This window comes from Xenopus tropicalis, chromosome 8 (assembly GCF_000004195.4).
Source record: "Xenopus tropicalis strain Nigerian chromosome 8, UCB_Xtro_10.0, whole genome shotgun sequence".
Classification (NCBI taxonomy): Eukaryota; Metazoa; Chordata; class Amphibia; order Anura; family Pipidae; genus Xenopus; species Xenopus tropicalis.
Window position 1 is genome coordinate 2280842 of NC_030684.2, and position 129251 is coordinate 2410092.

The following is a 129251-nucleotide window of genomic DNA, read 5'->3' on the forward strand; positions in this document are numbered from 1 at the left end:
TAATATGAAGTGAAGAGATGCAGGAGGAATGTGAGGGGATAATGACATATCTGCGGCCCCCTAAGTGGGTGTTTCCGTAGTGACTGACAAGTCCCTGTGCCCCAGGGGTAAGTTGCGGAGCTGCCCCCCCCTGTCTCCGTGCAACAGCTGCTCCGTGGTGCAATTAGCCGCAGACATCTGGCAGCCCAGCCTGCAATTACAGTCTCTGTGGGAGGGAGGGGAGATGGCAGTTTTGGCGTGAGCGTTGCTACGTGCTCATAGCGACCAACCAAATTACCTGCAAATGGCATTTCCCTAGAAAAATCACTTCCCAAGGTTTGGGGGGGGGTCCCTAATTGAATGTAGGAGAATATTCAGGATATCCCATGTCACCCACCTGCTCAGGGGCTGCTGGGAGTTGTAGTTGAGCCTACAGGTTGCAATGATTTGGGTGTAATGGGGCGGGGCTTGCCCAGTTTCCTGCACTTTAATTGCCCCCCCCCCCACATACATTCTTTCAGCCCCACCATTTCCCAGGACAAGCCGCTCTGTATTATCCCCCCCCCCCCCCCCCCCCCCCCCCCCATCGCTTGTCACTTGCGCTGCTCCTGTCGCCCAACGGTTCGGTCAATTTAGCAAATTAAGGCGTTTTAAAAAGTCATTAGGGAGAAGCGCTGTCACCCCCCCCCCCCCAATAAATCAGCCCCTTCCTGACAGCTCCAATGATGTTTGGGCTCTATCATTACCATGTCTCGGCGAGAGTCAGCTTAATAGTCGCCTTAAGAATGTTAAGTGCATGGAAGGGGAATGCAAACCCCCCCCGTCCCAAATGGTCTGTGCCAGTCTGTGCCCCCCGTCCCAAATGGTCTGTGCCAGTCTGTGCCCCCCGTCCCAAATGGTCTGTGCCAGTCTGTGCCCCCCATCCCAAATGGTCTGAGCCAGTCTCTGTGCCCCCCGTCCCAAATGGTCTGTGCCAGTCTCTGTGCCCCCCGTCCCAAATGGTCTGTGCCAGTCTGTGCCCCCCATCCCAAATGGTCTGTGCCAGTCTCTGTGCCCCCCGTCCCAAATGGTCTCTGCCAGTCTGTGCCCCCCGTCCCAAATGGTCTGTGCCAGTCTCTGTGCCCCCCATCCCAAATGGTCTGTGCCCCCCGTCCCAAATGGTCTGTGCCCCCCATCCCAAATGGTCTGTGCCCCCCATCCCAAATGGTCTGTGCCAGTCTGTGCCCCCCGTCCCAAATGGTCTGTGCCAGTCTCTGTGCCCCCCCCCGTGGTTTCACTATGGGCAAATCTGTGCAAGGGTAGGAGCCGTCCAATCACAGGGAAGGATATACCGCAGCCCCCCATTAGGTGCCCACCCAAGGGGGCTATTGGCTGGTATCCTACAGGGTAACCTTTTGGGTGCCACTTGCACCCCTGAGAACAGCAGCAGAAATAAAATGGCTGGGGGGGGTTCTATAGTACGTTATAGAAAGGCCTGTTCTTAGCAACTTTTCAATTGGTATTCATTTTTTTGTTTTAGTTTCTGAATTATTTATCTTCTTTGCAGCTTTTTAAATGGGGGTCACTGACCCCGGCAGCCAAACCCTATTGCTCTGTGAGGCTCCAGTTTTATTGTTATTGTTACTTTTTATTCCTTATCTTTCTATTCAGCCCCTCCCCTATTCATATACCAGTCTCTTATTCAAACCGCTCCCTGGTTGCTAAGGTAATTGGAGCCCTAGCAACAGGATAACTGACCCCGGCAGCCAAAGCCTATTGCTCTGTGAGGCTCCAGTTTTATTGTTATTGTTACTTTTTATTCCTTACCTTTCTATTCAGCCCCTCCCCTATTCATATACCAGTCTCTCTTTCAGACCACTGCCTGGTTGCTAGGGTAAACTGGAGCCTAGCAACCAGAGAGATGCTAAAATTCCAAATTGAAAAGCTGCTGAACAAAAAAAGTGAAATAATTCAACAAGCTCGCACCCCCCCACATTAGCAGGTACTTTCCGGGGGGAATGGGCCAGTTGGACACCTGAGATGCTGATCCAACACTAAGCAACAGCGCCCCCTATCCCCATTAGTGGTGAGAAACAGGGTTGCAGGAAGGGTTAAGGGGTCAGGGTGTCAGTAAACTGTAAGAATCTAAAAGCCCCCCAGGTTCCCACGGGCAGTAAAAGAAGCGGCACAGGCAGTGTGGGAACCCGGGGGGGTCTGTTCCACCCTCAGTCTCACACGTCCCTTCTACATTCTCCCCCCCAGGGACCCCCCTACTCACAGAGCCCCCCCAGTCTGTACAACATCTCACACCTTGTCTCCCTATGTGCCCCTCCCAACTGAAGCACCGGCTGCAAACACTGCCAGCCGGGGGGGAAAAAACTGCCAGCTGGGGGGGGGCAAACACTGCCAGCCGAGGGGGAGTCAGCACCGGGGGGGCAAACACTGCCAGCTGAGGGGGCGTCAGCGCCGGGTGCAAACGGCTAGCCGAGGGGGCTTCAGCACCTGGGGGGGCAAAAACTGACAGCCGGGGGTGGCAAACACTGCCAGCCGAGGGGGCGTCAGTGCTGGGGGGGCAAACACTGCCAGCCGAGGGGGGCTATGGGATTCTCCTTAGTAGTGATGTTGGGGCACATGTACAGACCTACATGGCAGCTCCCACTCAGGGAATACTCTCAGTGCCACGTGGGTACCCAGACAAGGGAGGTGGCACCCACAATGATATAATGTTAAAGGGCAGCGAATGAAATGGTGCATAGCAACCCCCGGCTCATATAAACTAAGGATTTCCCATAATATTCCCAAAGTAACAGCAACTTACTGCGATCGTAGGCCGGGAGTCAGCGCGCAGACTTGTGGCCCCTCACTGAAGGGCCCCCCCACCTCTCCCTGTGTCTGAATGGAGCAGCTGAGGCTTCTTGTCCTGCGTGAGAAAGAATATAAAGGGTTAAAGGGGTTGGTCACTGTTGTGTAGAGAGTAATATTTGCAATTGGTCTTCATTTTTTATTATTTGTGGCGTTTTAACTATTTCACTTTTTGTTCAGCTTGGAGCTTCAGCAGATATCTGGTTGCTAGGGTTCAAAGTACCTTAGCAACCAGTGAGTGGTTTGAATGAGAGACTGGAGTAGGAATAGGGGAGGGGCTGAATAGAAAGATAAGGAATAAAAAGTAACAATAACAATAAAACTGGAGCCTCACAGAGCAATAGGTTTTGGCTGCCGGGGTCAGTTACCCTGTTGCTAGGGCTCCAATTACCTTAGCAACCAGGGAGTGGTTTGAATGAGAGACTGGTATATGAATAGGGGAGGGGCTGAATAGAAAGATAAGGAATAAAAGGTAACAATAACAATAAAACTGGAGCCTCACAGAGCAATAGGGTTTGGCTGCCGGGGTCAGTTATCCTGTTGCTAGGGCTCAAATTACCTTAGCAACCAGGGAGTGGTTTGATTGAGAGACTGATATATGAATAGGGGAGGGGCTGAATAGAAAGATAAGGAATAAAAAGTAACAATAAAACTGGAGCCTCACAGAGCAATAGGGTTTGGCTGCCGGGGTCAGTTATCCTGTTGCTAGGGCTCAAATTACCTTAGCAACCAGGGATTGGTTTGGGTGAGAGACAGGTATATGAATAGGGGAGGGGCTGAATAGAAAGATAAGGAATAAAAAGTAACAATAACAATAAAACTGGAGCCTCACAGAGCAATAGGGTTTGGCTGCCGGGGTCAGTGACCCCCCCATACTAGCCAGCAGGGCCAGCTAAGCATGATGGGAGGTAGAGGCCATAGTTTGGGGGCACAATAAGTGAAATATTCCCTTTATTCCCAAGTACCTGCCCTCACTCCTATGCCCGGGGGCCCCTAAGCACAACTGCCCCCCACGGCCTGACTAACTGCCATCAATCTCCCCCTGAGGCTAATGCCGAGCCGACGCCCCATTACCCAGAGATTAGAAGTGTTAGCGGGCAGTACGGCAAAGTGCCGGGGCCAATCCTGCCCTAATGAGCCCGGCTGCTATTAGCCACGGGAGGCTACTGAGTGCCACAACTGATCATCTTATATTCATAGGCTGTGCAGCTCCATTAGCTTCCCTCGCCCAGGAGCTTGCACTCCACCAGGGGAAGAAGTGACCTGAGAGGCGCTTTATAGCTTATTGGGGTTCACCCTTCCCTATAAATAAGCCTGGACATCAATAGGGCGATGAAAAACCATTGCAGTCTGCGGTGGGCCTGCTATGTAAATAACAATCCAAGATGGCTGCCCCCCTGGCATTAGGCTTGGAAGCTAACGGTAGGCAGATCCGGGTTTACCTGCCGCAGACTTACTGCTTCCCATGTAGCCACGCAATCTGTACCCAGTAGCACCTCTTTGTTTTCCTGCTGCAGACTTACTGCTTCCCATGTAGCCACGCAATCTGTACCCAGTAGCACCTCTTTGTTTTCCTGCTGCAGACTTACTGCTTCCCATGTAGCCGTGCAATCTGTACCCAGTAGCACCTCTTTGTTTTCCTGCTGCAGACTTACTGCTTCCCATGTAGCCGTGCAATCTGTACCCAGCAGCACCTCTTTGTTTAGGTGCATATACCCAATCCCTAATTTGTATATATGGTATCGGGGTGTATATAACCCCCCCATACCATCACTGGGGACCCCCCAACTTTCTCTGTGTCCCAATGAGAACTCTCTCGCCTCCCCCCCCCCCCCGCCCCAGTTGGATCAGCCCATGAATCTGTGGCTAATCAATCATCCCGGCTCTAACACACCCTGCTGGCAATTTAATATCTTTTGGCACGAGCCACTGGTTCTGGCTGCATGTGTTCCGGACCCATGCCGGCAAGCATATGGGCAAGCTGGGGTGAGTGACAGGCCCCCTCGTGGCTTTGCCGGCCCACGCTCGATGAGTTCCATCATTACGCCGGACTGGGAGGGAGATGAGGGGAGGTGGTCTCGCCCCATCAGGCTGAGAGAGAGGAAAGTGGGCGAGTGGCAGGGAGGGAGGGGGGCAATTATTCTAACGAGTGGGAAAGTTTAGATACTGAGAGAGAACTGAGAGCAGAATTTGCCTTTTGTTATTTACATGGGGGTTTAGGGGGGGGATAAAGGGGGCACTGCTGGGGTGACCCACCCATATAGGCTGTTAGCCCCCCTCCCATGTTGGGATCTGGGACTCCCATCGCCCACAACTGCAGGGTCACGGGAGTGGGACAGGGGTATTGCCCTCGCTGCCCTACAGTAAAGCTTGGCACTAAGTGACCACCGGGGGGCAGCAGAACCCAGCATTATTATTATTACTATCATTTATTTATAAAGCGCCAACATATTCCGCAGCGCTGTACAATAAGTTACTATGTGACTGTGCCGGGGGGGGGGGGAAGTAATTGTTAATATACAGGAAACCTATTCCTGGAGTTCATGGGGCCCTAAAATAATTTTGTCGAAGGGGCAGAAATTTATTTAGTTCTGACATTGTGAGAGATGGTTTGGGGGGTCAGAACACTAAGGGGTCCCTTCTACCTTTCCTTGTCCTTTACCTGTAGATTGTAAGCTCTTTTGGGCAGGACTCTCTTCCCCTCTTGTATCGGTTATTGGTTGCTTTATGTTACTCTGTATGTCTCACTCCCTCTGGGGCATTTTCCCCTCAGTGCCGGTTCTGTATGTGCCCCAGCACGGGGCATGTTGGTGTCACTTAGGGAGATGGATGATCCCGGATGGCTATGATGGTCGCTGCGGGCTCCCGACGGGCACAGCGGTGGGTATTTTTATGAGCACATTACAAGCAGCGCGGTCTGACTGTCTGTTAAATGATAATCCCATTAGGGGCGTCTCTCTGCCGAGGGTCCCGCTGGTACCGGGGGGGAGGCATTTCACTGAGCATGATGGGAATGGGAATTTAATTACTATTTATTGCTGGTCCAGTGAGAATGAGGAATGAATGGATATTGGGGAGTTGTATCAGGAGTCAGAACCAGCAGTGCAGGGAAGGGAAAGGGACAGACACAGTGACAGTTACACATAACTATAAACCCAGTGAGAATGAGGGATGAATGGGTATTGGGGAGTTGTATCAGGAGTCAGAACCAGCATTGCAGGGAAGGGAAAGGGACAGACACAGTGACAGTTACACATAACTATAAACCCAGTGAGAATGAGGGATGAATGGATATTGGGGAGTTGTATCAGGAGTCAGAACCAGCAGTGCAGGGAAGGGAAAGGGACAGACACAGTGACAGTTACACATAACTATAAACCCAGTGAGAATGAGGGATGAATGGATATTGGGGAGTTGTATCAGGAGTCAGAACCAGCAGTGCAGGGAAGGGAAAGGGACAGACACAGTGACAGTTACACATAACTATAAACCCAGTGAGAATGAGGGATGAATGGATATTGGGGAGTTGTATCAGGAGTCAGAACCAGCAGTGCAGGGAAGGGAAAGGACAGGACACAGTGACAGTTACACATAACTATAAACCCAGTGAGAATGAGGAATGAATGGGTATTGGGGAGTTGTATCAGGAGTCGGAACCAGCAGTGCAGGGAAGGGAAAGGGACAGACACAGTGACAGTTACACATAACTATAAACCCAGTGAGAATGAGGGATGAATGGGTATTGGGGAGTTGTATCAGGAGTCAGAACCAGCAGTGCAGGGAAGGGAAAGGGACAGACAGTGACAGTTACACATAACTATAAACCCAGTGAGAATGAGGAATGAATGGGTATTGGGGAGTTGTATCAGGAGTCAGAACCAGCAGTGCAGGGAAGGGAAAGGGACAGACACAGTGACAGTTACACATAACTGTAAACCCAGTGAGAATGAGGATGAATGGATATTGGGGGAGTTGTATCAGGAGTCAGAACCAGCAGTGCAGGGAAGGGAAAGGGACAGACACAGTGGACAGTTACACATAACTATAAACCCAGTGAGAATGAGGGATGAATGGATATTGGGGAGTTGTATCAGGAGTCAGAACCAGCAGTGCAGGGAAGGGAAAGGGACAGACACAGTGACAGTTACACATAACTATAAACCCAGTGAGAATGAGGAATGAATGGGTATTGGGGAGTTGTATCAGGAGTCAGAACCAGCAGTGCAGGGAAGGGAAAGGACAGACACAGTGACAGTTACACATAACTATAAACCCAGTGAGAATGAGGAATGAATGGGTATTGGGGAGTTGTATCAGGAGTCAGAACCAGCAGTGCAGGGAAGGGAAAAGGGACAGACACAGTGACAGTTACACATAACTATAAACCCAGTGAGAATGAGGGATGAATGGATATTGGGGAGTGTATCAGGAGTCAGAACCAGCAGTGCAGGGAAGGGAAAGGGACAGACACAGTGACAGTTACACATAACTATAAACCCAGTGAGAATGAGGAATGAATGGGTATTGGGGAGTTGTATCAGGAGTCAGGAACCAGCAGTGCAGGGAAGGGAAAGGGACAGACACAGTGACAGTTACACATAACTATAAACCCAGTGAGAATGAGGGATGAATGGATATTGGGGAGTTGTATCAGGAGTCAGAACCAGCAGTGCAGGGAAGGGAAAGGGACAGACACAGTGACAGTTACACATAACTATAAACCCAGTGAGAATGAGGAATGAATGGATATTGGGGAGTTGTATCAGGAGTCAGAACCAGCAGTGCAGGGAAGGGAAGATGGCGGCTGGGGAAGTGCATTGTGGGCCGGGGGGCCATCTGGAGAGAGCGGGGGCTGCTATACACACGGCTCCATCCCGGGCAGACGGGGGATAATAATACATTTGACAAATCCTGTGAATAATGAATTTTCCGGGAATCTTGTGTCCTGGAAACAGAGAGGGGTTGGAGACAGCGAATGGGGGGGTGGGGGGGCCGTTTTAACCTGTTACTTGCCACAGGGCAATACGATGGATTCAAAGTGGCCAATCAACATGATGGGTGGATCCTTGGGCCGTTATATTCAGGCCCGGTCACTGCTGAATAAATTCTGGTCCAAACAGAACCAACAAGCCCTGGGACTCAGGAGATATAGATAAATGGCCACCGGGTCAGAGAAAGTGCCCTAACTGCCTCCTACCTGCCCTCTAAGTGCCATCATGGGTGGCTCTTGGTCTACAGAATGGAAATATACCCCAGGGGGGCAGATATTGCATGGAGTTTCAGGCAGTGGGCAGTAGGGGGCAGCAGAGGAGCCCATACAGGCTATACATATTACAGGAAACTAATGAGGGAAATGGCACTGTATGTGCCCGGCTAAGGGAGCGGCGGATCCGGAGAGGCTGGAGAGGAGTCGGCCGCTTTGGCCACAGAGCCGTTTCCCACACAGCAGGGTCCCCGGGAGAAACCAGCCAGTCGGGTACATTTGTCTCCTTCTTGTTCTGTGGAGCTTGGAATTATCTATTTGCAAATCAGTTAGGAATACAGATATTCCCCCCCCCCCCCCCCGAGTTTAAATGCTTCTAAATTACCCAGAATCCTTTGCTTTGTCTCCCCACCATGAACAAGCAACTAAACCAGAAGATCCTGCTCACATTCCGCTCAGGCCTTACTAGCCGCTCCCCAATCACACGCACCCCAGTCCCAAACCAGAAGATCCTGCTCACATTCAGCTCAGGCCTTACTAGCCGCTCCCCAATCACACGCACCCCAGCCCCAAACCAGAAGATCCTGCTCACATTCAGCTCAGGCCTTACTAGCCGCTCCCCAATCACACACACCCCAGCCCCAATCAGAAGATCCTGCTCACATTAAGCTCAGGCCTTACTAGCCGCTCCAAAATCACACACACCCCAGCCGAAATCAGAAGATCCCGCTCACATTCAGCTCAGGCCTTACTAGCCGCTCCCCAATCACACACACCCCAGCCCAAATCAGAAGATCCTGCTCACATTCAGCTCAGGCCTTACTAGCCGCTCCCCAATCACACACACCCCAGCCCCAATCAGAAGATCTTGCTCACATTCAGCTCAGGCCTTACTAGCCGCTCCCCAATCACACACACCCCAGCCCCAATCAGAAGATCTTGCTCACATTCAGCTCAGGCCTTACTAGCCGCTCCCCAATCACACGCACCCCAGCCCCAAACCAGAAGATCCTGCTCACATTCAGCTCAGGACTTACTAGCCGCTCCCCAATCACACACACCCCAGCCCCAATCAGAAGATCCTGCTCACATTAAGCTCAGGCCTTACTAGCCGCTCCAAAATCACACACACCCCAGCCGAAATCAGAAGATCCCGCTCACATTCAGCTCAGGCCTTACTAGCCGCTCCCCAATCACACACACCCCAGCCCAAATCAGAAAGATCCTGCTCACATCAGCTCAGGCTCTTACTAGCCGCTCCCCAATCACACACACCCCAGCCCCAATCAGAAGATCCTGCTCACATCAGCTCAGGCCTTACTAGCCGCTCCCCAATCACACACCCCAGCCCCAATCAGAAGATCCTGCTCACATTAAGCTCAGGCCTTACTAGCCGCTCCAAAATCACACACACCCCAGCCGAATCAGAAAGATCCCGCTCACATTCAGCTCAGGCCTTACTAGCCGCTCCCCAATCACACACACCCCAGCCCAAATCAGAAGATCCTGCTTCACATTCAGCTCAGGCCTACTAGCCGCTCCCCAATCACACACACCCCAGCCCCCAATCAGAAGATCTTGCTCACATTCAGCTCAGGCCTTACTAGCCGCTCCGCAATCACACACACCCCAGCCCAAATCAGAAGATCTGCTCACATCAGCTCAGGCCTTACTAGCCGCTCCCCAATCACACGCACCCCAGCCCCAAACCAGAAGATCCTGCTCACATTCAGCTCAAGCCTTACTAGCCGCTCCCCAATCACACACACCCCAGCCCAAATCAGAAGATCCTGCTCACATTCAGCTCAGGCCTTACTAGCCGCTCCCCAATCACACACACCCCAGCCCAAATCAGAAGATCCTGCTCACATTCAGCTCAGGCCTTACTAGCCGCTCCCCAATCACACACACCCCAGCCCCAATCAGAAGATCCTGCTCACATTCAGCTCAGCCTTACTAGCCGGCTCCCCAATCACACACCCCAGCCCCAATCAGAAGATCACTGCCACATTCAGCTCAGGCCTTACTAGCCGCTCCCCAATCACACACACCCCAGCCCAAATCAGAAGATCCCGCTCACATTCAGCTCAGGCCTTACTAGCCGCTCCCCAATCACACGCACCCCAGCCCAAATCAGAAGATCCGCTCACATTCAGCTCAGGCCTTACTAGCCGCTCCCCAATCAACACGCACCCAGCCAAATCAGAAGATCCGCTCACATTCAGCTCAGGCCTTACTAGCCTGCTCCCGCAATCCACACGACCCCAGCCCAAATCAGAAGATCCTCTCACATTCAGCTCAGGCCTTACTAGCCGCTCCCCAATCACACGCACCCCAGCCCCAAATCAGAAGATCCCGCTCACATTCAGCTCAGGCCTTACTAGCCGCCTCCCCAATCACACGCACCCCAGCCCCAAATCAGAAGATCCGCTCACATTCAGCTCAGGCCTTACTAGCCGCTCCCCAATCACACGCACCCCAGCCCAAATCAGAAGATCCTGCTCACATTCAGCTCAGGCCTTACTAGCCGCTCCCCAATCACACGCACCCCAGCCCCAAATCAGAAGATCCTGCTCACATTCAGCTCAGGCCTTACTAGCCGCTCCCCAATCACACACACCCAGCCCCAAATCAGAAGATCCTGCTCACATTCAGCTCAGGCCTTACTAGCCGCCTCCCCAATCACACGCACCCCCAGCCCAAATCAGAAGATCCCTGCTCACATTCAGCTCAGGCTTTACTAGCCGCTCCCCAATCACACGCACCCCAGCCCCAATCAGAAGATCCTGCTCACATTCAGCTCAGGCCTTACTAGCCGCTCCCCAATCACACACACCCCCAGCCCCAAATCAGAAGATCTTGCGCACATTCAGCTCAGGCCTTACTAGCCGCTCCCCAATCACACACACCCCAGCCCAAATCAGAAGATCCCGCTCACATTCAGCTCAGGCCTTACTAGCCGCTCCCCAATAACACGCACCCCAGCCCAAATCAGAAGATCCCGCTCACATTCAGCTCAGGCCTTACTAGCCGCTCCCCAATAACACGCACCCCAGCCCAAATCAGAAGATCCCGCTCACATTCAGCTCAGGCCTTACTAGCCGCTCCCCAATCACACGAACCCAGCCCAAATCAGAAGATCCTACTCACATTCAGCTCAGGCCTTACTAGCCGCTCCCAATCACACGCACCCCAGCCCAAATCAGAAGATCCGCTCACATTCAGCTCAGCCTTACTAGCCACTCCCAATCACACACCCCCAGCCCAAATCAGAAGATGCCTGCTCACATTCAGCTCAGGCCTTACTAGCTGCTCCCGCAATCACACACACCCCAGCCCCAATCAGAAGATCCTGCTCACATTCAGCTCAGGCCTTACTAGCCGCTCCCCAATCACACACACCCCAGCCCCAATCAGAAGATCTTGCGCACATTCAGCTCAGGCCTTACTAGCCGCTCCCCAATCACACACACCCCAGCCCAAATCAGAAGATCCCGCTCACATTCAGCTCAGGCCTTACTAGCCGCTCCCCAATCACACGAACCCAGCCCAAATCAGAAGATCCTACTCACATTCAGCTCAGGCCTTACTAGCCGCTCCCCAATCACACGCACCCCAGCCCAAATCAGAAGATCCCGCTCACATTCAGCTCAGGCCTTACTAGCCGCTCCCCAATCACACGCACCCCAGCCCAAATCAGAAGATCCCACTCACATTCAGCTCAGGCCTTACTAGCCGCTCCCCAATCAAACGCACCCCAGCCCAAATCAGAAGATCCCGCTCACATTCAGCTCAGGCCTTGCTAGCCGCTCCCCAATCACACACACTGCAGCCCAAATCAGAAGATCCCGCTCACATTCAGCTCAGGCCTTACTAGCTGCTCCCCAATCACACACACCCCAGCCCCAATCAGAAGATCTTGCTCACATTCAGCTCAGGCCTTACTAGCCGCTCCCCAATCACACACACCCCAGCCCAAATCAGAAGATCTTGCGCACATTCAGCTCAGGCCTTACTAGCCGCTCCCCAATCACACACACCCCAGCCCAAATCAGAAGATCCCGCTCACATTCAGCTCTGGCCTTACTAGCCGCTCCCCAATCACACACACCCCAGCCCAAATCAGAAGATCCCGCTCACATTCAGCTCAGGCCTTACTAGCCGCTCCCCAATCACACGCACCCCAGCCCAAATCAGAAGATCCCACTCACATTCAGCTCAGGCCTTACTAGCCGCTCCCCAATCAAACGCACCCCAGCCCAAATCAGAAGATCCCGCTCACATTCAGCTCAGGCCTTGCTAGCCGCTCCCCAATCACACACACTGCAGCCCAAATCAGAAGATCCCGCTCACATTCAGCTCAGGCCTTACTAGCTGCTCCCCAATCACACACACCCCAGCCCCAATCAGAAGATCTTGCTCACATTCAGCTCAGGCCTTACTAGCCGCTCCCCAATCACACACACCCCAGCCCAAATCAGAAGATCTTGCGCACATTCAGCTCAGGCCTTACTAGCCGCTCCCCAATCACACACACCCCAGCCCAAATCAGAAGATCCCGCTCACATTCAGCTCTGGCCTTACTAGCCGCTCCCCAATCACACACACCCCAGCCCAAATCAGAAGATCCCGCTCACATTCAGCTCAGGCCTTACTAGCCGCTCCCCAATCACACACACCCCAGCCCAAATCAGAAGATCCCGCTCACATTCAGCTCAGGCCTTACTAGCCGCTCCCCAATCACACGCACCCCAGTCCAAATCAGAAGATCCCGCTCACATTCAGCTCAGGCCTTACTAGCCGCTCCCCAATCACACAAACCTAGCCCAAATCAGAAGATCCTGCTCACATTCAGCTCAGGCCTTACTAGCCGCTCCCCAATCACACGCACCCCAGCCCAAATCAGAAGATCCCGCTCACATTCAGCTCAGGCCTTACTAGCCGCTCCCCAATCACACGCACCCAAGCCCAAATCAGAAGATCCCGCTCACATTCAGCTCAGGCCTTACTAGCTGCTCCCCAATCACACGAACCCAGCAGAAATCAGAAGATCCTGCTCACATTCAGCTCAGGCCTTACTAGCCGCTCCCCAATCACACACACCGCAGCCGAAATCAGAAGATCCCGCTCACATTCAGCTCAGGCCTTACTAGCCGCTCCCCAATCACACGAACCCAGCCCAAATCAGAAGATCCCGCTCACATTCAGCTCAGGCCTTACTAGCCGCTCCCCAATCACACGAACCCAGCCCAAATCAGAAGATCCCGCTCACATTCAGCTCAGGCCTTACTAGCCGCTCCCCAATCACACGCACCCCAGCCCAAATCAGAAGATCCCGCTCACATTCAGCTCAGGCCTTACTAGCCGCTCCCCAATCACACGCACCCCAGCCCAAATCAGAAGATCCCGCTCACATTCAGCTCAGGCCTTACTAGCCGCTCCCCAATCACACACACCCCAGCCCAAATCAGAAGATCCCGCTCACATTCAGCTCAGGCCTTACTAGCCGCTCCCCAATCACACACACTGCAGCCCAAATCAGAAGATCCCGCTCACATTCAGCTCAGGCCTTACTAGCCGCTCCCCAATCACACACACCCCAGCCCAAATCAGAATATCCCGCTCACATTCAGCTCAAGCCTTACTAGCCGCTCCCTAATCACACGCACCCCAGCCCAAATCAGAATATCCCGCTCACATTCAGCTCAGGCCTTACTAGCCGCTCCTCAATCACACACACCCCAGCCCAAATCAGAAGATCCCGCTCACATTCAGCTCAGGCCTTACTAGCCGCTCCCCAATCACACGCACCCCAGTCCAAATCAGAAGATCCCGCTCACATTCAGCTCAGGCCTTACTAGCCGCTCCCCAATCACACAGACCCCAGCCGAAATCAGAAGATCCCGCTCACATTCAGCTCAGGCCTTACTAGCCGCTCCCCAATCACACACACCCCAGCCCCAATCAGAAGATCCCGCTCACATTCAGCTCAGGCCTTACTAGCCGCTCCCCAATCACATGCACCCAAGCCCAAATCAGAAGATCCTGCTCACATTCAGCTCAGGCCTTACTAGCCGCTCCCCAATCACACACACCCCAGCCCAAATCAGAAGATCCCGCTCACATTCAGCTCAGGCCTTACTAGCCGCTCCCCAATCACACGCACCCCTGCCCAAATCAGAAGATCCCGCTCACATTCAGCTCAGGCCTTACTAGCCGCTCCCCAATCACACACACCCCAGCCCAAATCAGAAGATCCCGCTCACATTCAGCTCAGGCCTTACTAGCCGCTCCCCAATCACACGCACCCCAGCCCAAATCAGCTCCCTTACTTTAATCCCCCACAGTTAACCCTCGCCCACGCGCTATTTGCCCCCCACAAGCAGCCCAAATACACACACAGCTCCCATTTAGCCCCCAAGTGGCCTCCGACCCCCTGATTTATTGCCCTGTTTATTTTAACACATGTAATGTCAGTTTTCCAACATTCTGTATACAGAACTCTCCCAAACCTGCTGTAATGAATTATAAACGTGTCATAAAATGTAGGGAAGTTTGTGCAGGGGGGTTAGTGAGTGGGGAACAGATGGTCTCACTTCAACATAAACACTGGGGGGGGGGAGACGTTGTGCAACAATACAGACTGGGGATCTGCTTCCCATATGCTCCCCTGCTGCCTGGGGATACGGCATGTAATGTTATTGTAGGTATATATTCTCAGCCATAAAGCAGGGCAGGACTGCTGCTTACAATGGGGGGATCAGATAGGATCTGTGCCACTGTGACAGAATGCTCTGTTATACAGATAGCTAGAATCTCAGCCATAAAGCAGGGCAGGACTGCTGCTTACAATGGGGGGATCAGATAGGATCTGTGCCACTGTGACAGAATGCTCTGTTATACAGATAGCTAGAATCTCAGCCATAAAGCAGGGCAGGACTGCTGCTTACAATGGGGGGATCAGATAGGATCTGTGCCACTGTGACAGAATGCTCTGTTATACAGATAGCTAGAATCTCAGCCATAAAGCAGGGCAGGACTGCTGCTTACAATGGGGGGGGATCAGATAGGATCTGTGCCACTGTGACAGAATGCTCTGTTATACAGATAGCTAGAATCTCAGCCATAAAGCAGGGCAGGACTGCTGCTTACAATGGGGGGATCAGATAGGATCTGTGCCACTGTGACAGAATGCTCTGTTATACAGATAGCTAGAATCTCAGCCATAAAGCAGGGCAGGACTGCAGTAACGTATAGCAACCAATAAGACGTTTACTTTTAAACAGGTGACCAGTACATTCTACCTGCTGATTGGCTGGTATAGGTTACTGCTCCTGGGCACCTACAGAGAGACCGGGCAATATCTTTCCTGACTGCCGGGAAGTTTATTTTTCATTTTCATCACTTGCCGCCACACTTGATAAACAAACGCCATAATATAAGGGAATAATGTGTGAGCTTAATCCATAAATCCCGTTAAGTGAGGAGGCGGGATGATGGCAGCCTGTGATCTCTCTCATTAGCACGTAATTAGGGCTTCAGGCTCAGCGCAAATTGGAGTTAAAAATAGAGATCAAAAGCTGCCAACGAGGCTAATTGGATATTTGTATCTGTTATAGTGCAGGGGAGACAGGCGCAGACTCCATGTAGCTGTCACCTTGGACATTTATGATAAGGGACATTAAAAACTGCAGTACTCACTGACTTCCTGTCACTTCCTGTTTCATCTGCTTCCTGGTTCTGTGCTGAGCTTTGCTTTGAGAGTACTTGATTGGAGCAGGGCCGCCATCTGCTGGGAAGTACAGGGAACTGCATCTGAAAGTCACACAGAGGCAGAGGGGAAACAAAATCTGTTATAATTGGGCAGAATGGACACAACGGTGGGGGCTATACGGGGGGGGGGGGGGGGGTGTTATAGTAAGGAAAACAGAAAGGGCCCATTTGCATTAGCCAAGTGGCAGAGACAGTTGGTGTGGTTTGTAATACTTCCTGCTTCTGGGCTGCTCTCCTTCCAATGGCGAGATGGAGAAATAGGCGGTGACTGATACAATTACAGATTTCTATATGTCACACTTATTTTAGGGCCACGGGCATAACTATAGGGGGAAACAGGGGGCCCAGAAATGCCAGGAGAGAAAGGTCATGGGTCAGGTGACATGAGTGCAGGTGACTTCAGCGCCAGCCTTCTTCTGCCTTTCCTATTAAAGGAACAGTAACACCAAAAAATGAAATAGCTTTAAAGTAATAAAAATATAATGCACTGTTGCCCTGCCCTGGTAAAACTGGTGTGTTTGCTACAGTAACACTACTATAATTTATATAATAAGCTGCTGTGTAGCCCCGGGGGCAGCCATTCAAGCTGGAAAAAGGAGAAAAGGCACAGGTTACATAGCAGATAACAGATAAGCTCTGTAGAATACAATAGTGTTTTATCTGTTATCTGCTATGTGCCTGTGCCTTTTCTCCTTTGAATGGCTGCCTCCATGGCTACATAGCAGCTTATTTATATAAATTATAGTAGACTTTCTGAAGTAAACACTCAACTTTTACCAGTGCAGGCAGCAGCACATTATATTTTAGTTACTTTTATACACTTTCATTTTTTGGTGTTACTGTTCCTTTAAATGTACAGAAGTAACTTGCCCCACTAAGAACCTCCCACAAGGTAAATTAATGTAGTCCCTCCCCCCAAAACCTACCCAGGTACAGAGCTCTGATTCTCTGTACTTCCTGCTCCTGGGCTGCTCTCTTTCCCATGGTCAGACAGGAACCCCCCCGGGTAAGTGAATCCAATCTCCCCCCAGTACTTACCCAGGTACAGAGCTCTGATTCTCTGTACTTCCTGCTCCTGGGCTGCTCTCTTTCCCATGGTCAGGCAGGAACCTCCCCCTGGGTAAGTGAATCCAATCTCCCCCCAGTACTTACCCAGGTACAGAGCTCTGATTCTCTGTACTTCCTGCTCCTGGGCTGCTCTCTTTCCCATGGTCAGGCAGGAACCTCCCCCTGGGTAAGTGAATCCAATCTCCCCCAGTACTTACCCAGGTACAGAGCTCTGATTCTCTGTACTTCCTGCTCCTGGGCTGCTCTCTTTCCCATGGTCAGACAGGAACCTCCCCCCGGGTAAGTGAATCCAATCTCCCCCAGTACTTACCCAGGTACAGAGCTCTGATTCTCTGTACTTCCTGCTCCTGGGCTGCTCTCTTTCCCATGGTCAGACAGGAACCCCCCCCCTGGGTAAGTGAATCCAATCTCCCCCCAGTACTTACCCAGGTACAGAGCTCTGATTCTCTGTACTTCCTGCTCCTGGGCTGCTCTCTTTCCCATGGTCAGGCAGGAACCCCCCCCGGGTAAGTGAATCCAATCTCCCCCCAGTACTTACCCAGGTACAGAGCTCTGATTCTCTGTACTTCCTGCTCCTGGGCTGCTCTCTTTCCCATGGTCAGGCAGGAACCCCCCCTGGGTAAGTGAATCCAATCTCCCCCCAGTACTTACCCAGGTACAGAGCTCTGATTCTCTGTACTTCCTGCTCCTGGGCTGCTCTCTTTCCCATGGTCAGGCAGGAACCTCCCCCTGGGTAAGTGAATCCAATCTCCCCCCAGTACTTACCCAGGTACAGAGCTCTGATTCTCTGTACTTCCTGCTCCTGGGCTGTTCTCTTTCCCATGGTCAGACAGGAACCCCCCCCCCAGGTAAGTGAATCCAATCTCCCCCCCCCAGTACTTACCCAGGTACAGACCTGGAAATACAGAGAATCAGAGCTCTGTACCTGGGTAAGTACTGGGGGGAGATTGGATTCACTTACCCAGGGGGAGGTTCCTGCCTGACCATGGGAAAGAGAACAGCCCAGGAGCAGGAACCCTTTATAACTTGTCAATAAATTGCCTCCATAGATGTTCCACACACACAGATCTAGCTGTGATTTATACTTTATACTATAAGAAACCCGCTCAGAACATTTCTCTTCTTTTCCAGTGACTTTTCCCGCATGCCCCTCGGAGCAACTGGGAGAAGGAGTGGGAATGGGAGGACGAGCTTTCCTTCAGCCCGGCGTGGCGCTCCAGCAGGTAGAGGGTTAAAGCCATTAGATGCCTTTAGATTAGCCCGCTAAACATTAATTACCAAGGAGTAATAGAAAAGGTATAATTTGCACAGATAGCACAAAACTTTGACCCCGCTACTTGAAGCATATATAGAGCGTGCCCGCCTCACTCTGCCCTGCACTTGGGCCGCCCCATCCACTCTGCCAGGTAAGCCCCGGGGTACAAACTGCCCTCCTCTCTCTGCTTTCTGGTTCTGACTCCTGAAACAATGGAGTCATTCTAAATAGACATGAAGGCTACTTACCCTTTAGATTAGAGAGAGACATGCAAGGTGGTCTGTCTGTGACGGGCGAGACTGCCGCTCTCTAGGCACTGCAGCTACAGGAGCTGATTGGTTACCTGCTGAGGGAGGAAGATATTACATAGAATTTAGTATGTTATAGAATGGCCTTTTCCTAGCAACTTTTCAATTGGTCTTCATTATTTATTTCTTATAGTTTCTTATAGTTTTTTTTATCTATTTGCTTTTTTCTTCCAATCAGCTTTCAAATGGGGGTCACTGACCCCGGCAGCCAAACCCTATTGCTCTGTGAGGCTCCAGTTTTATTGTTATTATTCCTTTTTATTACTTACCTTTTTATTGAGACCCTCCTCTATTCATATATCAGTCTCTCAATCAAACCACTCTGTAGTTGCTAAGGTAATTTGAGCCTTAGCAACAGAATAACTGACCCCGGCAGCCAAAACCTATTGCTCTGTGAGGCTCCAGTTTTATTGTTATTATTCCTTTTTATTACCTACCTTTTTATTGAGGCCCTCCTCTATTCATATTCCTGTCTCTCTCTTTCAAACCTCTGCCTGGTTGCTAGGTTATATTGGACCCTAGCAACTAGAAAGCTGCTGAAATTCCAAACTGGAGAGCTGCTGAACAAAACCTAGATTCATTTCTCAGGGAACCTGGCACATCGGACCCGCTTGGACCCAGTGCCTTTCTGGGTTTCTACAGATCCCATTGTCAGTGTGGCCCCATCTCTTTCTCTTTTTAAATCTGCCCCCCGTTTATTTCTGATTAAGACCAGCCGACTCCCGGAAGGTCCCACCGCACCATCTCCAACATGCCGTTCACGTCCAACAACAACTTGCCGGTGCCACTATCGGAAATCAAACTAAGCATCGATGAGGCACAAAAGTCCCCCGAGAAGGAACTGCCGGCAGGTAAGTGCCCCGAAATGGGGGGTTGTTATCCTTGCGGGGTATTTGTAGGGGTTGTCATGGCGGCCTTTGTGCCCCGGGTAAAAACTGCTAGTGCTTCCATCAGTCTCCCAGTTAGTGTAGCCTCTTAATATCCAGGGTACAGGGCCGGGCACTATAACCCAATATTATAGGTAGGAAAATAGAGGGAATGGAGAAGGGAAAGGCCAGGGGATCAGAGGAGTGAACCATCTTGACCAGGATCGGATTGGGCCGGGGGGACACTGGGAAAAAACCTGGAGGTCCCTGACTGCCCCAGACCCGCTCCCCTTCAGGTCACTGCCACATTGGCGATTACATGGGCGATGGTGTGAGGGGGGCGCTACCATACTAATAGTGACTGTCTGTGGCACCTTACAGCCCCCCTGGCATTCCCAGTACCCAGAGGCACAAACAGCCCCCCCCCAGCCCAATAAATAGTGAGTGTCTGTGGCACCTTACAGCCCCCCCGGTATTCCCAGTACCCAGAGGCACAAACAGCCCCCCCAGCCCAATAAATAGTGACTGTCTGTGGCACCTTACAGCCCCCCTGGCATTCCCAGTACCCAGAGGCACAAACACCCCCCCAGCCCAATAAATAGTGACTGTCTGTGGCACCTTACAGCCCCCCTGGCATTCCCAGTACCCAGAGGCACAAACAGCCCCCCCAGCCCAATAAATAGTGACTGTCTGTGGCACCTTACAGCCCCCCTGGCATTCCCAGTACCCAGAGGCACAAACAGCCCCCCCAGCCCAATAAATAGTGACTGTCTGTGGCACCTTACAGCCCCCCCGGCATTCCCAGTACCCAGAGGCACAAACAGCCCCCCCAGCCCAATAAATAGTGACTGTCTGTGGCACCTTACAGCCCCCCCCCGACATTCCCAGTACCCAGTGGCACAAACAGCACCCCCCAGCCCAATAAATAGTGACTGTCTATGGCACCTTACAGCCCCCCTGGCATTCCCAGTACCCAGAGGCACAAACAGCCCCCCCCAGCCCAATAAATAGTGACTGTCTATGGCACCTTACAGCCCCCCTGGAATTCCCAGTACCCAGAGGCACAAACAGCCCCCCCCTGCCCAATAAATAGTGACTGTCTGTGGCACCTTACAGCCCCCCCTGGTATTTGCCAGAACCCAGAGATTGCCAGTCTGGGTGGGAATTCGCCTCCATTTTACGCCCAGGGAATCCCGCGCTAATGAGTCTGATTATCGCACCACAGGGCAATAAGGAGTACTGATTGCCAGTTGGGTTTGGATATGATACCGGCGGTGTCGGGAAGCACTCCCTGTGCCCTGAGGGGATAAAAGCTGATAAACCCTGTGCTGCTGGCAGGGAAAGGACTCCTTATTGCAGTTAATGATAGGGAGGAATAATTGTGCAATTAATGGAACCCGGTGCATACGGTTACTCTCTAATAAGGGAGTTTGGTGGCCAACAAGTCATATCAATGACTTACTCCCGTCCCAACAGAATCCCCTTTAGATAAATCTGTTCTTTTTTTTCCTCAGTTTCCAATGCTGCCTCGACCACAGATTTACTCCACCATGATGATCTCGCCATTGAGGATCCATGGGCCCTACCGGAACTGGAGGGGTCCGGCCCCTCATGGAAAGGTACGATGAGCACTGGGGGGGATAATAAGCCTGTAGCTGCTGTATAGGAAAAGTATTCTTGCCTGCGTTATTCAATGTGGGGAAGGAAGAACCCAAATTAATCCCTAATTAAGATCCTTAATTAAACTCTTTCCCTTCGCAGAGTTGAATACAAAGCAGAGAATCAAGCGAGTCGTTATGGGAATAGTAAAAGGCTGTCTTCTCCTGGGCTTCCTCTACTTCTTCGTCTGCTCCTTGGATGTACTGAGCTCTGCCTTCCAGCTGGTGGGAAGTAAGTCCATTATGTTCTCCTCTACGGGCCACACTAAGGTGCCATGAAATTAAACAACCACCTACCCCCTACATAAATGATGGCTCAATGCTTAAAGAGTAAGGCAAATTGGAATAAAATTTACAGTACTTGCCCAGGTACAGAGCTCTGATTCTCTGTACTTCCTGCTCCTGGGCTGCTCTCTTTCCCATGGTCAGACAGGAACCTCCCCCTGGGTAAGTGAATCCAATCTCCCCCCAGTACTTACCCAGGTACAGAGCTCTGATTCTCTCTACACTTCCTGAGCTGTTCTCTTTCCCATGATCATGAAAGGTGCAGAGCTTGGTTTTGACAAGAGTGCCTTCTAATGGTCAAAACTTTTTCCATCACTGACCTCAACTTGTAGAATGTTCTTCCAGTCAATGAACACAAATTGTTACTTTTTTCCTTGACTTCCCACTTTATCTGCCTTTTTTTCTTTCTTTCCACAGGTAAACTGACAGGTGATATATTCAGTGATAACGAAATCCTGGCCAATCCTATCGCTGGACTTGTTATTGGGGTGTTGGTTACAGTCTTGGTGCAGAGCTCCAGCACATCCTCTTCCATCATTGTCAGCATGGTATCATCTGGATGTAAGTAAATGGATTGTGTTATTCTTTTCATTGGAGGAAGGTTTCATTAGGGCAGGATCAGTAAGGATCCTGAAGGATGAGTAAGTTGCTGTGGTTCCTACCCATTTGGGATGCTTTTGGTAGGTAGGTAGGTACTATAGAATCCATTTGAGCAGATGGGACTTCCCCATAGTTCAGAATGTGGAAGGAAATTCCATTTAGGCTCCTTCAGATGTCAGTGGAGCAGAGATGTATTTGGTCAGAAGAAGACTTGGAGAACACTTAGGCATATCATTATTATAGAATGCCCCCAATAATTGAGGGGGGTTGTCTTGTAATAGCTCACTAATGAAGATAGAGACAGAAGGTAGTTAGCTCCAACAAAGAAAATTGTATGATTAGTACTCTGGAAGGTCCTTATCAGAGCAGGGCCATGAAGGTCCTCAGTAGGGTCATGAATAAGCAGGTGTAGGTATGTGTACCCTTTATTTTGGTGAGGGTTTGAGAGAGGATCCTGGGCTCCCATGGGAAGGAACTATTCTGGAGGTGATTGTTCTGGCAAAGAAAGAATAGAATGATGGAGGACATCTGGGATGGAGATGGTGAGATGTGGACACCCGGAGGTGGAGGACTAGGCAGGGTGGCCACAAGTGTGAAGAGAAGGAAAAGGGGGACTATCACTAGGAATAAAGGGGGGGGGAGATATTTCATTGTGGATTAAGCCTCAACATGAATGGGAGAGTAGATGTATGTTTGGACCCTAATATCTTCTCTGCTTGTTGTGCTCTAGTGCTGAACGTGAAAGCTTCCATCCCCATCATAATGGGCGTAAATGTTGGCACATCTGTCACCAGTACCTTGGTATCCCTGGCGCAATCTGGAAACCGAAATGAGTTTCGCCGGTGAGTTCTACACTTCGACTCTTGGAGGCTTCGCTCTTGGCTTATTTTATATACTATTCACCCAATCCCAAGAGATGTATGTGTGTGTGTGGGGGGGGGGGGGTTGAAGGCAAAAGGGATGTGAAGTAAAAGTTTTTTGGAGCTCTGGGCACTACATTGAGCTCCAATGCAGTGTTTTACATGAAAATCAGTGTGATGGGACCACTCATGGCACCAATACCAGATGCCCTCACCAGTGGCATAAGTAGATGTCTTCAGGGTCTACTTCCTCTATAGTTACGCTCCTGGCCCCGACTGAAGACTGGGCCTATAATTATATGAAGCCACTCATCCTCTTTACCCTCCAAGTACATAAAATCTGGGTTTCCTTGCTTTTAGGGCATTTGGCGGTTCTGCTGTACATGGCATTTTTAACTGGATGACGGTCATAGTGTTGCTGCCCGTTGAGCTTGGCACTGGATATCTCTACCACATCTCTAAAGCCATCATCAACAGTTTCAACATCAATGCAGGGGGACAAGCCCCCGATATCTTAAAAGTCATTACGGAGCCCTTCACTCATCTGATTATACGGGTGCGTATTGCCGGTGCGTGACTTCTAACCGCCACCTAATCTGCCTGTGTCCCATATTTCCAGCCACTTATTTGTCCTTTGTGTCCCTAGCTGGACAGTTCGGTCATTTCCGGAAATGCCATTGGAGATCCTGAGACAAAAAATAAGAGCCTGATCAAGCACTGGTGCGTGACGGAGTCCAACACGGTGAGTATTTCAAAGGAACAGAGCACCCATAACGCACAATTACATATATCTAATGCAGCCAATGAACAAAGAGAGTGACAGATTCTCTGGATCGTTCTAGGTCACCCAAAATGTCTCCGTGTCCAACATGACCGAGTGCAACATATTTCAGTGCTTCGAAACAGAGAACGGAACGTTCCGGGAAATGAACATCACTATAAAGGAAAACATTGATAAATGTAAGAGCCACAGTGGGGGTTCGGGAAATGCTGTCCTTCTATATCTGATGACAGTGAGTAAGAAGGAAAGGAAGATTTTAGAGTTCCTCAGTGTGGATTGATGGCAGCCAATCAGCACTGAGGTTTCATCAGCTTAGTTCAAGTTAGACACTGAAAGCAAATATCTTATTGGCTGCTATGGGTTACTGATGTTCAGGGCTGTGCATGGCTGACGGCGGTCTCTTTCTACAAACAGGCACGCACATTTTCGTTAACACCAACCTCTCTGACATGGCCGTCGGCTTCATTCTACTGACGGCCTCCCTGTTGGTCCTGTGCGCATGTCTCATCCTCATCGTCAAATTGCTAAACTCTGTCCTGAAGGGGCAGATTGCTCAGGCAATTAAGAAGATCATCAATGCAGGTAAGGGGACTGTGATGGTGGCCACGCTTGGCTCATAGGCAATTAAGCCCAAGACTTCTGGAATAATGGAGCACAATCCAACTGATAAACAGACGTGGAGAAGAACTGACTTTCGCTATATTGGCTCAAAAGTCAGAACCAGGGAACAGGGATAATCAAACATAGCTTTCCATAGCGATTACATTTACCCATAACTTCCACACCACTGAAATGTTGTAACCCATGTATAGTGGGAAGCTGCTTAGCATTGCATTTTCTTCCATGAAATGGAAATTCCCTTATCTTTATACCTAGAAAAGCTCCGAGATAATAATTGCACCTGGATTGCAGCACAATACTGCTCATCATTCTGTCACTTCAGAGCTGACATTTAGACCTGCAGAGACAGCAATAACTGTTTCCTATATATATATTTTCCCTTATCAATTGTAATATTATGTCACGATAAGGGGAAAAAAAACCTTTGGCCCTTTTAATTTAGAATCAAACCATTTTAACTGTGCCGCTATCTTAGCATTAGCTAAGGGTGCCGGTACCCAAGATATAAGCATTAATATATCCATTTTATCTTTCCCTACATAGTATAGTATGAGGTTACAGCTTACCGTATGCCCATAGCATTCCTTCTCTGTATATTTGTATTTATACATATGGGTAGGGGGTGCCATAGTGTTTCCCTTAGACAGTACAGTATGGGGGTACAGCTTATTGTGTGCCCAGAGCATTCCTTTTCTGTATATTTGTATTTATACATATGGGTAGGGGGTGCCATAGTGTTTCCCTTAGACAGTACAGTATGGGGGTACAGCTTATTGTGTGCCCAGAGCATTCTTTTTCTGTATTTTTGTATTTATACATATGGGTAGGGGGTGCCATAGTGTTTCCCTTAGACAGTACAGTATGGGGGTACAGCTTATTTTGCGCCCAGAACATTCCTTCTCTGTATATTTGTATTTATACATATGGGTAGGAGGTGCCATAGTGTTTCCCTTAGACAGTACAGTATGGGGGTACAGCTTACTGTGTGCCCAGAACATTCCTTCTCTGTATATTTGTATTTATACATATGGGTAGGAGGTGCCATAGTGTTTCCCTTAGACAGTACAGTATGAAGGTACAGCTTATTGTGTGCCCAGAGCATTCCCTCTCTGTATATTTGTATTTATACATATGGGTAGGAGGTGCCATAGTGTTTCCCTTAGACAGTACAGAATGGGGGGTACAGCTAATTGTGTGCCCAGAACATTCCTTCTGTCTATATTTGTAGATATACACATGAGAAGAAGGTGCCATATTGTTACTTATTTCTCTGTTATGTGGATAACCCAACTGGAATTGGGATCATGGCCTCTGGGTTTGAGGGGAAACAAGCGAACAGTGCATTAGAACCAGAGAGGGATGTTTGACTCATTTTGATCTGTGTCCCCATACAGATTTTCCGTTCCCGTTTACATGGCTAAGTGGATATCTGGCCATTATTGTTGGTGCGGTAATGACCTTTGTGGTGCAAAGTAGCTCTGTGTTCACTGCTGCGATCGTTCCATTGATCGGTGAGTACTTTACTGTTTTGCTCTAAAAAGACATCAGTCGCTCTCAGCACTTATTGATATACAAGGATTTGTACTTCCTGCTTCTGGGCTGCTCTCTTTCCCATGGTCAGAGTCTACCACATCGATATCTGGCATACAATTGTCCAGGTGTTGATCAGGTGGGTCGGACTTTCCTATTGGATCAGGGACCACATTGGCTCATTGATTTGGTCCTCACTCTAACGGCTCCTATTCCCATCATCGTAATTTGATCGTTTGGCCCTAGGGCCAATCTCCCAGATTAGTTGGGCATATAGGGAGACATATTAATGTGTAAGTCCACCTTACCATTTATGGTTTCATCTGATAATGTTTCACTTACCTTTCTACCAGAAGCAAGACCATATTTAATCCATAAATCTCTGTTGCACCACCCTGGGGTGGGGATGGTCAGATATCTGGAATGTAATAAGATTTAATTTCTGTAGACGATAAGAACAACTGCCTTGTAGATCATTAACTGTCAGACGAAAAGTTAATGATAGTCTTCAGACGAAAAGTTAATGATAGTCTCACTCATAACTGATAATTAATCACTTACTATATGGACTGGGGCTCATTTATGATTTTTTAGGAGCAGCACTAGCACTTTACGTAAAGTATTTGCACCTTGTACTGAGGCCCAGCAAACACAGGAGTGCCCTCGGGCATTGCACCCACCGATGGAACATTTTGTGTTCGTACAAGTGAAATGATTGGCTGTATGGTGCCCCAATGTGTCACTGGTGAATCTGAACCCCCGAGTTGTATAGTTACACCAAAACCTCTAGGTATTTTTTAAAAATGTTTTTTTGGTTTTTTTTTACAGGCGTGGGGGTCATTAGCATGGAGAGAGCCTACCCGTTGTTCCTGGGGTCCAACATTGGTACCACCACCACCGCAGTGTTGGCGGCTCTAGCCAGTCCTGCCGATGCCCTCAGCAATTCCGTGCAGGTACAGTGCCTCCAAATGAGCTGTCTATAGACTGAACTGACCCTATCGGGAGTAAGTGGTAGCCAATAAGAACAGGGTACTCATCAGTGTGAGATGTCCATGTACTAAAAGCATTCCCGTCTCAGAACAGCTGGGGTTTTAGGTTTCAGGCAATTCTTTTCAGCTTGATACTAATGCCCATTTGTCCATCCCAGGTTGCCTTCATCCACCTGTTCTTCAACCTCACGGGATTGGTTCTCTGGTACGTCGTACCATTCCTGCGCCTCCCCATTCCTGTAGCCAAGATATTCGGAGACATCACAGCCAAATACCGCTGGTTTGCTGTCCTCTATCTTCTCCTCAGTTTCCTCATCATACCGCTGGCAATCTTCGGCCTTTCTATGGCTGGCTGGATTGTGTTGGCTGCTGTCGGAGGTCCCATCCTCTTTGTGGTCATTGTGGTCATCATTGTGAATGTTCTGCAGAAGAAGGTCCCCAAGTGCTTGCCGCCATTCCTGAGAGACTGGGGCTTCTTGCCGACCTGGATGCACTCCCTGGCCCCTCTGGACAGATTATTTAGCTCTGTCTGCGGCTGCTGTTGCAAAAAGTGTAACAAGAGCGAGGAAGAGAAGCCAAAGGAGCAACTCCCTGCAGACCTGTCGTTGGGTGACATGCACTGCTATGACAATCCTGATTTTGTTCAGTCACAGAGTCTATGAGGGCGACACCAGTCACCTACATGGAGGACTAACCAATGAACTGCTTTTCCCACCAACACCAACTCCCCACCCAAAACTATTTATGTATTTTTGTACAGTTTTTTTTTAACATGACAATAACGTGCTGCATAAAGCCATAGCCTTAAAGAGATAGAGGATGAGCTGGTTTTGGCTAAATAATTTCACTTATTATGATAGTGTCCATGTGGGTGAAAGCTGGGCCCATTAGCATTAAGCCCATTGCAACCTCCTCTGGGTAAGCAACATCGCCCCCCTCAGTACTCATACAGATATACAGCTCCAAATCTCTGTTCTTCCAGCTGCTTGACAGGCGGGTCGGGCAGTGGTGTTGGGTTTGGTCATTTCTATACAGCGAGGGACTAGTGGGGCTTGAACAGTCAAATATTTGTTATGGTGCTTGTGTCCTGCTGAAACAAGATGGAGGAATGGGCAATATCATTTATCAAATCTCCCACCTGTCATCCATTGGCTGGGAGTGGGCATCACTTGGCATAAGGCTGTGGAATGGGCAGAAAGTATCAACAAGTAGGCAAAATATGCATCTTAGTAAACCAAGGATTTCCAACCAGTAGCAACAAAGGCTTCACTACCAGCTTGAAAGGGGTATTCAGATCCTGCCTTTGGGTACTGGAGTCCAAGTAGGATGTCCAAACTTGTTATTATCCTACCTGTATGGGCTTGTGGTCCTCCTTACGTCCTGCTGATTGGCTGCTCTATTCCCTGTGGTTGTGACGTAAAGGACACATGGAATATTTTCCACCGAAGACCAGAGAACGAAGCTGGACATCTCTGTAATTATAAAAAAGCTCCACTGGGCAACCATACACTGTTCTCTCTGGTCCTCAGACATCAACGTCCTCCTGTTTGAACACTGGGAAGAGAGCAGCCCAGATGCCAGTAGTGGAAGTCGTATGGGTTTATCTGTAGCTCAGGTGGGTCGTCTCGGAATGTGATTCCAGGCAGGATGGAGAGGAGCTCTAGCCAGTGGCTATTTTACAGAGGAAAACTTACCGTTTTACAAAGATGGTGCTAGGGTTTTTTTTTGCCCCTTTTATACCCCCCAACAACTGATAATGAGATTTCTGTTCAGGGCTAAGCGACTCACAGCGACTTGTATGGGCGTATGGGAGAAGCTCCGCCCCATGGTAATATAAGAGCATATATAATAAATCACATATAGGTATTTCACCTGCAAACACATGCTTCTGCCCCCAAACATAAGAGGAAATCATAGCAGTGAGCTGCAGACGACAGGGTTTTAGCCGTGCCCTTTATCCTTGGGGAAGATCCTGTCACGTTTGGTTCTTTTGCTTACAGCGCCTGTGAAATAAATGGCACAATATGACTGCATTAAAGGAAATTTAAAGCTACAGTGTTGTTGTTGTCTATTTAAGGGTTAACCATGTGGTCCTTCCCTCCAGTGGGAGGTTTTGGGGTGTTATTTTTGTTTCACTGCCCCCCGGTTTAGTAAAAAAGGGAACAGGCTGCTTCAGGGTTATATTGTTGCCCCCACAGCCAGTCAGTATCCGGAGGGAATGATAAGAATGTCCAGCACTGGCGGCTGATAAACCAAAGCACCTTTGTACCCATTATATTCCGGGCATCTTGTGCGATTCCCTGGCGATGGGTTGTGCAACTGAATTGATTTCCCCTTCCACTGTATATCTTCATTTTATTGCAGGATTCCCCACTTGCCAAAAGATATGGCAATGAGCTATCCCCATCTCTGGGCTCAATACTAAACAAAAATCTAAATGATTAAAGAAACAGCAAATATTGAAAAATGAAGACCAGTTGCCTCAATTTTTTATCAATTGCCCAACTGTCTCAGATTAGCACTCTCCACATCATAGTAAAAGTTAATTTAAAGGTACTAGATACTTTGTCAGTGCTGTCCAACTGGCGGCCCACGACCACCCCTCTGTGTAGCCCCCCACCTGTCTGGCTGCTTTGATGGCTTACCTTTGTGTAAGCTTTAAATGGTATCAGTACTGAGATTAACTGGCCCCCTGCATGGTTCCACCTCAGATTTAGGAAGTAATTCCCCTGTATTGTTTAAACACGTAATCCCCTGTGTTGTGCACATCTTTTAATCTCTGTATTGTTCACCCACAGCTCAGGCTCAGACTTTAAGCACCCACATTGTTCACCTTTTCACACCTCAGACAGACTGTAGTGCCAGCATTGTCACTGTATGCTGCCTGTGTGTGCCATACTCTACCTGCCCTACCCTGCCTGTGTGTGCCATACTCTGTCTGCCCTATGTTGCCTGTGAGTGCCATATCCTCCCTGCCTGTGTGTGCCATATTCTGCCTGCCCTATGCTGCCTGTGTGTGCCATACTCTACCTGCCCTACCCTGCCTGTGTGTGCCATACTCTGCCTGTCCTATGCTGCCTGTGTGTGCTATACTCTGCCTGCCCTACCCTGCCTGTGTGTGCCATACTCTGCCTGCCCTATGCTGCCTGTGTGTGCCATACTCTGCCTGCCCTATGCTGCCTGTGTGTGCCATACTCTGCCTGTCCTATGCTGCCTGTGTGTGCTATACTCTACCTGCCCTACCCTGCCTGTGTGTGCCATACTCTGTCTGCCCTATGCTGCCTGTGTGTGCCATACTCTGCCTGCCCTATGCTGCCTGTGTGTGCCATACTCTGCCTGCCCAATGCTGCCTGTGTGTGCCATACTCTGCCTGCCCAATGCTGCCTGTGTGTGCCATACTCTGCCTGCCCTATGCTGCCTGTGTGTGCCATACTCTGCCTGCCCTATGCTGCCTGTGTGTGCCATACTCTGCCTGCCCTACGCTGCCTGTGTGTGCGTCATACTCTGCCTGCCCTATGCTGCCTGTGTGTGCCATACTCTGCCTGCCTTATGCTGCCTGTGTGTGCCATACTCGGCCTGCCCTACCCTGCCTGTGTGTGCCATACTCTGCCTTCCCTATGCTGCCTGTGTGTGCCATACTCTGCCTGCCTTATGCTGCCTGTGTGTGCCATACTCTGCCTGCTCTACCCTGCCTGTGTGTGCCATACTCCCCCTGCCAAATGCTGCCTGTGTGTGCCATACTCTGCCTTCCCTATGCTGCCTGTGTATGCCATACTCTGCCTTCCCTATGCTGTGTGCCATACTCATTACCTGGATGATTGAAAATCTTTCTAGACAGTAGGAAATAAATTATAAATCTTCCAGGGAATTAGCCAAATAAGTAGCAGCACCACAGACCTCAGGCTGATAAAGAAACTTGCCTACCTGTGAGCTACACCAAATACCATCAGGGTCAGAATGACCTGTGCAGGGCCCACTGGGGCCGCTACCCTAGGTTTCTCCCCCACTGTGGCCTCCACCCCCACCCAGGGGCCCATGCCGTCCAGCCAACTCCCTCCCCCAAGTACATTTCACTTGGTCTGGGTCGGCAGGGTCCAATAGGGGTAGGGCCTCCCCTATTACCCATACAGTTTACAGGTTTTTAAGGGTAGGGGGGTATATTTGTTTTTTTGGACTCCACTCATATAGGAGGGTGGATAGTGCCAGAAGCCAAAGTACCACTGAAAAGCCCTACAAATAGTCACTTGGGAAAATTGTTTGAAACCCAAACAGTGACTGTTCCATCTGAGGGCATAGCATTTTAGACAGTATATATAGCGAAAGGTATCCAAACTATCTGTATATTGGGGCAAATGCCAGAAGGGTTGCTGTAAGCTTCCATAGATCATCACCTTATATTGGGTCAGTGGGGGGTGCTCGGGCCTCTGTGTACCTATCAGGCTGGAGCTGGTGTCCATATAGAAGATGTAGGCAATGGACGGTAGTGGTGAAATAAAACGAGTTGCCTCTCTTGCTCGTGCTCGTAGCCTTATATAGAAGCCGGGAGTTATTTGATAAGATCCCGAGCCTTATAAACAAGTGGGAAAGGTTAAACATTATTGCTTATTAGAGCAGAGGGGAGGCACGTTCTGTAAACTCTCTGTAGTTCATAAACAAGTCCTTAACAGAGACTATAAACCAATGAGGAATCCTTTGCTCTGTGTGTCTGACTGAATAAACAGATCCCTGCTGACTGCGCAGATTACCTGTTATTCATCCATTTGTCTATTCAATACAATGTAACTAAGTAGAATTGCAGCATTCAAGCTCACAAACAATATGGCGGCTGGAGTCCATTAGCCGATAAAATGCCGTGGCATCAGCACACAGCGGGAAAGGGGGGCCTGGACCGTGGGGTCTGCTATCGCTATAACCACTCTAATCAGTGAAGATATGCACGCCCCCTGCTTAATAAGAGCAGGATGGGAGGGAGTGGCGGCTAGAGGTGGCCATACAGGGGCAGATTGTAGCTGCCGATATCAGTCCCTTGGACCGATTCGGCAGCTTATCTGCCCATGTAGGGGCAGGAACGAGGGGCATGGCCGATCGATATCTGGCCTGAAATTGGCCAGATATCGATCGGGCAGGTTAAAAGATTTAGTTGGATCGGGGACCTCTTCGGCTTGTTGATGCAGTCCCCGAACCAACTGCCACATTGCCTGGGGCCAAACAATCGAATTAGCCTACATTTTCCCCGATATTGCCCACCTGTAGGTGGTGATATCAGGAGAAGATCCGCTCGCTTGGCGATCTTCAAGTGTATGGCCACCTTAAGTGTGCACGCCGGGTCCTTCTAAAGATTTTCTTGCAGGAGGGCCCGGACTTGGTACACCACTGTTTCCATAGCTAATTCTCTGACTCTCTCTCTGTCTGCTCTGTGGTCCTTTTCCACCCTCAACTTTAGGCTGTTGACAGTTGGGAGCCCGGTTAGGTGGCCAGGGCTGGTAAAGTCTCTTAAGACAGAAACCATTGGGAATGGCCATGCCTTGTGCTCAGTAGGGTTGCTTAGCAGCAGGGACACAGTGTTTCAGACGCGGTGACATATGATGTTTGATGCATGACATCATCTGTCTATTTCTTTTGCGCCGGCCCTTCCTGCTGCTGTGAGTTACTTTCACTATTCTTCTAATAAGTTTCTGCTATCTTTCAGGTGGCCATGTCTTCTAATTCCCCTAATGGTCCACCAATTAGAGGTAGTAGGTGAGTCAGGTGTTGTAAGTAAATGTGGGAAAAGAGTCTATATTGTTTTCCTTCAGCAACCCTGCTTTCAATGACATGGCTAAAGGTGTCCATAAGGTGGTGAGGTCGCCAAACGAGTGGATCTTCTCCCGATATGCCCACGTTAAGGTGAGTGATATCAGGCTAATTCGATTATTTTGGCCCAACAATGGCGGGCATAGGCACCGTTGGGTCGAGGACCGCATCAGTTACCTGATTTGGTCCCTTATCCAACGGAAAATAAAACCTGCCCAGTCGAGAACTGACCGATTTTAGGCCAGATATCGTTCAGGTAGGCCCATCAAGGGTGCCCATACAGGGGCAGATAAGCTGCTGAATCGGTCTGAAGGACCACGGGAGACTCTTTTTCTTCAGAATAATTACCAAGGTACCAGAAGAAGAGAGGGGTTGAAGAAGATATTCTCCTGTCTTTTAAGTCCTGAAGGCGACAGGAAAGCATCGCACAAACTTAGCTTGCTAAATCGATATCAGGATATTTAGTCATTCAAGATGGCATCTCTCAAGCTCATGTTTCTGTAGCTCTTCAAGATCAGAAGTTTGCAATAGGGTCTCTACACTTGATTGCTCTTCGGGTTGTCAACTTGATTTAGGACCTTCTGGAAGATAAGGTCTGATAGTACTTTTTTATTCTAACTCATCTGAGGAAGTCAGGAGTCCACATATTCTATTATTTGGACCACCTGTTAACAGTTTCTCCCTGAAAGGGCCTTGATTACTGGATGTCAACAGTGTCCTACAGAGCTAATGGTTGGCTTAAAGAAGAGCAGCATTCTTCCACCTCAGGAGTTCAGAGTTGGTTCCTCAGAAGTTGGAACAAAGTCTATCTTTACCAGAGCTTCAGCTTACCACCTCATGTTTACTAACAATTAAGGTGGTGAAGTCCAGATAACTTGAGCAGGAATCATCAGTTAGGGAAGTCTATAAGTCATCTATGTATTATCCTGCAAGGAGCCCGTCAAGGCCTGGTGTCCTCAAAGAGAACTCTTAGTAGATGGGTAACATCTTGCGTTTCAAGAGCCTATAGGGAGCAGGGCCTGCAAACATCTCTGGTGTTAAGGGTTCATTCCACAAGAGCGATGGCAAATTCTTCGCCCCCGTTAGAGGTGATGTGTCCATTGTAGAAATCTACAGGGCAGCTACATGGGCCTGACCATTATTCAGTTCTATAAATTGGACGTCCGAAGTCTTCAAGATTCTTGTATTTTGAATTCTGTTGGTAAGTCCCATGGTGAATGCTGTTTTGAGGAGTCCACGAATTAGGGAAATTTTTTATCATACTTACCGTATTTAGTAGGCTTGGGAACTAGACATCGATCATAGGGGGAGGGGGCATATATACATTTTTAATTGGGGGGAGGAGGTGGGGGGGCCTGTCCTTACCAATTGGGGGCGGGAATTAACCCATGGTGTATGCAGAATCCAGGAAAGAGAAATTACAGTAAGTATGATAGAATTTCCCTCATTATATATCGTAATCAAGTGGCCATCAAATATTGGATTTTTAATAACAAGGGTAATCATTGCTTTTATGCATTAATATCAAGCCCAACGTGGGCTTTTCCCTGCTCAGCCCGGTGTCACTGTGAGGTCTTGTACAGAACAAGTCAGTCATTGGCCAGAAAACCATTCTTAGGTTTAATGGATGAGCCATTACTGAAGCTTATTAACTTGCCGATTTCACGTTCAAAAGCCAAACTGGGTAGAGTTCAGGACTACTGAGCCAACGGGGTTATCGGCAAGTAAACTTGGGAAAATATCACAAGCATCAACACTTACCTAAAGTTAACATTTCTTTTAAAAAAAGATATGTTATATAATTAGCCTGTGTCCTAATGGTGCTATATAATAACCCTTTATCCATCCTAATGGTGGCTATACACAGTAAGATCCGCTCAATTGGCGAGGTCGCCAAGCGAGTGGGAGAGGTCTTCTTCCAATATTCCCACCCATGGATAGAGTGGCGGATATAGGTGCCCGTCGGCTCAGGGACCACATCAAGGAGCCAATGAGGTCCCTGATCAGATGAAAAATCAAACCTGCTTGATTGAGATCTGGCTGATTTCAGGCCAAATATCGGTCAGCAGGCCCGTCGTTAGTGCCCATACAAGGCCGATAAGCTGTCAAATTGGTCTAAGGCAGGGGTGGCCAGACTCGGTTCGGTCGCGATCGATGCGGAATGCAAAAGTGTGGTGTGTGTGCGTACGTACGTACGCATTCACGGAGCACTTCCGCATCCCCAGCTTGATCGCGGTCCACCAGGATCGACTGGTGGACTGCAATCGTTGCATTGGCCACCCCTGGTCTAAGGGACCGATATCGGCAGCTAGGGTCGGCCTGTGTATGGCCACCTTTAGTATGAAATTAAGATTTCTGTAGGGGTAAGTACAGATGGGGGGGTTATTGAATGAATATACGCCGGGGGAGGTTGCTAGTGATGCTTATACAAATGAGCCTAGGTTTAATCTCACGTGCACGTATGATTATTGCCCAAGAAACCAAGCAACGCATCTTTAAACATGTATATGACACGATTATATCAGCCAGTCCTCCCAAGTTCATTATATATCATTCTTGCTGTGACCCATATGAACTTTCAAAGTTTGGAACCGGTATGGGTGCTGGTTTGCGCAGGCAGAGAGACAGATGAATTACAGATTCCTTTCTACTTTATCTATGATACTCGGAAGAACACTTTATCTCCACGTCCATCGACGCTCGCTCAGATGATACAGACTTTGCCCTTTGCGTTCGGTGAATGGGTGCAAGACAGTGGCCGGGGCAAAGTTTCAAACCTATCAAGGATTACCTTAGTTGCTCTTTAAAATTTTTATTATATTATATATCATGTGGTATACTAGGTAGATACATATGATATTATTCTATAAATCATAAAATTCCAGAACTCCCAAAATGTGTATTTTAGCTGTGATGTTTGTGCCTCTGGGTACTGGGAATGCCAGGGGGGGCTGTAAGGTGCCACAGACAGTCACTATTTATTGGGCTGGGGGGGGGGCTGTTTGTGCCTCTGGGTACTGGGAATGCCGGGGGGCTGTAAGGTGCCACAGACAGTCACTATTTATTGGGCTGGGGGGGGCTGTTTGTGCCTCTGGGTACTGGGAATGCCAGGGGGGCTGTAAGGTGCCACAGAAAGTCACTATTTATTGGGCTGGGGGGGCTGTTTGTGCTTCTGGGTACTGGGAATGCCAGGGGGGGGCTGTAAGGTGCCACAGAAAGTCACTATTTATTGGGCTGGGGGGGGGCTGTTTGTGCCTCTGGGTACTGGGAATGTCAGGGGGGCTGTAAGGTGCCACAGACAGTCACTATTTATTGGGCTGGGGGGGCTGTTTGTGCCTCTGGGTACTGGGAATGTCAGGGGGGCTGTAAGGTGCCACAGACAGTCACTATTTATTGGGCTGGGGGGCTGTTTGTGCCTCTGGGTACTGGGAATGTCAGGGGGGCTGTAAGGTGCCACAGACAGTCACTATTTATTGGGCTGGGGGGGGGCTGTTTGTGCCTCTGGGTACTGGGAATGCCAGGGGGGCTGTAAAGGTGCCACAGACAGTCACTATTTATTGGGCTGGGGGGGGCTGTTTGTGCCTCTGGGTACTGGGAATGCCAGGGGGGCTGTAAGGTGCCACAGACAGTCACTATTTATTGGGCTGGGGGGGGCTGTTTGTGCCTCTGGGTACTGGGAATGCCAGGGGGGCTGTAAGGTGCCACAGACAGTCACTATTTATTGGGCTTGGGGGGGGGGCTGTTTGTGCCTCTGGGTACTGGGAATGTCAGGGCCCATTTTGAATCCCAGTCCAGACCTGATTGGAGTTCTAATGCCAAAGAGCCAGCACTGTGCATCTAACCGATGCCACGGTCTATGCCACCACTAATTACTAATGCTTGGAAGAAAAAAAAAACCACAAATGGAAAAAGACAATGAGACACACGTACGTTAGCAGGTCAGGAGCATGCCTGCACATTATCAGATCATGTGTGCTTATTTTTAAATACCCCGTACACAGCACGTAAGCTAGGCACTGGGTTTTCTATCTCCAACATGTAAACAAAGTCCACTGTACTTTGTGTAAGGAATGGTTATGCCTCGGCAGGCCCACTGTCTGCTTTCTAAGCAACTTTTTACCTTTATTTACAGTTATGTGAATGTTTATTTGCGACTCAAAGACGCATGTGTTTACCCCTTTCTGGTTCTGACTCTTGAAACAATATAGCAGGAGTCAGCTCCTCTTCCAGTATGTTACCCAGCTGGCTTGTGATACATTGTTTCAAGGGTTCCAGGAACCAAAGAACAGAACATATACTGCTTTCAATAGCAATTTCATTTAAAAATATCTTTAAAACCAATGAACTTGATGAGTTTAACTCCCGGCCACATGTGGGCATGTATGACTAGCTCGAGGTTTATGGCCCTCGTCACAGCTTAGACAGTCTAAATGTCGAGCCCCAGCCCCTGTTCAACCAGTACGTGTTGCGTAAAAATGGCCTTGCAGTCCGACATGTAATCGGGCTTCCAAGTACAATTTATTTCCTCTATCTTTGTTCCCAGAATACTGTCACTATTTAGTAAATCAATTAAGACCTCCTTGTAGGAGGCATGAAGGGTTAAAGGGGAACTCTACCCAAGTTTTTGCCAGTTTTTTTGCCTAATGAAAGAAAATTTAAGACTACAGACACATACAGGGCCGAACTAATGGATAAAGGTGGCAATGCACCGGGTGATTCTAGCTGCCGATATCGGGGCCTGCCTGGTTTGATTTTTCTATCGGATCGGGGACTGCTTTGGCTCGTTTATGCGGTTTCTGAACCGACGGCGCCTATACCCACCGCTTTAACTCAATCGTTTGACCCCAGGGCCAAATGACCGAATTAGCCCACTATCGGCAACATGTATCGAGAGAAGATCCACTCGCTTGGCAACCTCGGATCGGGGTCTGCATCGGCTCGTTGATGCAGTCCCCAAACCGACTGCGCCTATTACCGGCGTTGAAATACAAATTAGCCTAAATTCACCCAATATCGCCCACCCATAGGTGGGGATATCAGGAGAAGATCTGCTCACTTGGCGACCTCGTGTATGGGCACCAAGGTCCAAACAGCCTTTCCCTGTGCTTGCATTCAGAGCCGGAGTCGGCTGGGGTACAGACACACGGAGCAGAATTCAGAGCGGAAATGCATACTTACCTGTTTGGGTGAGGAAATCTTCTCTGTATGCCTAAAAGCCAAATAAAGGTGCCCCATACACATTAAGATCCGCTCACTTGGCGATGTCGCCAAGCGAGCAGATCTTCACCCGATACACCCACTTATGGGTGGGTGATATCAGGGAGCGTGTAGGCTAATTCGATTGTTTGGCCCTGGGGTCAAACGATCAAATTATATTGGCGGCAATGGGGCAGTCGGTTCGCAGCATCAATGAGCCGATTCGGTCCCTGATCCGACTAGATTTTCTAACCTGCCCAATCGAGATCTGCACGATTTAAGGTCAGATATCGGTTGGGCAGGCCCATCGGTAGTGCCCATACACGGGCCGATTAGCTGCCCAATCGGTCTAAGAGACAAATTTTCACTGGTTTTCAAGTAATGTGTGAATAAAATTGCTGCAAAGAAAGGCGGCATATGCATGTGTATGGCCACACATATGGTAGCCATCCATTCAGTCAACCAGTAAAAATTCCACGCAGAATCGGCCACTGTATGAAATGTATACTTGTTGGGAAACAGACATAGAAAATGACTTACCTTCTTTCAGCAAGACAAATCTGCCATACTGATTGCTGCTTCCAAGCCATAGATTGTGTCTTTGCTGGGGAGAAATGCCTTCATCTGCCTAAAACAGATCATGGAGGGTACAGTGCACAGGCCTAAAGCAGAGAATAAAGGTGGCCATACACATTAAGATCCGCTGCCTGATCGATATCTGGCCGATTTCAGGCCAGATATCAGTCGAGCAGGCCCGTCGTTATTGCCCCTACACGGGCCGATTAGCTGCCGAATCGGTCTAAGGGACCACTATCAGCAGCTTGAATCGGCCAGTGTATGGCCACCTTTAGCGTAAGTAGTCTAAAGGTGGCCATACACAGGCAGATTTCAGCTGCCGATATCAGTCCTCTAGCCTGAAATTGGCCAGATCTCGATTGGGCAGGTTTTCCCATCGGATCAGGGACTGCATCGGCTCATTGATGCGCTCCCCAAACCAACAGCCTATGCCCGCCGTTTTAATTCGATCGTTTGGCCCTATATCCCATAGGTGGGCATATCGGGAGAAGATCTGCTCGCTTGGTGACCTCGGCAGTTGAGCAGATCTTACAGTGTATGCCCACCTTTTGGCTGATGTCCCACAAAGCATTAGTCACCTGCAATAGATCTCCGCTATCGAAGGCAACTAACCATTCCGAAATTCCACTGGCACAAAGAGGAGTCACTGGTGGAAAGGCCTTCACATCACATCAGTTTTCCCAAATTGACACAACGTTGGGTGCAGGAAGAAACTTTGCATGACTTCAGAGAACCGAAGTGATGCGAAGGCCTTTCCACCAGCGACTCCTATTTGTGCCAGTGGAAAGGCATTTCAGAGCGGTTAGTCGCCCCGCGGTAGATCTCTACTACTGTGGGCACGGGGCATCAGGCCAAGGGTTAAGACACACAGAGCTACTAGTAGACAATCCTGATCATTTACTGATTATTGTCTCTACGTGTGTTTTAGCAGAGGCAATTCTCAGTATTGTCTATGGCAAGGTATTTTCTGGCGTTTAGTAGCCATGAAAAAGTAGCTGCTACTAGTAGCTCAGTGTGTCCTCACCCTAAAGGGCCCCATACACGGGCCGATAGTAGCTGCCGATATGGGTCCCTTGGACCGTTTCAGCAGCTAATTGGCCTGTGTATGGGCACTTCCGATGGGCCTGCCCGACCGATATCTGGCCTGAAATCGGCCAGATCTCGATCGGGCAGGTTAGAAAATCAAGTCGGATCAGGGACCGACTTTATCTATGCCCGTCATTATAATTCGATCCTTTGGCCCCCTGGATTCTCCCGATATCGCCCACCCGTAGGTGGGCATATCAGGAGAAGATCCGCTCGCTTGGCGACATCGCCAAGTGAGCAGATCTGCCAGTGTATGGGGACTTTAAGGGAGCAGCTACTTGTCACGGCAACTAAAATCGACAACCCTGATCATTTACTGATACTGATTTGTCTCTACATGTGGTTTAGCGGGGGCAATTCTCAGTATTGTCTATGGCAGGGGATTTTCTGCCGTTTAGTAGCTGCTACTAAGTAGCTCCGTGTGTCTCCACCCTAAAAGCGAGGACTAGGCTTACTGTACAAAGGTAAACAATGCCATTCAAACACACCAAAACATATAAAATAAAAGTTAAAAGGGGGGTGCAAGGTGCAACAATGCATACGGCTACCTTGTGCTGCACTTTGCACTAGATTTATAGAAGGCACAACTTTGCACCCCTTGGCCGTGACACCCCAGCCCTATATAAAATGAGTCCTACTAGCATTCAACCGATTGCACAATTTTCGGAACGTGGTGAGCTGGATGTTCCCAGCAGTAATAAACATCCTGTTTATTATATTTCCTTTTCTGTGTGATTTACCAATAACATCCCGATAACGAATGTGATGAAAACACGTGAAATTTGCACCGAAAGCAGCTGTTTATCTAGAGATAGGCCATAAGGAAGCACCATGCAATGCTGACCCTACTCATTAAGCTAAGCATTTATAATGTAAAGCCACCAATAAATCAGTAGGTAAAGCTGCCATACTGATAAAGAGGGGTAAATCCCAAGTCGGGCAACCAAGTGTCATTGCCCCAACAGCTGACCTTATCGATAGGCCCCAGAATGCGGTGACTTTTCTGCATCACTAGGCAGCTGGTTTATGAGGCTCTGCTAATTCACTCATTCAAGCAGGACCTGGCACCTATAAAGCTAATTTGGCACCGTTCCTTACTGCAGAGTTAAAATGTTCCAGAGGGCAGATAAAATAAGATCAGGCAGTACCTGAGCGCGAACCGACTGACCTCTCCGACACTGTCACAAGTGCCCTCTGCCTGCCGCGGCATTCCCCCGGTGCAAGCTCCGTGGCGCCATATTAACTGGCCTGCCTGGCACAGCTCAGATTTAACCCCGTCGGCAGCAAGCGTGGGTATGAAGGCCAAATTCAGATTAAAAATGCTTCTTTCAAAGTCTGTCAACTCTGTAAGAGATTATATTAAAGGTAATAATGATACAAAGATCAAGTGCCAAGTCATTTTGAGGGGGTTAGCTTTCCCTTGAAATTCCCCAGTGATATCTGTGAGTATTGCTAATAACACAGAGGTGCAGGGTCGGACTGGGGGGTGAAGGGCCCACCTGCGTCCCCCCCAGGAGGGGCCCCCTAACCCCCTCCCTCGCAGGGCCCCCCGACCGACGTCCTCCCCAAGCACGTAAATTGAACGCAACAGGGCAGGAGCGGTCAGGCAGGGGGAGCACCGGCAAGGGTCGGGTCTGGGCCGCTGGGGCCCACCGGGATTTTCCCAATGTCCCGACGGCCCAGTCCAACCCTGCAGAGGTGTCCCCAATACAGATTGCCAGCTCTATAGCTAGAGGCCTTTGGCCAACATTTGGTATGTGGGCCACTCCCTTCAAATATCTACATCCCAAATAACCCAATCAGTTTCTGCCCATTTTACCCCAACCCTGGCAGTCTGTAGATTCTGGCAAATGCCAGTGGCACTGTTATGAGATGCCATAGACTTTACTTCCCCTTTAATCTTTATACACTGGTATATTAATTATGTCCATAAAGTGTCTTCCTTTATCGTATCTCTAATTACAGCCCAGAGGAGCAGCAACAATTGCCCCACATTGACTCGTTTCCTAAGCCTCAAGCACCAATATCAATCCAATTCAACGACTTTTATTTCCCCGTGAATACAATTTGTTCCTGTGACTCTTGAGTAACACTGATAAAGCCCTGCAGCGTTAATGGCTTTATTCATTTATGGTCTATCCGGTTCTATGGGACAGATTAGTTTGCCAGATATGGCTTCTTCCAATTTGATTGGTTAGTAGAATGCCCTTTTAGTCTTACTATTTAATCTATATAATTGGGGGTTTACTTACCCTTTAAATCCAACTCCTAGGCACAGTGTATCCGCAGACCAGGTTCTGTACGTGTATACGGGTTATTTATAGAGCGCGTAGCAGGTCGGTAATGGGACTAAGAATAGATCTGTGCTGGGTTGTTCATGGCTTGGGACGAGCAGAGGGACCCGGTGGTACAAGAGGCCTACCTGCTGGCCCGGGACTACATTGCTTATGTAACAGGGACAGCTACTGGCCCCGCTCCGTCTGCAGCCGCGTTAGCCCTGCGGCAAGCTAGCGACGAACTGCTGGAGAAATTCCCGATTTTTTTCAAACGCTGGCCCAAGGTTTTTAGAGGGGTCACCGAGGAACGGGCCTGCGACTTCCTCATCCAGATAGTGGATGAGAATTTCCAACAACAGCGGGAACGGCGGCACAGGCAGACGGGTTACGCCATGGAGCTGCCATGGAGCACGGTGCTCTCCGTTTATGTGCTGGCAGGTCAGATGGCCATCAACTGCCAGAAGAATGGAATGGAACGTGCCCTGGGGCCTTTGGCAGAGACGGTGGGCCACTATGTAGAAGAAAATATTTGCCCTCTTATTAAGGAGAAGGATGGATGGGTGAGTATAGAGCAATAAGTCTAATAAATGCATATTAACGACAAAAGAGCAACCAATAGGGAGGCTTTATTCTATTTTTGCTTTACAAAGTTTACCTAGCAACTATGAGTGTCTGCTTGGTGGTGAAGGGGTTAAAACCCTTCCACCAGTTATATGTATGTATGTTGCTCCTGTACCCTGACTACACACTAATGCCCCACAATTCCCCCCCACGTCCCACCAGAACCAAACAAAATCACTTTATATCTATGAAAACAGGTTCACATACACCAAAAAGAGCAACAAATGTTACGTGGGTCTCATAATAAAGGCAATGAGTGCCCCCTAGTGGCGCATAAGAGAAATCACATAAAAAGCCGGGAAGGATCGTTACACAAGTGAATAAAGCACAGCTAATTCTAATTCATATAAAGGTTTCATTAACTAAAGTCTACTTGCCCTGCTGTCTCCATATTGCTTATTTCTTGCTGTCTTGCCCTGATGTGCCCTATGGCCTTCCATCTTTCCTTTCTGTATCCATCTTGTCCCTATGTCTCACTGCTCTACTCTCATCATGTTGCCCTATATTCTCAATCATGTCCCACCATCCCAATCTTGTCCTACTTTTTCCCATTTTTCCATCTTGTCCTACTCTTTCCCACCTTGCCCTACTGTCTCCATCTTGCCCTACTGTCCCCATCTTGTCCTACTCTTTCCCACCTTGCCCTACTGTCCCCATCTTGTCCTACTCTTTCCCACCTTGCCCTACTGTCTCCATCTTGCCCTACTGTCCCCCACCTTGCCCTACTCTTTCCCACCTTGCCCTACTGTGTCCATCTTGTCCTACTGTCCCCATCTTGTCCTACTCTTTCCCACCTTGCCCTACTGTCCCCATCTTGTCCTACCCGTTCCCACCTTGCCCTACTGTTCCCATCCTACCCTACTGTCTCTATCTTGTCCAACCCTTTCCCACCTTGCCCTACTGTCTCCATCTTGTCCTACTCTTTCCCATCTTGTCCTACTGTCCCCATCTTGTCCTACCCGTTCCCACCTTGCCCTACTGTCTCCATCTTGCCCTACTGTTCCCATCCTACCCTACTGTCTCTATCTTGTCCTACTCTTTCCCATCTTGTCCTACTGTCCCCATCCTGCCCTACTGTCCCCATCTTGCCCTACTGTCCCCATCTTGCCCTACTGTCCCCATCTTGCCCTACTGTCCCCATCTTGCCCTACTGTCCCCATCCTACCCTACTGTCTCCATCTTGTCCTACTCTTTCCCACCTTGCCCTACTGTCTCTATGTGCACCTTGTACCCTATTCTCTCCATCTTGCTCTACAGTTCCACTGTTGCCATATTGTTCTGTACTTACCATCGTGCCCTACTGTCACCATTTAGCCCTACTGTCTGCATATATCCTTGCCTCCTCTATGTTGCCCTGCAGTTTTCCACTTTCCCAAATGCTGCTCTTCAAATGCCCCAACCAATGTGTTAGGCCCAGTGAAGTCACCACTGAACCCCAAAAGCACAGCTCAGAGTTGTTTATGGGCCCCTATAGCAGCCACGAGACCTCTAAGCAGAGCAATCCCGTGCAGATTTTGGCACTAAAACTGGAGAAAGGGAACGTCGGGTATATACTGGCAAAGTGGGGCCCCAAAAGGGGGTATTTAGAGACACAGCAGAGTGCAGATATCAGGAGACATGTAGACCCAGCTCTCTCTCTCTCTATAAGGTGGGCTTTATTGAACGCTTTAGTAGAAAAGAAGGGCTGGAGAAGAAGGTGCTAAGGACGTGCTGTGGCCTCCTGCTTGTCTGTGTGGCCCTCCTGCTCACCAGCTTCCTGTGGAAAAGAAAGATGGCTTCCTCCTGACATCCTCTATCACCAGTTCTAGTCTGCGGTACAAGGACATCATGAACAAAATGGCAGCAACAATGGACGCAAACTGCTGGCGAGTAAGCGTGGATCCCTTATTGTACAGCGCTGCGGAATATGTTGGCGCTTTATAAATAAATGTTAATAATAATAATAATAATAAAAATAATAAATCCCGGGCACAAGGATAGTGTTTTGCCTGTCCTCCCTCCAGCACCTTCTCCTACCCCAAAGGAATATGAAAAGGATTCAAATACAGGCAATGCACACTGACGCCGGCATACAATGAATGGACCAACTTGTAGCCAATCAGAACAATAGCCAATTAGAGCATTAGAATTTCATATGGATAGCCTGAACTGCAGCCAATCAGAACATCAGCCCATTATCATGCTATTCGCCGGTTGATCTGCCATTAAACGTTATATTGTGCTCTGCGTTTTTATTCTGTATAAATGGTCTTTGTCTATCTGTTGGGGATGGGGGGGGATCTAATTAAAGGCCCCGTGCCTGCCCATATTGGGACCCAATGCTGCAGTGAGACTAGGCCAGCAGCCCCCAGGGATGCACAGGGAAAGGGGGGCCCCATGCCTGCCCATATTGGGGCCCAATGCTGCAGTGAGACTAGGCCAGCAGCCCCCAGGGATGCACAGGGAAAGGGGGGCCCCATGCCTGCCCATATTGGGGCCCAATGCTAGAGCCCCCCAGGGAAGCGGGGGCCCCATGCCTGCCCATATTGGGGCCCAATGCTAGAGCCTACGAGGGATACCCAGGGAAAGGGGGCCCCATGCCTGCCCATATTGGGGCCCAATGCTGCAGTGAGACTAGGCCAGCAGCCCCCAGGGATGCACAGGGAAAGGGGGGCCCCATGCCTGCCCATATTGGGGCCCAATGCTGCAGTGAGACTAGGCCAGCAGCCCCCAGGGATGCACAGGGAAAGGGGGGCCCCATGCCTGCCCATATTGGGGCCCAATGCTGCAGTGAGACTAGGCCAGCAGCCCCCAGGGATGCACAGGGAAAGGGGGGCCCCATGCCTGCCCATATTGGGGCCCAATGCTAGAGCCCCCCAGGGAAGCGGGGGCCCCATGCCTGCCCATATTGGGGCCCAATGCTAGAGCCTACGAGGGATACCCAGGGAAAGGGGGCCCCATGCCTGCCCATATTGGGGCCCAATGCTAGAGCCCCCCAGGGATACCCAGGGAAAGGGGGGCCCCATGCCTGCCCATATTGGGGCCCAATGCTAGAGCCCCCCAGGGATGCCCAGGGAAAGGGGGGCCCCATGCCTGCCCATATTGGGGCCCAATGCTAGAGCCCCCCAGGGATACCCAGGGAAAGGGGGCCCCATGCCTGCCCATATTGGGGCCCAATGCTAGAGCCCCCCAGGGATACCCAGGGAAAGGGGGGCCCCATGCCTGCCCATATTGGGGCCCAATGCTAGAGCCCCCCAGGGATACCCAGGGAAAGGCGGCCCCATGCCTGCCCATATTGGGGCCCAATGCTAGAGCCCCCCAGGGATACCCAGGGAAAGGGGGCCCCATGCCTGCCCATATTGGGGCCCAATGCTAGAGCCCCCCAGGGATACCCAGGGAAAGGGGGGCCCCATGCCTGCCCATATTGGGGCCCAATGCTAGAGCCCCCCAGGGATACCCAGGGAAAGGGGGGCCCCATGCCTGCCCATATTGGGGCCCAATGCTAGAGCCCCCCAGGGATACCCAGGGAAAGGGGGGCCCCATGCCTGCCCATATTGGGGCCCAATGCTAGAGCCCCCCAGGGATGCCCAGGGAAAGGCGGCCCCATGCCTGCCCATATTGGGGCCCAATGCTAGAGCCCCCCAGGGATACCCAGGGAAAGGGGGCCCCATGCCTGCCCATATTGGGGCCCAATGCTAGAGCCCCCCAGGGATACCCAGGGAAAGGGGGGCCCCATGCCTGCCCATATTGGGGCCCAATGCTAGAGCCCCCCAGGGATACCCAGGGAAAGGGGGGCCCCATGCCTGCCCATATTGGGGCCCAATGCTAGAGCCCCCCAGGGATACCCAGGGAAAGGGGGGCCCCATGCCTGCCCATATTGGGGCCCAATGCTAGAGCCCCCCAGGGATACCCAGGGAAAGGGGGGCCCATGCCTGCCCATATTGGGGCCCAATGCTAGAGCCCCCCAGGGAAGCCCAGGGAAAGGGGGGCCCCATGCCTGCCCATATTGGGGCCCAATGCTAGAGCCCCCCAGGGATAGCCAGGGAAAGGGGGGCCCCATGCCTGCCCATATTGGGGCCCAATGCTAGAGCCCCCCAGGGATAGCCAGGGAAAGGGGGGCCCCATGCCTGCCCATATTGGGGCCCAATGCTAGAGCCCCCCAGGGATGCCCAGGGAAAGGGGGGCCCCATGCCTGCCCATATTGGGGCCCAATGCTAGAGCCCCCCAGGGATGCCCAGGGAAAGGGGGGCCCCATGCCTGCCCATATTGGGGCCCAATGCTAGAGCCTACCAGGGAAGCCCAGGGAAAGGGGGGCCCATGCCTGCCCATATTGGGGCCCAATGCTAGAGCCCCCCAGGGATACCCAGGGAAAGGGGGGCCCATGCCTGCCCATATTGGGGCCCAATGCTAGAGCCCCCCAGGGATACCCAGGGAAAGGGGGGCCCCATGCCTGCCCATATTGGGGCCCAATGCTAGAGCCCCCCAGGGATACCCAGGGAAAGGGGGGCCCCATGCCTGCCCATATTGGGGCCCAATGCTAGAGCCCCCCAGGGATACCCAGGGAAAGGGGGGCCCCATGCCTGCCCATATTGGGGCCCAATGCTAGAGCCCCCCAGGGATACCCAGGGAAAGGGGGGCCCATGCCTGCCCATATTGGGGCCCAATGCTAGAGCCCCCCAGGGAAGCCCAGGGAAAGGGGGGCCCATGCCTGCCCATATTGGGGCCCAATGCTAGAGCCCCCCAGGGAAGCCAATGGCATTTAGGGGTAACAGTATCTGACAGAATCCCTTGTATATAAAACTGCAGCTCTGGGCCCCCAACACCTCAGGGAGCCAAAAGAGTCCCAAAGGCGGCCATGTTTGTAGCGGTTGCTAGGCAACCAGCAGCTCGGCCTTGTACATGACCGTTGAACCGGCACGGAGCGATAAGGGCACCATGATGCGCAGCGGCTCCTCTCACCTGCCCGGGTAAGTCACTGTGTGGGCCTCACGGAACACAAATAAAGTCCGTACCTGATCCTTATTGTTCCTGTCAGAACGTCTGACTGAAATATCCCGCCAACAGCCGGGCCACGCCCTCACACCTACCGTCCAATCGCCTCCCAGCCATTTTCTCACACTTTGCCGCCCAAAGTAAGTGTTCCGCTCAGCCACACCCACTCCTATATACAGCCGCGCCCCATCCCAAAGCCACACCCACTCCTATACACAGCCGCGCCCCATCCCAAAGCCACACCCACTCCTATACACAGCCGCGCCCCATCCCAAAGCCACACCCACTCCTATATACAGCCGCGCCCCATCCCAAAGCCACACCCTCACACCCATCTCGTACTGCAGGGGCTGTTTGGCCAGTGACAAAATGGCGCCTACTAGCGCTCACTGGTTCCTGTTACCTGTTAAGGCTTGCTGGCTGGCAAACTGGGGATTGAGAGGCATTAATTACCAGCTTAATGGGCTCTAAATGGCTCCCTCTGGTACTGGCCCAGTAACTGACTGTGCCTGGGTACTGACTGGAGCTTGGCTCCCAGGGTACTGACTGATAATTGGTTCTTGGGAACTGACTTGTGATTGGTTCCCTGGGTACTGACGGATGATTGGCTCCCTGGGTACTGACGGATGATTGGCCCTTGGGAACTGACTGGTGCTTGGCTCCCTGGGTACTGACTGGTCATTGGCTCCCTGGGTACTGACTGGTCATTGGCTCCCTGGGTACTGACTGGTCATTGGCTCCCTGGGTACTGACTGGTCATTGGCTCCCTGGGTACTGACTGGTCATTGGCTCCCTGGGTACTGACTAGTCATTGGCTCCCTGGGTACTGACTGGTCATTGGCTCCCTGGGTACTGACTGGTGCTCGGCTCCCTGGGTACTGACTGGTGCTCGGCTCCCTGGGTACTGACTGGTCATTGGCTCCCTGGGTACTGACTGGTCATTGGCTCCCTGGGTACTGACTGGTACTTGGCTCCCTGGGTACTGACTGGTCATTGGCTCCCTGGGTACTGACTGGTACTTGGCTCCCTGGGTACTGACTGGTCATTGGCTCCCTGGGTACTGACTGGTGCTTGGCTCCCTGGGTACTGACTGGTGCTTGGCTCCCTGGGTACTGACTGGTGCTTGGCTCCCTGGGTACTGAGTGGTCATTGGCTCCCTGGGTACTGACTGGTACATGGTACCATGGGTACTGACTGATGATTGGCTCCCTGGGTACTGACTGGTGCTTGGCTCCCTGGGTACTGAGTGGTCATTGGCTCCCTGGGTACTGACTGGTACATGGTACCATGGGTACTGACTGATGATTGGCTCCCTGGGTACTGACTGGTGCTTGGCTCCCTGGGTACTGACTGGTCATTGGCTCCCTGGGTACTGACTGGTGCTCGGCTCCCTGGGTACTGACTGGTCATTGGCTCCCTGGGTACTGACTGGTCATTGGCTCCCTGGGTACTGACTGGTCATTGGCTCCCTGGGTACTGACTGGTACTTGACTCCCTGGGTACTGACTGGTCATTGGCTCCCTGGGTACTGACTGGTACTTGGCTCCCTGGGTACTGACTGGTCATTGGCTCCCTGGGTACTGACTGGTCATTGGCTCCCTGGGTACTGACTGGTCATTGGCTCCCTGGGTACTGACTGGTACTTGGCTCCCTGGGTACTGACTGGTCATTGGCTCCCTGGGTACTGACTGGTACTTGGCTCCCTGGGTACTGAGTGGTCATTGGCTCCCTGGGTACTGACTGGTCATTGGCTCCCTGGGTAATGACTGGTGCTCGGCTCCCTGGGTACTGACTGGTCATTGGCTCCCTGGGTACTGACTGGTCGTTGGCTCCCTGGGTACTGACTGGTACATGGTACCATGGGTACTGACTGGTGCTTGGCTCCCTGGGTACTGACTGGTGCTTGGCTCCCTGGGTACTGACTGGTCATTGGCTCCCTGGGTACTGACTGGTGCTTGGCTCCCTGGGTACTGACTGGTCATTGGCTCCCTGGGTACTGACTGGTGCTTGGCTCCCTGGGTACTGACTGGTCATTGGCTCCCTGGGTACTGACTGGTGCTTGGCTCCCTGGGTACTGACTGGTGCTCGGCTCCCTGGGTACTGACTGGTCATTGGCTCCCTGGGTACTGACTGGTCATTGGCTCCCTGGGTACTGACTGGTCATTGGCTCCCTGGGTACTGACTGGTCATTGGCTCCCTGGGTACTGACTGGTGCTTGGCTCCCTGGGTACTGACTGGTCATTGGCTCCCTGGGTACTGACTGGTCATTGGCTCCCTGGGTACTGACTGGTACTTGGCTACCTGGGTACTGACTGGTACTTGGTACCTTGGGTACTGACTGGTACTTGGCTACCTGGGTACTGACTGGTGATTGGCCCTTGGGTACTGACTGATGATTGGCCCTTGGGCACAGATATGCTGATATGACCCTGTATATATGTTACTGTATCTGCAGATATTCCGGCCTCTCTCCGCAGTTCCATTACCAGCCGGGCGAATGCATGGGCACCCTGCCCCCTGATCCCTCTGTGCAGAGAAACCCCGCCTCCTCTCTGCCTCACCCTACTGACCCCCCCAGGGAAGGCCATCTAACCCTCAGCGGCCAAACTGTCCCACCCTGGCCAAACAGAGGAGCAGGAAATTCAGGTGGGATTTCTAACATTAATTACCCTTAATTACTAATTTAAGGGCTTACTTTGCCCTGGTCTAGTAACTAATGGCAACCAACCTGCCGAATGGCTCCTATGAGTCGATGGATCTGTGGCCCATGTTATGACATAACCCCACCAATGGCGAAGCCCCTTGTAGCATTTCCTTGGGCTCTAAGAGCTGGTATGTAGTAGGGCTGCCTGACCCATGGCTTCTGTTGAACTACTGCTCCCATCATCCCCTGCCAACCAATAGCTCTAATCTCTTTATGTGTGTACAGTTACTTTTGCCAAAGATAACAAAGGTCCGGCCGGCTCACAGGAAGAATTGATTGGCCAGCAGCTGGACAATAAAGAACTGACCCACCAGTCAATCCACCCTGGCACTAGGGATGGTATCGCCCAGGTAGGGCATTTCCTAAGCCAAGAGATTGCCAAGTACTGCTACTGCATTGGGAACTGACTTCTTCTCTCCTACAGGTGCCGGACTGGTACCAACAGAACCCCGGGCCGGTCCCCCTGCATCAAACCTTCTCCGCTACATACAGGAAGCGCCCACCTATAGAATCCCCCACATCTTTACAGCGTAAAGCCATAACAGGTCTGGGGGGGGTCATATTTATAAATATTCTATCCTGGCTTTCTTGTATTTGATAGTGTTTAGTTGGGCGCAGCACTCACCTATCTCCAGCGCACTTTCCTGCTGCGCTTCCTGCTTGTGGGCTGAGTCCCACCCCATGTCCTTGGATAACAATACCAATGCTGAATGCTGGCATTATTGCAGCAATGCCACATTCCGAATGTGTTGCCAGGTGTTTCTAAGACCCGGACACAAGGGGGCGCTGGTGAATTAAAATTTGGTCCCTTGGAGACATAAAGGTGGGGGGGATATTTTTGTATAATGGGCTGCTATTGGCCAGTTGGGGGCCCTGCTCTGTTTAGGGCCCGGTTTCATTACCTTGGGTAAATGTAGTTGGATTTAACCCTTGGTTATATGAAGAGTGCTAGGGAGTAGCCCAATCAGATCTTGGGAGCCATGGTGACCCGGTGGTGCTGCCATTGCTGTGCTTCCTTTCCAGGCTACACCGGGTACATCCCTCGCTCTGCCTGGAGCATCGGCGTCGGTTACAGGCCCAGAGTCCAGCAGTGCATGGATGAGTTCGACCATGGCCAGGTAAGGAAAGCCCGAGCTGATCTCCTACAGGTACTGCCGGACGGGGGCATCTCTGTACTTAGGGGTAGGAGCTGCCATACTGTTTCCCTCCCAGTATAGAGATTTAGGTTATTGCGCCAAACGGTACCAGTGCCGTGAGGCTACCGAGTCTGTTTGGCTGGCCCGTGGCTAGCAAGCTCAATAGCAACATGTCTGGAAGTGAAAGGGTTATTATGGGATAACCGTAACACACCTGTAGACGTCTGGCTTTAATCCTCCCTACAGTCATTATTCAGCTTCTAGCAGTGGGTGCCTTTCTGCCCCAGGGACTGATACCCGCCTCTGGCACAGTCATGCCATCCTACCTGCCCAATGACTCATTTCCTGGGCAGCCTCCTTATTTATCCTGGGTGCTGCTCCCAATCATACCCAGCGCGGCTCCCAAACTGCAAGCAACATTCTCTCAGTATTGTATTGGCTGATTAAAGGGGAACTACACCCAAAACACTGATTGCCCAACAGGAAAATGTCAGCAACTCCCCAATATCCATTCATTCCTCATTCTCACTGTCTGTCCCTTTCCTGCACTGCTGGTTCTGACTCCTGATACAACTCCCCAATACCCATTCATTCCTCATTCTCACTGTCTGTCCCTTTCCTGCACTGCTGGTTCTGACTCCTGATACAACTCCCCAATACCCATTCATTCCTCATTGTAGTTGTAAACATCATTGCCTGTTCTCTGGTTCTGACTCTTGAAACAATGTAGGTTTTATTACTAAACTTGCTTCTTCTATACAGTTTGGGGAGTAAGTAGCAGCAGTGCAGAGACTAGAAGCCTATTTGTGTTTACACCACTTTAAAACCAGTGACAATATGTAATGAATGTTTTGGAAAGGGGGTTTAACTTGCATTTTAGGTGTAGTTGCCCTTTAATGGGCAGCCCACTATGGGGGGAGAGAAAAGCAAAGAGGGGGTATCTATACAGAGGGCAGGGCAATCCCCATTCACCCATGTGATTGTCTCCGCTATCCCCTGACTCAGGTGCTGAGATGCGTTACAGGCAGAGAGGGAAGATGGAAGCCGTGTTACTGGCCCCAGGCTCACATTTATAGCCCCATGGGAGTCCTGCCTAACTACACCGGATTCATACCAGGTCTGTATAGTTGCAGTTCTACCCTGTAATCTGTAGGCAATGCGCTTATCACTAACCCCACCTCAGACAATGGGAAACTGCTCCCCCAAAGCTCCATGGTAGCTCTAGCACCGCACCTAGAACCAGGGGAAACTGCCAAGTTACAGTGAGTGAGTGGCTGTTCTAGGCCAATAGGAACCAGTAAAGGCAGAGAGGATGCTGGAGATTCAGACTTGGCCATGTTACACCGACACTGCAGAATATAGGAATATTTATGTTGCTAGGGGGCTGAGCACATGGTGATGCTTAAGGTTTAAAACCAGTGACCCCCTAACCCTAAAGCTACCCCTAAAGGGGTAGTTTGCCTTTCAGTTAACTGCTAGTATGTTACAGAATGGGTATTTCTCAGCAATCTTTCACTTGGTCTTCATTTTTGCAGTTCCTAAACCATTTGCCTTTTCCTTTCAAATGGGGGGTCACTGACCCCAGAAGCCAAAGATCTTTGTGAGGCTACAATATTTGTTATATTTTGCTACTTTTTTCTCCCCCTACAGAGACCCTCTCCTATTAATACTCCAATGTCTCACTCCCACTGCTGCTTGGTTGCTAGGATAATTTGAACCCTAGCAACCAGATAGCTGCTAAAGTTCCAAACTGATGAACTGCTGACCAAAAAGCAAAATGAAGACCAATTGCAAATTGTTTCAGAATATCACTCTACATCATACTATAAAGTTAACTAAAGGGGTTGTTCACCTTTAAATTAAGGTGGCACCAAGGGTTATTCCTCCTTAACCGTGTCTAGCAGGCACTTAGGTACCCAGTATTGCTCACTCACCACTCTTACCCCCCTAGGGTCCCGCGACTGCTTTGGGGAGACCCTGGGCAACACCAGCAGGCACCTGTACCACCACTGCCACGCAAGAGAGCCGAAACCAACCTGTACGAAAAATGCTTTTAATGAACGGAACGTTCTGTACAACTGGTAACAATGAAACCGGAGAGAGAAGGAAATGCAGGAAACAAATAAAGGAACGAACGTGAGCAGAAACAGTTGAATAATTTACAGTAGAGATCAGAAGCTTATGCATTTTCCTCCTCTTCCCCTTCCTCAAACTCGCCCTCCTCCTCGGCCGTGGCATCCTGGTACTGCTGGTACTCTGACACCAGGTCGTTCATGTTGCTCTCGGCCTCGGTGAACTCCATCTCGTCCATGCCCTCGCCCGTGTACCAGTGCAGGAAGGCCTTTCGGCGGAACATGGCGGTGAACTGCTCGGAGATGCGCTTGAACAGCTCCTGGATGGCCGTGCTGTTGCCGATGAAGGTGGCGGACATTTTGAGGCCTCGGGGCGGGATGTCGCAGACGGCGGTCTTCACGTTGTTGGGGATCCATTCGACGAAGTAGCTGCTGTTCTTGTTCTGCACGTTCAGCATCTGCTCGTCCACCTCCTTCATGGACATGCGGCCTCGGAAGACGGCAGCCACGGTCAGGTAGCGGCCGTGACGGGGGTCGCAGGCGGCCATCATGTTCTTGGCGTCGAACATCTGCTGGGTGAGCTCTGGCACGGTTAAGGCGCGGTATTGCTGGCTGCCTCTGCTGGTGAGGGGGGCAAAGCCGGGCATGAAGAAGTGCAGACGGGGGAAAGGCACCATGTTGACGGCCAGTTTGCGCAGGTCGGCGTTCAGCTGCCCAGGGAACCGCAGGCAGGTGGTTACCCCACTCATGGTGGCGGAGACCAAGTGGTTCAGGTCCCCGTAGGTGGGGGTGGTGAGTTTGAGGGTTCTGAAGCAGATGTCGTACAGGGCCTCGTTATCTATACAGTAGGTCTCGTCTGTGTTCTCTACCAGCTGATGCACTGACAGGGTGGCGTTGTACGGCTCTACTACTGTGTCAGATACTTTGGGGGAGGGCACCACGCTGAAAGTGTTCATGATTCTGTCGGGGTACTCTTCCCTGATTTTGCTGATGAGCAGGGTGCCCATGCCCGAGCCGGTGCCGCCCCCCAGGGAGTGGGTCAGCTGGAAGCCCTGGAGACAGTCGCAGCTTTCTGCTTCTTTCCTCACAACGTCCAACACTGAGTCCACCAGTTCTGCTCCCTCTGTGTAATGGCCCTTGGCCCAGTTGTTTCCAGCACCGCTTTGACCTACAAGAGATGGGAACATCCTTAGCAAAGATTTCACCCCCCCCAAGTCACCTTATATCTGCCCAGGGGAACTGGGGGTGCAGTACAATGCCCATCAAGCCAATAGAAACTGGTGTTTGTAGAATCACTTTCTACATAGAAAAACCATTGGAGAACTACTCCTGCAACTCCCAGAACCCTTTCCTAAAGAGTTAACTTTTAGTATGAGGGGAATATTCTGGGACAATTTGCAGTTGGTCTTCATTTCCCTTTGTTAAACAGATTTTAAGCTTAGAGTTTCAGCAGCTATCTGGTTGCTAGGGTCCAAATGACCTTAGCAACCAGGGAGTGGTTTGAAGGAGAGGCTGGTATATGAATAAGGGATGGACAGAATAGTTAGAAAAATAAAACTGGAGCCTCACAGCAATAGTTTTTGGCTGCTGGGGTCACTGACCCCCCATTTAAGTCAGAAGGCAAATACAGAAACTAGAGATAATGAAGACCAATTGAAAAGTTGCTTAGAACATTCCATTCTATAATATACTGTTAACTTAAAGGTCAACCAGCCCTTTAATGAGAGTTGCAGTTCAACTTTTATAGAGACACCTTAATACAAGGAAACTGTCACGGGGTAAGCTGGCATAGCCACGTAGGGTAGAATTAGCCCTTAATGGGTTTATTGCCCCATGCCTAGTATAAGGCTACCCCCCTCAGAACCAGCAGTTCCTACTTACCAAACACAAAGTTGTCAGGCCTAAAGATCTGCCCAAATGGCCCTGAGCGCACGGAGTCCATGGTTCCGGGTTCAAGATCGACCAACACAGCGCGGGGGACGTACTTGCCACCTGCAAAAGGCAATAGAATGTAAGGCATGCCAGGAATGCGGCTGGACCAGCACCCCCCCACCGAGCAGAACCGGCACTCCCACTCACCTGTCGCCTCATTGTAATAGACGTTTATTCTCTCCAGCTGCAGGTCGCTGTCCCCGTGGTAGGTACCGGTTGGGTCAATTCCATGTTCATCGCTGATCACTTCCCAGAACTGAAAGGAACAAAGGCAGCATTTACTAAAAAGGCAGTTGCCCCAGCCCTACAGTATAACCTGCATACAGGGGGGTAAGGGGCAGATGGGGCAAATACAGAGGCACTATATACTGTAGCGCCCATACGGAGAGCTAAACAGGAAGTGGAACAAACAGCCGCACTGCTCTGGCATTCAGGCACTTCCCGGGCAGATGAAGGAACAGCCCCCTTCCTGACAGTAATATATTCCAGGGTGGGGGGGGGGGGGGTTAGTCATCCCTACACCCCCATTAGTAATCATAATGGCATCTCCTACATGCCCAGGGCATGCTGCCAGCACTGCAATAGTTAAACATACATTTAACCCCCCCAGGCAGTGACTGAAGAGCCCTGGGGACATAACAGAAGCCTCACAGGGGGGGGGGGGCAAATGTTCTATAAAAAGATGGCTTCAGCATGTGGCGTAGCTATAGGCTCAGGGATGCTGGGATTTGTAGTCTGAGGGCAACTGTTGCCATGGAAATGCTTCAACACCCCAGGGGGGGGGCAGAAAATAAGCTGCTGCCATATTACTGGCTGTTGTGTCACCAGAGAAGCTCATTAACAGGGACAAGGACATTCCCGTCCGAGCCCCAGACATGGCCGCAGCCTGGCACAGGCCCAGATCATTCCGCACTCCGGCCCAGCCCATTATACCCACCAGCTGCCAGGCAAAGCTTGCCCATAGCCTGATCTTTGGGCACAAGGGACAAAACTGCCAGGCACCCTACTACAACCCCCCCCCCAAAAGAATAAAGGACTACAACTCCCATCATGCTCTAGCACATTAGTCATCAGTCCAACTGCCAAAGGGAGGTGCTGGGAGTTGTAGTTCCAAGAGGTTTAGGACCCAGAAGCTGCCACATTACAGTATTAAAGGGGAAGTGCACCCACTGCAACACTCATTGCTATTTAAGGCGGGAGCTGCCATGTAGCAGCGGAAAGTACCGCAGTGGGTGCAGCCCCATTGGTCGGGAGCAGCGTTCCCGCCACCCCAAGGGCCCCAACCGTCCCCAGCAGGTGCAGCCACGCCCCTCCCCCAGGTTTGAATTTGAAAGAACACGTGACCCGGCAGGTTCGCCCGACAGCCACGCCCACACCGGACTAGGGCACGGTAAAACCCCCCCCCCGTCACGATAAACTCCTAATTGAAGAATTAGCAACGCAGAATACAGGGCCGGAGCCGCCATATTAGGGGAAACCCCACCCCGTTCCTGAAGTCGGATCAATCCCCCCAAGGAACGTACCTTGGCTCCGATCTGGTTGCCGCACTGGCCGGCCTGCAGATGCACGATTTCCCTCATGGCGACTGTAGTTGGTTGCTCTGTACTAAACTCCGAACTGAACCGGTTACCTTGGAGCGCTGGCTACAACTGCCTCACACTGCTCCTTTTATAGGAAAGGTCTGGGAGGGCCAGCGCCGTAAATCGCCTTCCTATTGGCTGCGGTAAAGTAGGCGGCAACGTGTTGAAGGGATTCTCGCTTCGCGATTGGTCAAAGTTGATGTCCATCAACCCAAAGTGACAGGCATAGTCAATATTGATTGGCTGAGAAAGAGGCGCTGCTAACTGTCAAGAATCACCTTACTCATTCCGCAGGTTGCTTTCTATTGGTTACATTCAAATGATTGACGAGGGTTGTGATTGGTTGTCATAATCACGAGTGGGTGGCGCAACAGCCAGCGTCCTAGTAACCGCCGCAATGCGCCTTAGGCGCCAAGAGATACGGCGAGTTCTTATTCTTAAAACTAACTGCGCATCCTTCATTGCGGGAGCGCAGGCTTTACAGGGCCGCGCTGCGCTACTTGCGGTTGCCTTGGCTCTTTGTGGGAACCTATGTGGGTTCCCGCTCCTTGTTTGTGTTTATCCTGGATACAAAGTTCTGTTCTGACAAGTCCCTCAGTTTGTGCAGCAAAGCGAGAGAATGGGGGTTGAAACAGTGCCAAACACAAGCTGTGGCCATGGTTTCCTCACACAAAGTGCCGGGCTAGGCTGTGCCCTCAGGAATACTAGGGATTTAGGTGGGGTGGGCGCCATTTTCCTAGAAGGTCAAATATAATAACTCATTTATTTAAAAGTAATATTTTGTCACAGGCTCCAATTCCCCTATGGCAAAATAAGGCTTGGCTGCTGTCTATTATATAAGATATATGAGCATCATTTATATATACATAGTATGAAATGATAGGAAGTCTGAAAGAGCATGTAGAGATTGCTAGCTCTTGGGGTTATTGTCTGACCTGTGGCAGAGGTGAGGGGGGGGCAATGTTCCAAATGGGGGTAATTTTTATTACCTTCCTAATTAGACCCATTCATATTTTAGTCTCTGATTCAAACAACTGCCTGGTTACTAGGATAAATAACCAGATAACAAAACCAAAAAATCTAAAAAAAAATAAAGACCAACTGCAAATTGTCACAAAATGTCGATGTCTACATCATGCTAAAAGTTTATTTTTAGGTGAACAACCCCTTTACTTTTGCTTGGAAAATGAAAATTCATTCGGTCACGTTATTTTTACAGGTTTTGCCATATTTATTGGCAGAAATGGCGGCCTGCCTACCCGCGTCAAGTTCCTTCCATGGGCGCAATTCTACAGGCTGCAGCAGGTACGGTGGCCCCAGAGGCTTGTCGGGTGAGCAATTATTATACATTTTGTTGGACTGAGGATGAACACAGAACAGAATTCATTGTCACCGAGTATTTTACCAGCCAGGCCAACATGGTGATCACTTGAACATTCAGGGATACAGCTAAAAAATCCAGCTGGCAGGGCTGGACTGATTGTAGTTTAATTTAAATGCAATCGGTGCTGCCCTGCAACCAAGCCTGGATTTGTGGTGAAGCCATGAAGGCCCGGGCCTTGGCGGCACAAAGTTAGGGGCAGCATGGCGCCCAGCCACACCTAAAGTTTGCTCACATAGGGAGCCCTAGGAACAGGATGTGCAGAAAATGTCAGAGCGTCCTGTCCCCAATGCTCCGTATGTGCGCTAAATGGATGTGCGATCCTGACAGGGGGTGGAGAATTGGGGCGGCCTCTGGGCACCGTCATTACAAATCCAGTGCCGGTGTTTGTCTCAGGGTAAAAAAGAGGCTGGAGGGTCAAATTGGACTTTTCAATAAAGATCTGGTTCTTTGGCATTACAGCACCATGGCCAGAGAGACCCCAGCCAACCCCATGTCATGAGGGAGATAATGATCCAGTCCTGTTTCTTTTTTTTTTTTTTAGGCCCGAATTCCTTTTCATGCTAAATAATATTACAAAAGAAAGTTTAAAAGGCCAGGAGTGGATCATTATCTCCAGGGCTGGTCTTACAAACTGTGGGGCCCAGTTGGCACCATTTTAATGAGGCCCCCAAACACAAGGTGTTGCCAGCTGGTACAGGGTTCCAGAGCTGGATGGGCAAATAGTCCCTGCTTCTCACTCTGTGACTGATGGTGTAACCCTGCCTTTTCACTTGTTCCATTGGTCCCAAACATTTTATGGCACAATGTGGCCCCCAAGCACTGGGCCCTGACACACCAAACATACTATATACAGTGTGAGACAGTAATTATTGCCCCCCCAAGCACTGGGCCCTGACACCCCAAGCATACTATATACAGTGTGAGACAGTAATTATTGGCCCCCCAAGCACTGGGCCCTGACACACCAAGCATACTATATACAGTGTGAGACAGTAATTATTGCCCCCCCAAGCACTGGGCCCTGACACCCCAAGCATACTATATACAGTGTGAGACAGTAATTATTGCCCCCCAAGCACTGGGCCCTGACACACCAAGCATACTATATACAGTGTGAGACAGTAATTATTGCCCCCCCAAGCACTGGGCCCTGACACGCGAAGCATACTATATACAGTGTGAGACGGTAATTATTGCCCCCCAAGCACTGGGCCCTGACACACCAAACATACTATATACAGTGTGAGACAGTAATTATTGCCCCCCCAAGCACTGGGCCCTGACACACGAAGCATACTATATACAGTGTGAGACAGTAATTATTGCCCCCCCAAGCACTGGGCCCTGACACACGAAGCATACTATATACAGTGTGAGACAGTAATTATTGCCCCCCAAGCACTGGGCCCTGACACACCAAACATACTATATACAGTGTGAGACAGTAATTATTGGCCCCCAAGCACTGGGCCCTGACACACGAAGCATACTATATACAGTGTGAGACAGTAATTATTGGCCCCCAAGCACTGGGCCCTGACACACGAAGCATACTATATACAGTGTGAGACAGTAATTATTGCCCCCCCCAAGCACACTATACACAGTTAAAGTGCATACCTGGGGGTAGCAGTATGTATGCAGTGCCCACTTTGGGTTTAATGTCCCAGAACACATAGCAGCAGGCAATCATTGTTGGGGCGGGCTGGGCAGCTTTATGTATTTATTCCCCATTTTGTGGGGCGCAGTTGGCCAAAGGTCGGTCCTGTTTATCTCCCTCATGACAAGGGACTGGTTGATATCTCTGTGGCCAATACATGGGGTGCCTTTCACTTGGATTCTCCATGGTCAGGGCATCAGAGTCCTCTTCCTGCGGGTGGTTTGTGTGGAAAAATGGCTACAAACGATGACAGTTTCGCGAGGGAGCAGCAAGGTTAAAAAAAAAAAAGACACAAAATGGCCGCATTCTGTTTTAGCACAATGGTTGTCAGATTTGTTGCACTTTTGAAACCCGGGGGGAAGTACAAACTGGATACAAATTTTATCTTCGGTAACTCGGCATGGGATACTCAAACCTCAAGGCCGCCACCAATGAAGCATTTAAAAGGGTAGTTCCCCTTTAAATGAACTTTTTTATATGATGTAGACATTGATAGTCCGAGACAATTTGCTATTGGTCGTTATTTTTTATGTTTTTTCTGTTATTTGGCTTTTTGTTTTCGGCAGTTCTCCATTTGGTATTTTAGCAGCTACTTGGTTGCTAGGGTCTTATTTACTCTAGTAACCAGGCAGTGTTATAAAGGAGAGATGGGAATATGAATAGGAGAGGGGCTGAATAGAAAGATAAGGAATAAAAAGTAACAATAAAACTGGAGCCTCACCGAGCAATAGGGTTTGGCTGCCGGGGTCAGTTATCCTGTTGCTAGGGCTCAAATTACCTTAGCAACCAGGGAGTGGTTTGATTGAGAGGCTGGTATATAAATAGGGGAGGGGCTGAATAGAAAGATAAGGAATAAAAAGTAACAATAACAATAAAACTGGAGCCTCACAGAGCAATAGGGTTTGGCTGCCGGGGTCAGTGACCCCCATTCGAAAGCTGCAAAGAGGAAGAAGAGAAAGCTGAATAATTAAAAAGCTATAACAAATAAATAATGAAAACCAATTGCAAAGTTGCTAGGAATAGGCCACTGCTTCCTATAGTATGAATTCATTATTCAGGCCCCGCGTGAACTAACGAACCCTAATTACATATATTTGGGTAGTTTCTGTTGACCCAAACAATCAGACTCCACTAGATGTGTTGGGATGCTGAGCCCCAAGGCACTTGGCAACCGCACGTGTAGGAAGGAAGTGCAAATAGATACCAGCACCCTGGCTGATACACTCTAATTACCGCGTTACTAACGAGTTTGTTTGACTTAGCAACAAGCGAGTCTGCCCGTTATACACCATCAATACAGGGTAAAGCAAGGACAGACAGAGAGCACCATTTATTTGACATATAAAACAGAAATATATGAAATATTCAGTTTGTTAGGCACCCCCATTGAATATAATTACTACCCACGGACCCTGGGATGGTGCTCCTCTTTGCTGAAAAATACCCCAGCTTGGGGTACTTTTCCTCTGATCAGCACAGATTTCCCAGGGGTCCCCTGTGGCTTCCACAACCGTTTACACGGGTATGCAAGTAGCAAAAGTGATTTAATCCGTTCAATATGCATTAAATAAAGGCACATTCAACACCTATGTGTAAGGGTCCTAAGTGCTGCACTCTATAGGCCGGCTCGTTACATCACTAAAAAGGGGTTGGTCAGCTTTGAGTTAACTTTTAGTATGATGTAGAGAGTAATATTCTGAGACAGTTTGCAATTGGTCTTCATTGTTTATCATTCTTTTTTTTTTAATCCTTTCACATTTTGTTTAGCAGCTCTCCAATGTGGAATATCAGCCGTTATCTGGTTGCTAGGGTTCAAATTACCTTTAAGCAACCTGGGAGTGGTTTTAATAAGAGACAAGTTGGAAAGAATCAGAAGAAGAAGGAACATAATTTAAAAAAAGATAAAAACTACATCATGAAGACCAACTGAAAGGTTGCTTAGAATCGCTACTCTATTGCATACTAAGGGTTAACTTAAAGGGGTGCTTCACCTTTAAGTTTACTTTTATGTTTTAGAATGCCCTATTCCTGGCAACTTTTCAATTGATCTTCATTGTTTATATTTTCTAGTTTTTGAGTTCCTCTTCTACATCTTCTAAATGGGGGTCACTGACCCTGGCAATGAAAAAAAAAAAACTAGCTGTGAGCTTACAATATTGTTATTGTTACTTTTTATTCCTTAGTTTTCTATTTAGCCCCTCCCCTATTCATATTTCAGGCTTTCATTCAAACCTCTGCCTGGTTGCTAAGGTAATTTGAGCCCTAGCAACAGGATAACTGACCCCGGCAACCAAAACCTATTGCTCTGTGAGGCTCCAGTTTTATTGTTATTGTTACTTTTTATTCCTTATCTTTCTATTCAGCCCCTCCACTATTCATATTCCAGTCTTTCATTCAAACCACTGCCTGGTTGCTAAGGTAAACAAGACCCTAGCAACCGGGTCGCTGCTGCTGCTGCAAGACCCTAGCAAGCAGGTGAGTGCTGACATTTCAAACTGGAGAGCAGCTGAACAAAAAGCTCACTAACTTAAAAACCACAGACAATAAAAAACAAAGACCAATTGCAAATTGTCTCGGAATATCAATATCTGCATCATACTAAAATTAAGTCGAAACCAACCCCAGACGTTGATCGCCAGCTGTGCAGGCAAGTGGCCTCCTTGTGTTTGACAGTTTCTGAATACAGATGACCTATTAGAAAATAACACTCTATAAGGATTATATGTCTTAGAGAATAACACTGGGGGGCATTTGCCTCGTGGCCCCATCCTGCTCTATACGATATTTACAGAATCCATGACTGAGACATAAACTCTCTTATCCACCTCTGCACGGAATTAGCTCAGCACCAGAAATATTTGCCCCCTCCTTATCTGCAAAACAGAAACACAGCACGATGAGAGCAGGGGGCACTGAGCGACTGACTTACCCGTAGGATTTACTTTATTTAAGTGGAAGATTAAGAGGCTTTCAGAGGGCAGGAGTAAATATGGCAGCCGGCTGGCGTCAGTCCTGCACGTCATTTCAATGCCCTTTATCCCCCTGTTTATAAATCAGAACCCCCCCCCCCACACACACTGCTCTTCTTATTGTATTACCACTCATTTTGGGGGGGATTTAGTTGTGCAGGGCAGGCTGGGAAGGGAAGGTGGTACCCTAAGAATGAGTTGGGTGGGTGCAATACGTATAATATTCGCTTGTATAGTGGGAGCCGCCCACTCCCTGCTTCATGCATAGTCACATTCCACCATCAATGGGCCCCATTCACAGCCCTGAGTGCCTCTCTGGCCCACAAGGGGTTACTGAGGGTGTTTCTGATTTTACCGGTTCTTAGTAAAACAATGGCCTCCAGTATGGGCCTGACCAGAGAGGCAGGTACGGGGGGGCTCGGTGTGCCACGAACGCCGTTACTCAGGCAGCCATCCATGTTTTTTGAATCTGGCGCCTCATTATACTGGGTAAGGAGAGGGGGTGGTAAACTGCAACTCCCAGTCCTTATGTGTAGTTCAGCAAGAGCACAGGGGCTGTGAGTGGGCTCAGTTGCCTTAGCCATATAATCACATTATATAGTGAATAAAGTACCCCCTATTGTAAAATATAGGGATATTATAAGCCCCCGAGGAGTTCCTTATAATATATAGTGAATAAAGTGCCCCCTATTGTAAAATATAGGGATATTATAAGCCCCTGAGGAGTTCCTTATAATATATAGTGAATAAAGTGCCCCCTATTGTAACATATAGGGAAATTATAAGCCCCCGAGGGGTTCCTTATAATATATAGTGAATAAAGTGCCCCCTATTGTAACATATAGGGATATTATAAGCCCCCGAGGGGTTCCTTATAATATATAGTGAATAAAGTGCCCCCTATTGTAACATATAGGGATATTATAAGCCCCCGAGGGGTTCCTTATAATATATAGTGAATAAAGTGCCCCCTATTGTAACATATAGGGATATTATAAACCCCCAAGGGGTTCCTTATAATATATAGTGAATAAAGTGCCCCCTATTGTAACATATAGGGATATTATAAGCCCCCGAGGGGTTCCTTATAATATATAGTGAATAAAGTGCCCCCTATTGTAACATATAGGGATATTATAAGCCCCGAGGGGTTCCTTATAATATATAGTGAATAAAGTGCCCCCTATTGTAACATATAGGGATATTATAAGCCCCCGAGGGGTTCCTTATAATATATAGTGAATAAAGTGCCCCCTATTGTAACATATAGGGATATTATAAACCCCCGAGGGGTTCCTTATAATATATAGTGAATAAAGTGCCCCCTATTGTAACATATAGGGATATTATAAGCCCCCGAGGGGTTCCTTATAATATATAGTGAATAAAGTGCCCCCTATTGTAACATATAGGGATATTATAAGCCCCCGAGGGGTTCCTTATAATATATAGTGAATAAAGTGCCCCCTATTGTAACATATAGGGATATTATAAGCCCCCGAGGGGTTCCTTATAATATATAGTGAATAAAGTACCCCCTATTGTAACATATAGGGATATTATAAGCCCCCGAGGGGTTCCTTATAATATATAGTGAATAAAGTACCCCCTATTGTAATATATAAGGATGTTATAAGTCACTGAGGTGTTCCATGACCCTATACAGGTCATGGATCTCTGAGGCAACTTCTAATATCCGCATATTGTACAACAAGGGGGTACATTATTTTTTAATAATGTACAAGTTTCAGTGAGTCATGTGATAGAAATGACAACACTAAGCTCCGATTTTAACTGATGACATCACTAAGCAGCGTTTATAAGGATGTAATTTACAGTTTGGTCCCACAGGGAAATGACCCAACTGTATACTATATCCATATACAGTGTATATTCAGGCTGGCCTTCTGCTTTATCAGGGTCCAATATGGCTGCCGTACAGTCACATCACATCACTATCCATAAATGTCCTGTAAATAGATAGTTTACAGTGACATCACATTTATGGATCAGTTCTTCAACATCTGCCTGCCCAAAGCTAATTCATCATGGCCCAGAGCATTTCATTCCATGGACCAACTGGGCATACTGCTGCTTTCCATTCTGTGCCCTGAGACCCCTGTATCTCTACAAGCCGGTACCAGCAGGAAGTCAGCGATCATCTGTATAGTGTGTAACTATTTATATACAGGGTTTAGCCTCCATTTACTTAATTAGCTCCATTAGTATCTTAATCTATTGCACTGAATGGGTGCGGTCATACTGCTTACTCAGGTACTCGCTGTGTGGCATTAATAATCTAGCACCTATACCATGGAATGTTCTAGGCACACAATTAGCTGTACCCCCATAATGTACTGTCTAAGGGAAACACTATGGCACCCCCTACCCATATGTATAAATACAAATATACAGAGAAGGAATGTTCTGGGCACACAATTAGCTGTACCCCCATACTGTACTGTCTAAGGGAAACACTATGGCACCCCCTACCCATATGTATAAATACAAATATACAGAGAAGGAATGTTCTGGGCACACAATTAGCTGTACCCCCATAATGTACTGTCTAAGGGAAACACTATGGCACCCCCTACCCATATGTATAAATACAAATATACAGAGAAGGAATGTTCTGGGCACACAATAAGCTGTACCCCCATACTGTACTGTCTAAGGGAAACACTATGGCACCCCCTACCCATATGTATAAATACAAATATACAGAGAGGGAATGTTCTGGGCACACAATAAGCTGTACCCCCATACTGTACTGTCTAAGGGAAACACTATGGCACCCCCTACCCATATGTATAAATACAAATATACAGAGAAGGAATGTTCTGGGCCCCCCATGTATAAACATACTCCCCAGACAGGACAGTGACAGATTGGGGCACTAATGCAGGTTAATGCGCTGCTGGTATGACATTGCTGTGTGTATATTAAGGGACAGACTATCTCTAGACCTTGTGCTTGGGGATTACAGGAGTGAGCAGTATGGAAACCCCACAATTATTACCCACAATGCCCTGAGGAGCCAGGCTACTGAGCTGATACAGATACAGTTACACTGCCCCAGCTCCTATACTGTGTGCGCTCTATCACGTACCCCCCCCCGAGGGGCGAGGAAGGCTGGGGAGAGAGATATGTGTGTGTTTGTTTGCAAACAATGTATCCGATGCTCCCATTGGTACCGAGCCGCTGCTCATGGTATCCACAACACATACTACTGCTGAGTAATTGTGTAACTCTATAGTACCCCCCCCCCCCCAGCCTCTGATACATTTCACATGGCCAAATTATTTATAGGGCCACACAGGAAAGCAGTATTATAGCCAAAGCATAAAGTCTCTGGGAATAAGTATTAACCCCTTCCCTGGCTCATAGTGTCACTGAGGAGGCATATTAACCCCCTTCCCTAACTCATTGAGTCTCTAAAGGAAGGTATTACCCATTCCCTAACTCATTGGGTCTCTCAGGAAGGATATTAACCCTTTCCCTGGCTCATTGGGTCTCTAAACGAAGGTATTAACCCATTCCCTAACTCATTGGGTCTCTCAGGAAGGATATTAACCGCTTCCCTGGCTCATTGAGTCTCTAAAGGAAACGTATTAACCCCTTCCCTAACTAATTGAGTCTCTGGGAGAAGTATTAACATCTTCCCTGGCTCAATGAGTCTCTAAAGGAAGCGTATTAACCCCTTCCCTAACACATTGGGTCTCTCAGGAAGCGTAATAACCCCTTCCCTAACTCATTGGGTCACTCAGGAAGGGTATTAACCCCTTCCCTAACTCATTGGGTCACTCAGGAAGGGTATTAACCCCTTCCCTGGCTCATTGAGTCTCTGAGGAAGAGTATTAAAAGAGTGGTTCACCTTTAGGTTAAGGTTTAGTATGTTATAGAATGACCTATACTTAGCAACTTTTCAATTGGTCTTTATTTTTTATTTTGTACAGTTTTTGAATGATTTGCCAACTTTCAAATGGGGGTCACTGACCCTGGCAGCCAAAGCACTATTGCTCTGTGAGGCTGCAGTTTTATTGTTTTATTACTTATCTTTTTATTTAGGCCTCCCCTGATCATATTTCTGTCTCTCTTTCAAACCATTGCCTGGTTGCTAGGTTGAATTGGACCCTAGCAACCATATAGCTGCTGAACAAAAAGCTCACTGTGTCTCTGGTAAAGGGTATTAACCCTTTCGCTGGCTCAGTGAGTCACTGAGAAAGAGTATTAACCCCTTCTCTGGCTCACTGAGTCTCTGAGGAAGAGTATTAACCCCCTTCTCTGGCTCACTGAGTCTCTGAGGAAGAGTATTAACCCCCTTCTCTGGCTCATTGAGTCTCTGAGGAAGAGTATTAACCCCCTTCTCTGGCTCATTGAGTCTCTCAGGAAGAGTATTAACCCCCTTCTCTGGCTCATTGAGTCTCTCAGGAAGAGTATTAACCCCCTTCTCTGGCTCATTGAGTCTCTCAGGAAGAGTATTAACCCCCTTCTCTGGCTCATTGAGTCTCTGAGGAAGAGTATTAACCCCCTTCTCTGGCTCACTGAGTCTCTGAGGAAGAGTATTAACCCTTTCCCTGACTCATTGAGTCTCTGAGGAAGAGTATTAACCCCCTTCTCTGGCTCATTGAGTCTCTGAGGAAGAGTATTAACCCCCTCCCTGACCCACTGAGTCTCTGAGGAAGAGTATTAACCCCCTTCTCTGGCTCATTGAGTCTCTGAGGAAGAGTATTAACCCCCTCCCTGACCCACTGAGTCTCTGAGGAAGAGTATTAACCCCCTCCCTGACCCACTGAGTCTCTGAGTAAGAGTATTAACCCCCTTCTCTGGCTCATTGAGTCTCTGAGGAAGAGTATTAACCCCCTCCCTGACCCACTGAGTCTCTGAGGAAGAGTATTAACCCACTTCTCTGGCTCACTGAGTCTCTGAGGAAGAGTATTAACCCCCTCCCTGACCCACTGAGTCTCTGAGGAAGAGTATTAACCCACTTCTCTGGCTCACTGAGTCTCTGAGGAAGAGTATTAACCCCCTTCTCTGGCTCATTGAGTCTCTGAGGAAGAGTATTAACCCTTTCTCTGACTCATTGAGTCTCTGAGGAAGAGTATTAACCCCCTTCTCTGGCTCATTGAGTCTCTGAGGAAGAGTATTAACCCCCTCCCTGACCCAATAAGTCTCTGTGTGGCTCATGTATACACCCCTAGATATGAAAAGTTGGAACCTATACATTAGAACAGATGCACAGGTTAGCGCTTGGTATATACATCCTTTGCTGGTAGCAGGGTTCTGTCTCAACTACACAGGGGGCTCTTATTCCTTTCACAGCAACACACAAGCAAATCATGATCTGGCCCAAACCTCTGATAGGGACACAGCTAGAAAAGTGGTCCCTCTGATGCAGGGGCCCATCCCTATAACCCTAAGGTTGTGGCACTAGGAGAGGGAACTCATAGTAACTGTGTGTTTGTGTGCGTTAGGGACGTGTGTTTGCAAACACCAGGCAGCAGCAGGGGGAAGACTAACCCACACACAGGTAGGGAAGGAACAATGGCACCAGTGAGGTGCAATAAAGCATTCCTGGGGGGGGGGGTGTTGTTTATTGTTACACCTAGTAACGGGCCCTGCACTCCACATTCCTACCCACACCCTCATGATGTCAAGTTCCCTTTCTCTGCCCCTGAGTATCCTGGCAAGTGGCATCCTTGGCAGTATAATGGCATGCCAGGCCTGGAGATGTGGCAAGAAAATGGTTAATGGTGCCCATTCTGCCGCCAAGCAGCAGGCTATCCTCTGCCATTAAAGGTAACTGCCACCGATTGTGATTCTTTATCCATCACCCAGTAGGTATAGCGCCCCCCCAACATCTCATTCCCAACCCAAGGGGGTTAATATGAAGTTGCCCCTCCCAGTGCTTGCCCAGTAGATGGTGGAACATTGATGCTGGGAGTTGCTTCCATTCAGTCATTTGTGAGATTGGGCACTGATGCTGGGGGTCAGCCTTGAGGTTTGGGGGGGGATTGTTCCCACATTGTATCCCACAGGGGTTCAGTTGGGTTGGGATCAGGGTTCTTCCCATCTCAGCAAACCCATTCTGTATGGACCTGGCTCTGTTCTAGCGCAGAATTACCCAGAATATCATTGTACCCCATAGGCTTAAGGGTTCACTGGAACCCAAACCATCGACTCAGTCCCAGCCCATTATTCTGCCTTCACCAAACATTCCTGTTATACAGTCAGACAGGTAGGGTCCCCTGGCACTGCCCAACCCAGACTTTTCCATCTGACTGCCCAATGGGTAAATGCCAATTATCCCTCTTGTCTCCCCTGCCCAGTGGTGGTGCTTTACCCCATTCTAGCGACACTGTCATAAAGTAAAGCAGGACTGCTGCCGTTACCCTGCCAGGAAGTGTACCAGGAAATGAGCCCCACATAAAAACACACATAGGGGAGATACCATTTCCTCCCAAATACCCTCACACACCATTACCTGATTGCTACACTTTATTCTCTAGAAGGTTCCTGCCTTCCAGGGAACAGGGCACAATGTCACCGTCAAACCAAATTTATTCCACTTCCTCCTAAGTGATTTGTATGCCAAATAAGTGAATGAGTTATATGTGTTTATTATAGAATATGCAAAATCTACATTCACTTCCTACATGCATTTATTGCGAGTTGCGGTACAGCAGCCTCCTGAGATGCATGAACTAGCCACAGTAGGGCAATATGGAGACAGTAGGGCAAGATGGGGACAGTAGGGCAAGATGGGGCCAGTAGGGCAAGATGGAGACAGTAGGGCGAGATGGGGACAGTAGGGCGAGATGGAGACAGTAGGGCAAGATGGAAACAGTAGGGCAAGATGGAGACAGTAGGGCGAGATGGAGACAGTAGGACAAGATGGGGACAGTAGGGCAAGATGGAGACAGCAGGGCAAGATGGAGACAGTAGGACAAGATGGAGACAGTAGGACAAGATGGGGACAGTAGGACAAGATGGGGACAGTAGGGCAAGATGGAGACAGTAGGGCAAGATGGAGACAGTAGGACAAGATGGGGACAGTAGGACAAGATGGGGACAGTAGGGCAAGATGGGGACAGTAGGGCAAGATGGAGACAGTAGGACAAGATGGAGACAGTAGGACAAGATGGGGACAGTAGGACAAGATGGAGACAGTAGGGCAAGATGGAGACAGTAGGGCAAGATGGAGACAGTAGGGCAAGATGGAGACAGTAGGACAAGATGGGGACAGTAGGACAAGATGGGGACAGTAGGGCAAGATGGAGACAGTAGGACAAGATGGAGACAGTAGGACAAGATGGGGACAGTAGGACAAGATGGAGACAGTAGGGCAAGATGGAGACAGTAGGGCAAGATGGAGACAGTAGGACAAGATGGGGACAGTAGGACAAGATGGGGACAGTAGGGCAAGATGGAGACAGTAGGGCAAGATGGAAACAGTAGGGCAAGATGGAGACAGTAGGGCAAGATGGAGACAGTAGGGCAAGATGGAAACAGTAGGGCAAGATGGAGACAGTAGGGCAAGATGGAGACAGTAGGGCAAGTAGAGACTTACAGTTGAACAACAGCTAAAGGGCTGCCATTAGTAGATCCCTATCCATGTATAACAACTGTACACAATATTATTTTGTAATTTCAGCTACATTTTTGTCTCCCCTCTATTCTAGGGGCCCAGGGAAATGTGATTGCCCCGGTGGTGCTGGGGGACGTTACAAGGACACAAATGAATAAAGATGTCGGTGCCAAAGCAGACTATGCATCCACTTGTTGGTTTGTGCCCCTGTAATGCCCCCCTGGGCTATACATGAGAGAGGGGGCATGGGGGTATGTATACACGGCTGAAGGATTCCCTGCTCTGGGTTTGGTGCAGCCGGATCTGTCCCAGTACCGCAGTGCAACACTCCCTGCCTGTCTGCTACAGTGACCTCAGCTCGGGGTTCTGGCCCGGTGCCCACTACTCCCAGCTCAGCCTTCACAACTGCGGGAAGCTGGCAATCCAGGAACACTCAGTATGGCAACGGGCACTCATCCGCCCAGCTTGTCCCATTAACGCTCTCACTGCCCGAGTAGGCAAGCTGATGGGGTGAAGAGAGTTGGGGATGGACACAGGGCTCCCCTGAGCAGGAAGTAATAGAGATCCCAGGCAGTTAGGGCCCGGGCAGCCCAGAATGGCCAGTAACCAAAGAAGCCAGTAGGGGAAGGGAATCTGGGACGGACACAGGGCTCCCCTGAGCAGGAAGTAATAGAGATCCCAGGCAGTTAGGGCCCGGGGCAGCCCAGAAGGGCCAGTAACCAAAGAAGCCAGTAGGGGAAGGGAATCTGGGACGGACAGAGGGTTCCCTTGAGCAGGAAGTAATAGAGATCCCAGGCAGTTAGGGCCCGGGCAGCCCAGATGGGCCAGTAACCAAAGAAGCCAGTAGGGGAAGGGAATCTGGGATGGACAGAGGGTTCCCTTGAGCAGGAAGTAATAGAGATCCCAGGCAGTTAGGGCCCGGGCAGCCCAGATGGGCCAGTAAACAAAGAAGCCAGTAGGGGAAGGGAATCTGGGATGGACAGAGGGTTCCCTTGAGCAGGAAGTAATAGAGACCCCAGGCAGTTAGGGCCCGGGCAGCCCAGATGGGCCAGTAACCAAAGAAGCCAGTAGGGGAAGGGAATCTGGGACGGACAGGGGATTCTTCTGAGCAGGAAGTAATAGAGATCCCAGGTAGTTAGGGACCAGGCAACCCAGATGGGCCAGTAACCATAGAAACCAGTAGGGGAAGGGAATCTGGGATGGACACAGGGCTCCCCTGAGCAGGAAATAATAGAGACCCCAGGCAGTTAGGGGCCGAGCATCCCAGATGGGCCAGTAACCATAGGAACGAGTAGGGGAAGGGAATCTGGGATGGACACAGGGCTCCCCTGAGCAGGAAGTAATACAGATCCCAGGCAGTTAGGGACCAGGCAGCCTAGATGGGCCAGTAACCAAAGAAGCCAGTAGGGGAAGGGAATCTGGGATGGACAGAGGGTTCCCTTGAGCATGAAGTAATAGAGACCCCAGGTAGTTAGGGCCCGGGCAACCCAGATGAGCCAGTAACCAAAGAAGCCAGTAGGGGAAGGGAATCTGGGACGGACAGGGGATTCTTCTGAGCAGGAAGTAATAGAGATCCCAGGTAGTTAGGGCCCGGGCAGCCCAAATGGGCCAGTAACCAAAGAAGCCAGTAGGGGAAGGGAATCTGGGACGGACAGAGGGTTCCCTTGAGCAGGAAGTAATAGAGACCCCAGGCAGTTAGGGACCGGGCAACCCAGATGAGCCAGTAACCAAAGAAGCCAGTAGGGGAAGGGAATCTGGGACGGACAGGGGATTCTTCTGAGCAGGAAGTAATAGAGATCCCAGGTAGTTAGGGACCAGGCAACCCAGATGGGCCAGTAACCATAGAAACCAGTACGGGAAGGGAATCTGGGACAGACACAGGGCTCCCCTGAGCAGGAAGTTATAGAGACCCCAGGCAGTTAGGGACCAGGCAACCCAGATGGGCCAGTAACCATAGAAACCAGTAGGGGAAGGGAATCTGGGACAGACACAGGGCTCCCCTGAGCAGGAAGTTATAGAGACCCCAGGTAGTTAGGGACCAGGCAACCCAGATGGGCCAGTAACCAAAGAAGCCAGTAGGGGAAGGGAATCTGGGACAGACACAGGGCTCCCCTGAGCAGGAAGTTATAGAGACCCCAGGTAGTTAGGGACCAGGCAACCCAGATGGGCCAGTAACCAAAGAAGCCAGTAGGGGAAGGGAATCTGGGACGGACAGGGGATTCTTCTGAGCAGGAAGTAATAGAGATCCCAGGTAGTTAGGGACCAGGCAACCCAGATGGGCCAGTAACCATAGAAACCAGTAGGGGAAGGGAATCTGGGACAGACACAGGGCTCCCCTGAGCAGGAAGTTATAGAGACCCCAGGTAGTTAGGGACCAGGCAACCCAGATGGGCCAGTAACCAAAGAAGCCAGTAGGGGAAGGGAATCTGGGACAGACACAGGGCTCCCCTGAGCAGGAAGTTATAGAGACCCCAGGTAGTTGTGGGCCGGGCATCCCAGATGGGCCAGTAACCATAGAAACCAGTAGGGGAAGGGAATCTGGGATGGACACAGGGCTCCCCTGAGCAGGAAATAATAGAGACCCCAGGCAGTTAGGGACCGAGCATCCCAGATGGGCCAGTAACCATAGAAACGAGTAGGGAAAGGGAATCTGGGATGGACACAGGGCTCCCCTGAGCAGGAAGTAATACAGATCCCAGGCAGCCTAGATGGGCCAGTAACCATAGAAACCAGTTGGGGAAGAGAATCTGGGACAGACACAGCTCTCCTCTGAGCAGGAAGTAATAGAGATCCCAGGCAGTTAGGGCCCGGGCAGCCCAGATGGGCCAGTAACCATAGAAACCAGTTGGGGAAGAGAATCTTAGACGGACACAGGTCTCCCCTGAGCAGGAAGTAAGAGGGAAGATTAATAAGGGCGGACACAGCCGTGCATGAACCTGAGGAGCCAGGGAGAGACGTTCTGCTGACACATCTCTGGCTTTTTATAATTATTTTCAGCTCACAATTAGGCCACACCCCTTTCCCAGGCTCCTTACCCTGTAACCTGCCTATCAGGTGAGGGCAGAACAGCTGAAGGCTGATTGGCTGGAGGTGACATCATTACCTATGGCACAATTAGCCGAATACTGACCGGCCGGTACTGATTAGATTATACACTGGCTAAAGGTCATGGGCCAATGAGCTCACTCAAACCTTACCTGCTTGCAAATATGATAGAAAGGGATTTAAAGGGGAAATATGCCTATGAATTAATATTTCATTTTAATGATAGTGCGTGGGTGGGTGGAACAGTCCCCCAGCAGAGGTGGTAGAGGCCAGTGTGTATGCTGGCAGCGGTAGTGTTTGCCCGGCTGCTAGGCGATGTCTCTAAGGCCTGTGCGGGGGCGGGGGGGGGGGGGGGGGGGTTGCCACAGCAGGAGGCAATATGATCCTTGCGTGGGGGGGGTAATTATAGCATCTTTCCGCAGGGCTTTGTACTGTGTGATACGTGAGCCCCCATACATCACCATGCAGGATATATGGGCAGGCCCCTCCTACTGGCACAAAACTACCCCCTATTACAATGGGGAAGCTTTTAGTAATAGTGATATCAATGTGGGGGGGGGGGGGCAATTTAATCTGATTAGTAGCTTTGTTACTGCCCTGAATGGGAAATGAGGGGAACACCTGATATTGTAAATATTTCATGGGCCCCCACCCTGGAGATGTTATACTAGATGGGCCGAGCCGCCCCTCCCAGGGATAGCTTTCCCCATTCACTCTAACACCAAGGAACAATATAGCCCCCTCACTCACCACCACACGTGTTGCTGAACTACAACTCCCAGCAGTTTGCTTCGAAAAGGGCCCCAACTGGCAGGCAAATCATATTATCTCAGAACCATCAGCTTGTAACTGGAGTTAAACTGGAGCAGCCATTAATTATCCATTGTATCAATCAAGCCTCCCCTATCCTCTTACCTACCCATATCTGTCTGTCAGCTAATTACCCTTCCCTTGTCTGCCTTATGGCACCATATACACATCCAGGAGCTCCCATGTACCCAGTCAGCTACGGGAAGCACTATGGCACCTCCTACCCATATGTATAATACAAATATACAGAGAGGGAATGTTCTGGGCACACAATAAGCTGTACCCCCATACTGTACTGTCTAAGGGAAACACTATGGCACCCCCTACCCATATGTATAAATACAAATATACAGAGAGGGAATGTTCTGGGCACACAATAAGCTGTACCCCCATACTGTACTGTCTAAGGGAAACACTATGGCACCCCCTACCCATATGTATAAATACAAATATACAGAGAGGGAATGTTCTGGGCACACAATAAGCTGTACCCCCATACTGTACTGTCTAAGGGAAACACTATGGCACCCCCTACCCATATGTATAAATACAAATATACAGAGAGGGAATGTTCTGGGCACACAATAAGCTGTACCCCATACTGTACTGTCTAAGGGAAACACTATGGCACCCCCTACCCATATGTATAAATACAAATATACAGAGAGGGAATGCTCTGGGCACACAATAAGCTGTACCCCATACTGTACTGTCTAAGGGAAACACTATGGCACCCCCTACCCATATGTATAAATACAAATATACAGAGAGGGAATGCTCTGGGCACACAATAAGCTGTACCCCCATACTGTACTGTCTAAGGGAAACACTATGGCACCCCCTACCCATATGTATAAATACAAATATACAGACAGGGAATGCTCTGGGCACACAATAAGCTGTACCCCCATACTGTACTGTCTAAGGGAAACACTATGGCACCTCCTACCCATATGTATAAATACAAATATACAGAGAGGAATGTTCTGGGCACACAATAAGCTGTACCCCCATACTGTACTGTCTAAGGGAAAACACTATGGCACCCCCTACCCATATGTATAAATACAAATATACAGAGAGGGAATGTTCTGGGCACACAATAAGCTGTACCCCCATACTGTACTGTCTAAGGGAAACACTATGGCACCCCCTACCCATATGTATAAATACAAATATACAGAGAAGGAATGTTCTGGGCACACAATAAGCTGTACCCCCATACTGTACTGTCTAAGGGAAACACTATGGCACCCCCTACCCATATGTATAAATACAAATATACAGAGAGGGAATGTTCTGGGCACACAATAAGCTGTACCCCCATACTGTACTGTCTAAGGGAAACACTATGGCACCCCCTACCCATATGTATAAATACAAATATACAGAGAGGGAATGTTCTGGGCACACAATAAGCTGTACCCCCATACTGTACTGTCTAAGGGAAACACTATGGCACCCCCTACCCATATGTATAAATACAAATATACAGAGAGGGAATGTTCTGGGCACACAATAAGCTGTACCCCCATACTGTACTGTCTAAGGGAAACACTATGGCACCCCCTACCCATATGTATAAATACAAATATACAGAGAAGGAATGTTCTGGGCACACAATAAGCTGTACCCCCATACTGTACTGTCTAAGGGAAACACTATGGCACCCCCTACCCATATGTATAAATACAAATATACAGAGAAGGAATGCCTCATTGCCCAGTTTAGTAATTCTAGGCCAGGTACCAGACTCCCCCCCCAGAGACATGCCGGCCATACCATAAAGCATCAGACAAAGCCAATGAGGAGATCACTAGTGTGTGTATAATCCAGTTTTTCTGGTTCGGCCAGTGAATATTTCAGACACCCGGGCAGCACTCGTGTATCGAACGCCCCATTGTTTCAGCTTCAGGTACTCGGAGTATTTGAATAATGTGGAGCATTTTAACATCTTCACAATGGAGGGATTGGTATATTCCCATAGTGCATGTCCTGGGCAGTGAGGGCTGAACCCTTTGCTGCCTAAATGGACAGAGAGCTCACACTTACCTCACTTTCTGGGCACTGAGCATCCTTTCCTCCATTGGCCTGCCAGCTGCTGCATCTTCTCTTTCATTGGCAGCTGCGGCCATTAAATCTGTAATAAGCCTTTCCCATGAGATCATCTGGGCCCCCGACACCCCCCAAACTGCACCCACTGCCCAATTGTTTAGTCACTGACATGTACCCAGCATCCAACACAGGACTGTGTGCCCAGAACATTCCCTCTCTGTATATTTGTATTTATACATATGGGTAGGGGGTGCCATAGTGTTTCCCTTAGACAGTACAGTATGGGGGTACAGCTTATTGTATGCCCAGAACATTCCCTCTCTGTATATTTGTATTTATACATATGGGTAGGGGGTGCCATAGTGTTTCCCTTAGACAGTACAGTATGGGGGTTACAGCTTATTGTGTGCCAGAACATTCCCTCTCTGTATATTTGTATTTATACATATGGGTAGGAGGTGCCATAGTGTTTCCCTTAGACAGTACAGTATGGGGGTACAGCTTATTGTGTGCCCAGAACATTCCTTCTCTGTATATTTGTATTTATACATATGGGTAGGGGGTGCCATAGTGTTTCCCTTAGACAGTACAGTATGGGGGTACAGCTTATTGTGTGCCCAGAACATTCCTTCTCTGTATATTTGTATTTATACATATGGGTAGGGGGTGCCATAGTGGTTTCCTTAGACAGTACAGTATGGGGGTACAGCTTATTGTGTGCCCAGAACATTCCTTCTCTGTATATTTGTATTTATACATATGGGTAGGAGGTGCCATAGTGTTTCCCTTAGACAGTACAGTATGGGGGTACAGCTTATTGTGTGCCCAGAACATTCCTTCTCTGTGTATTTGTATTTATACATATGGGTAGGGGGTGCCATAAGTGTTTCCTTAGACAGTACAGTATGGGGGTACAGCTTATTGTGTGCCCAGAACATTCCTTCTCTGTATATTTGTATTTATACATATGGGTAGGAGGTGCCATAGTGTTTCCCTTAGACTGTACAGTATGGGGGTACAAGCTTATTGTGTGCCCAGAACATTCCTTCTCTGTATATTTGTATTTATACATCATGGGTAGGAGTGCCATAGTGTTTCCCTTAGACAGTAAAGTATGGGGGTACAGCTTATTGTGTGCCCAGAGCATTCCTTCTCTGTATATTGTATTTATACATATGGGTAGGAGGTGCCATAGTGTTTCCCTTAGACAGTACAGTATGGGGGTACAGGCTTATTGTGTGCCAGAACATTCCTTCTCTGTATATTTGTATTTATACATATGGGTAGGGGTGCCATAGTGTTTCCCTTAGACTGTACAGTATGGGGGTACAGCTTATTGTGTGCCCAGAACATTCCTTCTCTGTATAGTTGTATTTATACATATGGGTAGGGGGTGCCATAGTGTTTCCCTTAGACAGTAAAGTATGGGGGTACAGCTTATTGTGTGCCCAGAACATTCCTTCTCTGTATATTTGTATTTATACATATGGGTAGGGGGTGCCATAGTGTTTCCCTTAGACTGTACAGTATGGGGGTACAGCTTATTGTGTGCCCAGAACATTCCTTCTCTGTATAGTTGTATTTATACATATGGGTAGGGGGTGCCATAGTGTTTCCTTAGACAGTAAAGTATGGGGGTACAGCTTATTGTGTGCCCAGAGCATTCCTTCTCTGTATATTTGTATTTATACATATGGGTAGGAGGTGCCATAGTGTTTCCCTTAGACAGTACAGTATGGGGGTACAGCTTATTGTGTGCCCAGAACATTCCTTCTCTGTATATTTGTATTTATACATATGGGTAGGGGGTGCCATAGTGTTTCCCTTAGACAGTACAGTATGGGGGTACAGCTTATTGTGTGCCCAGAACATTCCTTCTCTGTATATTTGTATTTATACATATGGGTAGGGGGTGCCATAGTGTTTCCCTTAGACAGTACACGTATGGGGGTAACAGCTTATTGTGTGCCCAGAACATTCCCTCTCTGTATATTTGCTATTTATACATATGGGTAGGGGGTGCCATAGTGTTCCCTTAGACAGTACAGTATGGGGGTACAGCTTATTGTGTGCCCAGAACATTCCCTCTCTGTATATTTGTATTTATACATATAGGTAGGGGGTGCCATAAGTGTTTCCCTTAGACAGATACAGTATGGGGTACAGCTTATTGTTGTGCCCAGAACATTCCCTCTCTGTATATTTGTATTTATACATATGGGTAGGGGGTGCCATAGTGTTTCCCTTAGACAGTAAAGTATGGGGGTACAGCTTATTGTGTGCCCAGAACATTCCTTCTCTGTATATTTGTATTTATACATATGGGTAGGGGGTGCCATAGTGTTTCCCTTAGACAGTACAGTATGGGGGTACAGCTTATTGTGTGCCCAGAACATCCCAGTGAGAGGCAGAGAGAGGCTCAGACACAGTCCCTGTTATGTTTATTTGTTGCTGTATGATAATAGCACATACTGTAGTTAATGACAGTATCAGTGTTGGTATCAAACCCAAATGAGCCCCATTTAGCTCCCAGTTTTCAGTGGGGTTGGGGGAGGTGCATTTGGCTGTGGGGTGCGGACACCTTGCTCCAATGGTGCCTGGATGTCTTCACTTGCAGGTTCTGATGGATCAGTGGGGAGAGTCGCTGTGTCTTTAAGAGTGTGTGTCGGCTGCAGCGCTGTGGGACAGAACGGTACCGGCAATGAGGGTCCGCAGGCAGCTTAGTGACTGTGCTGCACTCTGTGTGGGGTTTAAAGGGGAACTACTCCCAACAACCAAAAGAAAATCTAATTCTAAGCAATTTGGAACTGACCAATACCCATTCATTCCTCATTCTCACTGGGTTTATAGTTATGTGTAACTGTCACTGTGTCTGTCCCTTTCCCTTCCCTGCACTGCTGGTTCTGACTCCTGATACAACTCCCCAATATCCATTCATCCCTCATTCTCACTGGGTTTATAGTTATGTGTAACTGTCACTGTGTCTGTCCCTTTCCCTTCCCTGCACTGCTGGTTCTGACTCCTGATACAACTCCCCAATATCCATTCATTCATCATTCTCACTGGGTTTATAGTTATGTGTAACTGTCACTGTGTCTGTCCCTTCCCTTCCCTGCACTGCTGGTTCTGACTCCTGATACAACTCCCAATATCCATTCAATCCCTCAATTCTCACTGGGTTTATAGTTATGTGTAACTGTCACTGTGTCTGTCCCTTTCCCTTCCCTGCACTGCTGGTTCCGACTCCTGATACAACTCCCCCAATACCCATTCATTCCTCATTCTCACTGGGTTTATAGTTATGTGTAACTGTCACTGTGTCTGTCCCTTTCCCTTCCCTGCACTGCTGGTTCTGACTCCTGATACAACTCCCCAATACCCATTCATTCCTCATTCTCACTGGGTTTATAGTTATGTGTAACTGTCACTGTGTCTGTCCCTTTCCCTTCTCTGCACTGCTGGTTCTGACTCCTGATACAACTCCCCAATATCCATTCATCCCTCATTCTCACTGGGTTTATAGTTATGTGTAACTGTCACTGTGTCTGTCCCTTTCCCTTCTCTGCACTGCTGGTTCTGACTCCTGATACAACTAGCCAATAAACCTGGAGGAAAAGTGACTTCGGTTACACTATTTCATGAGTCAGAATGGACAGGAATCTAATGACAGGATAAAAGAAACAAGAGTTCTGACCTTCCGGTGCCAGTGTGACATCTGAAACATCGGACTTAGAAGTGACATCCTCATTGGCCGCCTCTCTCTGGCTTGCTGATTGGCTGTCAGTTAATGAGTCCATCCCTGCAGACTAATGCACAGATCTGGATCAGTAAGTAATGGGCCACACTAGAACTAGCGGCAGGACTGACACGGAACAGTGTTATCATTGGCTCCCAGGGGCCCCATACTCACTGATTGGTGGGATTCTGCCCAGGACCCATGAGAGATGCTTCCCAGGGATATCAGTCTCCTGCTGTCAGACCCGCAGGCGTAGGGGGTGGAGCCTAAAGGCACATGAAGCATGTTGGGATATTTACCCTTTAGCTCTCTATACAGGGCTGCATATAGGGCAAGATCATAACAAAATTCTGCTTTGCAGCAATACCTTCAAGTGAGGCTGTCAGGTTTTGTTTGTAGAAATCGCCATCGTAGGGGTAAAGCCGCAGGTTCCCAATTACCCCCAGGGGCATCTGCTTGTAACTACAGGGGGTTTGCTCCTTGGGGGGCTGCTGATCTGTATAGGAAGATACAGTACACTGGCAGCCTCATCATCATATTCTCTATTCATATCTACTCACAACTGCCCCCTAGTGTTCAAGTGCAACCACCCGGCCCTATACCGTTCCACCAACTTCCTGCTTGTGGGCTTCAATCCGCCCCATTGTGTGCAGCCTGGGTAGGAAAGGGTTACTCACATTTATAGGGGGAACGACTTACCTGGGGGTTTCCTTCGGCCGCTGGGGCTGGCCGGGCCCGTGTATTTGTTCCACAGGTAATACTGGTTTCTTATGCTCTGCAGTTTTATTTCCATGTCGTTTAGAGCTTCCAGATGCTAAAGGGGAAGTACAACAGGTGTTTACTCGTTTATCTAGAATGAGAACTGGAATAATAAAACCATTAATGGGGCTACTTGCCCTTGGTACCAGGATGAGTGGGATACAAAGGTGGACTTACTGGGACCCGCCCCTCTCACAGTTAAACCAGGGCAGGTACAGATGGGACTACCCCCCCATTAAGGGGTCGTTCTCCTTTGAATTAACTTTCTATTATGATGTAGAGAATAATATTCTGAGACAACTTGCAATTGGTTCTCATTGTGTTTTTTCATTTATAAAGCTTTTTGTTCAGCAGCTATCTGGTTGCTAGTTTTGTTTACCTTAGCAACCAAGCAGCGGTTATGGATAGGAGGGGGCCTTTCTGTGCCTCCGGAGATGCCCCCAGTAGCCACACCAGGCCTTTCTGTGCCTCCGGAGATGCCCCCAGTAGCCACACCAGGCCTTTCTGTGCCGCCGGAGATGCCCCCAGTAGCCACCCCAGGCCTTTCTGTGCCTCCGGAGATGCCCCCACGTAGCCCACCCCAGGCCTTTCTCTGCCTCCGGATATGGCCCCCAGGTAGCCCATCCCAGGCCTTTCTGTGCCTCCGGATATGCCCCCAGTAAGCCACCCAGGCCTTTCTCCTGTCTGCTCAGATGCCCCCATTAGCCCACCCCAGGCCTTTCTGTGCCTCCGGATATGCCCCCAGTAGCCCACCCCAGGCCTTTCCTCTGGTCTGCTGATATGCCCCCATTAGCCACCCCAGGCCTTTCTGTGCCGCCGGTAGATGCCCCCAGTAGCCACCCCCAGGCCTTTCTGTGGCCTCCGAGATGCCCCCAGTAGCCACACCAGGCCTTTCTGTGCCGCCGGAGGATGCCCCCAGCTAGCCACCCCAGGCCTTCTGTGGCCTCCGGATGATGCCCGCCAGTACGCCACACCAAGGCCTTTGTGTGCCGCGGGAGAGCCCCAAGTAGCACCCAACTGGCTTTCTGTGCCTTCGAGATGCCAGTAAGCACCCAGGCTTCTCTGCTTCGGATATGCCCCGAGTAGCCATCCAGGCCTTTCTGTGCTTCCGGATATGCCATAGTAGCCCGCCCAGGCCTTTCTCTCTGTCTGGCTGAGATGCCCCGCATTATGCCACCTCCAGGCTTTCTGTGCTCCGGATATGCCCCCAGTAGCCACACCCAGGCCTTTCCTCCTGTCTGCTGAATGCCCCATTGCCACCCCAGGCCTTTCTGTGGCCTGCGAGAATGTTTCTTCATCCCAGTTAGCGCTCCAGGCCTTTCTCTTTTTGCTGAGATGCCCAGTAGCCAATCCAGGTCCTTTCTGTGTCTGCGGAGATGCTGCAGTAGCCACCCTCAGGCCTTTCTGTGCCTCTGGAGAATGCCCCCAGTAGTCCACCTCCAGGCCTTTTCTGTGTGCCTGCGGAGATGCCCCCAGTAGCCACCCCAGGCCTTTCTGTGCCTGCGGAGATGCCCCCAGTAGCCACCCAGGCTTTCTGTGCCTGCAGAGATGCCCGCAGTAGCCCCTGCCTAAGGCCTTTCTGTGCCTGCAGAAGATGCTCCCCGTAGCCACCCAGGCCTTTCTGGTGCCTGCGGTAGATTCTCCAGTAGCCACCACCAGGCTGTTCTTGCTCCGGAGATTGCCCCAGTAGCCCCAGTTTTTCTTGGTGCCCGGAGATGCCCCGTAGCCACCCCAGGCTTTCTGTGGCCTGCCGGAGATGCCACACAGTAGCCGCCAGTGCGCTTTCTGTGCGCTGCCGGAGGATGCTCCCAGTACCACCCAGGCTCTTTCTGTGCCTCCGGAGATGCCCCCAGTAGCCGCCCCACGCCTTTCTGTGCTGGTTATGGATAGGAGGGGGCCTGAATAGAAAGATAAGGGATAAAAAGTAACAATAATAATAAAACTGTCAGTGACCCCCCCCCCCCCCCATTACAAAGCTAGAAAGACAACTAATTAAAAAGCGATAACAAATAAATAATGAAGACCAATTGCAAAGTTGCTAGGAATAGGGAATTCTATAACAATACCTGCAGTTCTATGGGGCTGGATGCTTCCCCATACTCTCACCTGATTGTCCAGCTTGTACACAGGGCTGAGCCGTGCTGCCCCCTGCTGGTGCTTTTCCTTCACGCTATGCAGAACTACCCGTTGGTTCCCCAGTTCGGGAATAATCGGAGCGGGCAGCGTTACAGACCCAAAGTGCTGCCCGCTAACTCTCCCCTTGAGCTCTAACGCCCGCTCCTTGGCTGGGCTGCAAGGGTAACCAACAGGATTTAGGCACAGATCTATCAAACAGCGCCCCTTACCTGCTTGTGGCCGTATTACCTGCCCGACGCTCTGCCCTGTAGGGGCCCCCTGCCCGGGGGTTGGATGCAGCTCACTGACAGACTCTGGGGGCACCCGCCTGTAGGAACCTGAGTCTTTTTTCTTACTTTTGGCTTCAAAATAAAATAAGGAGAGTGATATGGGTCATGTCAGTACCTCATTGCCACTATGGCCTGTAATGCACTGCAGTTTGGCTTTAAAGGGTAACTAAACCTCAACAATGAATGAGGCTGCCCCAGGCCTTTCTGTGCCTCCGGAGATGCCCCCAGTAGCCACCCCAGGCCTTTCTGTGCCTCCGGAGATGCCCCCAGTAACCACCCCAGGCCTTTCTGTGCCTCCGGAGATGCCCCCCAGTAACCACCCCAGGCCTTTCTGTGCCTCCGGAGATGCCCCCAGTAACCACCCCAGGCCTTTCTGTGCCTCCGGAGATGCCCCCAGTAGCCACCCCAGGCCTTTCTGTGCCTCCGGAGATGCCCCCAGTAACCACCCCAGGCCTTTCTGTGCCTCCGGAGATGCCCCCAGTAGCCACCCCAGGCCTTTCTTTGTCTCCGGAGATGCACCTAGTAACCACCCCAGGCCTTTCTGTGCCTCCGGAGATGCCCCAGTAAGCCACCCCAGGCCTTTCTGTGTCTCCGGAGATGCCCCCAGTAGCCACCCCAGGCCTTTCTGTGTCTCCGGAGATGCCCCCAGTAGCCACCCCAGGCCTTTCTGTGCCTGGAGATGCCCCAGTAGCCCACCCAGGCCTTTCTTGTGCCTCCGGAGATGCCCCCAGGTAACCACCCCAGGCCTTTCTGTGCCTCCGGGAGATGCCCCATAGCCACCCCAGGCCTTTCTGTGCCTGGAGATGCCCCCAGTAGCCACCCCAGGCCTTTCTGTGCCTGGAGATGCCCCAGTAGCCACCCCAGGCCTTTCTGTGCCTGCCGGAGGTGCCCCCAGTAGCCACCCCAGGCCTTTCTTTGTCTCCGGAGATGCACCCCAGTTAACCACCCCAGGCCTTTCTGTGCCTCCGGAGATGCCCCCAGTAGCCACCCCAGGCCTTTCTGTGCCTCCGGAGATGCCCCCCAGTAGCCACCCCAGGCCTTTCTGTTGGTCTCCTGGAGATGCCCCAGTAGCCACCCCAGGCCTTTCTGTGCCTCCGGAGATGCCCCCAGTAACCACCCCAGGCCTTTCTGTTCTTCCGGAGATTGCCCAGTAACCCCCGGCCTTCTTGTGCCTCCGGAGATGCCCCCAGTAGCCACCCAGGCCTTCTGTGCCTGGAGATGCCCCCAGTAGCCACCCCAGGCCTTTCTGTGCCTGGAGATGCCCCCAGTAGCCACCCCAGGCCTTTCTGTGCCTCCGGAGGTGCCCCCAGTAGCCACCCCAGGCCTTTCTTTGTCTCCGGAGATGCACCCAGTAACCACCCCAGGCCTTTCTGTGCCTCCGGAGATGCCCCCAGTAGCCACCCAGGCCTTTCTGTGCCTCCGGAGATGCCCCCAGTAGCCAGCCCAGGCCTTTCTGTGTCTCCGGAGATGCCCCCAGTAACCACCCCAGGCCTTTCTGTGCCTCTGGAGATGCCCCCAGTAGCCACCCCCAGGCCTTTCTGTGCCTCCGGAGATGCCCCAGTTAGCCACCCCAGGCCTTTCTGTGCCTCCGGAGATGCCCCCAGTAGCCACCCAGGCCTTTCTGTGCCTCCGGAGATGCCCCAGTAGCCACCCAGGCCCTTCTGTGCCTCCGGAGATGCCCCCAGTAGCCACCCCAGGCCTTTCTGTACCTCCGGAGATGCCCCCAGTAGCCACCCAGGCCTTTCTGTCCTCCGGAGATGCCCCCAGTAAGCCACCCCAGGCCTTTCTGTGCCTCCGGAGATGCCCCCAGTAGCCACCCCAGGCCTTTCTGTGCCTCCGGAGATGCCCCCAGTAAGCCACCCAGGCTTTCTGTACCTCGGGGATGCCCCCAGTAGCCCACCCCAGGCCTTTCTGTACCTCCGGAGATGCCCCCAGTAGCCACCCAGGCCCTTTCTGTGCCTCCGGAGATGCCCCCAGTAGCCACCCCAGGCCTTTCTGTGCCTCCGGAGATGCCCCCAGTAGCCACCCCAGGCCTTTCTGTGCCTCCGGAGATGCCCCCAGTAGCCACCCCAGGCCTTTCTGTGCCTCCGGAGATGCCCCCAGTAGCCACCCCAGGCCTTTCTGTGCCTCCGGAGATGCCCCCAGTAGCCTGCTGATTCCCAGTAAATTCTCTGGGCTGCTGTCACTTACTCTCTCTACTGTCAGACTTACCACTTCTGAGTCCCCCGTATCCCCCCCGGCATCCTTACAAGGTAGGGTTCCCAACGTGAGAGCTGTAATTCCAACTCTGAGGGGCTTCAGTCTAGAAGGAAAGCAGCAATTGGATCAGAGCCGACTGGTTTGGACCCCAGTGCCCTTCATCCTTACTGTGCCCTTTACTTACGTCTCTTCCTTCTTCTGCTTTGGGCACGGAGTGGTTGGCATCCATACCAAGGATGTGGCTCTGTTCTCTGCAACGTCAGGCTGAAAAATAAATACTGTGCATTATGGGTAATGCCAATAAAGCAATATGGCAGCTCCCACCCCTATGTATAAATACCAATATACAGAGGGGCGAATACTCTGTATAAATATATATTATTGCAATAACTAATGCCGGGCAATGTGGTACTCACTCCGTGGATGGCACTGTGCCCGGGCACTCCGCGAGGCCGTATGGGTTCCTTGTGTGACGTGGCGTTTGGTGGCACCTTCTGGGCAACACTAGTGGCAAATACCAAGGAAAAGCGCTCACGTCAGTGCCGGATGGCGGCTTGCAAGGGCATATAAATTGGCACAGTGTTGTTGCCGTACCTGCTGGAAGTCTTGTTGTAGAGTTTATAGAGAGCAGAGTAAGACAGCCCTGCGAGTCTGACGGGAGAGACTGCGTGCCAGCGGGGAGCTTCCTGATTGGTCGGAGAGTGCGGGGGGGTGGGCATTGTGCTCACTGACAGCACAGGGAGTCCACCTGTTAGATCGACAGTCAAAGGCAGCGGGGTAACTATAGCGGGGGGGCAGACCCTGTGGTTGTGGGGGGCCCACCCAACTGTACCCGTACCTATAATTAATTATATATAATTATGTTACCCCTGTGTGAGTACATCAGTATAATTCCTGATACTCTGTCTGGCAGAACAACAGTCCTGTCTTGCTTTATGGCAGGGATTCTAGATATCAGAATCAGAGCAATAGTCTCATATGAGAGGATCAGTTCCCCTTTAACCTTTACAGCACTGCTGGCTGGACAGGCCTGTGACTGATTTAGCTAGGAGACTGGAAGAGATAAACACATAAATATGAAATCCAAACTCCTAATATGACCAATAGTAACACAGCATTTGTGTAGGAAATGGAATGATAAACTCTTAGTACCTTCCTCTGCACTGGGCGATCTCTGGCAATACCCCAGGGGGCGGTAATGGGGGATCCCCCTCTCCATCCTCTGGAAGGAACCCCAGCACTGCGGGTGCTGGCACACAGGGTCCTTACACATAGTCTCATCCAGCTCCATGGTCTGGGCAGCAGCCACCTGGGAACCAAGCATGGGGGGTGTGTGAGCTGTAAGTTGTATCAGGAGTCAGAACCAGCAGTGCAGGGAAGGGAAAGGGACAGACACAGTGACAGTTACACATAACTATAAACCCAGTGAGAATGAGGGATGAATGGGTATTGGGGAGTTGTATCAGGAGTCAGAACCAGCAGTGCAGGGAAGGGAAAGGGACAGACACAGTGACAGTTACACATAACTATAAACCCAGTGAGAATGAGGAATGAATGGATATTGGGGAGTTGTATCAGGAGTCAGAACCAGCAGTGCAGGGAAGGGAAAGGGACAGACACAGTGACAGTTACACATAACTATAAACCCAGTGAGAATGAGGGATGAATGGGTATTGGGGAGTTGTATCAGGAGTCAGAACCAGCAGTGCAGGGAAGGGAAAGGGACAGACACAGTGACAGTTTACACATAACTATAAAACCCAGTGAGAATGAGGAATGAATGGATATTGGGGAGTTGTATCAGGAGTCAGAACCAGCAGTGCAGGGAAGGGAAAGGGACAGACACAGTGACAGTTACACATAACTATAAACCCAGTGAGAATGAGGGATGAATGGATATTGGGGAGTTGTATCAGGAGTCAGAACCAGCAGTGCAGGGAAGGGAAAGGGACAGACACAGTGACAGTTACACATAACTATAAACCCAGTGAGAATGAGGGATGAATGGATATTGGGGAGTTGTATCAGGAGTCAGAACCAGCAGTGCAGGGAAGGGAAAGGGACAGACACAGTGACAGTTACACATAACTATAAACCCAGTGAGAATGAGGGATGAATGGATATTGGGGAGTTGTATCAGGAGTCAGAACCAGCAGTGCAGAGAAGGGAAAGAGACAGACACAGTGACAGTTACACATAACTATAAACCCAGTGAGAATGAGGGATGAATGGGTATTGGGGAGTTGTATCAGGAGTCAGAACCAGCAGTGCAGAGAAGGGAAAGAGACAGACACAGTGACAGTTACACATAACTATAAACCCAGTGAGAATGAGGAATGAATGGGTATTGGGGAGTTGTATCAGGAGTCAGAACCAGCAGTGCAGGGAAGGGAAAGGGACAGACACAGTGACAGTTACACATAACTATAAACCCAGTGAGAATGAGGGATGAATGGATATTGGGGAGTTGTATCAGGAGTCAGAACCAGCAGTGCAGGGAAGGGAAAGGGACAGACACAGTGACAGTTACACATAACTATAAAACCCAGTGAGAATGAGGGATGAATGGGTATTGGGGAGTTGTATCAGGAGTCAGAACCAGCAGTGCAGGGGAGGGAAAGGGACAGACACAGTGACAGTTACACATAACTATAAACCCAGTGAGAATGAGGAATGAATGGATATTGGGAGTTGTATCAGGAGTCAGAACCAGCAGTGCAGGGAAGGGAAAGGAACAGACACAGTGACAGTTACACATAACTATAAACCCAGTGAGAATGAGGAATGAATGGATATTGGGGAGTTGTATCAGGAGTCAGAACCAGCAGTGCAGGGAAGGGAAAGGACAGGCACAGTGACAGTTACACATAACTATAAACCCAGTGAGAATGAGGGAATGAATGGGTATTGGGGAGTTGTATCAGGAGTCAGAACCAGCAAGTGCAGGGAAGGGAAAGGGACAGACACAGTGACAGTTACACATAACTATAAACCCAGTGAGAATGAGGGATGAATGGGTATTGGGGAGTTGTATCAGGAGTCAGAACCAGCAGTGCAGGGAAGGGACAGACACAGTGACAGTTACACATAACTATAAACCCAGTGAGAATGAGGGATGAATGGGTATTGGGGAGTTGTATCAGGAGTCAGAACAGCAGTGCAGGGAAGGGAAAGGGACAGACACAGTGACAGTTACACATAACTATAAACCCAGTGAGAATGAGGAATGAATGGGTATTGGGGAGTTGTATCAAGAGTCAGAACCAGCAGTGCAGGGAAGGGAAAGGGACAGACACAGTGACAGTTACACATAACTATAAACCCAGTGAGAATGAGGGATGAATGGATATTGGGGAGTTGTATCAGGAGTCAGAACCAGCAGTGCAGGGAAGGGAAAAGGGACAGACACAGTGACAGTTACACATAACTATAAACCCAGTGAGAATGAGGAATGAATGGATATTGGGGAGTTGTATCAGGAGTCAGAACCAGCAGTGCAGAGAAGGGAAAGGGACAGACACAGTGACAGTTACACATAACTATAAACCCAGTGAGAAATGAGGGATGAATGGGTATTGGGGAGTTGTATCAGGAGTCAGAACCAGCAGTGCAGGGAAGGGAAAGGGACAGACACAGTGACAGTTACACATAACTAATAACCCAGTGAGAATGAGGAATGAATGGGTATTGGGGAGTTGTATCAGGAGTCAGAACCAGCAGTGCAGGGAAGGGAAAGGGACAGACACAGTGACAGTTACACATAACTATAACCCAGTGAGAATGAGGAATGAATGGTATTGGGGAGTTGTATCAGGAGTCCAGAACCAGCAGTGCAGGGAAGGGAAAGGGACAGACACAGTGACAGTTACACATAACTATAAACCCAGTGAGAATGAGGGATGAATGGGTATTGGGGAGTTGTATCAGGAGTCAGAACCAGCAGTGCAGGGAAGGGAAAGGGACAGACACAGTGACAGTTACACATAACTATAAACCCAGTGAAGAATGAGGGATGAATGGATATTGGGGGAGTTGTATCAGGAGTCAGAACCAGCAGTGCAGGGAAGGGAAAGGGACAGACACAGTGACAGTTACACATAACTATAAACCCAGTGAGAATGAGGAATGAATGGATATTGGGGAGTTGTATCAGGAGTCAGAACCAGCAGTGCAGGGAAGGGAAAGGGACAGACACAGTGACAGTTACACATAACTATAAACCCAGTGAGAATGAGGAATGAATGGGTATTGGGGAGTTGTATCAGGAGTCAGAACCAGCAGTGCAGGGAAAGGAACAGACACAGTGACAGTTACACATAACTATAAACCCAGTGAGAATGAGGAATGAATGGATATTGGGGAGTTGTATCAGGAGTCAGAACCAGCAGTGCAGGGAAGGGAATGAGGAATGAATGGATATTTGGGTGTAGGACACACATAAGGAGTCATGTGACACAAATGACATCACCAAGCACAGATTATAACAGATGACGTCAGTAATATTATATCATTACATTTCAGTAGGGATAATAATCACGTCTAAACCCTCCCCTGAAATCGGGCCCCCAGATCTTTTAACCCTTCATTGCTATAAAGGGATGTGGGAGTTGCAGTCCAATCACGGTTAGTAAGAGTAAAGGGGAAGCAAAGCCTTAGGAACATATTTTGTGTTATTTAACCATCAGGTGTCACATGACTGAGACCCTTACGGGAACAGACCCCCTGTCAGCATCAGACACTGCTCATTCACCCCAATATCTTCCTGCCCCGATTGCGCAAATACAAAAAAAAACTTACCCTCTCCCGGTTACCATAACAACAAAAGACGCTTCCGGGAACATTCCCAAGCAATATGGCTGCCGTGTATTCCAAGCCTCGTTCTCGCAATGAAAGTTCTGCTGAGTGGTTATGAGGCTTGGTACGCGCAAGGCATTCCCGTTACTAAAACCCTCCTCTGTTCAGGTGACACAGAGCAATGGCGGCCCCTTTATTTTGTAAGGTGGAACGCAAGGCGTTAGGAGCGACTGTTGGAACGCAAGCCGGGGGGGGGGTTTGCGTTCCAATAGGGGTTCCGAGGGGCGGGGCTTCTGAGCCACGTGGTGCTGGTAAAGGTTCGGCTGGAAGGCGGGAAGTGGAGAAGGAGGAAGAGCGCGTCTGGTTATTGTTCCTGTCAGTGAGGGGCCCTGAGGTACAGTATGGGGGGGGGGGTGTATCATGGGGCTGGTGGGCCTGTGCGGGGGTCGGTGGGTGCCCAGCTCATCACTCTAACTTTAGGGCTCAGTAACCTGCCCTGTGGTGTTGGACTACAGCTCCCAGCTACTCTCTTTCCCTGCTGTATATTACTCCTGTTCCTGCCCCTCTCCTACCCAGGTACCGCCCCTCCCCTCCCCAGGTGCCGCCCCTCCCCTCCCCAGGTACCGCCCCTCCCCTCCCCAGGTACCGCCCCTCTCCTCCCCAGGTACCGCCCCCCTCTCCTCCCCAGGTACCGCCCTCCCTCCCCACGTACGCCCCCCCTTTCCCCCCTCCCAGGTGCCGCCCCTCCCTCCCCAGGTACGCCCCCCTCTCCTCCCCATGGTAACCGCCCTTCTCCTCCCCACGGTGCCCCGCCCCTCCCCTCCCCAGGTTGCCGCCCCTCCCCTCCCCAGGTACCGCCCTCCCTCCCCCAGGTACGCCCCTCTCCTCCCCAGGTACGCCCCTCCCCTCCCCAGGTCCCCGGCCCCTCCCTCCCCCAGGTACCGCCCCTCCCTCCCCAGGTACCGCCCCCTCCCCCAGGTACCGCCCCTCCCTCCCAGGTAACCCCGCCCCTCCCCTCCCCAGGTGGCCGCCCCCTCCCCCCAGGTGCCGCCCCCCCCTCCCCAGGTGCCGCCCCTCCCCTCCCCAGGTACCGCCCCTCCCCTCCCCAGGTGGCCGCCCCTACCCCTCCCAGGTGCCGCCCCCTCCTCCCAGGTACCGCCCCTCCCCTTCCCCAGGTCCGCCCCCCCCCCGCCCCTCCCCTCCCCAGGTGCCGCCCTCCCTCCCAGGTACCGCTCCTCCTCCCCAGGTACCGCCCCTCTCCTCCCCAGGTAACCGCCCCTCTCCTCCCCAGGTACCGCCCCTCCCCTCCCCAGGTACCGCCCCTCCGCCTCCCCAGGTACCGGCCCTCCCTCCCCAGGTACCGCCCCTCCTCCCGCAGGTACCCGCCCCTCTCCTCCCCAGGTTACGCCCCTCTCCTCCCCAGGTAACCCCCTGCCCTCCCCAGGTACCGCCCTCCCCTCCCCAGGTACCGCCCGCTCCCTCCCAGGTCCGCCCCTCCCTCCCCAGGTGCCGCCCTCTCCTCCCCAGGTACGCGCCCTCTCCTCCCCAGGTGCCGCCCCTCCGCCTCCCCAGGTACCGCCCCTCTCCTCCCCAGGTACGCCCCCTCCCCAGGTGCCGCCCCTCTCCTCCCAGGTACCGCCCGCTCCTCCAGGTACGCCAGCGCCCCGCTCCTGCCCAGGTACTGCCCTACTCCACTTATACCCAGGTCCTGCCCCGCTCCTGCCCAGGTCCTGCCCCTCTCCTCCCCAGGCACTGCCCCGCTCCTGCCCAGGTCCTGCCCCTCTCCTCCCCAGGCACTGCCCCACTCCTCCCCAGGCACTGCCCCTCTCCTCCCCAGGCACTGCCCCTCTCCTCCCCAGGCACTGCCCCTCTCCTCCCCAGGTACCGCCCCTCTCCTCCCCAGGTACCGCCCCGCTCCTCCCCAGGCACCGCCCCTCTCCTCCCCAGGCACCGCCCCTCTCCTCCCCAGGCACCGCCCCTCTCCTCCCCAGGCACTGCCCCTCTCCTCCCAGGCACTGCCCCTCTCCTCCCCAGGTACTGCCCCGCTCCTCCCCAGGCACTGCCCCGCTCCTCCCCAGGCACTGCCCCACTCCTCCCCAGGCACTGCCCCACTCCTCCCCAGGCACTGCCCCTCTCCTCCCCAGGCACTGCCCCACTCCTCCCCAGGCACTGCCCCGCTCCTCCCCAGGTACTGCCCCTCTCCTGCCCAGGTACTGCCCCTCTCCTGCCCAGGTCCTGCCCTGCCCAGGTCCTGCCCCGCCCCTGCCCAGGTCCTGCCCTACCCCACTTATACCCAGGCACTGCCCCGCTCCTGCCCAGGTACTGCCCTACCCCACTTATACCCAGGTACTGCCCCGCTACTGCCCAGGCACTGCCCTACTCCACTTATACCCAGGCACTGCCCCGCCCCTGCCCAGGTCCTGCCCTACCCCACTTATACCCAGGCACTGCCCCGCTACTGCCCAGGCACTGCCCTACTCCACTTATACCCAGGTCCTGCCCTGCTCCTGCCCAGGTACTGCCCTACCCAGGCACTGCCCTACTCCACTTATACCCAGGTCCTGCCCCGCTCCTGCCCAGGCACTGTCCTGCTTATATCCACTTACTGCCCTGCCCATACCCAGGTACTGACCTGTCCCTTTCCTGCCTTCCAGTTGTAGCTGAGCAGAATGGCCGAGAGACCGGAAGATCTGAACTTGCCCAACGCTGTGGTCACGCGGATCATTAAGGAAGCTGTAAGTGAAGTGTTAGCTGTTGGGTTTCCGCTGTTGTTCAGATGGGTCTGCCATGTTCTACACCCTTACAATAGGACTCCACTAACAGAACTCCTGATCCAGTTGGCACTACTGGGTTCCCTCCCACAGCCCAAATACACACACAGGCAGCTCATTGGCCCCTGATAAAACTGCCCCTGTATGTGTGTAATAAGGACCTTAGATTGTAAGCTCCATGTGGCAGGGGCTGATGTTTAATCTCTGCATGGAGCTGCTATACATGTTGTGTGTATATATATATATATATAGCAGCTTGTAGTGTCATGTGATGCAACTCCCTAGGGCTGTAGGGTCTCATCACCAAACCAACTTCCTAAATGCTCCCAACTAATGCTGATTGTCTTCTCTTCCAGCTCCCAGAAGGGGTTAATATCTCCAAAGAAGCACGGAGCGCAATATCCCGGGCGGCCAGTGTCTTTGTATTGTATGCGACATCTTGGTAAGGGTCCCAGGGGTACTCTGTACTGTCATAGGGAAACACTATGGCACCCCCTACCCATATGTATAAATACAAATATACAGAGAGGGAATGTTCTGGGCACACAATAAGCTGTACCTCCATACTGTACTGTCTAAGGGAAACACTATGGCACCCCCTACCCATATGTATAAATACAAATATACAGAGAGGGAATGTTCTGGGCACACAATAAGCTGTACCCCCATACTGTACTGTCTAAGGGAAACACTATGGCACCCCCTACCCATATGTATAAATACAAATATACAGAGAAGGAATGTTCTGGGCACACAATAAGCTGTACCCCCATACTGTAACTGTCTAAGGGAAACACTATGGCACCCCCCTACCCATATGTATAAATACAAATATACAGAGAGGGAATGTTCTGGGCACACAATAAGCTGTACCCCCATACTGTACTGTCTAAGGGAAACACTATGGCACCCCCTACCCATATGTATAAATACAAATATACAGAGAGGGAATGTTCTGGGCACACAATAAGCTGTACCCCCATCTGTACTGTCTAAGGGAACACTATGGCACCCCCTACCCATATGTATAAATACAAATATACAGAGAGGGAATGTTCTGGGCACACAATAAGCTGTACCCCCATACTGTACTGTCTAAGGGAAACACTATGGCACCCCCTACCCATATGTATAAATACAAATATACAGAGAAGGAATGTTCTGGGCACACAATAAGCTGTACCCCCATACTGTACTGTCTAAGGGAACACTATGGCACCCCCTACCCATATGTATAAATACAAATATACAGAGAGGGAATGTTCTGGGCACACAATAAGCTGTACCCCCATACTGTACTGTCTAAGGGAAACACTATGGCACCCCCTACCCATATGTATAAATACAAATATACAGAGAGGGAAGTGATGCCCCGGTAGATGTTACTCTCAGGCTTATAACTTGCTGTATTTTTCCATATGTTAAAGCGCCAACAACTTTGCCATGAAGGGGAAGCGGAAGACTCTAAACGCGACTGATGTTTTGGCTGCAATGGAAGAGATGGAATTCCAGCGCTTTCTGACACCCCTGAAAGAATCCTTGGAAGGTACCAGTCTCCTCCTTCTACTCCACCCTGCTCTGTACTCTTGGCAGGGAAGGTGTTAAGTTAGCAAATGGACCTGGACTGGCAATCTGTGGGTACTGGGAATGCCAGGGGGGCTGTAAGGTGCCACAGACAGTCACTATTTATTGGGCTGGGGGGGGGGCTGTTTGTGCCTCTGGGTACTGGGAATGCCAGGGGGGCTGTAAGGTGCCACAGACAGTCACTATTTATTGGGCTGGGGGGGGGCTGTTTGTGCCTCTGGGTACTGGGAATGCCAGGGGGGCTGTAAGGTGCCACAGACAGTCACTATTTATTGGGCTGGGGGGGCTGTTTGTGCCTCTGGGTACTGGGAATGCCAGGGGGGCTGTAAGGTGCCACAGACAGTCACTATTTATTGGGCTGGGGGGGGGGCTGTTTGTGCCTCTGGGTACTGGGAATGCCGGGGGGGCTGTAAGGTGCCACAGACAGTCACTATTTATTGGGCTGGGGGGGGGCTGTTTGTGCCTCTGGGTACTGGGAATGCCAGGGGGGCTGTAAGGTGCCACAGACAGTCACTATTTATTGGGCTGGGGGGGGGCTGTTTGTGGCTCTGGGTACTGGGAATGCCAGGGGGGCTGTAAGGTGCCACAGACAGTCACTATTTATTGGGCTGGGGGGGGGCTGTTTGTGGCTCTATGTGAGAATCCCACCTTATGTGTGTTTGTGTAACTGCCCCCAGCCGTGCATGTAATTGTTATCCCTTTACCCCCACCCAGTTTACAGGCAGGATCAGAAAGGCAAAAAAGAGGCCACGGAGCAGAAGAAAAAAGACAAGGAGAAAAAGGCCGACTCTGAGGATCAGGACAAGAGTCGTGAAGAGGAGAATGAGGATGAAGATGAGAAGATGGAGGAAGATGAAGTTGTGGAAGAGGAGGAAGTGGAGAACTGAGCGCAGGAGAGCATGATGGGACTGTGTGGCCCCTCGGGGGGACCTTGTTTTGTCGCGACACTGACTTCCTGATCAGTCAGGCTTTATGGTTGTAATCATTTACTGCATCGCTGCGCCACTCTTACCCTCCAACCAAGAGCTGTGGGCACTTATTCTCCGGGTTGCACCCAATGCCATTCTGTAGGGGCATCCCCATGGCAACCACGTGGCACAGCGGCAGTGCCCAGCGGGCAGCTTTATACACGGCCTTTGTAGATAACTGGGGAGTGTCATATTAAATGTTTCTTTTGTTACACACGCGGCCTTTGTCTGTGGCGCCTCCTGTGTGCTGACCCAGGCACCTGTAGGTGGGCGCCTCCTGGGTGCTGACCCGGGCACCTGTAGGTGTGCGCCTCCTGGGTACTGACCCGGGCGCCTCCTGGGTACTGACCCGGGCGCCTCCTGGGTACTGACCCGGGCGCCTCTAGGTGTGCGCCTCTTGGGTACTGACCCGGGCGCCTCTTGGGTACTGATCCGGGCGCCTCCTAGGTGGGTACTGACCCGGGCACCTGTAGGTGGGCGCCTCCGGAATCCTCTCTCTATTATAGTATTTAGCTGTTTCTTATGGAAATCCCCCCCGGGGTCAAGGGCAGAACCCCTTAATGTGCCCCCATTGGAGGCAGTTGTTGCCTTTGCATGTCGCTCTCTGCAGCCTAATGCGCACTGACAGTCGGGCATGGGAGCCTGGCACACAGGGGACATGTTATGGTAACAAATCCCCCCCCGGGGTGCCACGCCCACAAATGGCTTCAGTTAAACAGACCGGACATAACCCGGCGGGATTGGGAAGAAGTTTCTGCTTGTGTCGGCGGATTTTTGGAATATTTCATGCTTCTGTGTCTGGCTTCTGTTTATCGCCTATTTCAGCCACTGTCTGGTTGCTAGGGTCCATTTTGCCATAGCAGCCTGGTAGTGGCGTGAATGTGAGAGGGTTGCTATAGGGGGACGATGCCTAGGTGCATGTCCTGAGTAACAGGAAAGAACCTGCAACGTGTGACCATCTCAGCCCAGCAGTCCCACCCTTACTCCAAGCCCCCCTCCAATTGTGGGGTGTACACCCCTTGGCCTTATGGGTAAGATCAAGTGCAGTATGTGAGTAAGGGGGTCCCGGACCCTCCCCATGGGGCAGGTTCCAAGTTACCTTAGCAACCAGGGAGTGGTTTGGATGAGGGACGGGTATATGAATAGGGGAGGGGCTGAATAGAAAGATAAGGCTTCTGCCCGAAGGCCTAAGGGGGGGGGGGGGGGGGGGGGGGGGACTGTGTGGCCGTTAGTTCAAAGACCCTTACCCCTTGGTACCTTTTGGCCTGGGGGTGGGGTTTCGAGAGATGTTATGGGAGCCCGCCCCTTTTTAGGGAGGAGTCATTGAATGCACCCTGCACTGCGCTCTTTTTGGGGGTTACGCAATTCCCGTAACTTCCGCCAAAACTGCCCGGAAACTACGTAACTTGTTATTGGGCCCCTAAACTTACGCACAAACATACGTAACTTCCATATCCAGCAATGACAGGGGCAGGTAGGTGAGAAGGGGTTAAACTTAGGGCAAACCCCACTGCCCCCCAATAAACTGACCGACTTATTAGCTCATTAATCAATGGAACTCTTTTTATGGACTGCTTATTATAGCATGGGCTGTTTATCCTGAGCACATAAGGGGCGTGGCTTGTGTTTATGGGGGGGGCATATAAATAACTTGTGAGGGGCCCAGTAGCTCTGGGGGGGCAGGTACCAGGGAAAAGGGTTTCGGAGCAGGAAGCGCAATATTCGCTGGAGCTGCGTTACTCTTATTCCGCCACTAGATGGCGCTCACACACCAAAGCCGTTCCCAGCATTGCGAAGACTGGCGCTTCTTGGGGGCGTGGTTTGGCCGCCGCTTCCGGGTCACATGGTGGAACCTTGTACATGTGAGACAGAGGGCAGCAGCGCAGAGGGATCAGAAGTTGTTGGGCACTGGGAGAGGTGAGTGGGGCACTGGGACCCGGCTGGGGGTATTGGTACTGGGGGGCTCTGAAGTGGGATTGGGGGAGAGCAGTGAACTTTTAACTGCACTTTGAGCCAGAAGGGATTCTGGGAGTTGTAGTTCATTACAATTAGAGGGTGCCAGAGATCCTTTTGAGGTTTTCTTCCTATATTTAACCCCCAGTGTGACCGTGTACCCCACTAACTACTCAGGGCTTTGGGCAGAAATCAAGTGGTTCTGCTCTCTGATTGGTGGGGGTCCCGGCCCCCCCAAACATGACTGTAGGTTTCAGGTAGGTAAAACAGAAATAATAATAAGAAAAGGGGCTGTTTCTGACTCCTGAATCAATGTAGGAGGCGTCAGTTCTCCTCCAGGTCTGTTAATCAGCTGGATCATCGGCTATATTGTTTCAGGAGTCGGAACCAGCAGTGCTCAGAACAGAAAGGGATGGGGAGGCACTGGTGTCGGTAGCAATTGAGTGTACGTTGGCGGGGGCACATCCAGACCCACGGGGGCACTTGTATCACCCCCCCCCCTATTAGATATAAAGGGAGGAAGCCATTTGCGTGGGACTCAGCATTCCTCTTATCACTGGGCAGGACCCCTCCCTGGGAGGGCGAGATAGGGACGCCGGGTCCCACACCCCCCTGTAACTGGTTCGCTCCAGCCGACTCCATTGGTGGGTGGGGGGGTTGTGTAATGGCCCCCAGTGCTGCTCTTATGCTGCAGTTTCCTTGTCACCGCTATCCCCCAACTGTAAGCTCTTGTGCCCAGTCTCTTGTCAAGATTTCAGACTTTAGATCTCCAGCCTGGCATTTAAACTTCCATAGGGTTGCTAGGATCCCACCGCACAACTTGCCGCCAGATTAGAGGGTAACTAACATCCCCCCCCCCCGGCCTTGCGATGCCAAGGCCACTGCCAGTGTTTATTGTCTGTGGCGGGCACTCTGGAATCTGATTGGTCTGTATCCAGCAGGGGAATTTAAAGGGCAAGTAACTGCACTGTAACTGTGATAAAGGGGAACTAATACTGTCATTAAATCTCCTCTGCTTGTTACAGCGTGAAAATATGCAAGTCAGCTCCATCCTACACAGCGGGTATTTCCACCCTGTTCTGCGGGCCTGGCAGTGCTCTGCTACCAGCCTCGATGCCAACAACCTCATGTACCCCATCTTCATCACGTAAGCACTGTGTGTGTGTTGTACCTTGTCCAATCCAATCCCCCCCAGTACTTACCCAGGTACAGAGCTCTGATTCTCTGTACTTCCTGCTCCTGGGCTGCTCTCTTTCCCATGGTCAGGCAGGAACCTCCCCCTGGGTAAGTGAATCCAATCTCCCCCCAGTACTTACCCAGGTACAGAGCTCTGATTCTCTGTACTTCCTGCTCCTGGGCTGCTCTCTTTCCCATGGTCAGGCAGGAACCCCCCCCTGGGTAAGTGAATCCAATCTCCCCCCAGTACTTACCCAGGTACAGAGCTCTGATTCTCTGTACTTCCTGCTCCTGGGCTGCTCTCTTTCCCATGGTCAGGCAGGAACCTCCCCCTGGGTAAGTGAATCCAATCTCCCCCCAGTACTTACCCAGGTACAGAGCTCTGATTCTCTGTACTTCCTGCTCCTGGGCTGCTCTCTTTCCCATGGTCAGGCAGGAACCCCCCCCCCTGGGTAAGTGAATCCAATCTCCCCCAGTACTTACCCAGATACAGAGCTCTGATTCTCTGTACTTCCTGCTCCTGGGCTGCTCTCTTTCCCATGGTCAGGCAGGAACCCCCCCCCCCCTGGGTAAGTGAATCCAATCTCCCCCCAGTACTTACCCAGGTACAGAGCTCTGATTCTCTGTACTTCCTGCTCCTGGGCTGCTCTCTTTCCCATGGTCAGACAGGAACCTCCCCCTGGGTAAGTGAATCCAATCTCCCCCCAGTACTTACCCAGGTACAGAGCTCTGATTCTCTGTACTTCCTGCTCCTGGGCTGCACTCTTTCCCATGGTCAGGCAGGAACCTCCCCTGGGTAAGTGAATCCAATCTCCCCCAGTACTTACCCAGGTACAGAGCTCTGATTCTCTGTACTTCCTGCTCCTGGGCTGCTCTCTTTCCCATGGTCAGGCAGGAACCCCCCCCCCCTGGGTAAGTGAATCCAATCTCCCCCCAGTACTTACCCAGGTACAGAGCTCTGATTCTCTGTACTTCCTGCTCCTGGGCTGCTCTCTTTCCCATGGTCAGACAGGAACCTCCCCCTGGGTAAGTGAATCCAATCTCCCCCCAGTACTTACCCAGGTACAGAGCTCTGATTCTCTGTACTTCCTGCTCCTGGGCTGCTCTCTTTCCCATGGTCAGACAGGAACCTCCCCCTGGGTAAGTGAATCCTATCCCCCCAGTACTTACCCAGGTACAGAGCTCTGATTCTCTGTACTTCCTGCCCCTGGGCTGCTCTCTTTCCCATGGTCAGGCAGGAACCTCCCCCTGGGTAAGTGAATCCAATCTCCCCCCAGTACTTACCCAGGTACAGAGCTCTGATTCTCTGTACTTCCTGCTCCTGGGCTGCTCTCTTTCCCATGGTCAGACAGGAACCTCCCCCTGGGTAAGTGAATCCAATCTCCCCCCAGTACTTACCCAGGTACAGAGCTCTGATTCTCTGTACTTCCTGCTCCTGGGCTGCACTCTTTCCCATGGTCAGGCAGGAACCTCCCCCTGGGTAAGTGAATCCAATCTCCCCCAGTACTTACCCAGGTACAGAGCTCTGATTCTCTGTACTTCCTGCTCCTGGGCTGCTCTCTTTCCCATGGTCAGGCAGGAACCCCCCCCCCTGGGTAAGTGAATCCAATCTCCCCCCCAGTACTTACCCAGGTACAGAGCTCTGATTCTCTGTACTTCCTGCTCCTGGGCTGCTCTCTTTCCCATGGTCAGACAGGAACCTCCCCCTGGGTAAGTGAATCCAATCTCCCCCCAGTACTTACCCAGGTACAGAGCTCTGATTCTCTGTACTTCCTGCTCCTGGGCTGCTCTCTTTCCCATGGTCAGACAGGAACCTTCCCCCTGGGTAAGTGAATCCTATCCCCCCCAGTACTTACCCAGGTACAGAGCTCTGATTCTCTGTACTTCCTGCCCCTGGGCTGCTCTCTTTCCCATGGTCAGGCAGGAACCTCCCCCTGGGTAAGTGAATCCAATCTCCCCCAGTACTTACCCAGGTTACAGAGCTCTGATTCTCTGTACTTCCTGCTCCTGGGCTGCTCTCTTTCCCATGGTCAGGCAGGAACCCCCCCCCCTGGGTAAGTGAATCCAATCTCCCCCAGTACTTACCCAGGTACAGAGCTCTGATTCTCTGTACTTCCTGCTCCTGGGCTGCTCTCTTTCCCATGGTCAGGTAAGAACCCCCCCCTGGGTAAGTGAATCCAATCTCCCCCCAGTACTTACCCAGGTACAGAGCTCTGATTCTCTGTACTTCCTGCTCCTGGGCTGCTCTCTTTCCCATTGTCATGTAAGGGGAGGGGCTTAGGAATATATATAATATTTTTTGTTGTCCTTTTTTGGTTTCAGGGATAACCCGGATGCCATAGAGGAGATTCCCAGCCTGCCCGGCCAAGCCAGGTAGGTTATTATGGTCTGGCCAATGGGTCACTATACACACAGACATCCCTTTGGCCCCTGTGTTCTCCCAAACCTTGCACAGTGTAGCAAATGGCATTCTGTATCCGTAATACCTGACTGCTGATTGGCTGCTCCTGTCGGTGATATCCAATTGCTGATTAGCTGCTCCTGGTGCACCTTTGTAGGACTATTAAGCCTTCCCAGAGTACAGCAGGTCCCCCCACTAGTTATCTGCTGAGTGAGAGGTTAATGACCTTTGGTTCATGTTAGATTGCAAGCTCTTGGGTTCAGCTATACAGGAATCCTGCTGCTGGGTCTCTACTTACCCCAGTTGCCCCTGTGTGGGCAGAAGAACAGACCAGAGTCATAGGACACGCCCAGCTTGGGTGCCACCCATCTCACCTGTCCGGTAGAACCGGTTCTGATGAGTGGGTTCCCTGTTCTTCCCACACTGAGTGGGTGATGATTGCAAGCTCTTGTGCCCATAAAGATCAGGGCGGGTGTACGGGGGCAACGGTGCCAGTCAGCTGACGGTTCTGAAACCGATCTCCCCCTAAGAAATGGTCCGTTCCTCCTGCAGGTACGGGGTGAACCAACTGGAGGGGTTGCTGCGCCCCCTAGTGGACAATGGGCTGAAGTGCGTGCTGATCTTCGGGGTCCCAAGCAAAGTCATTAAGGTGAGTCCGATATCGACCAATCAGCAGGCAGATGCCTGTGTGTTACTTTATGGCTGCTGCTGTGACCATAGTTACACCATGTTGCGATTTCTCCCACAGGACGAGCGGGGCTCCGGCGGCAAGACACGCCCGACACGCCGGCCATATTGGCCATACAGAGGATTCGGGAGAAGTTCCCCCAGCTGCTCATTGCCTGTGACGTGTGCCTTTGTCCCTATACCTCCCACGGCCACTGCGGTGAGGCTCCTCCCCCTATACAGACCTGCTACTACATTTCCCACAATCCTCAGAGAGCCAACAGCAGTTATCTGAATCTTCTCTCCTTTCCCTATTTGCCCCCCCAGGAATCCTACGGGAAGATGGCAGCCTACAGAACGAGAGCAGTTGCCAGAGACTGGCAGAGGTGGCCCTTGCTTATGCCCGTGCAGGTAAGGGTATGGGGCCCCTATTCCTGATTGGGCGATGTATCGTCATTCCCAGTCTCATTCGGCTGAGGGCAAAGTAATGGGGGTAATTAACGACTACACGTGGCCTATCGAGTGCAGCACATTGAGCTCTGTATTCCGTATGCCAGGCTGTCACATCGTGGCGCCGTCGGACATGATGGACGGGCGAATCGGTGCCATCAAGCAGGCGCTGGTCTCCAACGACCTGGGAAACAAGGTGAGTATCTGATTGGTCGCAGCAGGGAGTTCTGATTGGTTGAGTGTAATAGCAGTTATAAGTATATATGTGCCGGGGGGAAGCAGTTCCCTGTTGCGCATCTGTAATGTGTAATGCAAAAAAGAAGTGGGTGCAGCAGGAAATGCCTTCCCCCATAGGGTAATTTGTCTCCATCTTGCCTCAGGTGTCCGTCATGAGTTACAGCGCCAAGTTTGCCTCCTGTTTCTATGGGCCCTTCAGGTGAGTTTCCCCTTTAGTACCCCCACCCCCCCCGCTCCACTCTGTATTTACCCCCCTCGCAATAAACAGGGGCAGTTGCAGGGGATCTAACATTACAGAAGTGCTGGATGGAGGTTTGGCCACTAGAGGGAGCTCAGGCTTTGTCCATATGAATGCAGTGGGAGACCCCCCCCAGGAAAGGGGTAATACCCTAGCTATGGCAATGTAGCACTATTTAGTAGATCCTTCCCTACCCGCCTCTTGTCAGGGGGCGGAGCCTTATAATGTTTGTTCTGTTAAAGGGACGCCGCGCAGTCCAAACCGGCCTTTGGTGATCGGAAATGTTACCAGCTCCCCCCCGGCGCCAGAGGCTTGGCCATCCGGGCAGTGGTAAGTGGTCATTGACCTGGGGGAGGTCTCTTTTGCCCCCTCTCACCCCCCTGTCTCTCTCGCCCCCTTGTCTCTCACCCCACTGTCTCTCTCTCTCCCCACTGTCTCTCTCTCACCCACCCATCTCTCACACCCCTGTCTCTCTCTCTCTCTCTTCCCACTGTCTCTCTCTCACCCCCCCGTCTCTCTCTCACCTCACTGTTTCTCTTTCACACCCCCTGTCTCTCTTTATCCCCCCTATCTCTCTCTCATCCCCCTATCTCTCTCTCATCCGCCCTATCTCTCTCTCACCCCCACTGTCTCCTCTCTCACCCCACTGTCTCTCTCTCACCCCCACTTCTTCCTCGCTCTCACCCCCACCTCTGTCTCTCTCTCTCTCTCACCCCACTGTCTCTCTCTCTCTCTCAACCCCCCACTGCCTCTCTCCTCTCTCTCACCCCCACTGTCTTCTCTCTCTCTCTCTCTCACCCACTGTCTCTCCTCTCTCTCTTCTCACCCCCACTGTCTCTCTCTCTCTCTCTCCTCTCTCTGTCTCTCTCTCTCTCTCTCTCACCCCCACTGTCTCCTCTCTCTCTCTCTCTATGTCCTCTCTCTCTCTCTCTCTCTCTTTTCACCCACTGGTCCTCTCTCTCTCTCTCTCTGTTCTCTCTCTCACCCCACTGTCTCTCTCTCACTCCGTTCTCTACCTCTCTCTCTCTCTCTCTCTCTCACCCCACTGTCTCTCTCTCTCTCTCACCCCCACTGTCTCTCTCTCTCTCTCACCCCCACTGTCTCTCTCTCTTCTCTCACCCACTGTCTCTCTCTCTCTCTCTCTCACCCCACTGCTCCTCTCTCTCTCTCTCACCCCCACTGTCTCTCTCTCTCTCTCTCACCCCACTGTCTCTCTTCCTCACCCCCACTGTCTCTCTCTCTCTCTCACCCCCCACTGTCTCTCTCTCTCTCTCTCACCCCCACTGTCTCTCTCTCTCTCTCTCTCTCTCACCCCCACTGTCTCTCTCTCTCTCTCTCTCACCCCCACTGTCTCTCTCTCTCTCACCCACTGTCTCCTCTCTCTCCTCACCCACTGTCTCTCTCTCTCTCACCCCCACTGTCTCTCTCTCTCTCTCACCCCCACTTGTCTCTCTCTCTCTCACCCCCCACTGTCTCTCTCTCTCTCTCTCTCTCACCCCCACTGTCCTCTCTCTCTCACCCCCACTGTCCTCTCTCTCTCTCTCTCTCTCTCACCCCCACTGTCTCTCTCTCTCTCTCACCCCCCACTGTCTCTCTCTCTCTCTCTCTCTCTCTCTCTCTCACCCCCACTTTCTCTCTCTCTCTCTCTCTCTCTCTCACCCCCCACTGTCTCTCTCTCTCTCTCTCTCACCCACCACTCTCTTCTCTCTCTCTCTCTCTCTCTCTCACCCCCACTGTCTCTCTCTCTCACCCACCACTCCCTCTCTCTCTCCTCTCTCTCTCACCCCACTGTCTCTCTCTCTTCTCTCTCTCCACCCCACTGTCTCTCTCTCTCCTCTCTCTCTCACCCCCACTGTCTCTCTCTCTCACCCCCACTGTCTCTCTCTCTCTCCTCTCTCTCTCTCACCCACTGTCTTCTCTCTCTCTCTCACCCCCACTGTCTCTCTCTCTCTCTCTCTCTCTCTCTTCTCTCTCTCTCTCTCACCCCCACTGTCTCTCTCTCTCTCTCTCTCTCACCCCCACTGTCTCTCTCTCTCTCTCTCTCTCACCCCACGTCTCACCCCCACTGTCTCTCTCTCTCTCTCTCTCTCTCTCACCCCACTGTCTCTCTCTCTCTCTCACCCACTGTCTCTCTCTCTCTCTCTCTCTCTCACCCCCACTTTCTCTCTCTCTCTCTCTCTCTTCTCACCCCACTCCACTGTCTTCTCTCTCTCTCTCTCTCTCACCCCACTCGTCTCTCTCTCTCTCTCTCTCTCACCCCCACTGTCTCTCTCTCTCTCTCTCACCCCCCCGTCTCTCTCCCCTGGGCAGGACCGGGATGTGCGGGAAGGGGCAGATATGCTGATGGTGAAGCCCGGGATGCCCTACCTGGACCTGGTCAGAGAAGTGAAGGAGAAGGTGAGGGGCGAGGCTCACAGGGGGCTCTGTAGGGGGCGCTGCTCCTGGCTTCCTGCTGTCAGAAACAAGGAAATTCCCATACAGATACAATTCCCTGTATAACAGGAGCTCTGATTGGATAGTCGTGCCCATATTAACCAGCGCTCTCCTTGCCTCCCAGCACCCTGCTCTCCCATTGGCTGTGTACCACGTGTCGGGGGAGTACGCCATGCTGTGGCACGGGGCGCAGGCCAACGCTTTTGACCTCAAGGTGGCCGTGCTGGAAGCAATGACGGGATTCCGGAGAGCCGGTGAGTGGCCTTTTCATAGGGCTTAGTTACCCTTTATTTGTGCCTTGTGTCTCGTGTTCCCTCTCTGCCTCCCCATTGGTTCATAAATCTGTCATTCATGTCTGTGCCCTCCCCTTGCAGGAGCCGATATCATCATCACGTACTACACCCCCCAACTCCTCCAGTGGATAAAGGAACGATAAAGCTGCTCCCCAAATACCCCCCCCCCCCCCCCCCCCCCCCCCCCCCCCCCCCCCGATGATGTTTGGGGCAATTCCTCACTGCATGGATTTCCTACAGTGACCCCCGCACTGCCATAGGCCAACCATTTGCTTTAATCCCACGCCCACCATAAACATGGCCGCTCCCTGTAGAAGGGTCTGAGTGGGCAGGAGTGACCCACAATGCAACTGACCCTTTATTATTCACCTCCCTCTGCCCCACTGCTGCCCCCTGCAGGCCTCTGGTAGAACTGGGGCCAGTAATGGGGCTTATTCTGTGTTTCCATCACATTGTTGGACCCATTATAAAGCCGCCTGTACAGCAGCCCAATGAGAATCCGCCTTCTGGTCACATGATCGGTTCCCGCTCTCCTTGTGCCCAAATTTCAAGACCAAATAAACCCAATTTTTCGTTACGTCTCTGTCTCTGTTACATTGTATCTGGGCAGCCAATGAGCTGACGGCAATGCTGTGGGGTCTGTACCCAGTAGGGCCCCACTAAGATTTGGGGGTGCAGGCTGGTTGCTATAGTAACAATGGATCCCTCCTGCTCTTACTAAACAGCAGCTGCTTTGATGAAGGGAACTTGGCTGGGGCCCCACTAGGATAAGGGCCCCCCATCAGTTTTTTAGCTGCAATGACTTCACATTCACATGGGTGGGGGGGGGGCTTTGGTGCCTCAGCCTTTCCCTTCCCCAGCACCCCAGGGGAGAAAGGTTCCCCCTCACAGTTGAATCCCATCCTGCTGCAGCCTGCGCTGGTTTCCATACAGCCTGTACCTATAGTAACAGAAGGAACCCACAATATCTGTTTAACGCACAGGGAACCCTACAGATATTTAATATGTCAGTGGGGCTAAAGGGAAGGGTTTGTGTGAGAGGAATAACCCGGCCGGCAGGGGGCGCTGCTGGAAGTGCTGGCCCAGTCACATGACTCACTATATAATGGATATTATCATTATTATTGGGCTCCAGTTCGGGGGGCGGAGCCATTGGTAAAGGTTTCAGTACCGGTTACACGCCCGGCCCTGGGGGCGGAACCTTCATGCTCAGTGCGTGTTTCCGTCCTGGGGGAGGGGAGGAAGGAACGGACCGGAGTAGCGTCCTTGTGTTTCCCTTCCGGTGAGTGAGAAATGGGGGTGTGAGCGGGCTGAGCGTGTTATTAAACCTCCCCCCCCCGGGGTGGGGGGCAGGCAGGAAGGGTACAGCCATTATATACACTGGGGTGGTACCTGCCCCTCTATTCTGCCCCAGAGCTGCCCATATATATAGTAACAGCCCCCTGGGGGGCAGGAGAGACAGGCTGGAAGGGTACAGCCATTATATACACTGGGGTGGTACCTGCCCCTCTATTCTGCCCCAGAGCTGCCCATATTATATAGTAACAGCCCCCTGGGGGGCAGGAGAGACAGGCTGGGAAGGGTATAGCCATTATATACACTGGGGTGGTACCTGGCCCCTCTATTTCTGCCCCAGAGCTGCCCATATATATAGTAAACAGCCCCCTGGGGGGGCAGGAGAGACAGGCTGGAAGGGTATAGCCATTATATACACTGGGGTGGTACCTGCCCCTCTATTCTGCCCCAGAGCTGCCCATATATATAGTAACAGCCCCCTGGGGGGCAGGAGAGACAGGCTGGAAGGGTACAGCCATTATATACACTGGGGTGGTACCTGCCCCTCTATTCTGCCCCAGAGCTGCCCATATATATAGTAACAGCCCCCTGGGGGGCAGGAGAGACAGGCTGGAAGGGTATAGCCATTACATATATTATACACCTGCCCCTCTATTCTGCCCCAGAGCTGCCCATATATATAGTAACAGCCCCCTGGGGGGCAGGAGAGACAGGCTGGAAGGGTATAGCCATTATATACACTGGGGTGGTACCTGCCCCTCTATTCTGCCCCAGAGCTGCCCATATATATAGTAACAGCCCCCTGGGGGGCAGGAGAGACAGGCTGGAAGGGTATAGCCATTACATATATTATACACCTGCCCCTCTATTCTGCCCCAGAGCTGCCCATATATATAGTAACAGCCCCCTGGGGGCAGGAGAGACAGGCTGGAAGGGTAACAGCCATTATATACACTGGGGTGGTACCTGCCCCTCTATTCTGCCCCAAAGCTGCCCATATATATAGTAACAGCCCCCTGGGGGGCAGGAGAGACAGGCTGGAAGGGTATAGCCATTATATACACTGGGGTGGTACCTGCCCCTCTATTCTGCCCCAGAGCTGCCCATATATATAGTAACAGCCCCCTGGGGGGCAGGAGAGACAGGCTGGAAGGGTATAGCCATTACATATATTATACACCTGCCCCTCTATTCTGCCCCAAAGCTGCCCATATATATATATATAGTAACAGCCCCCTGGGGGGCAGGAGAGACAGGCTGGAAGGGTATAGCCATTATATACACTGGGGTGGTACCTGCCCCTCTATTCTGCCCCAGAGGCTGCCCATATATATAGTAACAGCCCCCTGGGGGGCAGGAGAGACAGGCTGGAAGGGTATAGCCATTATATACACTGGGGTGGTACCTGCCCCTCTATTCTGCCCCAGAGCTGCCCATATATATAGTAACAGCCCCCTGGGGGGCAGGAGAGACAGGCTGGAAGGGTACAGCCATTATATACACTGGGGTGGTACCTGCCCCTCTATTCTGCCCCAGAGCTGCCCATATATATAGTAACAGCCCCCTGGGGGGCAGGAGAGACAGGCTGGAAGGGTACAGCCATTATATACACTGGGGTGGTACCTGCCCCTCTATTCTGCCCCAGAGCTGCCCATAACCCCCCCCCCCCCATGGCTGCCTCTGCTGGGAGACACCCCCCCCCCCCGTAACCATGACAATGTCTCTGTCCCTGTGCCCATAGGAACTGTTTCTAGCAGTTATTCTGGTTGTACAGCTGCACCTCTTCGGGCTCTCAGGGCATTCTGGGAGTTGTAGTGCAGCTCGGCTACTTCTGTGTGCCTGACCCTGATGCCCCCCTGGCTGTGACTCTGATTCGCCAACGAGCTGCTTTGTGTTCAGAATCTCCAATGGGAACTACATCTCCCAGAATCCTCACACAGCCTGCTTGGAGCTGGGGGGCACTAGGTGAGAGTGGCTCCTCCCAAGCATGTTAGGGGCCCCCCAACCCTGGGCGGAGTCTGGGCGCCCCCATTGGTACTGATGGTGGGATCAGAAGGCAAAGCAGGGAACCCCCCCCCCCCCCATGTGTTTGGGGACCCTCTATTCACTCTCACTCTGATTGGCCCGTCAGTTGATGAACACCATGTGAGGGGGTAACACGCAGCATTGCTGCCTTTCTATTGGTGTCTTTATTTGGCTTGATGGCACCTGCCCGACCAATAGGCACCCCCCGCCCAGCTGTGCAGCTACTTCCCAGCATGCCTTGCGGTCTCATACACTGCTCGCCACTAATTGGTGCAACAAGTCACATGTTGCTCTTATTAGAGAATGACCCCCCCCCTCCCTTCCCAATACCTGGGGCTGCACCTCATATCCCTGCTTAGCCTGCAACTGACTGTAAGCTCTTGGGTTCCAGTTCTCTGTGTGTAGGAGCTGCCATATTGTTTTCCTTGGAAGGTACATTATATGTATGGGAGGCAGCTGGCATTTAGTTTCTGCCTTGGCATCTCCTGCAGTCTCAGCGCCAAGGGAAAGTGCCACTTAGCCCCTCAGTGTTGCCAAGGATTTAACCCTTCCCTGGACTGGCACCTGTAGGCCGGCAGAGAGACGCAGATTAAATGGGTTGGTTTATTGGGAACTGACAGTTTGGGGCGGCACCGAGTCTTCTTTATTCTTGTAGAAAGTGGTCACTGTCTGTTGCCCAAAGGGGCTTTCCTACCGGCGTGATTTTTGTGGGGTTTCCAGTAGTTTCAAAAACCCCCTTATTGCCCCAACAGTCACATAAATACCAGCACGGTGGGGAGGGGACAATGTGCAAACTGTGGGGGCTATTGTATAAATCACAGGGGGATTCTGGGAATTCTGCTTCTTACCAACTTCCTGTATTATTGTATAGCTTTGTATTGGCACAGAACCTTCTCTGTATATATACAGTGTGCCCAGAGCATTCCTTCTCTGTATATTTGTATTTATACATATGGGTAGGGGGTGCCATAGTGTTTCCCTTAGACAGTACAGTATGGGGGTACAGCTTATTGTGTGCCCAGAACATTCCTTCTCTGTATATTTGTATTTATACATATGGGTAGGAGGTGCCATAGTGTTTCCCCTTAGACAGTACAGTATGGGGGTACAGCTTATTGTGTGCCCAGAACATTCCCTCTCGTATATTTGTATTTATACATATGGGTAGGGGGTGCCATAGTGTTTCCCTTAGACAGTACAGGTTATGGGGGTAACAGCTTATTGTGTGCCCAGAACATTCCTTCTCTGTATATTTGTATTTATACATATGGGTAGGGGTGCCATAGTGTTTCCCTTAGACAGTAACAGTATGGGGGTACAGCTTATTGTGTGCCCAGAACATTCCTTCTCTGTATATTTGTATTATACATATGGGTAGGGGGTGCCATAGTGTTTCCCTTAGACAGTACAGTATGGGGGTACAGCTTATTGTGTGCCCAGAACATTCCCTCTCTGTATATTTGTATTTATACATATGGGTAGGGGTGCCATAGTGTTTCCCTTAGAAGTACAGTATGGGGGTACAGCTTAGTGTGTGGCCCAGAACAATTCCCTCTCTGGTATATTTGTATTTATACATATGGGTAGGGGGTGCCATAGTGTTTCCCTTAGACAGTACAGTATGGGGGTACAGCTTATTGTGTGCCCAGAACATTCCCTCTCTGTATATTTGTATTTATACATATGGGTAGGAGGTGCCATAGTGTTTCCCTTAGACAGTACAGTATGGGGGTACAGCTTATTGTGTGCCCAGAACATTCCCTCTCTGTATATTTGTATTTATACATATGGGTAGGAGGGTGATGTTACTAATGGGGATACTTTCCTATAATGTCCAACCCCCTCTCTCTCTCTGGTTACACAGCAGCCAATGAAAGATGAGCCTGCGGCTGATCACATGGGATATAAAAGATACCCTGCTGCGAGTCCGGGTGCCGGTGGGGCAGCAGTATTTTGCCGAAGCCAAGAGGCAAGGTCTCTGTATGGACCCCGGTTCCTTGGAGACATCGTTCCGTAACGCCTACCGGACTCAGAGCCGGCTCTTCCCCAACTACGGGTTGGCGCAGGGCATGGACTCCCGGCAGTGGTGGTTGGATGTGGTGTTGCAGACATTCCGACTCTCCGGCGCTGAGGATGATGAGACCATCCGGTCCGTGGCCCAACAGCTCTACCAAGACTTTTCCACTGCCCGTAACTGGGCCGTGGTACCGGGAGCCAGGGAGGCGCTGGAATCCTGCAAGGGGCTGGGGCTCAAGATGGCGGTGATCTCTAACTTTGACAGGCGGCTGGAGGAGGTGCTAGAGCAGTGCGGCCTGGGGGGGTATTTTGAGTGGGTACTCACCTCTGAGAGCGCCGGGGTGGCCAAACCCGACCTGGGGATATTCCGGCAGGCGCTGAGCTTGGCCGAGGTGCCACCCCACCAAGCGGCGCACGTGGGGGACGATTATGTCAACGACTATTGGGCGGCACGAATGGCGGGAATGCGCAGCTACCTCATCCGCCCCCGCGCTCCCCCCAAACCCCTGCAGTGGAACGTCCCGGAGGAACATGTGATCCACTCCCCCCAGCAGCTCATTCCCAAACTGGAAGGGCTTCTATTAAACTCACCCACCTAGTTATACCATGTGGTTTGTGCAAAGGGAATGATGGGAAAGTGGGAGGGGCCTTGTAGAAGCAGCAGATCCTTATATCTAGTTGGGGTTTGTCTTCATCACTTCAGTTATACCATGTGACACACAGCAGTTAGCCAATCGCTTTACATCAACTGCCCCCTGAGCCCGGCTGCCTCATTCAGCTGCTGGCATGATCTGGGCACGCCCCGCCCTGCTGGAGTTTGTACATATACCGGCTCTGTGTCAATAAATACATTATCTCTGCCAGAATAACTCCCAGTATTTACTCTGTGACTCCTAAAGGCTCTGCACCCACCTAAACACTGGCACCCAATGTGTCCCCTGGCACCTGTGGGTGGGGGGGGTACAGCTTATTGTGTGCCCAGAACATTCCTTCTCTGTATATTTGTATTTATACATATGGGTAGGAGGTGCCATAGTGTTTCCCTTAGACAGTACAGTATGGGGGTACAGCTTATTGTGGCCCAGAACATTCCTCTCTGTATTTTGTATTTATACATATGGGTTAGGTGCCATAGTGTTTCCCTTAGAACAGTACAGTATGGGGTACACTTATTGTGTGCCCAGAGCATTCCTTCTCTGTATATTTGTATTTATACATGGTAGGGGTGCCATAGTGTTCCCTTAGACAGTACCAGATTTGGGTACCGCTATATTGTGGTGCCCAGAACATTCCTTCTCTGAGTATATTTGCTATTTGATACATATGCGGTGTGTACTGGGTGCCGATCAGTGTTTCCTAGACAGTACCAGATTGGGTACAGTCTATCTTGTGTGCCCAGACATTCCCTCTCCTGTAGATTTGGTATTCTATACACTCATGTTGGTTAGGACAGGTGGCCATTAGTGTGCCTTAGACCAGTTACAGTTGGGGTACAAGCTAGTTGTTGCCCAGAACATTCCTTCTCTGTATTTTGTATTTATACATATGGTAGGAGTGCCATAGTGTTCCCTAAATCCCATTACACAGTATGGGTAACAAGCTATTGTGTGCCCAGAAACGATTCCCTCTCTGTTATATTCTGCATATTTTACATATGGCGAGGATGCCATAGTGTTCCCTTAAACAGTACTAGTATGGGTAACAGCTTGTGGCCCAGGAACACTTCCTCTCTGTATATTTGTATTGGTATACATATGGGTAGGGTGCCATAGTGTTCCCTGACATACAGTATGGGTACAGCATTAGTGTGCCCAGAACATCCCTCTCTGTTATTCTGTATTATACATATGGGTAGGAGGGTTGCCCCATAGTGTTCCTTAGACAGTACAGTAGGGGGTACAAGCTTATTGTTTGCCCAGAACATTCCCTCTCTGTATATTTGTATTATAGTTACATATGGTATGGGCGTCCATAGGTTTTCCCTTAGACTCCAGTCATGGCGCGTTAAGTATTGTGTTGCCAGAACATTCCTTCTCTGTTTATTGTCGATTATACATATTGGGGTAGGAGTGCCTAGGTTGCCTCATAGACAGTACATAGGGTGTACAGCTTATTGTTGCCCAGAACAGTCCCTCCTGTATATTTGATTTATACATATGGGTTAGCGATGGTGCGCTAGTTGTTTCCCTTAGACAGTACATATTGGGCGGTACAGTTCTATTGTTGTTGCCAGACATTCCTTCTCTGTATGTATTGTATTTTATACATCATGTGGTAGGGGTGCCAAGTGTTTCCTTAGACATACAGTATGGGGTAACAGCTTATTGTTGCCCAGAACATTCCCTCTCGTAATTTGTATATACATATGGGTTAGGAGTGCCATAGTTTCGCCTATAGGACGTACAGTATGGGTACAGCTTATTGTGTGGCCCAGAACATCCTTCTCTTATATTTGTATTCTATACCATTATGGGTAGGAGGTGCAAGGTCCCTTGACAGTACAGTAATGGGCCGTACACTGTGTGCTCCAGAACAATTCCTTCTCTGTATAGGTTGTATTTATACATATGGGTAGGAGTGCCATAATGTTTCCCCTTAGACAGTACAGATGGGAGTACAGCTATTGTGTCCCAGAAATTCCTTCTCTGCGTCATATTTGATTTACATATGGGTAGGGGATGCTCATATGTCCCTTAGACATACCAGTATGGGTACAGCTTATGTGGTGCCCAGAACATTCCTTCCGTATATGTTATTGTAACATTATGGGTAGGGTCGTGCCATGTGTTTCCCTTAGACAGTAAGTATGGGGGTTACAGGTGCTTATTGTGTTCCAGAACGTTCCTTCTTCTGTATATTGTATTATACATATGGTAGGGTGCGCATAGTTTCCCTTAGACAGTACTATGGGACAGCTTATGTTGCCCCAAAACATTCCTTCTCGTTATATCTTGTATATATTTATTAATGTGACCCATGAACCCAAGGGTATTAGGCATGCGCCGGTCCCTGGCGTGATACAATGAGAGACAGAAGTCAGCAGACAGGGAGGGTAGAGAGAAACAGGAGTTGGGGCATGTACCAGTCACACGGGCGGTCAGACAGGATAATTTATAGTATCAGTCACTTACCGGTCAACGTGGGTAACAGAAACTGTCTCCGTGGGAGAAAACATATATTTTATCCCGAAATCAGCCACAATAGTGATGTAAACTTCCGTTCTAGGAAGAAGTCTTAGGACCTGGGTAGCGATGTTCTATAGATCCCAGTGATTTAGACTTCCTGGTCTAGAATGAAGTCTAGGACCTGCTATCGTACGACACTGTTCTATAGATCCCGTGAGTGTAATCTTCCTGGTCTAGAAGAAGTCTATGGACTGGCGGTATCGCCAATCTTAATCGGCTTACTTTTCCCTGATCTGTGATGAACCTTACACTTGGTCTAGAAAGAATCGTTTAATTGATACCTCCCGTGCGTATGCTAATTGTGCTGATTCCTCAGGTATCGTGTTCTATAGATTTCCCAATGATGAACTTCTGTTCTAGAAGAGTCTATGGACCTGGGGTATCGATTTCATAGATCCCAGTGATGTAACTTCCTGGTCTAGAAGAAGTCTATGACCTGGGATGGTATCGATGTTCTGTAAGACCAGTGATGAAACTCCTGTCTAGAAGAGTCTATGACCTGGCCGGGTATCGAGTTCTATAGATCCAGTGATGTAAATCTTCCTGGTCTTAGAAGAGTCTATGACTGGTGGATCGATGTTCTATAGATCCCATGATGTAACTTCCTGGTCTAGAAAAGTCCTATGGAACCTGGTGGTATCTATGTTTCTATAGATCCAGTATTTACCTTTCCTGGTCTAGAAAAAGGTCTATGGACCGATTATCGAATGTGTCTATAGATCCCAGTGAGTGTAACTTCTGGTCTTAGAAGAAGGTCTATGAGCCTGGTGGATCGAATGTTCTAATGATCCCAGTGAGTGTATACTTACCTGTTCTGAGAAAAGTTCTTATGGACCTGGGTATGATGGTCTATAGATCCTAGATGTAAATTCCTGTCTAGAAGAGTTCTATTGGACTGGTATCGATGTTCTATAATTCCCGTGATGTTCACTTCCGTGGGACTAGAAAACTATGACCTGGTATCGACTGTCTATAACCTAGTTGAATTCACTTCCTGGTCTAGAAAAGTCTATGGACGGGGGAGGTATCGATGTTCTTTAGATCTTCGAGTGATGTCATCCTGCGTCTAGAAGAAGTGCTATGGACCTGGGTATATCGATTTTCTATAGACCCGTGATGTTACTTTCTGGTCTAGAGGTGTCTAGAAGCCTGGTGGTATCGATATCTAAGTCCTAGTGATGATATCCGGTCTACCGAAGCAGGCTTAGGACCTTGGGTATCCAATGTTCTATAATCTAGTGATGTCCACTTCGTCTGTCTAGAAGAAATACTAGAACCTGTGTGTATCGATGTCTATAGATGCTAGTGATGTTCACTTCCTGGACTAGAAGAAGTCTATGAACCTGGGGTATCGATGTTCTAATAGTGTCCAGTTGATGTTATTTTTGTCTAGAAGAAGCATATGACTTGGCGGTGCGATCAAGGATTTATCTGTACGCTACTCGGTGATGTTGTTCTATAGATTGAACCCTCAGTGTATCGACTCCTGGACAGGAAGAGTCTTATTTGCACCTGCCCGTGCAGGCAGCGAAAGCCGGCGATGCAGTCTCAGTGGGTATCGATGTTGCTATAGATCCTAGTTGATGGTCACTTTCCTGGTCTAGAAGAAGTCTATGACCTGGGTATCGATGTTTCTATAGATCTCGGATGTCATCTTTCCTGGTCTAGAAGAAGTCTATGACCTTGGGTGGTATCGATGTCTCTCTATAGATCCCAGTTGATTTACTTCCTTGTCTAGAAGAATTCTACTGGACCTGGGAATCTATGATCTATACGATGCCTCATGATGCTTACTTTCCTGGTCTAGAAGCAGTCTATGACCTTTGATCTAATTTCTTTATAATCCTAGTGATGTCACTTCTGGTCAGAAAGGATAAATCTATGAACCGTGGAGGTATCGATTGTCTATAGATCCTAGTGTGTCACTTCCTGGACTAGAAGAAGCTATGAATCCTTAGGGGTATCCGATGTCTCTTATAGTCCCAGTATGTTATTTCTGGTTCTAGAAGAAGTCTTATGACCTGGGGATCGTGTTCAGAGATCCTATGATGTAACTCCTGGTCTAGAAAAGTCTTGGACCTGGTGGTATCGTGTTCTATGAGATCCCAGTATGTACTTCCTGGTCTGAAGGAAGTCGCTATTGGACCTGGGGCAGGGCCGGTATCGATTTTGCTATAGATCCCAGTGTGTTTCTTCCTGGTCCTAGAAGAAGGTCTATGACTGGGGTTTGGGTATATGTTCTATAGATCTGTAGTGATGTCACTTTCCTGTTAGAAATAGTCTATGGACCTGGGGTTTGGCTAATGTTCTATAGATCACTAGTGATGTTACTTCTTGCTTCTGAAGAAGTCTAGAACATCTCCAATAAATAGTAAAAGTTCCCTCTTTAGCCTCACTTGTTCTGACAAAGGCAGATCGCTCGTCCGGCATACAGCGAAAGACGGGGAAAACTGGTTGTGGAACCTCGCTCGGGGTGGAGGACAACACAAGCGCCGGTCGGTGAGAAGATGAGTTCCCCCACATCTAATCCAGCACAACCCAAATAGCTTTGTGGGCCTTCGAGCATTCCACCGCCGGTGCTCGGAATGTGGCGCGAGCGAAAGTCCGTTGTCGTAGCGGTGAGAAGACCAAGGTCGGATGTGTACCCCTCAGTCGGGAGTCGTTTCCCGAGCCCTTGCGCGCCATGGATTCCGTAGGCTCACTTGCCAGGTTTGTAAGCCGCCCGCTCTTTCCACGTGACCTTCAGGAGTTGACGCCGCCTTGGAACCGATCCCGGTGGCAAGCTTAGTGGCCAGTGTTTAAAGCCGTGTTCCGCTCGTCGGAATAGTTCTTGGCCTTCTTCTGCGTAGGGAACGTCATGAGGCCTTGTCCTCTTTGTGAGGTTGCCAGAACAGGGCCCCATGGTATCTTGTGGTACAAACTGATGTCTCACGACACTGCCAACGGTGGAGGAAATGCTCATTAGTCAGTGCCCAACTGGTGCCCAACATCAGTTGCCCGTGGCCGTCCTAATACCAACATCAGTGCCCGGCTCCGCTATACCCAGACATCAGTGCCCAACATCAGTGCCCGGCCTCATACCCATATCTAGTGCTCCGGCTCATACCCAACAGCAGTGCCCGCCTTGCATACCCAACGATCATGCCTAACATCACGTTTGCCCTGCCTCATACCCGAATATCAGTGCCTTCTCATGACATTCAGTGCGACCTCTGTTATACCTAAACTACTCATCACAGTCCTCGGCTCGCAGCTAACCAATGTCATCAGTGTCCAACAGAGTGTCAGCCCTTAACCTCATACAGAAACATACATGTTGGCCCTGGCTTTGACCTCCATACTATCAGTCCCGGCACTTGTCCCCAAACGAATCAGTTGCCGTGCCTTGTGATACCCAACATCAGTGCTCCGGCCTTGACCTCTAACTATCAGTGCCCAGACATCAGTCCGGCCTCGTGCGTGTGCCCAACAATCGGTGCCGCCCTCTGTCGCTACATCGGTGCCAGCCTGCCCTCTGTTGCCCAACATCGGTGCACGCCTCGGTGCCTGGCCTCGTGCTCCAACAGTCGGTGCCGGCCTCGGCCCAACATCGTGCCCGCCTCGTCTGCCAACATCGGTGCCGGCCTCGTTGCCCAAACTTTGGTGCGCAGGCCCGATTGCCAGCAACATCAGTGCCCGGCCTTCCAGCTTTTCAAATGGTGGGTCCACTATGACCCGACAACCAAACCCTATTGCTCTGGTGAGGCTCCAGTTGTTATTGTTATGTTACTTTTTATTCTATCTTTCATTCAGCCCTCCCTATTCATATACCAGCCTTCATCATCCACTCCCCTGGTTGCTTAATGTTAACTTGACCCTAGCAACAGATTAGCTTGCTGAACTGGAAAACTAATGAACGAAAAAAAAAACTACAAATAATAAAAAATGAAGAGCCAAATGCAAATTGTCTCAGGAATATCACCCTCGACATCATACTTAAAAGTAACTCTACAGGCGACAATCCCATTAATTGCCCCTGGAATTCCCAGCATGACTTGCCGAAGCACCCATCGCTTTTAGGGCGAGGGTGAAGGGTTACTAGGGAATATTCTCCGATCCCATAAATACTTGCTGTTTGTTTAACTTCCCGGAGACAGCAGTATAGTCTGTTTGATTCGCCTAGTGGGTATTTGGGGTGTGGGGGTCGGCGTCTCTATGTGTATTGGACCCGCGGAGGCAGCCAGAACACGGAGGAGTAGATCAGTCGTATGCTCCTTTATGCGAGCATTGGACTTCTGGTACGCAGTTGGTGTTAAAAGTTTTAACTGTCCGATTCCTGCTAAGGCTCCAGGGGATTTTCCTTCTTGCTTCCTCCTGTCCTGATAAGGGAGAGACGAAGACTAGCCGGTTCGGTCGTCTGTTTGCATGTTAAGACCCTACGGTCCGAACGGACCAGCCCCCTCAATCTATTCATACCGCTACCCTGGTGGCACAGGGATCTCGTACCTCGTTCTAGTGCTTCAGCGAACTCGTCGCAAATAGAATGAGGATAAATACGTCCTTATAAGTAAACGCAGTGTAATCATAGAACTTATATGGCCTGTTGACTTGCCTTTTTAAAAGCGGTGACCCTAGCATACCAGTAGAACAAAAGATGATATGACGTCCAACCTTCTACTTATATGGTGGAGTCGTCGTTCAGCGCGTTGGCCGTTCAGCATGTCCCCACCAGCGGCCGGTCCGTCATACCGGAGAGTTTGAAGGCGGTGAGGTCGCTCCAGTGCCGCGTTGGTAGATCCCTGCTGGTCTGCCGCTCCTGCCCCGCGGTGGACTCTTCTGCCACATGCATGCTGCTCCGGCTCTCGCCTCTGATTGTCACGACATCCGTCTGTTGCTTTTATAACGGTTCTAACCTCTTCGTATCTACTCGTCCTCTAGGCGCCGCCTGTCCGTCCTATAGATCACGAGTCAGCTATGCCGGACTGGTCAACGAATCCAATTTCAATCTGCTTATATACTGGTTGGTTTCCTCAATCTCTGCTGTGGACCAGTTTTTTGCAGCAAAGGTCCCTCAATCTCGGGTGTGACCATGTGTGTGATCAATTACCTCAATTTCTTCTGGCACCAATTGGCGAAGGTCCCTTCAATTCTCTGGTGGTGACCAGTGTCAGAAGGGTTTCCGCTCAATCTCTGGAGGCACCTATATGTTTCAGAAGTTCCCTCATTATCTCTGGTGTGATCCGTGGGTTCAGAAGGTTCCCTCATATCTTGGCACGAATTGGCCAGAAGGTTCCTCAATCTTCTGATGACCAGGTGTTGGTCAGAAGTTCCCTTCAATTCTGGGGCACCAATGTTCGTGTCAGAAGGTTCCCATCAATTCTCTGGTCCGTGCATCCATATTGTCAGTAAGTTCCCTTCAATCTCTGGCGGGCAACCAATCTCGGTCAGAAGGTCCCCCGACTAGCTCCTCTGGTGGTCTGGGCACCAATTGTGTGTCAGAAGGTCCTCCTCAACTCTCGTTTGGCTATCAATTGTCAGAAGGTTCCCTCAATCCTTGGGCATCAAGTTGGTCAAATGGTTCCCTCTATGCGTCTGGGGGCCGACCATGGTTGGTCAGAAGGTTCCCTCCAATCTCTGGGGCTATCTATAGGTGTCAGAAGGTTCCCTCAGCCTTCTGGGTGGCCATCCCAATCGTTGGTCAGAAGGTTTCCCTCACACTTCTGCTGGTTGGCCTGACGCGGTTGTTGGTGCGAGAATGGTTTCCTCAATCTCTGGGCCACCATATTTGTCAGAAGGTTCCTCAATCTCTGTTGCGACCCAATTGGTCAGAAGTCCTCAACTCTTGGTTATCTATATCTATTCAACGGTTCCCTGCAAATCTCTGTCGAGGGAGGATGCACCAATTGTCAGAAGGTTCCCTTCATATCTCTGGGTGTGTCCAGGGGGCACCAATTGTCAGAAGGTGTCCCTGCAATCTCTGGCGAGACCCCAATTGTCAATGAAGTTCCCTCAATCTCGGATACCAATTGGTCCAGAAGTTTCCCTCAATCTCTTTGGAGGACCCAATTGTCAGAAGTTCCCTCAACCTCTTGGGTTGAGACTCAATTTTCAGAGTTCCCTCAATCCTCTTGTTAGATGGAGACCAATTGGTCAGCAATTCCTCAACCTCTGCGGAGAGACAATTGGTCAGGATGTAGTTCCCATCAACCTCTGGGGAGACCAATTGTCAGGAAATTTCCCCAACTCTGGAGACCAACACTTGGTCAGAAGTTCCTTCAACCTTCGGGCGGCCACCATTGGTCAAATGTGTTCCCTCAGTCTCTCGTGCATCGCAATTGTCGAGATAGCTTTTCCCATACAACCTTGTGGCACCAAGTGGGTCAGAAGCAGGTTGTCCCTTCAGTAAACCTTCGTGGGTCAGAGACCAGACTTCGGTCCAGAAGTTCCCTCAATCTCTGAGTGCCGGTCCAAATTGCTGCCGTTCAGACAGGTGTTCTCAATCTCGGGGCCACTCCAATGGTCAGAGTTCCCTAAGTCTCTTTGGTGTAACCCAATTGGTCAGAAGTTTCCTCAATCTCTGGCGCACCAATAGTTCGCCATAGTGATGTAACTCTATTTACATCATGGATAGTTCCGGATCCTTATTGTGTGTGTGTAGTTAAGGGAACGTTACCGCCACACCGTGGTTTGTCTTTGCTGTGGGTCAAGTGTGGGTCCCCCAGGTATTCTGGATTCCCGGCGTCTGCAGCGCACTTCCTACAGCGATCCACGATCTTGTTCTGGGGCAGAAATAATAGTTTCATTAGTATATCCCCTTGCTCAGTAACGGGCCAGCAGCAGCACGGGTTTGCGGTATTGCTCAGTACGGCAGCCAGGCAGCACTGGGGGGTATTGTCAGTACGTGGGCAAGCAGCAGCCATCTGGGGGGTATTTGTCTCATACGGCAGCAAGCAGCCACTGGGGGTGTATTGCTCAGACGGCAGCAGCACACTGGGGGGTATTTTGCTCAGTACGGCACAGCGTCCACTTGGGGGGTATTGCTCATTACGGCAGCAGTCAGCCACCGGGGGGTATCTGCTCATTAACGGCAACAGCGCCACCGGGGGGTATTTGCTCAGTACGGAATCAGCCAAAAAGGGGGCCAAACCCCGGGGTATTGCTCAGTACGGGCAGCAGTCCGGGGGGGTCCCCAGTTTTACAGATGGGATGTCCCCAGTTTTCAGTGCTATGGGATCGCATGCAAACAGATCTTTCCCACGGTTCTGTTGCCTCAGGGCTGGCGACGGCCACTAGGAGGAGCCACTTGGAGTGCTCATGCTAATAAATAGCAGATTACTAGGGGGCATCAGAGCTGCATTAATAGGAGGTCCCAGTCTAGGGTGCAGTTTCAGCCTGAAGTAAGGCCATTGTGCATCATTACGCCCTGGGCCTGCAGGAAATTGACCATGCGGGGGGGGGGGACCATACCCCCCCAGCTTATACCCCATGAACCCAAACTCCATGGCTTCTCCCCTTGGCTCTGTGTTATTGTACATAAGGCCCATTGTCCTGCTGGGCTTGAGGAGCTCATTGGTGCAACGGAAACCATTCGCCCCCCCCCCCCGGGGTTTCCATCGCCTTTTTCATCCGGTCCCAAGGCGCTTCCGCATTCCTCCTGCCTGCATGCCCCCTCGTTAGGGGTCGCCCCCCAGCCCGCTCAGTAACTATATATATATATACAGCAGCTTTATGTGGGGTTAGAAATGGTCTTGCAATGGTCATAAAGCTACCTTAAAGTTGCTAGACAAGGGGACGCCGGGCAACCAGAAACATTGTCCATTAGTTGAAGGGTTCTTATTCAAGCCACTCAAAATCTAATTTCGGTTACGTACCGGTCGCCCAACAGCCAGCAAACCTTGTGTACTGGGTCCTGCCTGCTGCTCAATTCCAGTTTTCCTTTCATGCACCCCCCCTAGTTTGCTAGAGTAAGCCAGACATAGCCAACAAGTGGGATCTGCAAACAGAAAGGATCATTCAAAACCAGAAGGACCCAACTGCAACTTGCTAGAGAGAAGTCCATAAGATGGGCCTTTGCGGCTGTAGTCAGCGGGGCAGACGTTAATGGTTAACTGAGTTGTGATTGTCACTGTTTTGCCGAGCCGAGTGAACCCTTATGTCCCCGGCTCTGAGCTTGCACTTTCCTTCCTGGGCAGGCAGAAGCATTGCGGAGTTGTATTCAAGCTGGGTTACGGTATAACTGTTTATGGGAGGGTAACCCTGTGAGTAGCGGGAGCCCACAGCTGTACTGTATAAGCTGTCATGGGGTGGTAACCCTGTGAGGCCGCGAGGTCCCAGCACGTGGTACTGTTATAAACTGTCTATGGGGGGCTAACCCTGTGAGTGCCAGGAGCCCAGCAGCTTGGGTGTACTGGTATAACTGTATGGGGATGGTAACCCTGGTAGTGCGGGAGCCCAGCAGCTGGTACTGTATAAACTTATGGGGGTAACCCTGTGAGTGCCGGATGCTTCCACACTTACTGTATAACTGTATGGGGTGGTAACCTTAGATGTCCGAAAAGCCACAGGCTGTACTGTATAACTTCAGTAGGAGTTTAAGCCCTGTTGGAGGCCGGGACCCAGCAGCTGCACTGTATAACTGGTATGGGTGGGCGGGGGTAGCCGAACCCTGTGATCCGGAGCCCAGCACGTGGTACTGGTATCACTGGCATGGCGGGGGTAACCCTCCCGTGAGTCGCCGTGAAGCCCGCAGCAGGCTGTGCACTGTTACTAAGTGTAGGGGGGTGGTGGTAACCCTTGAGTGCCGAAGCCACAGCTTGTACGGTATTAACTTTGGGGAGGTAACCCTGTGAGTGGCCGGAGCCAGCCAGCTGGTACTGTATAAACTGTCATGGGGGGGGGGTAACCCTGTGCAGTCCGAGCCCAGCAGCTGTACTGTTATAACCTGTGATATGGGGGGGTGGGTAACCCTGTGAGTGCCGAGCCCAGCAGCTTGTACTGTATAAAACTGTATGGGGGCTGAGGTAACCCTGTGGATTCGGAGCCAGCAGGTCTGCTGGTACTGTATATACTGTATGGTCGGTGGTACCCTGTGGAGTGCCGGAGACCCAGCAGCTCTAGACTGTATAATGTATAGCGGGGCTGGGGATAACCCTGTAGAGTGCCGGAGCCCAGCAGCTCTGCTACTGCTATAATTGGTTATGGGGTGGGTAGGTTTAACCCTGTGGTATGCACCGCAGAGTCCCAACAGCTGGACTGATATAGACTGTTTAATGGGGGCAGCGGTACCCTTGTTGAGTGCCGGAAGCCAGCAGCTGTACTGTATAACTGTATGGGGGTGTAAACCTGTGGTAAAGTGTTGCTCGGAAGCCCAGCAGCTGTACTGATAACTGTTTATGGGGGCGGGCTTTGTGTTAATCCCTGTGAGGTGCCGGTAGCCCAGAAGTGGTACTGTACTAACTGTATGGGCGGGTGAACCCCTGTGAGTGCCGAGTAGGGTGCGGGTAACCCGCTGTGAGTCCAGTTGGTGCGGGTTAACCTGTTTAGTTCATAGGGGTGCGGTAACCCTGTGAGTGCATAGGGCTGGGGTAACCCGTGAGTGCCAGTAGTGCGGGTAAACCGGTAAGTGCCATTAGGAGTAAAGGTAACCCTCGTGTAGTGCGCGAGTAGGGGCGCGGGTATACTCTGTAAGTTGCCAGTAGGGGGCGAGGTACCCTTGGAGTGCACAGTAGGGAACTGCGCGGTAACCCTGTGCGAAGTCAGTATGGGTGCAGAGTTTAACCGAGGGTAACAGCCAGTAGATTGAGGGTATACCTCGTGCAGTCGCCTAGTAGGGCGCGGGTAACCCTGTGTAGTGCAGTAGGGGCGGCTGGTAACCCCTTGAGTGCCTCGAGTAGGGCCGGAACGCTTGTGGAGGCCGGAGTAAGCGCGGAACCCTGTAGAGTGCCCAGTAGGGGTGCAGGTAACCCTGTACAGTGCAGTAGGAGTGAGTGGTAGACCCTGTGAGTCTCAGTAGGAGTGAGGTAGCCCTGGCAGGCCCAGTAGAGTAGGGTGAACCCTGTGCATGCCATGTAGGACTCGGTTGAGGTCAAACCCTGTGAAGTGCCATAGGGGCGGGTAACCCTGTGAGTGCCAGTAGGTGAGGTAACCCTTTGCAGTGCAGTAAGAGTGAGGGTTAGCCTGTGGAGTGCCAGTAGGTAGTGAGTTGTTAAGCCCGTTGTGATTCCAGTTAGGAAGTGAGGTTACCCGTGAGTCGATAGGAGTGAGTGGTAACCCCGTAGTCAGTAGAGTAGTGGACCCTTGTGAGGCGAGTAGGAGTGAGCGTAAACCCTTCAGCCAGTAGGATAGGAACCCTGTGAGTGCGCGGAGTGAGAGGGAGGTAGCCCTTGAAAGTGCCAGTAGGGCGCGGGTACACCCTGTGAGGCCATAGGCTGCGGCGGGTAACCCCTGTGAGTGCCATTAGAGTGAGCGGAGCTGGTGAGTGCCAGATCAAGTGCTGAGGTAACGCCTGTGATGCCATAGTAGGTGCGGTAACCCTGTGTATGCCAGTAGGGGTGCGGAACCTCGTGCCATGCCAAGTAGCAGTGAGGGTAACTCCTTTGTGCAGTGCCAGAGGTGGTGTGCGCGTTAACCCTGTGAGTAGTGCCATTAGGGGCGGGTAACCCTGTAGGCCAGTAGGCGCGGGTAACCCGTGCAGGCGCCAGTAGGGGGCTGCGTGCGGGTAACCCTGTGAGTACACCAGTAGGAGTGAGGTTAACCCTGTTGATGATGTTCAGTCAGGGGCGCGGTAACCCTGTGAGCAGTGCCCTAGTAGGCTGCGAGGTACCCTGTGCAGTGCCAGTATGGGGCGCGCGGGTAACCCTGTGATTGCCAGTGGAGTGCAGGGTAGCCTGTGAGTGCCAGTAGAGATGAGGGTTAGCCCTGAATGGTGATGCCGTAGGTAGTGAGGTAACCCTGTGCGCTTGAGCATGCCAGTAGGAGTGAGGTAATACAACACTATAATACAGTAGGGGCGCGGTAAACCCTGGGTAGTGCCAGTAGGGGCGCGTGGCTAACCCTGTCTGAGTGCCAGGTAGGAGTCGAGCGTAACCCTGTAGCTGCCATTAGGGGCCTGCGGTAACCCGTGAGTGCCGAGTAGGGCGGGGTAACCCTTGACGTGCCTGGAGTAGCGGCTCGTGGTAACCCTGTGCGGTAAGTGCCGAGTAGGGGCGCGTCGGGTAACCCCTGTACATGCCAGTAGGAGTGAGGTAACCCTGTAGTGCCATAGGTGCGGCGGGTAACCTGTAAGTGCCATGTAGGAGTGAGGGTAACCTGTTATACGTTGCCAGCTGCAGGCCGGTAACCCTGGAAGTGCCAGTAGGCCGCGCGGGTAACCCTGGAGTGCCAGTAGGCGCGCGCGGTAACCCTGTGAGTTGCCGATAGAGTGAGGGTAACCCTGTAAGTGCAGTACGACGTCGAGGGAAACCCTCGTGAGTGCCAATAGAATGCGGGTAACCCTGTGTTAGTGCCAGTAGGGCCGCGTGGTATACGCCTTCTGTAGAGCCAGTAGTGGGGCGCGGAGGGTACCCTGTAAGTGCCAGTAGGATATGAGGGTAACCCTGTAAGTCCTAGTAGCACGCGGGTAACCCTGTAAGGCCAGGTAGGGTTGCGGGTAACCCTTGTGATCCAATTAGTTAAGGGCTGTCGTTGAAGTGTAACCCTGTGGAGTCCAGAGGGCCGGTTTAACCGCTTAAGTGCCTTAGTAGGGGCGCGGTGGTTACTCTGTAAGTGCCAGTAGGGTGCGGTAACCCTGTGAGTGCCAGTTAGGGCTGGCGGTAGACTCTCTGAACTGCCAGTAGGGTTGCGTGGTGAACCCCGTGAGTGCAGTAGGGCTCTGCGGGACGGGATAACCCGTAAGTGCCGAGTAGAGTAGGTAACCCTCCGGAATTGCCCAGTAGGGGCGCGGTAACCCTTGTGAAGTGCCAGTAGGTGCATGTAACCCGGGTAAGTGCCATAGGAGTGAGGAAAGCCCTGTGATCCAGTAGGATTGAGTGGTAAACCCTTTGTGATGCCGAGTGGAGGAGGTAACCCTGTCGCAGTGCCAATGCTAAGTGCAGGTAGCCCTCGTTGCAGTGCAATGTAGGATGGAGGTAACCCTGTGGAGTGCAGTAGGATGTGAAGCGGAACCCTGTGAGTCCATATGGGTGCAAGCGAACCCTTTGGTGCCAGTGTATGAGTCGTAGCCCTGTGAGTGCCAGTAGAGTGAGGTAGCCCTGTGATGGTGCCTATAGTAGTGAGCATAACCCTGTGAGTGCCTAGTAGGATGAGCGTAACCCTGTGAGTTGCCGAGTTAGGGCGCGGGAACTCCTGTGAGTGCCAAGTAGGAGTGAGGGTTCGTAGCCCTGTGTAGTTGGCCCAGTAGGGTGACCCTGGGTAACCCTGGAGTTCCAGAGGGGGCGCTGGGTAAACCGGTAAGTTGCCCTAGTAAGAGTAGGAGGAACCCTGTGAGTGCAGTGGGGCTGCAGTAACCCTGGATGCGCAGTAAGGGTGCCAGTATACCCGGTAAGTGCCAGTAGGAGTGAGTAACCTATGTAAGTCCGAGAGGGCGCGGGTAAAACCCTGTGAAGTCCCAGTAGGGGGCAGTAGACCCTGTGTCAGTTGGCCAGTACCCTCACACCACCCTGCCTGAAGTCCCAGTAGATGAGGGTAGCCCTAGTGAGTGCCGAGTAGGGGCGCGCCTGTGTGTAACCCTGTGAGTGCCTTCATAGGGAGTGAGTGTAGCCCTGTGAGTGCAATAGGGGTTGTAAGCGGGTAACCCTAGTGAGTGCCAGTCAGAGGTGCAGGTAAACCGCCGCGTAAAGCCAGTAGGCCAGTAGCTGTAACCCTTGTGTTTCAGTGCGAGTAAGGGGCGTGCCGCTACGGGTAACTCTGTTAAAGCCAGGGGTGCGGTTAAACCTGTGACATGCCAGTAGGGGTGCATCGGTAACCCTGTGGATGCCTAGGTTCAGTAACCGGCTAAGTTGCCCAGTAGAGTGAGTAACCCCTTGTGAGTGCCAGCTAGCGGGCCGGGTAACCCTGTGTGAGTGCCCATAAGGTTGCAGGTAAACCGGTACTAGTGCCCATTGTAGGCATGCAGTTAACCCCTCGTTGTTATGCCTGCTAGTCAGGGTGCGGCGGGAACCTGGGTGAGTGCCAGTTAAGGGGTGCAGGTAATCCTCAATGTCGAGCGGGTACTGGTGGGCTACTCGTGATAGGGGTGTCTGCAACTGGGCAGTTGCGGTGGCGAAGAGATGCGTTGGTGGCTTTGGGTGTCGAGGGTTCATAAGCGGCGATCAGCGTCGAACGACCGATGGGTGCGAGTTGGCAGATGTTCTGGGGCCAGCTGTGATCGCGGCTACCGCGGACCGCGTGGTGTCACGGCCGTTAAGTCAGTAGGGGTTGAGGGTAACCCTGTGCGAGTGCCAGGAGTGGCGCGGGTATAACCCTGATAGTGCCCGAGTAGGGGTGCAGGTACCCAATAAGTGCCGATTAGGAGTAGAGTGGTATCCCTGTGGAGTGCCAGTAGGGGCGGCGGGAACCCTGTAAGTGCCAGTACGGGAGCCGGTAACCCTCGTGTCCAGTAGGGGCGTCGGTAACCCTTAGTGCCAGTAGATGTGAGGTAACCCTGTAAGGGAGTTAGGAGTGAGGGTTAACCCACTGGAAGTGCCCAGTAGGCACGTGTAACCCTGGAAGTGCCAGAGGGAGTCGCGAATGGAACCCTGTGAGTTGCCAGTGAGGGTGCGGTTACCCTGTGAGATGCCATGTAGGGCCTGGGTAAACCCTTGTGAGTGTCCTATAGGGCGGGTAACCCGTAAGTGCGCAGTAGTGCGCGTGTTAAACTCTGTACAGCTGCCAGTTAGGTGCGGTAACCCTGGTGATTGTCCTGAGTAGAGTGGCTGGCGGGTAACCCTCGTATGAGTGCCAGTAGGATGAGTGCTAACCCTAGTGAGTGCCTCAGTAGGAGTGATGTTGGTTACCCGTGAAGTGCCAGTAGGGGCATGCGTCCTCGTGAGAACCCTGTGAGTGCTAGTAGGAGTGAGGTAAACCCTGTGAGTGCCAGAGTAGGGGTCCGCGGCCCAACCCTGTGAGTGCCAGTAGGATGGGGTTAACCCGGGATGCCCAGTAGGGGGGTAACCCTGTGAGTGCCAGTAGGGGCGCGTGGTTAACGCCGTGTGGGTAGTGCCGAGTAGTGGCGCGGGTATAACCCTGTTAAGTGCCAGTATAGTAGAGAAGGGTTAAACCCGCTAAGTGCCTAGTAAGGCGCGGTAACCCTGTGTGTGCCAGTAGGCGCGGGAACCCTGTGAGTGCCTAGTAGGGCTGCGCGTAAACCCTTCGTGTGATGCCAGGTAGTGAGGTAACCCTTGTAAGGTGCCCAGTAGGATGAGGTAACCCCTGGTGGAGTGCCCAGAGGAGTGCGGGATAACCTGTGAGTGCCAGTAGCGGCGGGGTAACCCTAGTGAGTGCCATAGGGGCCGGGTAACCCTGTATCAGTGCCAGTAGACCATGAGTGGTAACCTGTATATCAGTAGGGGCACGGGTAATCCCTGTATAGTCCAGTAGGTGCGGTAAACCCTGTCGAAGTGCAGGTATGCTCGGCGGTAACCCTGTGAGTGCCGTTGAGTGAGGCCGTGGGTAACCCTTGTAAGGGCCAGTAGTGGCTCGGTAACCCTGTGGAGTGCCAGTAGGAGGGCCGGGTATACTCTGTAAGTCCCAGTAGGGTGCGTAAGTAAACCCCTTGCAGGCCAAGTAGGGGCTATGTGCGGGCTATCTCGTGTAAGTTTGCCGAGTAGGTGCAGAGCTAACCGGTAGAGTGCCAGTAGAGTGAGGGTAACCCTGTTGAGTGCCAAGGGGCCGTGTAACCCTGTGGAGTGCCCAGTAGGGTGCAGGTAAACCGGAAGTGCCACTAGGAGTGGAGGTAGCCCTTGCATGCCAGTAGGACTGAGGTAACCTGTGAGTGCCAGTAGGAGTGAGGGTAGCCCCTGTGCAGTGCCAGTAGGCATGAGGGGTAGCCCTGTGAGTTGCCAGTAGATGAGCGCTAGACCCCTTGATCCAGATAAGAGTGAGGTACCCTGTGAGTGCCGAGTTAGCAGTGAGGGTAGCCCTGTGTCTAGTGCCAGTAGTTGAGTTGTTAAACTTTGGGTGCAGTAGGAGTGAGGTAGCCTTGTGAAGTGCCAGTAGAGTGAGCGGAACCCTGTGAGTGCCAGTAGGTAGTGAGGTAACCCGTCGAGCCAGTAGGTGCAGGGTTAACCCTGTGCATGCCAGTAGGGGCGTGCGTAACCCTGTGGTGCCAGTAGGGTCGGGTAACCCTTTGAGTGCCATAGGGAGCGCTGCGTAACCCTTGTAGTCGCCCAGTAGGCGGGTAACCCTGTGGAGTCTGCAGTAGGAGTCAGGGAACCTAGTGGCAGTCCATAGGGCGGCGGGGAACCCCTTTGTGAGTCCGAGTGGAGTGAGGTCATAGACCCTGTTGAGTCCAGTAGGGCGGGTAACCCTGTGTAGGAGTGCCAGTTAGGGCGGCGTGTAGAACCCTTGCTGAGTGCATTAGGGCAAAAAGAGAGAGATTAACACTGGCCCCAATGTGTCCCCCTGGCACCTGTGGGGG

The 129251-nt window shown here is 51.0% G+C and overlaps 8 protein-coding genes and 1 long non-coding RNA gene across 11 annotated transcripts; 7 read left to right on the forward strand and 2 right to left on the reverse strand.

Annotated features, from left to right (window-relative positions):
• Positions 1-18184: 18184 nt before the first annotated feature.
• slc34a3 (solute carrier family 34 (type II sodium/phosphate cotransporter), member 3) lies at positions 18185-28670 on the forward strand. Its single transcript, XM_002940728.4, has 13 exons — positions 18185-18270; positions 19138-19278; positions 20808-20912; positions 21055-21183; positions 21654-21797; positions 22567-22678; positions 23057-23252; positions 23343-23438; positions 23539-23656; positions 23892-24059; positions 25493-25609; positions 26457-26581; positions 26776-28670. The coding sequence occupies exons 2-13, from the start codon at positions 19179-19181 to the stop codon at positions 27277-27279; spliced, it is 1914 nt and encodes a 637-aa protein (XP_002940774.1). The 5' UTR covers positions 18185-18270; positions 19138-19178; the 3' UTR covers positions 27280-28670.
• Positions 28671-41592: 12922 nt separating this feature from the next.
• On the forward strand, positions 41593-44404 carry LOC100496865 (bcl-2-related ovarian killer protein homolog A). Its single transcript, XM_002940735.4, has 2 exons — positions 41593-42104; positions 43814-44404. The coding sequence occupies exons 1-2, from the start codon at positions 41646-41648 to the stop codon at positions 43949-43951; spliced, it is 597 nt and encodes a 198-aa protein (XP_002940781.1). The 5' UTR covers positions 41593-41645; the 3' UTR covers positions 43952-44404.
• A 2633-nt stretch (positions 44405-47037) lies between these two features.
• Positions 47038-53123, forward strand: LOC116406623 (protein FAM166A-like). Of its 2 annotated transcripts, none has more exons than XM_031891007.1 (7): positions 47038-47111; positions 49592-49782; positions 50066-50190; positions 50265-50385; positions 50864-50958; positions 51982-52093; positions 52928-53123. In XM_031891007.1, exons 1-7 carry the CDS (start codon positions 47044-47046, stop codon positions 53059-53061), a joined length of 846 nt encoding a protein of 281 aa, XP_031746867.1. In that variant the 5' UTR covers positions 47038-47043; the 3' UTR covers positions 53062-53123. The 2 variants fall into 2 exon arrangements, with proteins under 2 accessions (XP_031746867.1, XP_031746868.1); XM_031891008.1 differs by having other exon boundaries at positions 50081-50190.
• tubb4b (tubulin beta 4B class IVb) lies at positions 53014-56637 on the reverse strand. 2 transcript variants are annotated; one of them, NM_001078982.2, is given in 4 exon segments: positions 53016-54216; positions 54930-55040; positions 55128-55236; positions 56504-56605. In NM_001078982.2, coding segments are annotated over 4 exon segments (1338 nt in total). In that variant the 5' UTR covers positions 56561-56605; the 3' UTR covers positions 53016-53155.
• Positions 56638-56963: 326 nt separating this feature from the next.
• LOC116406624 lies at positions 56964-70342 on the forward strand. Its single transcript, XR_004219712.1, has 3 exons — positions 56964-57276; positions 57780-57891; positions 70259-70342. It is a non-coding gene; the product is annotated as an uncharacterized LOC116406624 (long non-coding RNA).
• Positions 70343-78498: 8156 nt separating this feature from the next.
• Positions 78499-90213, reverse strand: c8h9orf43 (chromosome 8 C9orf43 homolog). The gene is made up of 13 exons (XM_002940734.5): positions 89971-90213; positions 86326-86482; positions 85768-85921; positions 85590-85677; positions 85358-85437; positions 85186-85276; positions 82934-83046; positions 82676-82859; positions 80510-80624; positions 80178-80306; positions 79985-80076; positions 79769-79880; positions 78499-78751 (listed from the first exon to the last, which is right to left on the reverse strand). The coding sequence occupies exons 2-13, from the start codon at positions 86462-86464 to the stop codon at positions 78597-78599; spliced, it is 1452 nt and encodes a 483-aa protein (XP_002940780.2). The 5' UTR covers positions 86465-86482; positions 89971-90213; the 3' UTR covers positions 78499-78596.
• Positions 90214-90317: 104 nt separating this feature from the next.
• Positions 90318-95504, forward strand: pole3 (polymerase (DNA directed), epsilon 3, accessory subunit). Its single transcript, NM_001017264.2, is given in 5 exon segments — positions 90318-90361; positions 92622-92702; positions 93095-93180; positions 94166-94284; positions 95037-95504. Coding segments are annotated over 4 exon segments (444 nt in total). The 5' UTR covers positions 90318-90361; positions 92622-92636; the 3' UTR covers positions 95210-95504.
• Positions 95505-97182: 1678 nt separating this feature from the next.
• On the forward strand, positions 97183-105714 carry alad (aminolevulinate dehydratase). The gene is given in 14 exon segments (NM_001078718.1): positions 97183-97207; positions 98269-98390; positions 100742-100792; positions 101373-101469; positions 101569-101584; positions 101586-101590; positions 101592-101706; positions 101814-101897; positions 102044-102132; positions 102317-102372; positions 102654-102741; positions 104722-104808; positions 104969-105098; positions 105219-105714. Coding segments are annotated over 13 exon segments (993 nt in total). The 5' UTR covers positions 97183-97207; positions 98269-98277; the 3' UTR covers positions 105281-105714.
• A 636-nt stretch (positions 105715-106350) lies between these two features.
• On the forward strand, positions 106351-111340 carry hdhd3 (haloacid dehalogenase like hydrolase domain containing 3; the record flags this gene model as incomplete). The annotated part of the gene is given in 3 exon segments (NM_001079225.1): positions 106351-106444; positions 106447-106453; positions 110323-111340. Coding segments are annotated over 3 exon segments (174 nt in total), but the record flags the coding sequence as incomplete, so codon positions are not given.
• Positions 111341-129251: the final 17911 nt, after the last annotated feature.

Coding starts and splice junctions, on each gene's coding strand:
- slc34a3 (XM_002940728.4), top strand. CDS start 19,179: ATGCCGTTCACGTCCAACAACAACTTGCCGGTGCCACTATCGGAAATC. Junction 21,798..22,566: donor CAGCATGGTATCATCTGGAT/GTAAGTAAATGG, acceptor GTTGTGCTCTAG/TGCTGAACGTGAAAGCTTCC. Junction 24,060..25,492: donor TAAGAAGATCATCAATGCAG/GTAAGGGGACTG, acceptor GTCCCCATACAG/ATTTTCCGTTCCCGTTTACA.
- LOC100496865 (XM_002940735.4), top strand. CDS start 41,646: ATGGCTTGGGACGAGCAGAGGGACCCGGTGGTACAAGAGGCCTACCTG. Junction 42,105..43,813: donor TTAAGGAGAAGGATGGATGG/GTGAGTATAGAG, acceptor TCTCTCTATAAG/GTGGGCTTTATTGAACGCTT.
- LOC116406623 (XM_031891007.1), top strand. CDS start 47,044: ATGACCGTTGAACCGGCACGGAGCGATAAGGGCACCATGATGCGCAGC. Junction 50,191..50,264: donor CTAGGGATGGTATCGCCCAG/GTAGGGCATTTC, acceptor TCTCTCCTACAG/GTGCCGGACTGGTACCAACA. Junction 50,959..51,981: donor ATGAGTTCGACCATGGCCAG/GTAAGGAAAGCC, acceptor CCCCTGACTCAG/GTGCTGAGATGCGTTACAGG.
- tubb4b (XM_012969765.3), bottom strand. CDS start 56,560: ATGAGGGAAATCGTGCATCTGCAGGCCGGCCAGTGCGGCAACCAGATC. Junction 55,237..56,503: donor GCAACCAGATCGGAGCCAAG/GTACGTTCCTTG, acceptor TGTTCCTTTCAG/TTCTGGGAAGTGATCAGCGA. Junction 54,217..54,929: donor GCCTGACAACTTTGTGTTTG/GTAAGTAGGAAC, acceptor CATCTCTTGTAG/GTCAAAGCGGTGCTGGAAAC.
- c8h9orf43 (XM_002940734.5), bottom strand. CDS start 86,464: ATGGAGCTGGATGAGACTATGTGTAAGGACCCTGTGTGCCAGCACCCG. Junction 80,307..80,509: donor CGGCCGAAGGAAACCCCCAG/GTAAGTCGTTCC, acceptor CTTCCTATACAG/ATCAGCAGCCCCCCAAGGAG. Junction 80,077..80,177: donor CCTGACAGCCTCACTTGAAG/GTATTGCTGCAA, acceptor ATGTGCCTTTAG/GCTCCACCCCCTACGCCTGC.